Consider the following 144,179-nt stretch of genomic DNA (forward strand, 5'->3'; position numbering starts at 1 on the left):
TTCCCGAAACCATAGTTCCAACAAACATTTGCAAACAGCTTTGCAAAGTTTTGTGGGACAGATCTCGACCTGTGGTGAGAAGAAGAGTTTCTTGTTTGCATAACATGTGGACTGAATAAATCCCTATCTTGAGCAAAATCAAAGCAAGCTGCCATTCAGTACAATCTGTATGTTTTATTCCTAATATGTAATATACGTCTTTTGGTTTGTCAATACAATGACTAATTTGAAGAGTGCACATGTGCATACGTGCTCTAGTATGTAAGGAGATTGAGTCTGGAAATAAAACAAAATATCTGAGGGGAAAAAAGAGAGAATTAGTCCTCAGATGCCATGTCCGTAATTTATAGAAAGAAAAACCGGGAATTAATTCGATCTAAAAAGTTTTTACTCCACCACCATTTTTTTTTTCTTCAACCATTTGAATCACTTAAAGCATAAATATTCCATGTAATCGTTCGATTTATATTAGATAATTAAAGCTTCATTTATAGTCATCATCAATTATCAAAGTGCTGTTTAAAATAGTTTTAGATGGAGTACAGCATGTCACATACAGGACTTCCCAAAAGTACTTAATGTCAGCTGCTCTTTTATTCTTCCGATGCATAATGGCAACATGGAGACCAAAGCTCCTCAGAAGACCTTAACAGTACATCAGAAAATCTTGTTGTCTTAAACACGATTAGGACACTTTCCCTAGTTTCTTACCTAGACGGCTCATAAAAGAATTGGTGTGTAACTTTGCTCATGTTGACAAAGCTTTTTTTGCAATACAATCCTCTATCCCCTTGCATTTCAATTTCAAGGCTTCCCTTTTATATCAAAAGCTCTGCCGGTCTGTTGGGGTTTGGAGACTTTTCTGTGCCTTTAAACTCTAAAGCGGGTGTTGGTGAGCAGTAATGCGGTATAGTCACTGAGCTTTAGCTCGCGTGTGGTGGGTGTATTATTGAGGGCAGATGGCTTAAACCCACGAGTGTCTGTTGAGATATCACGGTGCTGAAGGGCTATGCCACCAAACCCATTTTGATTAGACTGAGTCTCTGGAGCCAGAACTGCACTGGCAGACTCCGCTTTGCCTCTAGATCATAAAACCCTCAATCACAAACCGAAAGTGCATTCAATTAGTTCGCCAAACCCACATAAATGCACTAGCGTAAGCCTGAGTTTATTTTCCTATTTTCAGTCCTCTTTGCCTCTATCCTCCCACCTTTGAGTCCTCAAACTCCCTTTCTGCAAAGAGAAAAATAGCATTTCCTCATCAAAGTGTTCAATAAAACCCCCACCCTCCTGCAAAAAAAAAGGGCACGAAACACAATTACGCAATGCGCCGCAAATGAGCTATGGCCACGTCGACAGAAAACGGCTAATAGTTCATTTCAGTCACTGTCTGCGTGTGAGCGCGTCAAGCTTTTTGCTCCATTACCTCCAAAACAGTATGTAAATTTGCTTTTTTGGAGACAAAATATTTAGCTGTGTTTTGCTCAGAGGAAATGAGTGCTGCGGCTGATGGGAAGAGAGAGAGAAACAGTCGAGATGTTTGTTTGAAGTTTCCTCTGCAATTGGAGGGAAAAACCCCACTGCTAGCATAGCCCGAGTCACGCTTAAAATATAAGCTTTAAAGACATGTAGGTCACAAGAAGATATTTACATAACAAACCGTCTGACATGTGATAAAGCAACTCTCATTATTCTGACTGGTTTCTGTACTTTTCTAGTGGCTTGATGCCACTTTTGAAGAACGGTACTAGGTTAACACAACGTATTTTCCATAAACAATGCTAATAATTATCCTTATATAGTTCATCTTTATCACATATATAACATGCAGATTTATGCGAGTTGAGAAAAAATCTTCGTTAAACGGTTGTTTTGAAAACACTGAGAATAATGAGTACAGAAAGCAGCAGAAGTTCACAGAAACAGGACAATTTATGGAATGCATGATAGATCACCTTGGAAACCACCCGCAGAGGTGAATAAGTGTACATTGTAGCATAACAAAAGCAGCAATAATTTGACAGAATGAAGATGGAAGACGTTATCTTGCATGTTTGCTGATATCTGCTTCTGTGACTTACAAAAAAAAAAAAGCATTTTGGTTGCAGTATGATACAGTAATGCTGGCACAGGGAACTTTGATATGATTATCACGATTTACCATTATAAATACTATAATATACACTTCAAAAATTCCAAAGTTTGGGGTAAAATACAGTAAAAACAGTAATATTATGAAATATTATGATTTAAAATAGCTGTTTTCTATTTTAATATAATTTAGAATTCAATTTACTCTTGTGGTGCAAAGCTGATTTTTCAGCATCATTACTCCAGTCTGTCATATGATCCTTCAGAAAACATTTTAATATGCTGATTTGTTGCTCAAGCAGTATTTCTTATTATTTAAATATTAAAAACAGTTGTGCTGCTTAATATTTTTGTGGAAATAATGTTTTTTTTTTTTTTTTTTGTCAGGATTCTTTGATGAATAAAAGTTCAAAAGAACAGCATTTATGTATTTGAAATAGAAACCTTTTGTAACATTATAAATGTTGTACTGTCATTTACTTAATGCATCCTTGCTGAATAAAAGTATCAATTTTGAACACTAGTGTATGAATATGGTAATCATATTACCATGAATATGATTACCATTTTACCACCAAACAAGGGTAAACCTAGCCTGACTACGTCAGACTTCGTACTTTCGCTCAATTTCATTTCGCTTCTGTACTCAGTCTGAGACCGCGTCATAGCTTTCCGTTTTCCTCCGGCCTGAAAACAGCCGGCCAATCAACGAACAGAGGGCGGGCTGAGAGCCGTGACGTAGACGCTGATTGTACTATGGATGCGTAGATTTACTTCACATAATCTGCAAAAGTCGTTCACAGCCATGTTCACTCCGGTATTTCGTTCGATGGTTTTGTTTTCGCATCATACATGTGTTTACAGTGGAAGTTAGATGCGGCTGAGCATGCGCATAACACACGCCATAACCAGACGTTATGTGATTGGCTTACGGGTAACCAATGATTTTAAGCTTCAAACTAGCGCCCCCAGGCGGTAAAGAAAACGTTTTTCTATTACGGAACTCCAGACTCTCTCTACGAAGCAAAGCGAAGTAGCAGAGTCTGGTATTACCAGGCTAGGGTAAACCTGGGTAAGTGTATACAATGGTATTTATGGAATTGACTATTAATTGGTAAAACCTTTGACACATACACTGCAATGTATTCTGTTTCCATCAGATGGTACCAGGGTACTTTTATATATACTGTGTACTGAACAATCATATTCATACATGTACATTTGAATAGACACTGACACACAGTGTCAATGAAAATGCAATAAAATGTAGGCTACATATTTTTACCTAAATAGACATATTGTAAAGTTTTGTACATTATGCTAGATGTTATGTTACAGCCCAAGTCTTAACATGAACTTTGTTGCTCACCAGCCACTGTGGCTAGTGGTTTTCCAAAGTTATTAGCCACTCAACATTTTCACTGGCCACAATTTTGACTTTGAGACCATGTTTGAATATTATATCATAATTTGGCAGCAGGTAGCCTATATTAGGCTGCTGTCACTTTAAGACCTGACTCGTGGATCCATTATACTGTTACATATGCGTTTTCTTTCTCAACTGTTTAAGTTCACATAAAACATAACTGACTGTGTTTATGTGAAAACTCGCCAAGACCGGGATTTTGACAGTAGCTTTTTAATTGTGTGTATTTGATCAATTAAGCGCAATAAGCAGCGAAAAAAAACTTAATATAGTAATGAGAGGGGGCTTTATGTGCACTCACTTAGGGTGTAAAATTATGCACAATACCTGCAATCCCACTAACAACAACAATATTCATCCGGAACAAATAAAATGAGTGAGTGAGGGGTGGCGAGTTTGTGTTTCAACTCATTGTCGGAGAGACGAGAGAGCGAGAAAGCACAGCTGGTATCATGTCTATTATGCTGAAAATGAGTATTGAAAGCATTTCAGATATTTCAGTAGGCCTATCGATATGTACTGAAAAATCAATATTTTGGATAACACTACACTGAATTATTTCAGATGCCTTTTTAAAAGACCAATTGAAAAATGTACATTTTATATATAAAATTCAACCCTCCAAAGTGACTTGTTGGAGTTACACGCCACTGCTGAAATCCACCCGCTTTGCGAGTTGGCAGGTGTTACTGTCAAGCCCTGCACAACTATTGATTATAAATACTAATGAGATCATGTCTGACATGTATGTGCTTTCTTAAAGTCTTATGATAGAGAAAGCAAGGCTCGATAGCTTCAGAAGGCCTCTAAAAAATTGACTGACGCACACCGGCACTCTATCTGGAAAACAGTGTCTTTCAGTTTCAGTAAGTGAACAAATCCCCAGGGCAAATCTAAACACTAGTTCACAAATAATGAGACCTGCCTTACAGACAGAGTTTTCTGTGCTCAAGCACTCCCAGACATTTCGGATTTGAGACTGAGCTCTTCACGACATCTTTCCTAAAAGCCGCCTAGTCATGGTGGCCGAGAGCTCTGGCAGGAGATCAATGCGAAACTCTGCACCCCTTTCACAGACTTTTGCGGCCATGTTGACAGAATGAAATGAAAGCGTGGAAGCATTTCAGCACAACTGATTTATTACTTTATGACAAAGGACTGGTCTGAGAGCTGTGGTCACCGGCTCTGATCTGACTGTGTGCTGACCTTATAACAGAGATCACAGTGACCCCGAGACATTACTGAAACTGTATGCTGGAGCTAGATTGTTAGGAGAGTGTTTTTTTTAAACTCACAAATGTATCTGCTACAAATTAAAGTTGTTTAGAAATGTAGTTCATCCATAAAAGGTGGAAATAAGTTTAGAATACAATAAGTTTACTAAATGGGCTGTAAGAGACAGAAGTTTTATGCTTTATTTAAACACCGTTGAGCCAAATCCTTATGACCACCTGCCTAATATGGTGTTGGTCCTCCACATGCTGCCAAAATATGGACTCAACAAGACCCCTGAAGCAGTGACGTGTGCCATTCTGAAATGAGAGGGCAAAGTCCTCAAAGGTGGGGGTGGAATCCAAGTTTGCCCAAATTTGAGAATCCCTGGTTGGAAATAATCTACCCTGACCTCAGTATGTGCAAGGGTAAAACGCACATCAACCGATCACGCCACCGGCCTTGCGTCGTTCTCCCGCGGCCCTAGCCTCGTCCTGCTCGCCACAGTAAACGTGATGAATGCCGACTGTAGAACGCAAAAGCCGGTGGCGTGATTACTGATGAGCGCCTGTGAGATGCACATGCACCGGTCTCGTGGGCTATCTCTCACGGAGGAGCGGGTATTTTCTTAGCAAGGGTAAAACACACATCAACCGATCACTTGTTTAGCGTTCATGTAAACAGTTAGAGTTCAGTTAGATTGAAACAAAAGGTGTGCATGTAAACAATGAATGGTGAAATCAAACGCACTGGCACTGATCTGTGATAGGTCTGTTAGCGCATTAGGTCCAACCCCCTATGGGCGGGTTTGAAAGGGTGGGAACTATGTCTTGTAGTCTTAACAGAAATCCCCCCTCTTACACTTCCTCCTACAATGACGCAAAATGACGATTTTTGCGTCATTGTAGGAGGAAGTGTAAAGAGGTAAATACAGATTTCTCTCGTCTCAGGGGAATATGAGAAAATGTTGCACGACCATTCAATAGTATGACTGGGTTTCTAACATTGCAAAGCTTAATGCAAATGGGTGGAGTGTTCCTTTAAGTGCAGTTCATTATTAGTTCATGCTAACTAATGGAGTTAACCAAAGTTAACTAATGAACCTAATTGTAAAGTGTTACCTTGATTATTAATAAAATGGTATACATGTTAAATTATACTTTTGATCCAGTAAATTTGATTTACACAATAAATGTGCACGGATGAGGCAAAACATTATGACCAGTCACAGGTAAAGCGAATATAGTTAATCATCTCCTAACAAGGCCTCATATTTGTCACAAACTTGCTGTGGAAGAAAGACGAAAGATGCAGGATCCAAATAACATTAAAATTTACTGGTGAGTACCACATGCAGTGTGACAACATTCAATAACTGACAAAGGATGAACAGAACAGGGAGTATAAATGCATGGAGTGAGGAGGGAGCTAAACAGGCACAAGTGGAGGATGGTAAACTAATCAGGGTGACATGGTGACATTACGCCCCCTCGGGTAGGCGCGTCCTTGCGCCATGATGACGACAGATAAGAGGGTGTGGAGATGAGGCGGAGGCTTAGGTGGAGGGCGTGGAGCTGGTGATGGATGGTGATGACATTGAGGAGTCGGTGGAACACTGTAAAAAATTTCTAACCCTCCCAAATCAAAAATTTCAAGTGACCGATAACATCTACATTTTTCAAATGGCCCAAGTGAAATTCTGTAAATTTCAATTGGCCCACGTGAAAATCTGTAAATTTAATTTTATAATTTACAGAATTTCACTTGGGCCAATTGAAAAATTTAGATGTTATCGGTCACTTGAAACTTTTGATTTGGGAGGGTTAGAATTTTTTTACAGTGAATGGTGGACCATGGTGGAGCTGAAGGTGGGAGGAGCCAGGGTGGATGCCTGCATGACGGGTTAGGCAGAATCCAGGGTCCAGACAATGGAGGCGGAACCGTGGTGAAGGTAGGAACCGGCGTAGTAGAGAGGCTGATGGACCAGGGTGACTCTGAAATGCTGGAAGCCTGGAGCCCAGCCGCTGACTCACGGGACTGAGGCATTGATGGGGATCCGGCTGACCGGGGCGACTATGCGGTGAGAGAGGGCAACGGGTAAGCCAGAGGAAGGGAGAAGTCGATGATGACGTAGGGGTGCAGGGTGTAGGCCTCCCCCGAAACCCCGGAAGTCCGTGTCAGCAGCTGGGCGTCGACCGCTGAAGGCCAACCTGGAGTCCTGATGGAACCCAGCGGAGTCTCCGGGATGCCAGTCCACGCCGGTGGCGAGGGAGTGATGCAGGTGATAGGTTGATGGGCTGAGGTGGAGTTGTGGGCCCAGAGACCCGATGCGTAGCCGGGGACTCTCCTTTACGCCGCACTGGTGTTTGAGAGGCCCGAGACAAGGCAAGTGAGCAGCACGGAGCTAGCGGCGGTGGCAGAGCCGAGGAGCTTGACACTAGTGGTGCTGACGGACCCAAGGGACTGGCTGAAACCAGCGATGGAGATGGGCTCAGGGTGTTGGAGTAGGATGAGGACAGAAGAAGGTCTCCAGACGGAACTGGTGAAGAGACTAATGATACGAGGGTGGGGACTTGGGTGGGAATAGGATCCGCAGACCACAGGTCTATTAGGTCTATGTCCACTCCTGGCTCTGCAATGTACTGATCCGCCTGCCCAAGTTTCGGCACTTCGATTTTCTCCATGGATGCCTCGGGCTCTCGAGTGGTGAGAGAGAGTTCACCATTCTGGAGCATCATGGTTAGATACCCCAGCCACTGTCGGTTCTCCGGGCGAAGAAGGAGGTGCAGTGCAGGTGAGTCCATCTTCTTGTAATTAAATACTCATTTAGGGGGTCAGTAATTCTGTCACAAACTTGCCTTGGAAGGAAGATGCAGGATCCAAATAACATCAACGTTTACTGGTGAGTAACACATACAGCATGACCACATTCAATAACTGACAAAGGATGAACAGAACGGGGAGTATAAATACACAGAGTGAGGAGGGAGCTAAACAGGCACAAGTGGAGGAAGATAAACTAATCAGGGACTAACGAGAACAGGTGCAGACAATACATGACATCATAGTGACAATAATGAGGTCTGGGTAGATTATTAAAATCAAACTATAAAACAGACATACATTTGATCTTTTATACCTCAAAATTAGTTTTGTCCTGTAAATCTTTTATATTTAATATTTTCCCTTTACTGTCACCTCTTTCTGATGGTGTTACAACACTCCCTGGTCTCTCCAATTCACTAAGATGCGAAAATATTGCTAGTTTAGATATTGATATTTTGTGTAAAATCACCTTTCAAAGTACTTTTCTATGTGACAATGCAATTATATCAGTGTATAATGCTATATTTTTGTGCTATGATGATATATTTATGTGGTATAATGATTCAGTGCCTCTGTGCATTATGGAAAATATGCTAAAACACATCTTATACATAAGAGAGAGAGTCCAGCTAGGCATCATGAAACAGAACAGTGACTGGTCTGTTGAGACTTAATTGGCAGGGAGCCGTTTATAGTGAATCCATCTCATGCAGCACGGCCATAATGAATGTCCACTAAAGAAACGCATGTCCTCTTCTGAATTAGCTGTCTCACACACATCTTTTTATTGAAAGCATGAAGACAACCCAAGAACAAATGGCACTTATTCCTAAAGCTAATACACATATCGACGGCGTAAAAACACACTGGATGTCGATCACATGGCGTCGTGATAAACGATTCTCTTTCCGTTTAGAAGACTGAGCTGATTGCCTTGTTTTCAAGTGCCCTCGATAACATAATTCAAAATTACTGAAAACAAACACGCTCACACAAACTCCTACACAAGCGCACAGACATGTCTTAACACTGTCCCCATTTCAGCAAGTCATGCAATTAAATGCATTGAATGAATGAATGAATGGATGAAGCATTTATATAGCGCTTTACTATACTGTACCCCCAAAGAGCATTAAAATCATATCAGTGGGTTTCTCCTTAACCACCACCAGTGTGCAGCATCCACCTGGATGATGTGACCGCAGCCACAGTACAACGGTGCCAGTGCGCTCACCACACACTGGCTATAGGTGAAGAGGAGACAGAGTGATAGAGCCAATTCAGTGGATGGGAATTATTAGGAGGCCATGATTGATAGGGGCCAATGGAGGGAATTTCGCCAGGACACTGGGGTTACACCCCTACTCTTTACGAGAAGTGCCATGGGATTTTTAATGACCACAGAGAGTCAGGACCTCAGTTTAACATCTCATCCGAAGGACGATGCTTTTACAGTATAGTGTTCCCATCACTATACTGGAGCGTTAGGACCCGCACATGTATTCATGGAGTACCCGGATGACGACTATTTTTATTTACAAGATGATAGCTGAACAACTTGCAATAGCATTTCCTCCCTTTTTTCCCATATGTCATTTAATCTCATATACTGTATAATCATAGGAACAATTTGCATGTAGAGTTTAGTATGAGCCGTGTGCTTATGATAAGCTCTATGGAGACTTCTCATAACAAGAGAGAGCTAATTATGAGAAGATGAGCAGTTAACCCATGCTGTCGGGGCCCATGCGAAGATGCTAATTGATGCTAAATGTATGCAACCTTATTGTACAGGATCACTGAAGCGCTAATCAAATACTGATCTACGAGGGCAATATGTAAAATACGGACAATTAATCCTCATTCACGTGGCGTTTCACATTTTACATTACACATTATAGAATCACAGCAAGAAGAATAAGGTTTATGTAATGTTCATTAAGTAGCCTGATAGTAGCTTAAAGGAGAACTCCGGTCAATTTTAACATTGAGCTCATTTTTTTGTACATTTGGAGTGCTGTCAATACAGAGAACAACGACAAAAATCAGGGTTGCCTACACCGAGTTATTCTATTTTTAAAATTTGCACCCTGTTGACTTCAATAGGGCAAGTAGTAAGCCTGCTTTTTAGTCTCTTAACATCCTTTAAGTGTCATTACAAGTGCACAGAAAATGTGAGTGATTCCTTCCGAGTGAACACGGGTGGATCTGACTGCAGTAGATGTTAGAGATATTAATAAAAACGAAGTTAATTCAGCCAGCGCTCATACCTTTGTTTACATCCTGTTTTCGGTGGAAGGCCATAGTAATCGATTGTCGAGTTCACGCGCATAGGTTTAGTTACCAATGATCACGCGCGTGAACTCGACAATCGATTACTATGGCGTTCCACCGAAAACAGGATGTAAACAAAGGTATGAGCGCTGGCTGAATTAACTTCGTTTTTATTAATATCTCTAACATCTACTGCAGTCAGATCCACCCGTGTTCACTCGGAAGGAATCACTCACATTTTCTGTGCACTTGTAATGACACTTAAAGGATGTTAAGAGGCTAAAAAGCAGGCTTACTACTTGCCCTATTGAAGTCAACAGGGTGCAAATTTTAAAAATAGAATAACTCGGTGTAGGCAACACCGTTTTTTGTCGTTGTTCTCTGTATTGACAGCACTCCAAATGTACAATAAAATGAGCTCAATGTTAAAATTGACCGGAGTTCTCCTTTAATTTCTAATTTAGCAACTAATTGTTCTAAAGCAACAAAACTATATATATATATATATATATATATATATATATATATATATATATATATCACATGGATGAATGAGCTGATGCACTGATTGTCTCTCCCATATGTCTTATGGATGTGGAACGACACGAGGGTGAATAATTAATGACAGAATTTAAATTTTTGGGTGAACTATCCCTTTAAATAATGTCATAGTACATTCCTTAAAAAAAAAAAACATGGTATTACCTTGGTACCATGTCAAAAAAAAAAAAAAAACATGGTAATGTCATTGTAAGTGTGTTTGTTGTTTATGCTTGTTTTTCTTATTGAAGTAAAAATGTATTTATATTGTATTGATGTAGCATGGCACAACATTTATAACATCCAGCACTTAAACGGTTTCATAGTAGAATATGAAATGAGAAAAAAAAAACAGAAAGCTTATAAAACTTGTGTATTCATCAGTATGAATAAGCAAGGATGGGAGTTACAGGTTAATAAAAAGCAGCATGTAAGAAGTTTCTACTCATGGCCGCTATTAGATATGCAGCACCAATCTCACCAGGAGGAGGAGTGGGTGGAGGAGAGAGATAGAGAGAGAGAGAGACAAACAGTGGTCTCCTCCTTTGCCATTTTATAGTCCCTGATGACATTGAACGTTCCTACTTTACGACATCACCTGGAGAATTAGTAAACATAAACGGCGGACCTGCTCCGCTCATTGACTGAGCCCTGATTTATGGCGCAACCTGCTGCCTTTTTCTATAATCGTCCATCAAAATGGGAAAGATATAAAATCCCAACAACCTGAGAAAAACTTTCTCACTCCGCCAACAATATATCTCACTGACATTACACACTCAACACTTATGAGGAAGAGCTCTGCTATAAATCACAAAGTACAGAATCATAAAAAACGGGCTCAAATAGCATCACTTTTACACCGCCTGCTCTGATCCCGGCTGTCTCTTAGCTTTATATGCAAGCTTCGTTGCTGAAAGCCATGTTTCGTGGCTTCTTGCCTTCAAAAACTTGACGTATATTAAAGTTTAGCTGATCATTTTTTTAAGAACCTCCAAACTTTAAGAGGAGCTATGTTAACTGTTGTAAAACTTGCTTTTATTGGAGGCATTTGTCTTGAGTATATTTAGACAGGCGAGAGGTGGCATGAAGTCTTCCAGAGGGAGGCAGAGAATATTAAGGCACATATTTGAGGTGTTTGTCATTGTGAATTTAAAGTGTCACTGTGAGAGAGTAAAACCACTGGAGCTGATTTACAGTCATGCTTTGCCCAGATATACACACAATGCTGTTAGCGTAATAAACTCTTCATCTCTTTGTTCACTTGGCTATTAGATATGGCCCATTAGATTCACCTGAGAAGTCTCACTGTCAAACTATAACACAACGACACAGATGCCTTTTCTATAAGTCTAGTCAGGTGTGTCACTGCCGATCGACTCTCGGTTCTCTGGAACTGGCTGAGATGAAAAGAGAAAACATTAGAAACAGGCGACCATGGAATCTGTTATAATGTCTGAAAAAAGTGCACACAAATGTAATGATAAATACAAAACCTGCAATAATTAAAGGGTTAGTTCACCCAAAAATTTAAATTCTGTCAGTAATTACTCCAGTGGCTCAATCTTAAGTTTATAAAGCGACGAGAATACTTTTTGTGCGCAAAAACAAACAAAAATAACGACTTTATTCCACTTTTCATTTCCTTCTCTCTGGGCCTCGAGTCTTTTCACGTAGTGTTTAAGCGTAGCGCGTCTGTGTTGCACCACGTAGGCTCACTATTGGGTGACGCTGATCATGTGTGTGATACATGGTTACGTGCACAGACGCGCTACGCTATTACACTACGTGAAAAGACTCGAGACCCAGAGAGAAGGAAATGAAAAGTGGAATAAAGTCGTTATTTTTGTTTGTATTTGCGCACAAAAACTATTCTCGTCGCTTTATAAACTTAAGATTGAGCCACTGGAGTCACTTGGACTATATTAACAATGTCTTTAATACATTTTCTGGGCCAGCAAGTTATAGTGTCCATAAGTCTGTGGAGGAGTGATCCAGCACTCAGATTTAATCAAAATGATCTTAATTTGTGTTCCGAAGATGAACGAAGGTCTTACGGGGTTGGAACAACATGAGGGTGAGTAATTTTCAGAATTTTGTGACAGGGTGACAGAATTTTCATTTTTGCGTGAACTAACCCTTTAAATGTTAAAAAACACAAATATACTTTGTGTATTTAATATCACTTTATTAACCAATTTTTTTGCTACTGACCTTCAATGATCCAATTCAACCAAATGACTTTAGTTAAATATCACATTTGCGTTTCATGTTTTTGTTCTTATTCTTATTGCTGAAGTAAGAACTTCTCCTGCATCCTATTCTTCTGCAATCCAGAATGGCCCTCTAGTCTACAGGCATGAATTTGCATTTCCTTCAGTCAGAGGCTTATTCATTTCACTTTTTGATGTGAAAGGGTCTTTACATTTTCCAAAAATAGAACTTTTTGTTATTAAAAAACAAGCCCGGCCCAAGTGAGATAAAGTAAAGCAAATGTAATGTAACCAACCCAATCTCACGGCAATTCGTACGTATTTTACGTGGTGGCTAATTCATACGAATTCATACGACCTCACTCGTACGTTTTTTTGCTAAATTGTGCATATTAAACGAGTTTCCCAATTCGTATGAATTCGTACAAATGACCTACCCCTGACCCCGCGCCTTAAACCATCACTCGGGTTTAGACAAATCGTACAAATTCATAAAGTAAGGTCGTAAGAATTCATATGAATTAGCCACCTTGGATTCACTCGTACGAATTGGTCGTGAGATAGTGCTGAATGTAACACATTACTTTCCAAAAAAGTAACTATGCGATTAGTTACCTTTTCAGGGAGTAATGCAATATTGAATAGCTTTGCTTTTAAAAGTAACATTCCACTACACTGATCGTGACTGTGTGCATTTTTGTATATGTACACGTGTTGTACAAAACAATGCCCCATTTACCCTGTACCAAGGTGTCTCTAGCTGTGAGTGTATCCGTATAAGGGATTGGGCGGCTGCTTGGGTTAATGCATTACAGCTGAACTTATACACATGTAACGACCAGCTGCTACCGTCAGATCCCCACAGCCCGTTCGTCCTGACGCCCTGCACCTTCAGCCCCCACCCGGCCTCCACTCATCCCTTTCAGTCTCTCCCCCAATCCCTTCATCGTGTCACATCTGGACAGGAGCCACTGCCACTCCCTGGTCACACACAGATGGCTCAGAGATTGCGCCAGCCGGTGCATTGTGGGTAATCACTTTGACCAGGCTAGAGGGCACTCACAGAGGGTCAGTATATTTCCTCTTCCTGCATCAGGTCTTATCAAGGGCATTACAGGAATTAACCCCAAAAGAGTAAAGGGTAATTACAGTGTGCAGACCTATACTGTAATTACCATTATTGACTTTTCGTCAGTTGCAGTTTAATCACACATATTCAGATGAAACATTAAACTGACTGTTTTTTTTTTTTGTTTTTTTTACTCTTCTTTAAAAATCTTTGCATTAGCACGTTGAGTCATAAGGATGATATTAGAGCAAACAACTTTTGAGCTGAGCAGTTTAATTCACTAGAAATAGATCTTACACAGCCGTCTGCTAGTGTGATGTGTTTTAATGAATTGATATTTAGAAGCGGCCTCCGTCGACTTTGTGAACCGCGTGTCGAGGACTGGTGGCAGATGCCTGCTGAAGTAGGCGAGATAGCACAGACGCCCGGAATCATTAGAGACGCAGAACTTATACATCATTCCAGAAAGCAAAGAGAGCCAAGTCTTTATTGTTTACGTTTTTAGTGTGTAAGAAAAGAGAAAAAAAGCTAAATAAGAATGTTTCATATTTGTTGTGCCATTACAAGAAGACAAACCAGCTTTGACATGGTTCAGAGACACTTGCGAACTTCACAGCACAGCTTTGCTTTTGTGAAACTCGCTAATATGGCATTGGGGTCATATGGGGCATGCTGGCTGGCGCAAACACAACAAGAATTGAAACAAATAGAATGTTACACATTGATGAAAGAACGCTTGCCAAAACACAAAACACATATCTTCATACATTGTATCAAACCTACGCTTGCCCTTTTTCTATCCGGCTAGTGTGATTTTTGGTGACCTGAGCACAACTTTGAAGACTACTGGACTTTAATGTAATGTCTTTGCCTTTCTTTTTTTAAATATATATATATATTTTTATCCACTATGAGTCATAATTATTTGTGCATTAATTTGCCACTGAAACTAAATTTAGTCCATTTTATACACACAAACAATATTTAAGCCTAAATTTCTGATTTATGTATTTGAATTGTATAAAAAAATTCTGATTTTAACATAAACAAACCCAGTCATATTTTTTTATTTAAACAACCATATTTTCAAAATGATTTTATTCAAATTGCTTAGAATCATTATAAACCTATTAATAGTGAAAACAATTACATTTTATAAAAAAAAATAAAATAAATAAAAATCAGTTTATAAGTATATTACAGAAATCTTACTTGTTTCTTCTCAGTTTCATTTATGTAAGACTGGCAAATATGGCTCACAGTTTATTAGTTTATGTAACCAAAAATATGAGAAATTTATATGCAATTCAAATGCGTAAATCTTAAATTTAGGCTAAATCTGATAAATGGATTCAAATCCTGTTCCTGAACAGAAAACACTGTGGAACATCCCAACATATCAGCTTAAAATATGACTTTAAGAAGTATTAAAGAGAGTTTTACAGACACAAATTAATCTCAGTGCATCTGATTTCCCTCTAGAATTCATAATGCCCCTCTTTTCAAAATTTTCTAATTATTTTACATGTGCTATGAATGCATAAACTGCTCAATAAATACATTTGTGGAAATTTATATGAGTTTAATATTTTTTATTTAATTATATTATCATAGAGCTTCCACTAAGAAAAAAAAAAGTCTCTTAGCCTACGTCATACAAAACAACCTTATAAGACGAACACTGCAACAATATTACAGTAATAATAAAACTAAAGCCCTTGGCTGCAATCAGAATCAAGTAGGCTATCCCAGAGAGTATATGGCAGCAATGGGCCGGTCTCCTTTCGCTCAAGGTCACAATGGTGTAAGGGTAACCCAGCATTTGTCCAGATCTTGGATCACTTCTTCTGTGGTTTGAACTCTAAAGCCTCTTGGTTTCCAGCCTGGAATCCACAGTGCTCTAATGTGCTATATTTCGTGGTAAGTGTTTGTCCACCGGGTCTGAATGCGGAGGTCAAGGCTTACAGGTGCGGGCCAGCTGCCATATGCTGCTCAACCAAGGACGAGCCAAAACGCTTCTCTCTCAAACACCTCCAGCTGTTCCAGATAACACTGCTGGCACACGCGCAAAAGCCGTTCTCTCCCGCACAGTTCCGCCACACGCAGAGACGCCCTTGGACAGGAAGATGACACACGGGGTCAAAAAGGTGTCAAGAAATTGGTCTGTCATTAACCACAGCCAAACAGAAAGTAATAAAAAATATGCAGTGTGAGATGATGTTGATTAGTATTATAATTATAATTTTTTTTTTTTTTAGGGATAGGTGGATCAGTGCAATCTTGGCACACACTGAAAACGCGTTTTCAGCATTGTGGACATTAAAACAGGTGAGACAATCCCATTATTTCACTGTCATACATCAGAATGGAGAAACCCCAGCAATTCACACAATTACAAATGCAAAATTCTAGTGTTAATGTACTGTAAAATTAGTTACCCGTGTGTCAGGTCTCAAATATGTACTTGCTTGCTTCTAATGTACACAAATGTACAGTATACTCAACTATCTATATCAGGGAACATTCTCAAAATGGCCAATGTTCTCTCAAAGTTATGAACAAACATTCTTTCAGTAACATTATTAGAATATTCATTCAAAGTTGTAAGGTGTAACTCAAAATATTAGCACAAACGTCATTTATACACTGTTAATAGAAAAAACATTTCTGAAATGTTTTAGTTGGATGTCCGTGTAACGGATTTTAAATGCAAGTACTTGTTTCAGAACGCTGAGAACATTAAAAAAGTAACATTGCCATAAAAAAATGGAATATTCCCTTAACATTTGTATAACCAAGAAAAAAACGTTTTTAAAACATTAAGGAACATTCGGAAATAACATTTTCATAACTTAATGGGAACATTAACAAAACGCTGTTAGAATATATTTTTGTTAGCTATGTATAACTATCACAACATTTTCATTTTATTTTATTATTTCATTTTATCTAGCATTATGGAAAAACATCATGACATTCGAAGCATCATGCAGCACATGCAGACATCCAAAGATAACCAAGGAGGTCCTTCAAAATGAGTTTTAATGGAGAGCAGAAACATGTATCTGTGTGTGTTTGCTTAGCAGGAGGCCACAACTTGCTTGAGTGACCATCTGATACAGTGCTGTGGATTTCAGGCCTATAAATCAAGCAATTGCTTGTTAAAGTGTGGGTCATTCTGCCCACAGAATCACAAAGGTCCTGCTCCTGTCATGAGCTGTCCCTCCCCTGTGTTTAGCGCGAGAGTTCCAGAAATAAAGTGACAAAGGCCTTATCCAACAAGTCCGGCTGAAATGAAGTACACTCCTCCAAGCCATGTCAAGCTACCCCTGCACAGCGGTCATATTCATTTGACCTTCATCCATGCTGGAGAAAAGAGGGAAAATGCCAATCAGGTGCAAAAAAACCTTCTTTTTTCCACCCACTATGGGGCAGAGAGCTAAAGAGGGAGGTGATTTTACTATCTGGTGCAAAGCTTTTTTATTTTTGTACAACACAAAGGACTAAAAGGAGGATTTCTGTATCCATTTGTGCTTTCTATTCAATAAACAGCCTGCTGCAAAAGACAAGCGCTGTCTTTGGAGTCTGTAATAAGGGCATTCTAGATTTGTCTGAACCTGGAACATTAAACACGTTTGTCTTACATCCGTCAATGTCAGAGCAATCATCTGTTCAAACGTCTGCCGTTCTGCAGGACGCCAGTGTTGTGTGTTTGTTCATTAATCATTTTAATCAGAACACACACACACACAGACCAGGCAGCAGACAGAAAAAATATTTAGGGTTTTTGGTTAAAGTTGTATTGCATTTATTAGGAGGATTAGTAAAGTAGTGTGTGTATATACAGTACACGTGTGTTTACTGTTATATACCGAGTTACTGTATATATATATATATATATATATATATACACGTGTGTTTACTGAGTTAAAGACATAAATTCATACATGTGTTTCAATCACATTTTGAAGGACCACCTTGGTTATCTTTGGATGACTGCATGTGCTTAAATGATGTTTCGAATGTCATAATGTTTTAATGTAAAATAGTCCAGGCCTGGTCCTCTCTCGTCCTTCAATGTCATCGCTCCTCCTTTCATGCGTCCGAATCATCCTCTGTGAGAGTTACGAGACCGGCCCCAAGCCGTTCTCTCACGGCTCTCGTGTTTTGTTAAAAAACATTTTATCCAACCCTATCAGACCACAAAACAGTGAATGCGGTCAGTGTTTTAGATTTTTTAATTTACTCTTTCCCTCCACATAAGTCAAGCTCCATTTAGATTTGTTTTTCTCTTTAGCCACCATTAAGCACCCTCATTTATTAGTTCCTGAAATCCCTCCTAATACTGTTACTCTCGTCATTTAGTTGTTGCGGGCTCAAATGTATTTATTTGTTTGTTTTCGGTTTGTTCATTTATTCTTTTATTTGTTTGCCCGTGCAAACGCCGTTTGTTCTCTGTCGTTTCTTTCCTTCACACTAAACTCTCTCTTTCCTTCTGCTCAGTGACACAAACACACGTAATTCTTCTTAATGTGACAAATTAACTGCTCTAATCTCCAGCAAGCTCTGCGCTCGCCTCCCGTGTTCATCTGTGCTAAATGAAAGCTTTTATGCAAATGGTATATTTTAGGGGGGCACGAGTTATTTTTCATTCAAATCAGCATGGTGGCTCTTCGTAAGGCGGATTTTTAACTTGTCACGTAAACAAGTGTCATCGAACGCTGAGTCCTGGCACCCGTATCATCGCTTCGAAACTCTCTTAGAGGAGTTATTCAGATTCACGCTTTGTGACACGTCGCGGTAAGCTTGTTAGCTTTAGCCCAGGTTCTTTAACTGTGACTCACCTGTTTGTACAGTAAACAGGCGACTTCAAACGGCCACGGAAACTTGGCGCCCAGATAACGTCCATCTCCTGTGAGACGAGCTCGGTTGAAAGCTTACTCTATCAACAGAGCAAAAGGCTAAATTATGCACGGTAATACACAGGGCCCCGCTCACGCACATCAATCACTTGTAAGCGGAATACAATCGATCACATTCACGAAAACGTCACCGCACGCTCACACCAGAACTATTTCCTCCCCATAGCTTGTAAGGAATTACATTACAGCGCAATTCTGCCAGCTTAGACGCGAATGCATTTAAACATTTACAACAATACATCACAATATATGGCGCTGTCACCGCAGAGCCAAGAGGCATATTGCCAAGTCTCAGGCAATGTGACTCCGGCACTCCGGAGTGACAAACCCTCTGTCTGCAGTATTTACAACGGCGCAGTGTTTTGGAGCTCACAGCAGAGTGCTCTTCTTTATACTTGCAAAGGAATAACCAGCCTTACATATGACAAACACCCTTCTCTTCTCTTCTGTCAGATCTGCGGTGTTCATAATGCATTGGCCGTCCCGGAGCAGAAAGCAGACAGGCTTTCTAATCTAACACGGCGTGCTGCAGACGGACAGAGAGAGAGAGAAAGAGAGAGAGAGAGAGAGAGAGAGCTGTCACTGAGACATGCAGCCTCACAGCCGTGGACACATCCATAATGTGGAGCTCAGTGGGCCAAGCACATCCCAGCCTTCCCCTCTTCATCACAAATTCCAACACAAGCCCTTCTGCCACCAGCACACAGAGAGCACCGAGTTCTGTCGAGATCCTGAATTCAATATCAAAACCAGGGTGCAGAAAGGGTCTGGTGCACCTCCTTGCAAGCAAGTTTATATGTATTGAAAAAATTGCATTATTTCTTTTTTTAAACAAAGTGAGAGGTTTGCATGGCAGGTATATATTACTAGCTGAACATCAACTTGTTAAGTGTGCAAATCCAAGCACATCTAACAACATTTTTGAAAAAAAAAAAAAATCTGTTATTCAGGCATGGGCCTACTTTATTAAATATGTATGTGCAAGAGACCATGGACACATCTCAACCTGAATGAAAGAATGAATAAATAAATAGGCAATTTGACATTATTGACTGTAATTGTGACTTTATCACAATTGCAACTTCAGATATCACAATATGGCATGTAATCTTGCAATTGTGACAATTTTTAAACTTTTTATTTTAAGCTTTATCTCACATTTACATTTTTTTTTTTTTTTTTTTTTACTCTGGCTTCCATAGAGACAGGACATCAGCTGAATGAATGAATAGGTAATTGATTATTGCTTGTAATTGTGCCTTTATCACTATTACGACTTTATATCTCACAGTTCCGACTTCTTATTTTAAAATGTAGTGTACAGTTACGCTTTATTTTTTACTCTAAGGGTGAGACAGGCTTCTATATACAGTAGACAGGAAGTCTATTTGAATGAATGAAAAAGGTAATTTGACATATTTCTAGTAATTATGATTTTATCTCAATTGCAACTGTATATCTCACAATATGACCTTAAATCTAACAATTCTGACTTATTTTAAAATTTATCTCACAATTATAATACATTTTTTTACTCTGAGGGAAAAATATGACCTTTTCATGCAGAAAGGACGTTAGCTGAAATGTATATTTTTTCTGATTGATTGTAAATAATAATTGTTCAAAATACAGAGAATATGTTTTAAAACTGGACAGTTTTTTCCATTGTGTTTTTTGTTTCATTGCAAGATCTTTGTGAAGCTGTTTTAAATAATGAAATCAAGATGGACAGATGGAGTCTTTTATCATCAAATGTAATTTTTTTTTGTAATTTTTTTTCTTTGCCGCTGTTGTTTTTCTTTGAGGAACAGAACAAACCTCCATGGTAGCGATGCGGCCTATGAGATAATTTTCTGCTCCAGTATCTCTGCATAGGGCCATCAGGCTCTGACGTGGTCTAGAAATTACACACACACATCGGCATTCCATCTCTTCCCTTTTGACACTCGCTTTGTCTGTTACACATACGCACTTCCTCTCTTCCTCTCTCTTCCTCGCTCCACACCAGCTGCAGCCCTCCTACCCATGGCACGACAAAAACCCAGCAAATTGAACGGTTCAAAAGCAGAATGGTCTACCATCTGGGTTGGGAGGTGTTTATATGTTTCGACTCTGAATTAACGACACCCCGGGACTCCAAAATGGATGAAATCATTATCAAAAAATCTGATCTTGAAGATCAGACATGGGCCTGCCTCCCACACACCAGGGGAGGGCGTTTGATAACCACATGGATGGTAATGAAGAAGAGAGCTCTTTTATGCTATGAGGGTCGAAGTTCTGGAACTAATGAGGGAGTTGCAGATCATACAATCGAAGATCCTCGAAGATCACTCAAGTTAATTTGCTCCCATGAACGTCATTCTTTCGACAAGATGCATTATACATTTCTCGGTGATGAATGAAAGAGCACTAAAATCGTTCCAGCAGCATGGAGGTGATCGCATGACCGCCGCTCCGAGTTATCAGATGCCTGATGATTGAGTTTCATATCAGATTTATTCGCCAAACAACGGAGCTGTCTGTCTGAGGCGATAGAGCTTGTGGATTAAATGGCCCGAGTTTTTCCAGAGCATCAACAGGAGAGGGGGGAGGGAGGAAGAGAGAAAGATGTACCATGTGTAACCCGATCAGCACTAGCCTCAGAGACACATTGTGTTTTGCTGGCGATCATCGAAGTTCTTCTGTTCAGCTGTCAGTCAAATCCTAAGCAGTGTTGACCACAAAACATAGCTTAACACCAACAGGAACATGATCTAGGTTCTCAAACTTCAAAGCCCTTTTTATCTTCTTATAAACTGTCGGAACTTGTCTGTTAGCACCAACCCTGGCTCAGTGGATAAACGTGCCCCTACCTAAATTTTTTGCAAAACTCTGGAAACGTTTCATATACAAACAAGCCATTGTCAAATCATATGTCTTCTCCGACATATTATGATTACAACCCTATCTCACGGCAATTTGTAGCCTACGTATTTTACGAGGTAGCTATTTCGTACGAATTCGTACGAAATAGCCACCTCGTAAAATACGTATTTTTTGCTCAATCGTACGTATTTTATGAGTATGAATTCATACGAATGACCTACCCCTGACCCCACCCCTAAACCTACCCGTCACTGAGGTTTAGACAAATCATACAAATTCGTATGAGTGAGGTCGTACGAATTCGTACAAAATAGCCACCTCGTAAAATTACGTATGAATTGGTTGTGAGATAGCGTTGTATGATTACAGGAACAGATTATCGTTTAATAAAACCTTATTTTTGCGTGGTTCCTTGCAGCCTCAAAATGTCATGTCATGACCTCAAAATATTTTTAGTACATTTATTGTAAATTAATACATTTTTACACTTGCATTACATAACTATCTCCATATGTACAACTTTTCTGTACAGTAAACTTGTTCAGTAGTAAACTTGTTCGGTACAGTAGCTCACCTGGTACAGCATTGCATTTGCAATGTGAAGCTATTGCTTGGCTTCAGAAGACTTGGAATATAGTGCATGGATTTCTTCAATAGTAATTTTGTTGTGCATTTTTGGTGCTCGACAGCCTGTGGTACAGCTATATGGGTTTGGGATGTTATGGGTAAGTAAATAAAAGTATGTCATTATTTAAGGGTGAACTGTTCCTTTAATATTTTGGTGTTGGAATGCAAGTAGCTTTCCAGGGCCAATTAGCGTCCTGTTTTTACTCCTGTATTGACTGGAGAGGAAAAATCAACCATGGAGGGATATTAGGAGCTAATGGTTACACTGGCTTACCATGTATTCATTTACACCAAAAACATCCGCTCCAAACTGCTGTTTTCACTGGTAGGTCTGCCTGCGTTCCTGGACCATTAGCTTAGCATCACTTTGTCTCTGTGTTTGTCTCCTGCTGATTTGCTTTGATAGTGGGTCCACTGGGGCTCAGGCTGGCCTGTCTCATCAATTCGTTTTGCTTTTCATTGTCATCGCGGGAGCTTTCAAAGAGAGGCGGCCGACCAATCAGACCAGAGACATTGTGCCGAGCTTAATCAGCTTTGTTAGCATTTCTGTGTTTTCACAGGTCACAGGCCTCAGATAGGCAGAAAGTTTATTAGTAATATGTTATGAGGAGAGAGGGAAAATCACAAATACTGTAAATCCCATATGCCAGGATGGTGACTCAGACACTTTAATACCACTATGAGTGTTGATTAGTTTTCCATTGCAAGAGTAGCTCTAAAGAATTGTCAAACTAATAATTTGCACTTTAGCCAATGCATTAATCTTACAAGGCCAATTAACTGTGCAATTTTCACTTTACCTTTGTTTTATACTTCCGCTGAAAGAGGTACATTTCATAACATCTTGAGCCAAATACTAGGAATGTGCTGGTGCGGTGGTGTTTTAAAATCAAAAATTTTTTATAGGCCTTATATCAAATGTAAATTTATTAGGGGTGTAACAATATATCATGTCACAATACATCGCAATACAAAATTGCAACATCATGTATCATGGATAGTGACAGTATATATTGTGTATAGTTCACCCAAAATAAAAATTACTGTGTGAGAAAAGAATTCTCAAAAGTTTTAGTGTCAGTACTCCAATAAACTACTATATGTTGAGTATAAAGTATAATAATGCAATGGGGGAATATTTGTGGGTCCTGATAATGCCAAATGTCTTGTTACCAGTAAAAAGTGGCCTACATTATTTTAAATATATCTAGTCAGTGAGTTCAAGCATATTAGTATAAAATAATTCTGTATTTTCAGCTTCAGAATCATGAATATTTTACTGGTGACACCATTGTCCTGTGCATTGGGTTATCAACACCAAGACAAAGCCTAATCATTTACACCCACAATGTAATATCAAATTGAGCATTTTAAATCAACAGTACATTTTTCATATTTCAACCTTTTATCATATGGCTTAAAATATTGCAATAATATTGTATATAATAATATTGAGTTCAGTATCGTGATATGTATCGAATTGTGACATGAGGGTATCGTTACACTCCTAAAAATTTGTTAAAGTTTTCTGGTTAAAAAAACATTACATAAAAGAGAGAGCAAATACAATTCTATTTGTATTTTTACACTAACAATGTAATGTTGTATTTATTAAAACCAAGCATAAATTTAATTAATTAATTCTTTTGTTTTAGCTTTTTTACATTCCAAAATAATAAGGCAATTACAATTTAAACTATATATATTATTTGTGAACTAATGTTCAGCTTTTCTTTTTAATAGTCATCAAGCTTGTACAGACTGGTCACAGACACAGACACAATATGTACCTTTAAAGGGATGGTTCACCCAAAAATGAAAATTCGGTCATCATTTACTCTCCCTCAAGTTGTTCCAAACCTGTATGATTTCCTTTCTTCTGCTAAACACAAAATAACATATTTTAAAGAAGGTTGGTAATTAAACATTTGCTGGTCCCCATTGACAACAATAGTATTTTTTTTCCTACTATGGAAGTCAATAGGGTCCATCAGTCATTTGGTTACCGACTTTCTTCAAAATATCTTCTTTTGTGTTCAGCAGAAGAAAGAAAGTCATACAGGTTTGGAACAACTTGAGGAGAGTAAATGATGACAGAATTTTCATTTTTGGGTGAACTATCCCTTTAATTTACCCAAGCTGATTGCTCACTAAAAAAACTCCACAGTTATCATGTTTTCTATTTCAAGTTTGATTTTGATGTGACATAAAGCGGTGATATCTAGGAGGCTGAGTTGTTTACTTACTTTTTAATTAGTCTTCCCATTAAGCGGCATCATCTTCATTCAGTCCGAAGGGTTAGGGTTAGGGTGGGTTAGGGTTAGGGCATAATGTCCATTTAGAGAGTGCACACGAAAACAAGAGGTGCAATATATTGTATAAACCAATGATAACCGATCATATCCAATCATTGTGCGATGGAGGCATTGCCTCCTATCACATGACTTTCCCCCACCAATCCCACTGCACGCATTAGATATCAATGGGCTCAGAGAAGGCAAGCCTCCTGCTGTAACCTGAGAGACGTTTACACTTTTTAATGTCTCAATGTGTAATATTTGCGTTGTTTTATTTTTGCAATATATATATTTTTTTCTCATACAGTTTTTTTTTGAGTAGATACTACCTCCCTTGCCTCCTCGGAGTAAAACGTTTTTAACATAACAATAGCATATTATATAAAGCATATAGATTGCCCCCATTTTTCATGAGCTGAACTCTGTCTATGTACACAAAAGGCCTATTTCTCTCAAATATTGTTCACAAATCTGTCTAAATCTGTGTTAGTGAGCACTTCTCCTTTGCCGAGATAATCCATCCACCTCCCACGTCTGGCATATCAAGATGGTGATTAGACAGCATGATTTTTGCACAGGTGTGCCTTAGGCTGGCCACAATAAAATGCCACTCTAAAATGTGCAGTTTTATCACACAACACAATGCCACAGATGTCGCAAGTTTTGAGGGAGCGTACAATTGGCATGCTGACTGCAGGAATGTCCACCAGAGCTGTTGCCAGTGAATTGAATTTCTCTACCATAAGCCATCTCCAAAGGCGTTTCAGAGAATTTGGCAGTACATCCAATCGGCCTCACAACCACAGACCATGTGTAACCACACCAGCCCAGGACCTCCACATCCAGCATCTTCACCTCCAAGATCGTCTGAGACCAGCCACCCGGACAGCTGCTGCAACAATCGGTTTGCATAACCAAAGAATTTCTGCACAAACTGTCAGAAACCGTCTCAGGGAAGCTAATCTGCATGCTCGTCATCCTCATCGGGATCTCGACCTGACTGCAGTTCGTCGTCGTAACCGACTTGAGTGGGCAAATGCTAACATTCGATGGCGTCTGGCACTTTGGAGAGGTGTTCTCTTCACGGATGAATCCCGGTTTTCACTGTACAGGGCAGATGGCAGACAGCGTGTATGGCGCTGTGTGGGTGAGCGGTTTGCTGATGTCAACGTTGTGGAGTGGCATGGTATGGGCAGGCGTATGTTATGTACAACGAACACAGGTGCATTCTATTATTGGCATTTTGAATACACAGAAATACCGTGACGAGATCCTGAGGCCCATTGTTGTCCCATTCATCCACGACCATCACCTCATGTTGCAGCATGATAATGCATGGCCCCATGTTGCAAGGATCTGTACACAATTCCTGGAAGCTGAAAACATCCCAGTTCTTGCATGGCCAGCATACTCACCAGACATGTCACCCACTGAACATGTTTGGGATGCTCTGGATTGGCGTATATGACAACGTGTTCCAGATCCTGCCAATATCCAGCAACTTCGCACTGCCATTGAAGAGGAGTGGACCAACATTCCACAGGCCACAATCAACAACCTGATCAACTCTATGCGAAGGAGATGTGTTGCACTGCGTGAGGCAAATGGTGGTCACCCCAGATACTGACTGGTTATTGATAGATAGATAGATAGATAGGAGATAGATAGATAGATAGATAGATAGATAGATAGATAGATAGATAGATAGATAGATAGATAGATAGATAGATAGATAGATAGATAGATAGATAGATAGATAGATAGATAGATAGATAGATAGATAGATAGATAGATAGATAGATAGATAGATAGATAGATTTCAGGCCACACTATTGTCAAACTCATGCTGACACTTGGGAATCTGTTTTCCTCATTTGTGTAATTAGGGACCGATCTCAGAGTTAAAAGTGTCAAAGAAAGTCCTGGCAGAACATACACTGTCTCTGTCAAGTACTTTATCATGAGTGGATCATTTTGGGCATTGTTCATCCCGTGCGTCTGACATGTACTGGGTGCTGCATGCTGATGTGCCCTATCTTCCTAATTACCAGAGACATCCCGCTGTCAGCAGTGTCGTGCCAGGCTAGAATCTCCTCCGAGGTGTGACAGCTACCATGTCAGCCCGTTTGCCGAGACGCGAACGCCGGCGTCCTGAGATAAAGAGAATTAAAATCCCGTCAAGGCCTCATAGCAGGTCACTTGGGCCAAAACAAAAGACTGGTGATGGCGGGCTTTAATTACCTTGTGTTGTTGTTTGCCTTAGCGTTCCATAACAAAGCAAACTTAATTAGATGTCTCAGGATGTGGTCTCCGGGAGAGCAACACAAGTGTCAACACAAAGTTTAAATGGGAAAAAAGGGGGGCAGAATGCAGTAAGTATTAATTTAAATGTGATTATGTGTCTTCAATTTGCATTCCAGATATTGGTGCCTGAAGGGAAATTAGAAAGAGTGTGTATGACTGTTTAAGGTGTGTGAATTACTGCCAGGTTACCCTACTTGTATCACTGATGGAAAACGACTGTGCTATTGGACCATGTTTTGCCAATGACAGCTACAGTAGATTTATAGATTCAACAGTGTCAGGGCCCAGACAGCAACATAGTGTCGGCCCAGATCTGGCCCACATCTTGTACATGTGGATTCCACACGGCCCAGATGTAGGCCGGATCTGGGCCGACACTATGTTGCTTTCTGGGGGGCCACTTACGAAAAAAAGCAAAAAAAAAAAAAAAAAAACCTTTTACCCTGATAGCTCCGTTTTTAGAATGCCTTGTCATGCAGGAGACACTTCAAAACATGACCGCAATGGTCAAACATGTCCGTCTATCATGTGTTTACATAGAAAAACAATGGAAAAGTAACGCAGTGGAATGGAAAAACTCACTCTGTGTGAACTCACTGTTTATATCCAACAAATCTCTCAAATCTCATTCTCAGGTCTGGTTTGTTTAATATGTTTAATATCGATATTTAAGAACCAATAGCATTTAGCATGCAGTGATATCAAAGCTGACGGAGAATTTTTGAAATATGAACATGGACATAATATATGATCACTAAATAACTTGCATTTTGGTTTTGTCAGAAGACTTCTATGAGGCTTTTATGGTGTTTTTGGGTGAACTCTTCTTTCAAGGTTGTTATCCTCGTTTATCTCAGCACCTTTTTCTTTTTCTTTCATTTTTCCATTCAGTCTATAGGATCAGTCTATTAATTCCAGTGAGGAATGTCCTCATATTGGCTGGTGCTCTGAACAAAGCTCTACGACGCAGCATGAAAAATGACACCTCCACCTTTTTTACCTCCACATTCACAACTGTGAATAATGGGTAAGTTTCTGTGCCAATGCATGAGAGTAACATCACCAAAAAACAATGTGTAGTTTTTAATGATTTAAGTGTTCCTTACATGACCACAGTTCATCAACCTAGTGTTTTTAAAAATCCATCCTTAGCTGATCTTATGAGTTGCCATTTGATGAGCATATGTTTGCAGATTTTGCCTGGCAACTCATTGCTTGTTATAGTGGCACTCCATGTAAGTATGTAGGGCAAGGTGTAGCTTCCCCTGAGACTTAATAGAGTCCTCATTTATGCTTTATTTCCAACTTTATCTTGGGTGTCTTGGATTTAGAAGAAATAACAATTGTAATAGTATAAAGCTAAACAATGAAAGGAATGTTCAAAATGGTTAAAGCACTTGTATTAACGCTTCTGTGCATTTGTTATTTGAGGAGAACATTTTCTAAATTTTGGGGTTTGTAATTTTTGTGTGTGAAAGAAATTAAACCTTTTCTTCAGTATGTATACATTAAATTGATCAAAACATGGACAAGTCCCCGTGAACCGGAAGTTGCAAACAACTTTTCTCCAGTGTTGTGACGTATTTCCAAGTGAAACGGAATATTGAACAGAGGGCAGGGTTTTACTCTAGCGCTCCTCCTCTCCATCTCTGCTCATAGCAGACTAACAGTTTGAGGGGAGTGGTTAAGCATTTTCAACCCAAGCCGTCAAACCTACGTCATCAGAAAAGGAACGCCATTCCAGACCGGAAGTAACTTTTCAGATTTTGAGTTAAAGATTACCACGGCAAACAATTTTTTCCTGTGTATTAACTTGCACGGATTAATTGTTCACCGCAAGACTAGTAATATGCACTAACAAAGTAAATCGGGTCAGTTTTGATTTAATGTCGACTTTAAATGGTTAGTTCAGGGCCGGCGATTGCTATAGGCGAACTAGGCGGTTGCCTAGGGCGACAAATGTGTTGGGGGGCGCGGACGCACTCTAGTGTCGCCCTATCTACTTCCCATATTAATCATAAAATTATAACGAAACGCGAAATGTTTATTAAACATGATCAAAGGGCGCCCCCTCAACCACACGTTTAATTACTTGTCAACCTGATTATTAGATTGAATTTATGATTTTTGTCGACCATTTCTGGATTGGCGGGGGGTGGGAGCGTTGCGTTACGTTACGTTAGGGACTGTTCGTTATTTATTTAAGGGGCCACCGGAGGAGTTTTGAGATCTGTTGTCAAAAAAGACATGACCCTCCCTTCGCCAGCAATAATTTTTTCTATGACCCTCCAAAATGATTGTGAAAAAAGGCATGACCCTCCCCGATAATTTATCGATTAGCCTACTTCTGCAAAGATGTTCAGATAGCCATTGTTTTTTTTTGTTTTTTTACACCATAAACTCTTGCTTTCTCATCTTACTAGGGCTGTAACGATAGACCAAACCCACGATTCGGTTCGTATCAAGATTTTTGATTTTAGATTTGAAAAAAATCATGTTTTCGGTGCTGATGCGGTGTGACTCGTTCACCATGTGGGTGGCGCTGCGAATAAAGCATCTAAAAGCTGTCACAAAATAACCGGCAAAAGTAATGATTATTAGCCTAATATGTCAGATATAGCAAATATAGCAAGGAGACATTTTAATTGTTTATTAATAAACAAGTGTTTTCTGTGTCGACTGCAAAGATGAAGTTGACAATGAAGTTGACAATGCGTCGCGATCTTCTCAGAACGCGCCAGAGAGAAATGCATATTTCAAAAGCAGAAAGCAGTCTGTTTTCCTTCGTTTTGAATTGTTCTGTTTAAAAGTAGACATTTCAAGTTTTCTATATATTTCTCAGGCCTGTGAGGCAAGTAGCATAGCCTACCTTACGCTGAGTTTCGGTTCATTTATGAGACAAGAGTCCAGTTCACTCGCCCGCGCCTCCGTGTCATGATCACCTGGACAGTTCTACTATATTTACTTCTTAGGCTATTTATTAAATACAGATGAAACATTGATTAAAATTAAGATACAATTAATAAAGAATCGAAATTCACTTTAAAGAAAGGCTTTGTGCTTTCTGTTTGAGGTCTCTGGGATATTTTTAAAGTCGCTTTCAGACGCAGAGCAGTCATGTCTGCAATAGAGAACTGTCACGCCCGTAACATTGTTTTTATTTTATTTTTTCACATAAATGCGAACACAAAAAATAAAATAAAAATAGCCTAATATTTGATGTTCTGTGGAGGCCGATCTTTATTCATCCGGTGGGTATATATCTTTTGGTTTGCACAGTGTAATTTATAGAATTACTAACAAATATTTTGCCACCTAAAAGTTAAAGATTTTTTTTGTCACGTCACATGTGTATTTCCCTCATATTAAATATAAAACGCATTTGTAGACTGATATTTTTCTAATGTCTCGACTCCTTTCAGACGTTTCAACATATTGGTATTAAATGCATTTTCTGAGAATTTATATTTCAAGTTTTGACTGCAAATGTCACGTCCATAACACTGGAATCGCCCAATTTTAACGAATTTATCCTCAACTAGTTTTTGTGGTGTAGGTCTATGTATTTAATGTTAACTTAAATAATACTAATAGTAATTTAAAGATGTGGTAGCCCTACATCTTACACATCGTGGAAACAAAATAAGAATAGAAACTAAAATACGGTAGTAGCGCGCTAGCGCACATTCAATCAACTGCAGTTCTGGTGCCTCAGTCAATACTGTCTAACTCGACGTACGTTCACATCACATGTTAATGCAGTGGTAGAGGTACACTCACAGGACACTGTGCACTTATTCGCATTCACAAAAGTTCATTATTAGCTCGTGCTTTAAAGCTTTGCCGGGAAAACATTTCTTTGGCATTCTGTTCTGACATGATGCACTTTTTCTAAGCACGAACTGAAGTGCGCGAACAGCGGCAAACGTGATTTTTGTTGGGTCAGACCCATCTGATATCGAAGGGGGGCTGATAACGCGAGATCAACATGCCATGGAGCTAAATGGAACAAAATATCACCAAACAAGCCACTTTGAAATGTTGCTATTTTCATGAATATAAAAGTTGGGTGACCCTCCCCTTAGACTTAAAAAAAGTTGGATGACCCTCCCCTCAACAAAGAATAAAAAGACATGACCCTCCCCTATTTTCCTCCGGTGGCCCCTTCCATAAATACCGAACGGTCCCTTAGAGAAGTGCTCAGCTGCTGGCGCATTTGTTTGAAAATGAAGCGGTCTAAACCTCTGGTGCACAGGGACGAAAACGGAGAAAGGAAGAAGATAAAAAATAAAGCTCAGTATAGAGTAAGTCTTCTCATCTTAGCTATTAAGGTTACCAATGAAATAAATTTAGTCTACTTATTGTAGCCTACATCACCTAATATTGGACGTTTCATTGCTGTCACTAAGCTATAGTTTGCTAGCTATAGTTACTTTGAAGGTGAATAGGAATGGCAGAAACAACTATTAATATTTTATTATTTGAGATAGAACTAAAAGAACTTAATATTTTAATTTTGTAGTGGTACATACATTATCCATAATAGCACATTTGTTTGTAGAAGGTATAGTTAAACCAGTAATTGCAATCATAATTTGCTTAAATTAATCCAATTTGGTAAATATCCTTGAACATTCTTTGTAGAATTTGTGTGTAAACAATTTACAGTTGATTCTTCAAGTCATAATTTGCTTGTTGAAGTGTTGGAGTGACTATTAGAGCATTTTTGTTTGTTCATCAATGAACATTCTTTGTAGCATTTTTGTAAGTGCAATTTATTAGAGTGTATCATTTAAGTAATATTTTGCTTGTTGAAGTGTTGGAGTGACTACAGGTGAAACTCGAAAAATTAGAATATCGTGCAAAAGTTCATTTATTTCAATTATTCAACTTATAAGGTGAAACTAATATATTATATAGACTCATTACATGCAAAGTGAGATATTTCAAGACTTTGTTATGGCTTACAGCTTATGGCAAATCAATTCATATCAATTCTAATTTTCTGTGATTTTGAATTTGGGGTTTTCATAAGCTGTAAGCCATAATCATCTAAATTATAACAAATAAAGGCTTGACACTTATCAATTTTCTTATTTTCTTATAAAGAGCGTGTGGGGGGGGGGGGGATGGGGGGGTGAGTGGGGCGCAAAAACTCAATCTTGCCTAGGGCAACCAAAGGGCTAGAGCCGGCCCTGGGTTAGTTCACCCATAAAAAAAAAAATTCTGGCATCATTTACTCACCCTCATATTGTTCCAAACCGGTAAGACTATTGTTCATCTTCGGAACAAAAACGAAGATATTTTTAATAAAATCTGATCGATTTCTGTTGACAGCTACTTAACTACCAATTTGGTGCTTCAAAAAATTAATAAAGTGAAATTAAAGCTAATCCATATGAATCGAGCGGTTTAGTCCAAATTTCACAGACACGATCGCTTTATATGATGAACAGATTGAATTTAGGCTAAACCGCTCAATTCATATGGATTAGTTTTACGATCTCTTTATGAACTTTTGAAGCATCTAAGTGTCAGTTGCGTAGCTGTCTACGGAGGTACAGAAATCCCTCAGATTTTATTACAAATATCTTCATTTGTGTTCCAAAGATGAACGAAAGTCTTATGGGATTGAAACGACATGAGGGTGAGTAAATGATGACAGAATTTTAATTTTTCGGTAAATTTACCCTTTAATACAGCACTCAAGGCTGCAATAAACTGCCCTTCTGATTCCTAGAATCTCACAGGCTCTCATTTGCTGCCCCAAAAACAATTTTATCAGCGTTCTGTGTTCTAAAAGAGCGGCACTCGAAGGTACAGGTCACATGAAGCAAATCCCTTCTAGCTGAATTAAGGAGAGCGTAATCTCTGCATATATCTATGAATTGATTTGGCGCTGTCGGGCGTTGCTGGTCTTTGCTAATGGCAATAATTCTTTGGATAGGATTCATATGTCTACTTCATATTAAGTTTCCTCACTGCTTACTGACCTTTTCATTTTCTCTGGCATACGCGATCCTTCACATCTATGGACTTGTCAGGACTCATTATGTCCTGACTGCTGCTTTGTTACGAGAGAGAGCATCTTTTACCGAGCAGTTGTGTGTGTGTGTGTGTGTGTGTGTGTGTGCTGGCTGTCGTTTATAGTCTGTAAAACAAAGGCATACAAAATAGAAGCCTGGGGTGGCACGGGAGCACACCCTGTTTGTCACGGATCGCTGCTGTGTGTGTTGAGCGACTGGGTGGAGACGGCAGTCATAATAGCCCACAGGTTCAGCGGTTTTGCCTTCCCATCAAAGCAAGCGTAGATCATTTAGTTGATAAATAGATTCATATATGGATGGAAAGATGTCTAAAAGCAACGTTGTGTCCAAATGCACATGATAAACCATCCTAAACCATCCTAAATTGTATGTATAACTACAGAATTAGAAGCACAAATCATATAGCAAATCGTTTTTTGGAAACAGTAATATATATATATATATATATATATATATATATATATATATATATATATATATATATATATATATATATATATATATATATAGCCTCTGCCTTTTTTTATGTCTGGTTTTCAAACACTTGTGACGGTAAAAAGTGCTAGTCTAATAATTGAGACCCATAAAAAAATAAAAAAACAAAACAAAAAAAAAACCACTTGCTACCAAAAACATCCTTTGACAGATTTATTTACTTTGAAACTCTGAACAATGAAACTGTGAATTTTCTTTGGATTCAAGCGTTCAATTTCAATTAAACTTACTTGTCTTAAACAGACAAGTTTGCATGTATTTTATATTTTAGTGTTTGACAAGCTACAATAAAGGTAGACTCATGTTTTTCGGGGGTTTAAACTCTAAAGTGTTGATTTTTGGCAGATTGCATGGAAACCATAATTTCATCTTTTCATCTGGTTGAATCGTTCACAGTGAGATTGACATACATTTAGAAAACAGATTTCATGCTGACTTTGAGGTCATTCAGCTACTTACTAATTCTAATATGAATGTATGTACTGTACTGATGTACTGATGTACACTTTTGCTTTCTATAATTGCCAAGTAGAAAGTATATACCTTCCCATTTACTAGCACATGCTTTTGTTGCACAGCAGAATGAGAGCTCAGAGACATCAGGTATGTTTTTAATGGAAGACATTTTCTAAATAAAGCACAAAGGGAGACAGGCAGACAGACAAATAATGCACTTTACACTCAGGCTACAATACTTTGGAAGGGTTTGGAGATTAACCTTTTGAATGTAATGTTGGGAATATGACGCCCCTCCTCTACACGGGCAGAGCGCGTTCGACTTCTCTAATTAGCTGCCTGACATTTCACTTAATCCAATAAAAACAACATGGTCGCTGTGCAATGATCTGATATTGGTAATTGGAACTTTTTTTTTGCTGCTGTTGTCCATATCTGTTCTGCTGCTGCTTAATTTTGATGCCTGTAGAGATATCATTAATTTTTTTTATTGCAAAACAAGGCAAGGCTCTTCTCAAAGGACGCATAGGCGAATTTTCCTCATTTGGTTTAATCAAGGTCTCACCCGATCATGCACAAACAGGCCATGAATGCAGATTCTCATTCTCTCACACTGAGGCGTATCGGTTTTCCGCTGCTTCTGTTACGGCTGTTTGATGACATGGTAGTTTCAGCACTCAAGCAAGCAAGTGGCTACGATTTCTTTGTGGTGTGGTTTGTCACCTTGGTGTGCAAAACAAGGTCATTTATAGTTGCCCTTTATGAAGCTGATGACATCATTTCCTGTTAGTGGTCGCTTCGTGATGGCATTTTTGACTGAAATCCTTTTAAACATTGCACATTAATGTTTAATGCTCAAACTGATCATAATATTTCTGTCCCAAATGGTGCACTTTCGTGCAAGTCTATGTAGTCCATGAGACAATTTCGCCTCTTTTATATGCCCTATATGCCAAGCCTGCACTGGTGCACACAGTGGATTACTAATAAGACTTTATCGTATTCAAATAAATTCCCCAAATCTGCTAGGTTGTTAATGACTTGTAAAGTTAAGCAGTTCTTGCACAGTTCAGATAGTGATGCTTGTTAGTTGCCCCAGTGTTTAAGCCTTAGCTGGAGGTGTGTCTAGCTTACGGCGGACAGGCACCCAGAGAAAAAGCTCTGAGCTAAATGAGCTTTGCACGGGAAAGCACTGTGCAAAAGACCATATTTTATTTCTCCCAGAATCCTCCCTCTCATTAATTAATACCTGCCCCCAAGCTACTGATATATACAAACAAGAAGGAATGCACATGAAATGCGCCAGCAAATTGAAGCAAATACAAGATAAGAGATGGAAATGAATTTTTATCCAACATTATTTTGAAAAATAAATATTGTACCACGCATTATGCATTTTCGTGAAATTCTTAATTGGCTTAGAAGTGGGAAAGTGAGTTACTTTTCTGTTTAATTTCTTAGGGCTAACGATATCAGTGTCCAACTGAATTTATTCCACTGCAAATCTTTTTACCCACGGAAAATATTCCCAATGTGATTATTTATTATATATATATATATATATATATATATATATATATATATATATATATATATATATATATATATATATATATATATATATATATATATATATATATATATATATATTATAAAAAAGCATTATATATATATATATATATATATATATATATATATAATGTTTTTTTAAATGAATATAAGTGTTAATTGAACATCAGTGTTATATTACTATTTTCTAAAGCAATAGGCTATCAAGAGGTTTTTTTTTAAACCTTCTGAAAAAAAAATTCAAAACAACAATCAAAAACTACTATCTTTAATGGTCAAAAAAAAAAAAAGGACCCCGCATTATGCAAAGAAAGATGATGTTTACGTTATAAGCCTTGTCTGTCATTTTAGTAAAGCTGCTCTAGTGTATAAACCTGCCTGTAGGTTCCTCTGGCCGGGCGCCTGAAGCATCCGAACTGTGCAGAAGTGCCATCGCTGTGATTCAGAGCATCCTCACGCTCGACTTAAACCACTGCTTGACTCATGCCTGTCGGCTACCTTCGCGCTTTAATCTCTCTGAGTGGTGGGAATGTGAACTAATGAGATAAATTAAGAATCATTAGCCTGGAGCTAAACTTTAAAGATATCATCCATGTTCTGCAAAAAAAAACAGATTCCTTCAACCCAAAGCAATGGAGTACAAGAGGCGGGTGGGAATGACATGCGATAACCAATACTATGGAAATTCACTGCAGATTTGCGATACGTTATATAAATATATTCCCCTCGCCTCAATGTTTGATGATTGTAATAAAAATGGCATCTTCGACAACGCAAAACCTTAACTGTTTTTTAATCTTTTAATGTGTACCATGGCAAAGCGATGACAAGAAGCATGGAGATGCATCTATTAATAAGATTTTTTTTTTTTTATGTTATAGATCTCATAGAATACAGCCGTAGACAATAGCTCTCATCCATATGCTTTGTTGTTTTGTGTGCGTGTTGCGACTGAGGGGGTATGTATAAAGTCTTATTCAATTATGGATTTACATCTTAGACTTTGATGGCCAAAAATACCCCTGTTCACTAATACTGCAATCAATCTCTCTCCATGCCTACTGAGTATAATTAGACAATAATGAGGAAACTGCTTTATGCTGGATCTCAAACTATGTGTTGACCTCAGCAACTTATAGTCCATTAGACAGCAAATAGCTCACAAGGCTAGCATAATAAACCATGCCTTCCACTTCAGCTGAGGACTGAAGCATTACACGTACAGGCAGTGCCTAGAGACTATATGCTGCATTGGAGACCTCATGGAAAATCCTTGGAGGCCCCAGGAAATAAACCAATATGACTGTTAAGAAAAGAACACTAGCTTACTAATTAACAAATATTGCACAGTTTGTACTTCATACTGTCTGATATTCAAAACAAGTAGTGAAATGTTAATTTAAAATAATTTAACTTTAAATGTTTCATCATGACGCATATGGCATGTTTAATTCAGTGAGTGACATCCAATTATATTGAAAATAAAATGTTTTTTTTTTTTTACAAATTAAAATCATTTTGTATTTTAATCCAATTTTGTGTAAACCTGTCATAACATTTGGCAGTCCAATTAAACAATGCAAGTCTATCTCAGTTGCTTCTGGTTCGTTCCTCATATGGAAATCAACTAACGTGCATTGCATTGTGGGAAACAGTAAAGTGTGCTCTGTTGTATTCAGCTTTTATGTTTAGCATGAGCTGTGTATTTGTGTATATATTTTTTTTCCAAATAGCAGAAAAAGAGGGGCCGTTTATATGACACCATTTTCAAATAAAAACTTTTTTCAGCGTTTTGGCTGTTAATTTCCACTACAGCGTTTTGGGGGCATGACAAATTTTGAAAACGACTTTTTAAATGCAAGTTTTTGAAAGCGATACCGTTATTGTCTCCGTGTAAACTACAAAAACATGAATTTGTGTTTTAAATCGTCTTCGCGGATCCGTGTGAACGGGGATCGGTATAACAAAGTTGTCGTCTGTAAGCGAAAAACGCAAAGGAACCCCCCCCCCCCTTTATTATATCGTTGTCGTGTAAACGTACCCATAATCACAGATATTTGATCATATTCATTATAGAAAATATTTTTATTGGGATTTTATGAACTGGGCATATTTTCCCTCTCTGCAGCCTTTGATGTAACATCTGCTAGTGAAGGTTTGTCTTGACTTTCACGACATTTGCAGTTCAAGTGATTGGCTCACCACAACCTGGCATAATTTAAATGTTCCTACATGGGTATACTTACTACTTTTCTGAATCTTGGAATCTCAGGCTCAAACCTGAGGAAGGCTCTAAAAGACCTGGCAGAGGAGGCAGAACAAGGGAGCTTTTGGCTTTTTAAGAGCTGTGGTGCCCGGGGAGTGATTGGGGGTTAGGTGCCATCGGGGATCAAGGGCACCTCAGTCTTTGCTGGTATTGAGAATCAAACCCGCAGCCTTCAGGTTACCAGTCTGACTCTCTAACCAATAGGCCACGACATCCCCCACTATTGCAAACATAACCCGTGTTAACAGGCAGTCATAGTAGAGAGACTGAATTTTGGGTAATTAGAAGATTTAGACTTGACTTGACTTGACTTGACTTGATTTAACACACAAACTAACTCTCTCATACACACATATAGACATGGAGGCATCCGCCGGCGCTCGACTCGCACATTCAAGAGCAATAAAAAATGAACTTTAACTAAAGATATAAAAAGGAAACAAACTGAGCTGAGCGACAAGCAGGGAAGTTATTTCTATCTGTGTGGCTTCAGGTTAAAGCGTTCTTAAGAACCTTGATGTCTTTTGAAGACGTTGTTTGTGTAAATGAAACAGACTGAAGCATGGCAGTGCGCTGATCACGGAGAATCGGCTCAGTCGAAAATAAAAAGTGATTGTGTCACACACCACAGCGAGATCTGAGACGCAACCGCCGTGCTGTGTATTGTTATTTGTTGCGGTTGTGTCAAGTGTGTCGGCATGTCAGACTCATCACTGTGTTGAAAAAAAAAAAAAAACTCATTTAGATATGCTTCTCTTTCACTTTCTCGCAACAAACTGCTTTTTTTGCTCTCTTTTTCCCAGGTACTGATAAACCCACTGTGTGGAAAATAAAGAATGAAACGAGAAAAAAACAACAACAACAAAAAAAAGGAGAAAGTCTAGAAGAGCCTCCTTTGAAGCAGGAATACATGCACGGATAGAACAATGAATAAATAAATAAAACAAGAAATATATAAATAAATAATGGAACAGACACGATTGCGTCTTTATGGAAGATGAGAGAAGTTTTTTCCCCTTCCCTGTGGCAGCTGTGCAGGGCGACCTGTGTTTAACGCACACCGCGGGCAACGCTTTCTGATGACATAAATAGCCGATCATGAAAATGGTTTTCTTCCCCTTGAGTTTTTTTTTCTGCTTCTTTTGTGATTGTGGCAGCTCATTTTAGTCACAATGCGGCAAAACGTTGAAAACATAACATAACTGCAGTTCGTTTAAAAGGAGTGTTTTTTGTTTTTTTTTTCATTTAATTGCTGTGCCTGGGAATAGTTCAAATCCCAAAGTACACTGTGTGGGCAGGGCACCGTTCTTATAACATATAGACATATATGTATATATTCATATATTCATTGTTTATATTCTCATATTCTATGATATGAGGAGTGCACAAGGTCATTATGAGCATTATAAGCTAAATTGGAATGATAGCTTGCCAATACTGCTACAACTGAGATCCATTTTATGCGGGAAAGATGAAAATGACAGTTCTGTTCCCAAGAACCTAGTGAGCAATGGTTGTTTCAAAAGTTAGGTTTATTTATGCTGTCTTTTAAGTTCCCTTCGCTGCCATATTCAAAGGCAGCAAATAAGAAAACTTTGCGGGATACATTGCAAAAAGCTCAGTGGATAACCAAGATGGTGGATGATATGATTTAAATGTTGATTCTAACTAAACTGATTCAATATTAAAATGTATGGACGTATATGCTTTCAAAATATCATGTTGTTTGTCTGCGTGAAACGGAAGTTGCCAGTCTTTTCTTCCCTATTGTGAGGTATATCCGAGAGAAACGGATTCTCAAACAAGAAAAAATACGTTGGGTTGTACTTGATTTTGGCAGGTATTGGTTGGATGGTTGGATCATTGTGGTTTGCTATTGGTTGATCTTATGTGAGTGACAGGTTGTCCCGCCCTCAAGCCAAAAAAAGTCATTGCAAGAGGAAGGGAAAGTTATTTTGGTTAAAGATTATGAGGGCACATGATGTGCATGGATAAATCATTTATAATAAATACTTTAATAAGAATGGTCAATTTTCATTTCATGGTGACTTTAAAATCAACATAGAATTGAGGCAGTACGCAAAAAAGGCAGCTTATTGGGTTGTGGAACAGCACAAAAGTCACAACAAATGTATTTTTTTTTTCCAAAAGTGGCAGGCTTTATGCGTTGAGAGAAAGATAGACTAATGAATTCTGATTTGTTTCACTAGTTCCTCAGAGGGAACCACTTTTTGGTCCTTATTATTAAACGAACAGCATGTTCTTCTGAATCCTTCCAAACCTCTGCAGTACAAATGACCTTAAAAAGACTAGACAGCATCACTAAACATTCACCAAGGACTTGCTTCTGCTCATCAAATCAAAATAGAGCAAGAAGCTAAACAACACTTGCAAAGAACTTCTGACAATGGACATTTTTGTCAAATTAGCTGCCCATAAAACAGTGCTGGTATTGTAAAAAAAACTAGGCAAACTGTAGTTGTGTGTGGCTGTTTTTTAGTTTTGTTTTTTGTAGACAAAAACAAGTTACTCAGCAAGTAGTGAACATGTCATTTAAGCAGTCTTTTCCAACACGTGTTTAAAACAACATAACCTGTCCAAACGCACAGCAGCGAGGCGAAGCAGAAAGCGAGAGCGAAAGAGTGAACCAAGAATGAAACCGAATGGAAATTAAACTCATAGAGTTTGACGACTACTAAGGCATCAGTTGCCAAGTACAATATAAGCCCATGTATATTACAACACAACCATATATTAATTTAATAAAATACACAATATAGCTCTTGTACACGTAACAATTTGGCTCAAATGCACAGAAACTGCAGAAAAATCAATAAAAATATGTCGTTTTGATGTAAACACATTAAATTGGATACATTTTACACATTAAAATGATATTGTGTATAAGTGACAATGTGAAGGGACATTTCCTTTTTTTAAATATTTTTTGTTGTTGTTGTTAATGTAGTTTTTCTGGAATCGAAAACAGTGTCCTTTGCAGTTTAATAAATATCTTCAACCGCATTTTCTTCCTGTGCGCACCCTCATTTTTTTTTTTTTGAGATTAATGGTTTTTCCATCTTTTTTTTTTACAAAATGTATAAATATTTTCAGTGTTATCTGGACACTATACATAAGTTCATATATTTATATATATATTTATCTATATGCATATATAGATATATCTTTTCACAGTTGAGGAAAAATGTCCCTAATATACAAGAGAGTGACTGTTATAACTTAACACCGGACACGTGGAGAGTCACTTTAAAAGTAGTGAAAAGCTGAAGACAGATGATCACAGAGGACCAATAAAGTGAGAGTAACAGGTTCACCGTTCTGGAATGTTCCATATGTACGTATACATGGGAGGAGGACACAGTTTACACGTGACTAGAAATGACAGGTGAAGAATGGTTACATTTCATAATCAACCCCCACCCCCCACCCCCTTAAAGATTTGAGGCCCCACACACAGAGTTTGCTGATATCATTTGCACTTCTTATGCTGATATTACAAAGCCAATAAAAGTTAAAGAGAGTGTCTCTGTCTTGGTGTGGTCCATCTGTTCTGGGGCATCCGATGCACCCCGAACCCTTTTGATTTGCGATTGTCATAACAAACCACATTCGTCCACCCGCTTCCCCTCCAAAAGTCCCTGGAGGAGAAGGGTGGGACGCTCCATCTTGCGGGTAAGTGACAGAAAGACGTCACTGTAAGAAAGAGTTTGAAGCTGGTGGGCACTTGAAGAAGAAGAAAAAGCTCACAAGAAGCCAGAAGCAGCAACTTCTGCAACTCCAAAGGAATTCCCTTGCCCCCCAAAACACAACACGGCGTCCAGACGAACAAAAGCGAACAGTTTTTTTGCTCCTTATGTTTTTTTTTTGTCGTTTTTTTTTCAAGATCTTCAAGTACGCATATTTTTTGTTCTCAAAAAGCATCCCCATCTGCGCCGCACTCTCTCGGAGAGTGTCTCGACTTATGTAGTCTCCGATGTAGTTTCTTATGCTCGCTCAAAGTCCATTTTTACTTTCTGATTGGGGTCTTTTCGTTTCCCCGACAATCCTGCAGGAGTTTGTCGATGTCTCTGACCACCTGGTCTGCGTCCATGGTGCCACGGCCCATCTCTCCTCCGCCCTGCTCCAAGACGCAGTCCATTTCCACTGCCGTCTCCTGGCTGATCCGCGAACGCGCTTCAGCCAGGACTTTGGCCACGGGGTCAGAGGGAGGCAGCGTGGAGTAGCCCTGCTCTTTGTTCTGCTTGTTCGGGGAGATATACTGTCCGTCTGGGGGTCCGTAGTGGCTGGTGCTGGGCTTGGCCTCTGCTCCGTCACCCATGCCTTTGGCCGAAGAGCACGGGGAACCTGTACTACAGCCTTTGGTGGGACTACATGAAGCAGATGGGACTTCCTGCAAGAGAGGGCTGAGGGCACGTTTGGTCTTTAGGTAGGGTTTAACATTCGCCACCAGGATGGTGTGGTCCCGACGCTCCTTTCCAAATGTGCAGAACGTTTTTTTGCCATTGGGGTTGCAAACTGTCTCGTAAGTCTCGGTCTCCACTGTGACCGCTTCCATTCCGGCAGGGACGAAGAGATTGGTGCGGTAGTCAGAGCCCTCTGCTTGGGGAGTTCCAGCTCCTCCGGCTCCGACGGGAAACTGGGGCATCCAACAACGGTCAGAGTGACCCAGCACTCGACACTCCTCTGTGCAGTTCACACAATCCTCCTCTAAAAAAAAAGAGAGAGAGAAAAAGATTGATTTTTCTGGAAAATCAACAACACGTTAAATAGCCATGCGGAAATTCCAACCCGATCTCACGGCAATTCGTACAAATTTGGTGGCTAATTCATACGAATTCATACGACCTCACTCATACAAATTCGTACGATTTTTGCTAAATCGTACATATTTTACGAGTTGCCCATTTCGTGTGAATTCGTACTAATTACCTAACTCTGACCCCGCCCATAAACCTACCAATCACTGGGGTTTAGACAAATCGTACGAATTTGTATGAATTAGTCACCTTTTACTCACTCGTATGAATTGGTCGTGAGATAGCATTGGAAATTTGGACTAATTTTGGATAATTAAGTGAAGTAAAAACATCACAAATGAAAGGAATTTCAAGTGAGAGATTATTTGTCACAAATTAACAAATCTGTCATCAGTGCAAAAACATCTCGAGATAACGTAACACTTGAGTCAATGTTTCCTGCACCATGTTTCAGCAGTGCTAAATCATCAGAGCCATGTCAAAAGGAATCACATTTTACCTGAGTTGTGAATCTGAGTTTGCAGTCTAAATTTAATTTGGTGAGATAAAAAGACTCTGTACCAGCACAATCAACATTCATACAGAAAGCTAGTTTAATCTGATTCATGAATAAAACGTTTCTTATGAGCTGGTGCTTTTATTGAATCATTCTAAAAGCCCTTTCTCCTGAATTATTATTAGTAATAATAATAATTATTATTAATATATATGCCATGTATACACTACATTGGGGTCAGTATAAGTAATTAGTACTTTTATCCAGCAAGCCAAGGATGCATCAAATTGATCAAAAGTGATGGTAAAGACTTGTATTCATCAAATAATCCTGAAATAAAACGGAATTCCATGGAAGCACCAAATCAGCATATTAGAATGATTTCTGAAGGATCATGTGACACTGAAGACTGAAGTAATGATGCTGAAAATTCAGCTTTTCTATCATAGGAATAAATTGCATTTTAACCTATTCAAAAATAGAAGATAGTTATTTAAATTGCAATAATATTTCACAATATTTTTTTACAGTTTTTCTTTTTTAAATGCAGCCTCGGTGAGCATGAGAGTCTTCTATCAAAAATATATTTAAAAAAAAATCTGCAATTTCAACAAACTTCTGCATAGCAGAAACAAGCGAAAAAAAGTCATGAATTATATAAAAGAAGGTATTCAGAGGAAGAATGGGAACTATCTGGCTAAATAAGTGAATTTTCCATAACCGTGATCAAAAAGATGGCAAAGAATCTGCACGTTCCTCACCATCATGCTCATACAGTACACCCTCCCTCTCTCCGCAACCCTCCACTCAGTAGAACAACAACAGCTCAGTTTTGGCAAAAAGTGTGGTGCTGCTATCATAAATTTATGTCACTGGGCTTTGAAGCTATCCCAAGGCAGCCCTGCCATATCACAGAGCCAAGTGTCTAGTGCAGTACTCCGTGTGTATGTGTGTGTGTGTGTGTCTGCGCGTCTTCCCCCCTTTCATCTCAGCTCAGAAGAAACCACATTTTGGATTATTGTGGGCTGTTCTGATGGTGTGTCAAATGGGTCCAGGACTGTGAAGAGGATTAAAAAATAATGTATTTTAAAATGGGAAATGAAAGAAAGGGGGAAAAAATAAGGGAACAAAAGGGAAAACATGAAAGTTAAAAAAAAGCGAAAAGGAAAGCACAGCTGTTGCCCTGTGAATATAAATGCTCAAAGAGCTCAGGTAAAGCTGAGACCCGGGTCGTGAACACACGCAGACCTCACAGTTAGGGACCCGTGCCATCGGTTCTATGTGAGTTTGACAAGTCAAGTGCAGTGATTTGAGCAGAACAAACAAAAGTATTCCATTCATATTTAATAGTTTGATGATGTCTGTCTTTTGGGAGACAAAAACATGGAAACACAAATAACCTCATGAATTTATGAGAAGAAATGTTTTCAATAATCTAGCAGTCATCACTCACCCATTTAAGTGTCTTGGAATAACAGATGAGATCGGAAAATGCCTAGTGCAAATGCTGGAGTAATCTTCATTCGTGTTATTGATTTCCCCAAAATATTAATCTCTTCTTCACCTCAAACGGTGCATGATCAGATTAGAAACTTTTTTCTTATGGAAATGCCACATTCATCTCACTTTACGCCTTTGTTTCTTGCTCTATTTCACGTCGCTTCTGTTTTCTTTTTCATGAAATGAATAATGGGACACAGGAATTCATAAAGCCAGTTAAAGTTTGGAAGCAGTACGATTTGGAAACGGAGCCAGCTAGATTTACTCATTCTCTGTGAAAAGAAATCACTGTCTCTTCACCTCATTCAGTGAAAGTGCACCAATTGTCACCGCTAAAGTGTTCATAGTTGAAATGATATCTGTGTTTACTTTCACAGAAGTGTAGTCAATTGGTTTTCTTTCTTCAAATGATGAGCAAGGCGTGTATAAATGATGACCACTTGACCTTATTATCATCATTAATCATATTTTAAATTGCTCTTTCAGATGTTTCTCTGCTAAAGGCCAAGCCATGTCATGAAAAATGATCCTCTGCAACTCGGCTCCTGAGTCGCTATTGTTCCTGATTTCACTGTGCGTGTGTCTGGCCAACAAAAGCCCATCCCTGGGGTTCCGTTCAGTTTGTTTCTGGTCTGTGGGGTTTCTGCTAACCTTGAAAAAGTTTTCAAACTCCCCAACCCATTCTCAATGGTAACGGTACACTGCACCTGCCTCTCCTGAGGTCAAAATATGTCTTTCCAACACACACACAAACGGACATCTGCGGTGCATCTGTGGACCGAGCAGAGAGAAAACCACCCGAGAAAGTTGAGTTCTGTAGCGGGTCAAAGACCAATACAAGGGGGAAACCTAGGGTTTTGTGCCATGTATAAAATTTGTTTGTGCATTTGGAGGGTCAGCAGGCTGGTACGTCCTCAGGGACGCTTTCTGCAAGAGTGTGTGAGGACGGGGTGAGTACCACATAAGAGGGGAGAAAGAGCTTGACATTTAGAATGTGGTGCTCTTGTGTTGTGCAAGAGGAAGACAAGGGCTAGTCCTGAGTGGCACAAACTAGCATGCATGACAAGGTGAGGAAGAACATGCTGTCCACTTTAAATAATGAGATCTCCCACGCACACGCACACACACAGAGAGAGAGACTTCAGATAGGCTTTGAATCTGAGCTGTTTTGCTAGATTTTGCAGCTATTTATCTTCCCTAAACATAAATGAACGTGGGTATGCATGCTAAACAGTGTATGTGCGTGTGCGTATCTTTCTGCCTCACACTTTCATAGTACCTTTAGACGCAAGACTACCAAAACAAACATTTACAGTCAGTTTGTTTTTCTTTTATTCAGCTATGATGCGTTAAATTGATCAGATTTAGATTTATTTATAATGTTACAAAAGATTATTTCAAATAAATCCTGTTCTTTTAAAAGTTTTATTCATCAGGTAATCCAAATATTAAACAAAAATATCGATGATTTCTGAAGGATCATGTGACACTAAAGACCGGAGTAGTGGCTGCTGAAAATTCAGCTTTGTTATCACAGGAATATGTAACATTTTAAATTAAATATTGAAATAAACTGTTTTTATAGTGCAATAACATTTCACAATATTACTCTTTTTACTGATTTTTTCCCCCAATTAAATAGTCTTTGTGAGCAGAAGAGACTATCAAAAAATATTGGTATTTCCAGCGGAAAAGATAACAACGAAAATACGTTGCTAGTAACCAGCTACGCTAAGAAAGCAAATCAGACTTGCTTTTTCCAGGACCGACTGCTCGTTCAATGAGTGGAGGCACAATAAAGCATAAATAATCCATGCTGACACATCTCCATGCAGCCAGTCAGGAGGAACCAATCCTTCAATAGATTATTCATGCCTGGGCGGAACAAGTGACCTTGAGTCTTGGCAGGGTCGCCATGACTAACAATAAGACATGTGACACCGGCTGAGGCCACTAATTCGTCGCCAGATATACAGAGCAGGAGGCATGGTGTGAATTATTGCCACCTCCAATCCCCATCACGTACAGTCAGCACACAAGGTTACAAGCTGTTTTGGGGACACTTCATTATAACTGTATTGTGTGACATGCCTGTGTTTTCTTGACAGTTCACACTCAGATCTATATATTGAATGGTTCTTCGTGAGCTATGGGCTGCTCATCGGCCACTCTGCAGGAATGTCACATCAACCGCCCAATTATTATCACAAGCACCATTTACAGCGAATCACAGACTTCAGTTGCAGAGCACGAGACTTCTGCAAGCACAGCGCTTGTCCCACTCATCAAGCTAATGATGTGTGTATGACAAATCTCATTTTACTTTGCACACAAAGTCCCAAAGGCAAAGCAGCAACTCAAGACAACGGCATATTTATATGACACTCCTAACAGAAGGTCACATCATAACACATTCACTACTTTCTGGTTTGTTCCCAGCTGCATCTGAGTTGAGTTGTCTCATATTATGAACATAGTCAAGTCTGAAAGGGTTGTAGGTAGTGCATGGCTTGCTTAACAATGGCCTTAAGGTCTGACTGTATTCACAATATTAGCACAACCTCTCACATCTTAATTATGTTTTAATTATAATCATAAAAAAATGAATTGTCTGAAATGAATGTTATGCTATTAGCAACAGTGATTAGATGTGACTTTGTAAAATAAAATAATATATATATCGAATATAAGTTTTAAAGTATATGTATGGCAATCATAAATCAGTTTGTAATATTTTCTCTAATAAAAAAAAACATTAACATTTAAATGACAAGTTACACATATGTATGACATCATTTCATTTATTACAAACTGAATTATGATGGCATACAATTATTAAAAAATATATAATTATTTCTATTTTTGACATATTTTTACATTTTTGTGATGTCATAAGAATTTGCCAGAGGTAGACCTTCCCTCTGAGCCTGGTGGGTGAAAGAAAGAGTAAAAATCTGGGCCACTTAAGAGTTTGAAGCCATTCAACAAACACCTTGCACTCTCAGTGAAGGAGGAAGCTTTCAAATGCCAGCGTTTCTCAGAAGAATTTGGGTGACTAGGTGCTTTATTTTATTCTCCAGCTGGGAAACAGAATGAAGGAGACTAACTCAGTGCATTAAGGCCTCCTGCCAAATCTTTTATTAGCAATTCGTTTTTCAGTCCCGTCGTTCCGTTTCTCTGTGCTCGTTCGCCAGTGACCCCTCCCGATCTCAGCACCGCACTACCAGCTTCCTGCTTTCCTTGGTCCACAGTGTGTCTCGCAGCCAACATCAATTTCAACTTCTCCCTCTATCTCTCTCTCTCTCTCTCTCTCTCAATCTGCTGTATGCCACCAGTGGGCACAAACAGAGGTTGATAGTCTCAGACAACAGTTATAAATCTGCTCTGATGTCATTATAAGAACTATCATTAGGCCGTGAGGTAAAAGGAAACAATCAATTAAAATCATAGAAAATAAAAATACTAATAAATAAGAAGTACTAACTGCAGGCCGAGCTGTTTATGATATTTAATTGGTGATAAAAAGGCGATATTCTGTTGAATGTTACATCAAATATTAAATATGATGTTAGCAGCTAGTTCTGCATGTTAGCATTCACGTGGACCGCCTTACATCTGAAAAGGTGTTACATTGGGAATGAAGTCGAGTGAGGGTGCATGAGAGGGCACAGTCGCAGTGGGGTAGGGATCGTGAACACAGGCTTTGTGTAGAAAGTGTGATACGCCCGCTCAGCGTGAGCAGGGTAGCATCAGAGCGCTCGCACCTGTGCCCTGGCAGACTGGGGCGCAGTTGGTAGGGGGATGTATGTATGTGTGTGTGTGTGTGTGTGTGTAGTCGGCCTTGTACCTTAAAGGCTCAGCGGACATCTGGAACAGGCCTTAAGGCCTTCATGAGAGGCTGGCGCTGCACCTGTGTGCATGTTTGTGTGTTTGAACATTTCACCGCAGATCTCTCACTTCCTCTCGGGTCTAAATCGCAGCTAAATATGTAAATATACAGTTAAAAATAAAGGTTATTTACAGGCATCTATGCCATGTCTATGAAGCCATGGAGCCTTTCAATTCCCCCCAAAAACGTCTTTATTGAGAAAAAAAGTTCTTTAGGTATTTTAAAATGTTCTTCACACTAAAGGTGTGTTCATACTGGGCAGGTTTGGTTTGATTAAAACGAACGCTAGTGGTGTGGTTCATTTGAATAACTAAACAATTGGACTGCTTCTGCTTTAAACTCTGGTGATTTGAACACAACACATACCAAATAATTCTAAATGAACCAAAAAACAGGATGTGGTGTCACAATATGTGACCCTAAAAAGGACAGAATGTTCAAAGATACCTGAAAATTTTCATCATAGGAGCTGTGTTGCCCATTACAGCTCGGTGGTCACAACATCCCTGTCCAAAAATGTAGTCCTAACTCTATCCCTTCCCCAAAACCTAACCCTACCCATAACTTGTCCCTAAAATCAGAGGGAAATAGTAGGTAAATAACACCAATGTACAAGCACCTAACCCTGGTTTTTAGCCTAAACTTGACATACACTCTAAACTTGTCCCTCAAATCTGATTGTTTGAATGGAATGTTGTTCCAGGATCAACAAAGATGTTGATCCAGGATCATGTTGTACTTGGTGAAATCACATTCAACACAGTTCGGTACAGGCGTTGAAACCGCCATTCTTTGTTTGTGTGCGCAACAGAAGAATTCCTAGTGCTGTTTTGACTCACACATTTTATAAGCTCTTTGTGAGTTCTCAACTGGTAAAAATACAACCATACACTGTCAGAATTATCCATAATGTGGATTTTAATACCTTAGAGTAGTAATATGCACACTTAAGGTCCTACAATGTACTTTTATGAGTAAATAAGGCACAAAAAGGTCCCTTTAAAAAAATATACCTCCTATAAAAATATACCTCCTATAAAATTTGTACAATCAGGTTGAGACCTTATCCTTATGCCTTTTGGTTTGGTGTTAAAAATGACAGAGTGAACTCTATAAGCCAGGGTTAAATATATAATTTTCTTTTTAGGTCCAGACCAAAAGAACCAAGAGAAGTGTGAACATACCCAAAAAAAAAAAAAAAAAAAAAAAAGGTTCACTGTTCATTCATCCATGAAAGGATTTTGGGGAACCAACAAAAGTGGTTCTTCTAGGGAACCTTTTTTTTTTTTAAATGTGTACCTATACTGTTTTACCAAAGTCCTTTGTAGAGACCACCTTGATCCAGGATAATTTGACAGGGGTGATAAGGAGGCAAATACCAATGGACTCTTGGGAGGCTCATTGACAAGCCACCCGAAAACAGCAAGGGAACGCAGAGATGCTTCAACTAAGCCAAGGACAAATGTCTTTCGATCAAACGCTCCTTTTCATTATGCATTCTCAGCCGAGCAGCAGGCAGCTAATGCCTGGTTAAGTTGCTCTAAGCCGAGGCCTCAGGGTAGCCCGCCTCCGGAGTAGACAGCGAAGGAGAGGACTCCAAACAAACACAGAAAGACGAAATCAATGGCCATTCACACGCAGGACCTCCTTGAAGACGGAAGTTGGTGGAACGAGACACTAGTGGAAGGGAGAGAATGGGTGCGGTGTGGAGGAGAGAGGTTAGCGAGAGATGTTTTTCTCTTGGCGCAGCAGGGGCTCAAAGCGGGGTTTACGGTCCTTAGCGCTCACCTGCGGGGAAGAGATCTGTTGGCCTTTCAAAGAGAATGTGCTAACCTTCACAACACACACATGAAAGGTACTATGGGGGTGGAGGGCCAGGGCTACTTTTATGGATCACTGGATGTCGCATTTCAACTAAGCATTCTTGTTTGTGCGAGTGTTCCTGTGTGGATTCGAATAGGGCGAAATTAGCTCATTCTGTGCTGTATAGGTTTGTGTGGTTTTGTGCCTCCCCTTGAGTGTGTTTACATGTTTGTCTGGCCAGCGACTAGTTTCTGAAAGCATCATTGGGCACTTCAGCAGTGAAAGAGGACTTAGAATCTCAGCATCTTTGATCTCAGTGATCACACTGACACTCAGATCTGTCCTCTACCCTCTGGATGTGTTTATTCAAAGATTGAACTCACATTACAAATTACAAACCACTACAGGGCTTGACATTAACTTTTTTGCTCAACAGCCACTGTGGCTAGAAGCCACTCAGCATTTTCACTGGCCACAATTTTGACATTGATACCATGGGGAAAAACTCCCATATAGATTTTTTTTATATAATGTCCTAATTTGGCAGCAGGTGTATTAGGCTGCTGTCACTTTAAGACCTCACTCACGGATCCATTATACTGTTACACATGCGTTTTCTTTCTCAACTGTTTACGTTCACTTAAACCATTAGACTTTATTTTGTGTGCATTTCACTGTTTAAGAGCTTTAAGAAGCAAAAAATAACTAAATTTAGTACTGAGAGGTAGGATTATGTTTCATATTTCAGAATTTTTTTAAAAGACTGCAATTGTAAAAACGTATATTATATATAAATTTCAACACACCAAAGTGGCTTGTAGGACGCCACTGCTTAAATCCACCCGCATTTGGTGGGTTGGTGGATATTAATGTCAAGTACCGTATATACAAATTTTACAATCCACAAAAAACAACAAAACTTTATCAGTAATGCAACAAAAATCTGTCTTTCAAAATTATACATTGCACACCTTTAATTTTGTACTACTGCACAAAGATGCTCAACCATCAAAAAGTACACTGTTCAATGTGCCGTCTTTCTCATTACAGTGCTTAAGCTACTCATTAATTGATCACATCATCTCTCTCTTTGTTATCTGATAGAAAGAAAACACATCCTGTCCTTTTAGCTATTTATCTGTATTGACATCCCATATACACCAGCTCATCAGGTGAAGCCTGTGCCTAATATGGCGAGTTCATAAAAATAATGCCTGCCTTTTAAAAATGCTTTAAAAGTTTTAAAGAGACCTTGTTTATTCAATATGTGTGTATAGGACTGAGGTTCAATGGCTGAAAGGAAACTAGAGAGGAAGAACACAAAAGAACCATTGCACCACAGAGGTGATACAAGGGCAGAACATGATTTCTAATGATGTGTACCTAAAAAGAATTAAAAAAAGGGAAGCAGGGAGAACAGGATGAGATTTCTATTCATTCACTCACACTCTGTTGTATGCCTTTTATGTGTGCTGTAAATATGCAAGAGCTGCTGTGACTGGCGGGACAAACAGGTGCAGATCTTCAACTGTGTGTGCATTCAGAAAAATTCAGCCCATTTCGAGGCCAAGGGAAAGATGAGAAAAAGGTGGAAAAGTCAAAATAAAGTCCTCTGTGTCGTTTACGCCTTTGTAATTAGGAAAAGAGGAAGTCGCGTTCATGCTGGGTGAAGTTTTTGTAATATCCTTCTAGTGAGTGTGCCAGTTCAAATTCAAGCTATCCTTTAGTCTTTGTGCTGTGATCGCCTGCCGCGTCAGCCAAAGTTCATTCTTGGAAAAGCTTGAAAAACCACTGCGGGATTCCACAGGTGGGAAAGAAATGGATAGCAGGTGCACACACACACACACACACACACACACATACACCTACTGTGACTCAAGTCCCACTTGCTTCTATAATAACTACGACTAATTACGCCAACAAACACACAAAACGCCTTTTTCATTAATTGTATTAATCTGTTTTAATTTCCCCACATGGCATTTGTACAGTTTTGTTTTGTTTTTCTCTCCCATTCTCTTTTTTTACCTTTGCATTCTATTTTCTACAATAATAAACTGTTAATGTTAAGCCCGGAAAGCAATGACTCATCTAGTATTACAAAAGCAACCCACCAGTTTTTCAGTGACAAAAAAAACCCAGCGGGTGGTAAAAGAGGACTGTTCCTCACTTGACAATAACTAACTCATCTGGAAACATCATATTAGTGTTGACGAAGGATGTCTATAATACCTGAATTTATAATATAAAGGTACCCATTAGCATAACATAGCTAACCGGGTAATGCTAACCAGGCAAAACAACCTGGAAACAAGTATTTACATCTCTCAAAAACACCAAAACGTTGCCCTACATGACTCTAAATAAAGGTGATTCGAATGGAATGGTGACTGGCATTAAGCAACTCTCTTTCTAAATCACTTCATGTAATGTAAATGTCACTCTCAGTCTGCGCTCCTTCCTTCTCCTGCTGTTTTCCCACAATTGAATTTAATACTTTTTCTACGTGTCATCACTTTGTCACTGCGACGGTTCCTCGGAGCCCCATGCGGAGGAAGAGGATCATACGTCTGTCAATTATCTCCTTTTCTCCGAGACGCAGGCGGATCGCGAGCTAACTAAACAGGCACACTCGACGATGTCCAGTCACTCATTACTAGACACAGCGGGTGTTATCTGTACTCGTGTGTATACAACTTCACAGTAATGGAGATGGCTTTCACCCCATTAAGTGGTGGAATTGAAGGGAAGGATGCAGGGAGGGGAAAAAAAGAATCAGAAATCAACTTGAAGAGATAAGGTGCGACCTTTTAATGAAGACGAGGGAACAATAGACAGGAAGATGGAGGGGGGAGATAGAGAAAGGGAATAAGTGAAAAGACGAAATACAGACAAAAGGACCAATGGATTGACAGACCGAAAGCATCTTTAATCCATCTCTCTTATCTGAAAGAGAGAAACATTTCATTCTGTGAGGGGATTTGAGTTTCAATCAAGTATTTGATGAACGTAATCATTGGGGTAATTGATCCATTGAAGCCGGCCCTCTCAGTGTGAACATTGAGGGTCATGGGGAGAAAGCTGTTGAATCTCATGAGTGGCTTTCAGTGGGACAGGAAGAGAGCGCAGCCAGATCCCTCTCTATTCACACAGCTTGACACACAGCTGTTCCAGTCCTTTAATTTTGCGTTGGCTTCCTTGCATCTCTCCTAATCCCTCTCCATTGCACCGTCCACTCGTTCCGTCCTCATTCTAATTCACAAATTGCTGAGATGATGCATTTAAACTGCGCCTGTCAATTCAATTTAGTGTGATTAGTAAAAAAAAAAAATACAATAAACATGTTATGCTATTAATTATGCCTCCTGACCCTGTAAATGCTGTAATAAGGGATTTCCTACCATTTAAGCAATTTAAGCTTGAAGTGGCACTTCATGTTTTTGCCAGTCCACAGTAAGCGATGAGCTGAGTTGAATTACTTATGGCGTCTTAAAAAATGAAAGATTAATGAAATGAAGCACTGACTTCTAAAGCCACTATTTGTGATTTTGTGTGTTTTGTGTTTTTCTAATGCAATGTGGGCTTTTCCCAGGAAATATCAATATGTAAAACAAATTGCTGATGAATTACTGTTTGTCATATAATTTAATTTAGATAACAATTTATTTTGCAAATCCATTAACAGCCCTAATTTTCACATTACTGAAAAGAATAAATCAATACATTTCATTTTAGAAAGCAGATTTTGTCATAGTATTTGTGATCAAAGCAGTTTATGACAGTATTGCAATGCCAACCATCTCTTTAGCAACAGGGCGCCAAACATAAGCAAGCGTTCCATTGACGGAAGTGCCAATCTCTGCAGCTGACACCAGGGGTCCACACACACACACACGCACGCGGATACACACACACACACACACACACACACGAATATGTAGCTTACGGGGACTCTCCATAGGCGTAAAGAATAATAATAATAATAATATTTTTAGAATATTTTTAAGCCAACTGGTTTACGAGTACATACTGTAGGAAGTGTCCTCATAAACCATGTTCTCTTTACATTTTAATACCCATGTCATTATTCACATTTGTGTCCCCATAAATACAAGAACACACACATTTCTATTTATTGGGACAGTATATATATGTGTATATATATATATATATATATATATATATATACACAATTTTATTGTTTTTTTTAAAGTATTCTATGCTCACTGTTTATTTGATCAAAAATACAGTAATACTGTGAAATATTAGTACAACTTGATCTATTTTCATTTATATTACATGCAATTAAAATGTAATTTATTCCTGTGATGCAATGCTGAATTTTCAGCAGCCAGTACTTCAGTCTTTGCTTCAGAAATAATTCCAATTTGTTGATTTGGTGGAACATTTCTCATTATTATCAATGTTGAAATCATTGTGCAGCTTAATATATATTTCTTCTGGAAATGTGAAACTTTTTTCCAGGATTCTTTGATGAATAGAAAGTTCAAGAGAACAGCATTTATTTAAAATTGAAATCTTATGTAACATAATAAAAGTCCGTACAGTTGTTTTTGATAAATTCAATTTAATGTAGAACTTAGTGCAACAATTTATGCTAGAATGGTTTAAAGGGTTTACACACACACACACACACACACACACACACACACACACAGTGAATGACAACAACCATAAAATGGAACAAACAAGAAAAGCGTGACTAAAGTGAGAGTGTTCTCTCGGTTTAAAGTATCAAATGTCTGAATCCTGGTCCTAACTTGGTTAAAAAGCAAAGGAACACACTCCGACCACGCGTCTGTCCTGCTCTTATCCTGCTTCCATATCCTGCCGCGCTACCAGTCTTAGCATGCTAGCAGATTTCCGTTTCACTTTATTACATTAGCATTGACCTTTCCTTCTCTGACAGGCACAGCACTGCGCCGTCTAGAGCCCCAACGCTTCTGTAACTTTCGTATAAATACATATTTACTCTCTGCTTCATAAATTTGATCAAATTACAAAGAGATGCTTGACTGAAATGCAATAAGAGATGCTTAGCCTTTATGTTGTTAAGGGACACCCATTTGGAGGTCTCACTTCAATATCAGATTTCAGCTGTTTTTAGCTGCTAATTTATTTATTTTTCCACATTTGCAGGTTGGTAATTTATAATGCCGTTTATGAAGAATACAATTTTAAACATTATAAACTCAAATTACTTTTTATTGACTCCTCTCCATGAAAAAAAAAAAAGGATATCAACGGATGATTTTCCTTTTTCCTTTTCCTCAGTGTTAAAGAGAAAAAAATAAAATAAAATAAATCTGTGTCATTTTAAGATTAAGGTCAAAGATTAGCGGGTTCACACAGGATAAGAAAGGGATTATATATGCTCAACAATGTTAAAACACAGATCTGAGATTTGATCAAAACACCTGGCTTGTAAACAACCTCATAATACATGTACATCTAACACTGACAACCAAACAACACATTACTGGAGCCACTAATTAGTATCTAAAAACACAGTTGCTGTAGTAACAGGAGAGGAAGTGACATGCTCTCGAAAGCACGTTCACAGCTGATGACAGACTGTGGTCATAGTAAAACCAGTTCACTGGGATTAGTTATGCTCCACGGGCTTCTCTGTTCTGAATTACAGATTAGATTTATGAATGTCCTCATGTTTTCTCTGGAATCAGAGTATAGCAGAGCTGAGTTTCCTTGTAAAAAAAAAAAACAACTTAAAAAACACTTTTTTAGCCATAAAAATATCATGCATTCTCATCTGAAACTGAAAAAAAGAAGTAATTTCTACACTCAAAAAAATGATTTTAGCTCTTTGTTCAATTTCATTCATTAAAATGAGCATATACGACACAACCCTTCATAGAAATGATTCCAGCTTAATTTCATTAAATGTAATCAATGTAATTTTGAAAAAAATTGGTTTACCAATTTTTTTTTAATTGAATCAACGAATATTTTTCGTTCGTCTTAACCGGATGTCACTCAAAAAATGAATTTTGGCCTCTTGTTAAAATAATTAAGTAAAATAAGCAAAAGTAACACGATTGTTTAATATTGTCACAACTTAATTTAATTGTGTTCAATCAACCTAATTCATTTGTGTGGAAACTACATGAATCATTGTTGTTGACATCTAACTGGGCAGTGGATCTGTAGTTCCCAGCATGCTTTGCAAGGGACTGAATTAAGAGGGTCAATTTAGGGGAAAAGTGTTATTTTATGTGTTTTTCAGTAAATGGAAAAATGTTGTTAGTTAATGTTAGTGTTTAATGTTCAGTTATGTTAGAAACTTAGAGGACTTTCTGTAATGTTTTTGAATTTTGTGGTTACCATTATGCAGAAAAGTGGTGACTGTGTTTATTCTGTGGGCTCAGTAATGCACTATATGTGTATATTAAACTTTGTGTTCAGGTTGTGGGCACTCAGTATACACTATGTGTAAACCTCACTCGCAGTCTCGCAGACCTGCACAAGTAAAATTATTTTACTATGTAAAAAGTGGTTTTAATTCAATTGAACACTAGTAGTGTCTATCATTAGAAGTGACCGTAGAGTCAAATGAACTAAAATTATAATGTTGGTGATTTAAGGCAGGACAAAAACTAAATGTAGTCAACCTGACAAAACTTTATCTAGCAGGAATGACTAAATTAATTTAAATTCATACAACAAGATTACAACAAATTATTTCAAACTAATTTGATTTTGTTGGAAAAATGTAATTCAATTTCGTGGAAAACCTTTCCTTAATTTAATTAAGTTTGTTCGTTTTTGAGTGTATTTCTATGTAAAGTCACCTGTGGGTAGTTGTCAGGTGATTCATTTCAGGTCCATGTCCAGAAATGATAATGTTGAATAAATGCTATTAACTCTTTCAGTGCCATTGATGGCAATTTTTGTCATTTATGAGACGCCCGTCATTGATCGAAATTTCCGGCTTTCTGTGTTTTTACTGTTAGGGGAGCGCTATGACACATCTTCTGAAAGAGTACTGAATCTCCTGATCAAAACACATGCGAAGAAGAACCAGAAACAAGTGATAGCATATGTAAGCAGATGCATATGTAAAATAACGCGATCATCAACATTAAACAGCATTTAAATCAAAACTGCCTGTTACTGAATGCAATGTCGACCCAGGACGAGCTATAGAACTGTGAAGCTTCGGGGGTGTTGATGGACTCAATCTACTCCATCTATGATTTGATCATCGTTCTGAATCCGATCAGGATGTAGTCTTTGACACAAATGCGATTTTCTAAGCTTTTGCTCAAAATGTTGCTTTTTTAATGAAACTTACCTACATTCAAGTGTTGATAAACTGTTTTGCAGAGGCTCTGTTCTCTCTTTTGATATATTGCATATTCAGATATTTATACAACAAAATATTCTGGGGGCCATGAAACTTTTGTGAAAGTGATCAAAACTTTGATCAGCCGGTGGCTGGCAGCTATTTTCAAAAATGCTGGAGGGGAAAGAGTTAAAGAGATAGTTCACCCAAAAATGAAAATTCTGTTATCATTTACTCACCCTCATTTCGTTCCAAACCTAAACACGAAAGAAGACTTATTTTGAAGAAAGTTCAAATAGTTTTTGCCCATAAAATGAAAGTCAGTGGGGTCCAGAATAACACCAGAGCCCAATGACTTTCAGTGTATGGACAAAAAAACCATCAAAATATCTTTAATAAAATAAAATCAGTCCAGTTTGGAGCAACATGAAGGTGAGTAAAAAGATTTCAGGAATTAAGGAATACTGAGTGTTTTAAGACTGGGCTAGAATACAACCAAACAAAAAACAGTGAGTAATTGGTCTCACTTTCTCCTTTAAGCAATAAAACTCATCTTGGTCACAGTTTGAGAGAGGTCATAAATGTATTTGCACTTACTGAGCAGAAGCTAATTTAAAAGAATGTGTCCCTCTCCACCACTGGAGTGTGAGGTTTACAGTGAATTCAAATGAACGAGCAAAACGCAACTGATTTGAAGCTGGCCACAAGTTCTTTCAGAGTGACGAAGCCTGAAGTGAAATCACAATGAGGCGGTGTGTTTGAGCATGACTATCTCTCTTCTCTCAGTGCAGGCCCAGGTGCTCGCTCTTCAGAGCCCAACAGCAGAAAATATCCCCCGACGGCGGCCATTGCACTTCGATTACTGGTCAGTGAACAATGAAGAATGTTCTAGAAACACTTGTCATGTTGATGTAGCAGCTGCACGCAGACGTGCCTACGAGAGGCGATGGGGTGAGGCCATTGTGAACGGCTGGTGGGAAACCAAAGCTCGGAGGCAAATACTCAGATAGGCAGCTCACGATCTGTGCAAAAACGATTTTCCGAGACAGGGCCGTAATTGGCAGCGGTGATAACGAAGCATGAACTGAATGTTTGTTTCATTCTGATTTAACTGGTGGAAACCAGGTTACGGAACACGTGATTTCATAAACACAGTTGGTCAATAAAGCGGAACGCCACGAGTGGCCCGTGTTACTGGGATTTTACCACCTATTTGGTTACACTTGATTTTGTATTTACCCAAGAAGGTACTGGTAAAACACGGTAACTGGCATCAGCAATATGGTAATAGATGATCAATATATATATTATTTTTATATATATAAAACACAAATTTGAAGTAAACACATCTTATCTACAGTTGTTTATCTAATAATGTGTAAGATTTCCACCTTGATTAAGAAGTGTACATAAAAAAATGAGTAAGAAAATAATTTGGTAACACTTTACAATAAGTTTAATTAGTTCATTAACTAACATGAACTAACAATGAGCAATACATGTGTTACAGTAATCTTTGTTAAATGTTGAAATTAATATTCACTAACTGATATTAATAAATGCTGAAGAAGGATTGTTCATTCTTAATTTGTGTTAACTAATGAACCTTATTGTAAAGTGTTACCAATTATTTTTTGCACTGTTTGAAACAACAACAACAACAAAAAAACAACAAAAAACATATTGACTTTCAAATGTGGTTAATCCAATCAGAGTTTAAATTTGGAACTTTCCATTTTACAAGTCCAAATATAATATGTGTTGCCTAGCTACAACAGCAGTGTTTTCTCCGTGTCTCGTTCCCCCTCTTTAAAAACACCCTCATCTAAAGAAGCATCATCATAATCTCCAGATGAGATTATTGAAGGGGTCTTCTGTGGGATCGGAAAGGAGAAGATCAACGGGCCTGTGATCTCCAGATTTGCACTTTTTAATCAAGGCGGATTTTGAACACCTTCAGCCCAGATGGCCGGACAAATTTGTCACACTAGAGGAACAAGCCTTCATGTGACTGTGGATCTATAGCTCCAAAACAACCGCATTACAAAACACATTCATAAACACAACCCAATATAGCCACAAATATAATGAGCACCAGGGGATGTAAATTTCAGAGATAGAGAATCTCAATAATTGATCCTCCATGCAGGACTCTGATGCTAAATTGCTCTCTCTCTCTCTCTCTCTCTCTCTCTCTCTCTCTCTCTCTCTCTCTCTCTCTCTCTCTCTCTCTCTCTCTCTCTCTCTCTCTCTCTCTCTCTGTGTTAATTGCTGATGGTATTTACAGTTTAAGCCCTGGCCAAGGAAGTTCATCACCTAACAGCATTGATCCTCTGAGCACACTCCTCAGATGCAAATAAAAGAGAATAAAAAAGAAAAGCGAGAGGTACATTTTATGAAAAAATTAAAGGTGCTTATTGGTGCAAAATTCACTACCACATGAGCCCACCCCAACATCTATGTATAATCCCCCCCCCCCCCCCCAACATCCCCCAACATACTCTGGTACTGAAATATGATAACTAATGGCCTCTAGGACTCTACATGACTGGGGCGATTCACCATGTGGTTGCTAGGGTGTTCTCAGTGGTTGCTAGGGCTTCAGTGGATGCTTACTGCTGGAAGTGTACAAGAGTCTCTTTACTGAAATAAAATTGAAACTGGTACATGATACTAGAAACTGGTAGAAAATTTCAAATAATTACAAAGAAACGGCAAGTAACAATGTAATAAACACGATTTTAAAATAAAAAGAAAGTTCTTGTAAAACATACTCCATTTGCAACTTCTATATATATATAAATATATATTTACAGTGTATGATATGTCTCTAATTTGATACCTTTTTCTCCTCTCAAATGTAAGACTATGGGATTTTTTTTACAATCTTTTTGTTTATCCACTATAAAAAACAATTGCACAAATTAAGCTATCATTTTTATAAGTAAAAAAAAAAAAACACTTAAAAAAAATTGATGTAGGATTTACTTTGAAACTATTTTCACTCAGAAATTCACAAAATGAAGTTTTATGTAACAAAGTTCGGGAGGAGCACGTACTCACGTTCGGGAGAAAACACTGTAGCTAGGCAACACATATTATATTTGGACTTGTAAAACTTTCCAATTATCTTTGTTTTATTGACAAAAGTACACGACGGGTTTCGTTTAGGTATAAGCAATAGTAACAGGAACACTTCGTTTCTAAAAAAGAAGGAGAGAAAGATTGGTGAAAAAAAACAACCATGTTGACAAGGTAACAAACTGAACACAACATATATCAGGAACACATCCCTTCGCTCCTTGACTTCGTGTTGTATTATGTGATACTTCCCCCCTGTCCTCGGTTATGATAGTCACTGGATAAGATGAGTGTCTGTATTGAGACAATAGCTTCCCAATTAAAGCGGCTCTTTCACTGCGATTCCTCAAGGTGCTGCCATGTGACAGTTTAATTAACAAACCGCTCTTATCTTAATTCAGCAGGAGAAAAGAAAAAACCAACAGAAAAAATGCAACAAGCTGAGGTTATCGAGGGAAAACACTCCCAACATTCACACAAATGATCACACACAGATTCAAATACTAGACTCTATACATCTTGTATAATCAGAAAGACCTGTGCTGCAGCTTGCGTGTTTGAGTGACTGTCACTCTCTGCTAAAGACAAAAAATAATGAGAATAATGGAGAAATGTCAAAGAGTAATTATGATCATGGGTGAGAAAAGAAGTAATGCTTAATTAAAAGACTGGAAACCCATTTTAAGTCCGTAATGTGACATTTTCAAGTGAAACTGATATTCAGCGGCGAGTAAAATTATTATAGAAAAAATATTTCGAATGATTATACAGTATATTATTATATAAAATAAGCATATTTTTAAATGTATACATTCAATATACATTTTTGTATCAATATAAATTTCATAAAAAATATATTACAATATAAATATACAATTTTATAATAAATATATAATTAAATATAAACAGCAACTGTGTATAGAAAGTAAATGACCCCATGTTAATGTCATATGGAATTAGGCTGTTCACTGTGATTTTGCCATGTAAGACGCGTTCCTGTGTCAAGATATTATTCCTGTCCAAAAATGTAGTCCTATCCCTAAACCTAACCAATCCATAACTTTACTCTACAATCAGAGGGAATTGATAGGTGAATAACACTGATGTAGAAGCATCAAACCCTGCTTGTAAGCCAAATCTTCACATACGTAAACTGTAATAAACTGAAATGATCCATCGAATTACCATAAAGCACAGACTCAGTGACTCAACAGCTTGTCTTTTGATTATTATTTGAACTGTAGGTGGCTTATAGCCCTCAGGAAACAACAGAACTGTACTTAAGCTCACCTCCTGAGGGGAGACAGCACGACTCCCCTTCCTCGCTCAGCCCGTTCATCTCTGTCTATCCTCCAGGAAACAGGAAACGATACAGACGGACGAAGTGGGATGGGGATATGACCCTTAGTCAGTCTCGAACCCTGGTCGCCCACACATAAAAGTGCATCTATGCAATACACTAGAGCATGTGCACAATTTTTAGTATCATCTTTTTATGATTTTTATTTATATACAGTAGGAAATGATGGTGAGAAGTAGGGGAACTGGATCAAGCTGGATTCAAACTCACATCAGTGTTATTTTAGTATTGTAGTATTAGCTTCATTTGAATTTTAGTAATTTTGTTATGTGCTTTTGTCATTTTTTTATACTTCTATGTAGCTTTAAATTTCATATTTTTTCAGTTGAAGTAATTTGTGTACTTCAAAATATAAACGGACATAAAATAAGTTTTCACAGACAAGGCTTGAGCCTAATGCATGTTTGAGCTGTTTAAACTGACCCGTTCTCATACCCAAGGCGTCACTTTCAACCATGCTTCAATATCTGACGCTCAAAGCACCCTTTAGCGTCCATATGAGACGCATAACCCTACCACAGACCTAAACCTACCCAACCGAAGCGTCACATATTGACGCTAAAGGGTGCTTTGAGCGTCAGATATTGACGCTTCCGAAAGCGTCAGTTACATGACGCCTAAACCTACCCATAACCGAAGCGTCACATATGGACGCTAAAGGGTGCTTTGAGCGTCAGATATTGAAGCATGGTTGAAAGTGACAAAAAGTGACGCCTTAGGTATGAGAATGTGTTGCGACATACTGTATCTTAAAATTTGTCAGTGCTATTGTTTTGTCGCCCGTTTATTTAAGCTACATGTCTTAATTTAACAAAGACCTAGTCCTGGCTTAGCCTAAGCCCTGTCTGTGAAACCAGGCCTATACATATTTATATTGTATTTCAATTAACAGAATTATTTGTAATGGTCTTAGTTTTAGTTGACAATAAAAACAGTGACTCACATCACTGTGGAGCATTGTGACAAAATCCTAAGTGCCAGCCATGGCTCTGACCTGCTTTTTATTTTACGCTATTCTAGCTTTTTCCTTTTCTTATCTCAACAAACCCATGTTGTTTTTCTGAAAGCAGCCGGAGAGCCTCAATATGCACCATCAAAATAAAGTGCTACCAAAATAACAAAAAAATGAAAAAGAGCAGGTAAAGGCAGAAAAAAATATGGTTTTGAGCATTTTATACCCACTAAACTGAGACAAAATATTTCCCATTGGGGAAAAAAACCTATACATACAAGCGCACCGCGATAAGCCCAACAGTACAAACTGTTTTCATGTGCGTTTCTCTCAAATCCCTAGGCTCGCTTAAACACAGCTTGAAGATGAAGGATAAGAGATGTCACTTAAAGAGCAGAACCTCTAGAATCTTCCGAAGCTGTCAGAACAGGAAGTCATCATTTATAGAACAGAATAGGCAGACAAGAGCAAGAGTGTTGAGCACCGCACTTTATATAACAATAAATATGCAAGATGACTGTGTTTAATTATGCAGATCTACTTGTTTTTGGTCTAGTTCCTTGTAGAATAGTTCACCCAAAAATAAAAATTCTGTCAGCATTTACTCATCCTCATGTCGTTCCTGTTGTCTCTGAACTATTCCATTAATACTAATATGCTGACTAATAAAAGGATTTTTTTTTTTTCTGGAACACAACATTATGTTTTCTTTTGCACTTCCTTCTAAAAATGCCACTACTACACGAGCGCACCCGAAACGCTCGCTGAAGACAGAGCACAGATGGGAAGGAGAGGCAGAGAGCCAGAAAGTGCGGATGCATCATCATAATCTCCTCCTGGGGCATCATTGCTATCGCGATGCTGGACAACATGTTTCCCCCGCAGAGTTTGAGAGGCGGACACACGCAAGTTCAAACTAACGCAGAGGTGCAGATTCATTCAAGCATGTACACATAATATACATGCTAAAGTAGAGTAATGTGCCAAAGACGGGTCAGGAGGCCATCTGTAGGCCCGAAGGCTGCCTCGCTTCTCTGCCCTGGCCTGTCTTACCCACACAACACACTCCATCTCAGCACGATTCATCAAACTAATCGCTCACTACATATCACTACACATCGCCTCCTATAAGAGACCAGGGTCACTTTAAACTTCCAGTAATGGCAAAACAATGGCCAACAAAAAGCTTATTGGCAACAGTTTCCCCTTTAATTGGCAGAGAGCAGGAAATCTTAAAAGATTAGTTCACAAAAAAAAAAAGGTAAACTAATGATGTCGGACGATTTTGAAGTTGGAGGAGAAAACGAGATGGAGTTTTTCGCCCTACCCTACCTTTTTGAACCGGAACACGTGCAACCCTTCAACGTGATGCATGGCGCATCGCTGAGCTTGTGCAAGACGAGCATTTGTGGTTAAAAAGTATATATATTTGTATTTGTTTTAGAAAATGACAGATCGTTTCTCTAGATAAGACCATTATTCCTCGGTTGGCATTTACTCATTTACATTTATTTAGCATTTACTCATCCTCATGTCGTTCCTGTCGTTCATTAAAGGAGAACTCCGGTCAATTAACATTGAGCTCATTTTTTTGTAAATTTGGAGTGCTGTCAGTACAGAGAACAACGACACAAATCGGTGTTGCCTACTACACCGTGTTATCCTCTTTTTAAAATTTGCACCCTGTTGACTTCAATGGGGCAAGTTTTAAACCTGCTTTTAGCCTCTTAACATCCTTGATGTGTCATTACAAGTGCACAGAAAATGTGAGTGATTCCTTCTGAGTGAACACGGGTGAATCTGACTGCAGTAGATGTGAAAGATATTAATAAAAGTGATGTTAATTCAGCCAGCGCACATACCTGTATTTTCTTCCTGTTTTCGGTCGAAGTCCATAGTAATCGATTGTCGAGTTCACACGCATAGGTTTAGTTACCTATGATCACGCGTGTGAACTCGACAATTGATTACTATGGACTTCGACCGAAAACAGGAAGAAAATACAGGTATGAGCGCTGGCTGAATAAACATCATTTTTATTCATATCTTTCACATCTACTGCAGTCAGATTCACTTGTGTTCACTCTGAAGGAATCACTCACATTAGCTGTGCACTTGTAATGACACATCAAGGATGTTAAGAGGCTAAAAGCAGGTTTAAAACTTGCCCCATTGAAGTCAACAGGGTGCAAATTTTAAAAAGAGGATAACACGGTGTAGGCAACACCGATTTTTGTCGTTGTTCTCTGTATTGACAGCACTCCAAATGTACAAAAAAATGAGCTCAATGTTAAAATTGACCGGAGTTCTCCTTTAATACTAATATGTTGACTAATAAAAGGATTTGTTTTTTTGTTTTTTTTTGGAACACAACGCATTATGTTTTCTTGTGCTTGTGCAAGACGAGCATTTGTGGTTAAAAAGTATATTGTATTTGTTGTAGAAAATGACCGATCGTTTCTATAGATAAGACCATTATTCCTCAGTTGGGATTGTGTAGAGCCCTTTGAAGCTGCATTGAAACTGCAGTATGGACCTTCAAATCGTTGTATCTCATTGAAGTCTGGAGAAAAATCCTGGAATATTTTCCTCAAAAACCTTCTTTTTTTTTTTCGACTGAAGAAAGAAAGAAATGATCTTGGATGCGTGGGGGTGAGTGAATTATCAGGGAAATTAATTCTGAAGTGAACTAATCCTGTCAGATTTTTACGCACAAACAGTATGTGTAACTAAGCTGTTTTGGGACTCTACTTTGGGAGCCTCATAGTTGAGCCAAACATGAACATTCTGTCACCATTCTGTCATCACTCACCTATACTGTATGTGGATCCAAGCCACTATGCATTTCTTTAACACAATATAATATCATAGTCAATGTGATTCCAAGTCATTATTCACTAAAAACCTTGATATGCACCTCTCTCCTAGCGTGTTCATGAGAGTTGCCTGCTTCATGAACAACTTATTCAGTGAATCAGTTTCCAATGAATCAGTTGATCAGATTCAAAAAACCTGTCTGTATTATTTGTTCATGAACCAGTGCTCGAGTTCATGAGTAAATCAGTAAATCTTTCCTCACACAAAACTATTGAGACTTTAATAATACTTTTAAGGTATTCATTTTCTTTAGCTTAAAATCTTCAATTCATTAAAACCGCATGGAAAAAAGTGGCCAGAAATGTTTCCTCCTATGTTCATAGGAATAACGACAGTCATTCAGGTCATGAGAGTGAGTAAATGATATCATTTTCTTTTACAGTTGAACTATTACTAAATATCTGATGTTCAGCTTTACTCCTAACAGACCTTAAAGTGGTGAAGATTGCCTTGAGGAAATAGTTAAAATTAGTTCAAAGTCATTAGCATAAATGTTCTACAGTTCTTAATGATTCATAAAACATTCCCTGGTTCGCCGGTAAGACATTGCAATCTGAAATGGAGCCGTGCCTGAGGAAAGTGGACATGACCATGAATTATTTCTAACCTGCTCCCAATCTGACAAAGACATGGAACGGATTATATATATATATGGGTAAGACTGGTTCCAGATGGAGGATGTCGCAGAGAACAAGGTTCTTGCGAATCACTGCGAGCATGCGGTCACATTTGGCACAAGCTGTTTATCGCAGAAGAAGCCAGCGTGGATAAAAGGGAAATAATGGATAATTCATTACAGCAGAGAGACGGATGGAGAGAGAGAGAGAAAGGACAGAAAAATTGAGATTGTGATTTTGATAGACTTGATGAGGAAGGGTGGCTGTATAGATGATTGGACACTTGAACCAAGGTCTCCAATTTGTGTCTTTGCAAAAGCCCATAAAAACCTCAGGAAACAAACAATAAGGCCGGATTATTTTTTGATAGGTCCAATCAATTTCTCCTCCTCAAATGGGGAGTTTTCCCAGGCGTTGAGAGTACGCTTAAGCTCTGTCTGTGAAAACAGATGGCACAGTCCAAGCTACTAGCTAGTTGCCATTTAATACCATTTAAGAGGCAATTTCAACTTAATCAAGTTGTTTGTACGAACTGCACTGCAGTTCAATAAGTTTCAACACAACCTTTATAATCTTCCTTTCAGACAGTTTTTTTTCTTAAGCCCATTAGATCCTGTCATATCTCATCACAGGTCTTAATAACTGACTAATTAAGCCAAGCGTAATTATACACCCAACAATGCCTTAAAGTAAAAGGTTAGAACTAAAACGTGAGCCGAATCGCCCAGGGACTAGACTCATTAATTAATCCAACATATGTGTGCTTATCAAAGTTAATAATCAGTTTAAGAAACATTAATAGAAGAGGGATGGAGAAAATGTGAAGAAAATGATCTACAGCTACTCTGAATCCCAAAAATAGATCAGGCTAATAGGCTAAACTGCTTATATATAACATTTACTTCCCTAAAGTGACATTCTTCAGACTGAAATGGATGTTGCACGTTGAGATTTTTTGATTGGATTGTGAACAGGAATAATGTGCACTGATAAATTGTGCACTATAACACCACTGAATGTGCATTAAAGAGATCATCCTATAACATATTATTTTTAGGTGACGTAGTTACACGTTAATACATAATAACAGTAAATGATGCATAATTACAAGTAATTAACCCTAAACCAAACCCTAACCCTAACTGTAACTCTATAATAAGTACATGTAGTTATTTAATATTACTCAGTACCTCTTTGAGTAATTACAATGTAATTACGTCACTTTAAAATAAAGTGTAACGGATCATTCATTTGGAAATTACAAAGAGGTAATTTACTCACCCTCATGTTGTTCCAAACCTGTATGACACACAAGGAGATATTCTAAAAGTCATCGGGGCTCGAACAACATTCATTGTGTGACATTTTATAACACATTATTTTGTGTTTCAAAGAAGAAATAATGTCAAATGACATAATGGGGAACAAATGACAACAGAATCTTTTAAATGTGAACTATCCCTTTAAGAAAGTAAATGGGGAAAATTGAAATTGAAAGTGATGTACTTGACACTTGGCTGGTGACACCATTATAAATCTCACCTATTATGTCTAATCTTTCTCTTAATTCTGTTTGCAACAGGAAATAACATTTGTTTTTGACCTACACACACAAAAGGCCACATGAAAATGCAATAACCAGTCAGTGACCCTGAGCAAATGTTTGTCAGAAATTGCAGTGACATAAACAGAAAACGCCAGACACTACATAATGTACAACCTGACTGTTTAGTGAGAAAGACCACCAAAAAAACAAAAAAACAATGGGGCTTATAACATACATCATCAGACACGGTTTGGGCATTTCCATCTGTCCGTAACTGTGTAAACTACAACAAAATTACCACGGGTCACGTATGACAGAAAACAAAGAGGCTGATGTTTGCATTAATACTGCAGCCTACATCTGGAGCTGTCAGGCTTGTTTTATGAACTCATATGTGAAGATCTCTCAAGCACTGTTAAAGTATATTAATCTACTGCTGATTCTTGGGATATTGGATGTAATGGTTTACAGCCATTGAGCCCAGTTTAAATGCTGTCTGTACTCAAATTTGATTGCTTTCATAAAGCATTTTTCCATAGACAGTAATTTTGTGGTCTAAGAAAATGAAAGAAACAGCATTGTTGCCCGGGCTTATACCTTTTATCAATTTTCTAAAGCCTGCCTATTTTTGCCGAAAAACATTTTTTCCAACCTTTATGTCAAAGCGTTTGAACAAATGATAAGGTCAGATGCAAAAGATCATAAAGGACAAGCGTGCGAGTCGCACTGCGACTAGCCTCCAATTACCACCACTAAAGTTCCTCTTTGAAACGAGTCCTTGTCCACTTCGCTTGTGAGGTATAAATTAGCCTTTTATGGATTAATATCTCCTAATTTCTTCATTGCAGTATGGGCTAGTGGGAGAAACACTCCGTATAGCATTTAGCACACGTCAAATAATGAGCTTTCATTTAAGGAGAGAGGGAGATGATGAGCGAGCGGCCAATGAGAGCAAAGGAAAATGAGTCTACGGCTCCGGCGGGTCCCTTCTTAATCATGATCACCCTGTACCGTGAAGAATAAGCCATTACTTATACAAACAGAGCATAATTAGTCACCACGGCGACAGGGGCGGCGGGCTAATGTCACAGATTTATGGTTTGCTCCCTTAGAAGGCAGAGGACACAGTGTCGTTATGACTCTCAAATATCATAACCGCGATACCCGGGGCTAATGAGGTTCCAGCTTAATTACATGAAACAGAGGTATGTGGGTATATGCACACACAGACACAAGGGCTGGGCATAGAAATAAAAAAAATAATAATTTAAGAACTATATCTAGTAATCAATGTTTTCTACCAATCAGTTTTTTTTTTTACTAAATGAACAAGGCAATGTATTAATAGCAATTATTAATAGATTTTTCCCTTTTTTGCATAATGCATAAATAAAGGGTTATTGTTTATCTCTATATATATTTACTAAAACTTTCTACAAAAAAAAAAAAAAATATATATATATATAATATATATATAGAAATATAGAAATATATATATATATATATATATATATATATATATATATATATATATATATAAATATATATATATATATATATATATATTAGAAATAGAACCGTTCATTGATCCTTTGTACAAAACTTAAATCAATAAGTAAAAATCTCGAAAAAAAAAGTTTGCCTGTATTTTTTGTTATTATTTTTTTTAGATTTTTTTTAGATTTTACCGCTCATATGATGAGAATAAGGAACTCAGGAGGGAAAAAAAAGTTTTATTCAGAAGCCCAAACTGAGCAAAAAATATGCATTATTTTCCAATTCAGCGCAGTTGCTAATATTTATATGGCCAAAAAGCAAGATGAAATTCTGATTGCTTGTAATGTAAATCAATGAAATATTGTTATAACATACATATGAGTATCTGAATGTAGACAGAAGACATGTAGTAGACATGTCAGGTTTTTCAGCAAAGTTTTGTTCATGTTAATAATTTGCTTTACAAATTTGCAAATATAATATTAAATATCGTCGCTGTCAGGCGGAAACCTCGTATGTCCAAAACCACTACTTTTCAAAAAAAACCAAAAAAAAAAAACCTGTGTTTCTTTAAAATAATTAAACACTGAACTTCGGACATCCGTGTTTTGTCTGTCATTAGAATGACAGCATCTGAGGCAGCAACGCATTACGTTTTCATCAACTAACAGATTATAAAGTTCCTTGGAGCTATGTGAGCGCTCAGTTTTTTCTGTCATTTGGCTGCAAAATCTAAAAGATGAACTGTGCTATTAAAGACAGTTTGAATACAACTCAACGACAAATGCTAGACTGAGACACTCTTCTCCGCTCCTCAAATGCATAAAACCTTAATATATATAGCCTTAATAGAGAGTTTCTTGAGTAATAAAAACACTGTACTGATTCGAAGACCGGTTCTTTATTCACCCTTGCATTGCAAACAAGCAGAGACGGCCCAAACTGCATGCGGCTTTATGAGGTTTTGTTGGGTTAAAGGATCTTGACGCTCTCATACTCATGAGTCATGAGACAAAAATAGTCATCAGTCAACATAGAATGGTGGACACAAGACATATTTTCTTAACCTCATGTCTGCAATGCTTCTGTTGCCACACAAATACACTCACAATGGAACAAAATGAAACTTTGTGTATTAAGAGTAAAAGCTAATCCCTTAAATCTCCTATAATAAAGGAAACAAAATCCTAAGCTCCTGATATTGCCCTTAAAAAAGATTTGCAGCCTTTCCGTAGGATTGCGCTAGCTTAGTGGACTAAATTGCTTTAAGTGTGTGCGTTTGAGCCTGAGGAGTGTGAACGAGTGAGGTGAGGACACAAAACAACAACAGCAAGAGTGATACATGAATGATAAGACTCACGCTACTCCAGATTGCTCAGGCTTCTAATTTCCCTCTCCAAATGTTTCTTCTGACATGCACATGCATCAATTGGGTCGTGCTTATTCAGTTAGAGAACAAAGGCTGTTGCAGGAGAGGGACTATTAATGAGGACGAAAAAAAAACACATCGATTTCGGGGTGATGAAATAATTATCTGAAACATCAACAAAAAGGCTGCCATCTGACACAAGAGTTTTACACTTCCAGTGCAAAAGAGCAGAGTTTTCACTTTCACTTCCTCACTCGATTCTATTGACACCACTGAATTGAAACATTCCTGAGACATCATTTTTGATCAATAGAATTGAGATGCAAGCCATTAAACATCAATTAATCACATTTACCAGACAGATGTGATATAGAAATATGAACCAACAATCTCCCATATGGTACCTGTTTAGATCCTATGCGTACAAACACGTTAATTAGAGTTCTCCGCCGAGGCTAGCCGTACCAGCTGTTGTTCTTAACGACAATACAACGTTAATGTGAGTATTTCAAACAAACGAGGACGTCACTTAAGCGCAGGACATTTTGTAATGCAATATAAGAAAAGTCTTTAAAAATAAGGCCTAAAATATTCAAAAAAAAAATAAAAAACTTAATATTTGTCACGTTTAAAGTCCAAAGATGATGAAGATGAAGGCAGGTTAAGAGCTTCAAAAAATTAACAAGGTTTATTAACAAAAAGCAAACAACTCAAGTGCATAGCAAATACCTAACAAAACTTAAATACTCAATGATCATGAACTCAATAATGATCAGCTGTGGTAATTGAATATCCAAGGCAACAGATGATTGACAGGAAAACTAGAACATAGGAAACAGGAAACAGGTGATAAACAAAATAAAAGTCCATGAAAGTGAAATATATTCAGTAATATTATCGATTTTACTACTAACACTATCATATGACAACACAACGTGAACATAACTGAGCTGGATGATACCACTATTGTCTTCTGTAGAGCTGCTTTCTAGCTTAATCAAATTTGCTTTATAACAGACAAATTTTGCAGAACTGAACTTTGAATAGACTTGAGCTGAATAATGTCACCATTGTCTTGTTAGAGCTTAAGTTAGAGTATTGTGTTTTTCTTATATTTGATGAAGTTTGCATCATTGATTCTGTTCATTTTCTGTGTATGAAGCTGCTTTGAAACAATCTGTATTGTATAAACTGCTATACAAATAAAGGTTACCCACAATGTATTTTCAATTACGCATTGCATTGTTTTGTGTTTTAGAGTTAAGGGAAAATTATTCGTAAACAGAACGAAGAACGTCCGAGCATAAAATGACCAATTACCAGATTTTTTTTTTATTATTTTTTTTCTTACAGACATATATCTCCATTGGAAAGCATAGCATCCAGTATGCTAAATGTTTGGATAAGTCTCTTAATAGCATGAATATTACTTTGATGGCCCCAGAAGCTCTGTAGAAGTGAATGAATATGGTGTCTTATTGCGTTTGAGAGAGCAGCAAATCTCCAGCTTTATCCTGCCATTGAACAATGCTGTCCGAGACCTGCTACCATTGTTTAAGTCGCCAGAGTCATTGCTTAGCCCCTGGTAATTGCATTGCTGCCGATTTGTAATCGTTATGAGGGAAAAGCCGTTGTTCCCCACGGGACCCGGCAGGTCAGCTGCTTTCATGCTCACGCAGTCACAGGCCATATATCTGCTATACGGCCGATCCGGTGCTCGCATGCCTGTGAGACGTTTTTTTTAACCCATATCTCTCGCCCACACGTTTCTGGAAACATGACTCATGAAAACAGATGATCTGTTTTGATGCATGTTCTGATCAAAATCTCATTTGCACAAAGTTCATTTACAAGTTTTAAAAAATACAGCATAGAAAGTGATTAACTATTCAGCGATTTTGACTGATGAATCACCGCACCACTGCTGAGAGGTATCAAAAAATGACCAAAATAAATCAGAAGAGATTTGCTGACCCTTTAATTTGTCTACGTTTTTCTCTCGACTACAAATCAATTACATTATTGCGACACGTCTGTTGTTGTCGGAATTGATAGAGGACAAATTCGAGAGCTTATATGGCTAAATCAGATGTGTTGTGACAGCTCTACCTCAAAAAAAAAAAAAAGAAAAGATACGAAACTTGTCAAACATGAAAAATAAACTGACGTCTTAAACTGTGAGATTTATGTGATATTAAGGCATATTTGAGTCCCTTTAAAGCGAGACAATGACAGTGATTACTCTTACTGACAGTCGACTCACGAAAGCATTGATGACAGAGCTGAGTCTATTCCTGTGAAACTCAAATATAGCCCTGCTTCCAGAGTTTCTGCAATATAAACTTCAGTGAGATAAATTTTGGAGATTATGGAGTTGTGCAAGAGTGAAATTCACACAGAACTGCTTTACAGAAAGGAAAGGATCCATGAACATTTACAGTGATTTCACAGAGTAGAATGTGGATCAATTTTAAGGTTAGGGTTGAAGCTTGAGCAACATTATCAACCAAAATATTATCTGATATCAATAGTGATTTTAAGGGCACTTATGGTCAATGTTGTTTTTGCTAACTGAAACTAAAAGTGTTGAAAAACTGTTTTGGCTAATTGAAATAAATCTAATATACAGTAGTGGACAAAAATAATGTTTTTTAATGACCCTACAAGATCGATTGAACCATCAAAATATGAGGAAAATATGTTTTATTTTTAACTCTTTCCATGATCATGAATGATCGTGTTATTTTACATGATTACACATAAGATCGCTTGTTTCTGCTTCTTCTTCGCATGTGTTTTGATCAGTAGATTCAGTACTCTTTCAGAAGATGTGTCATAGCGCCCCCTACCATATAACAGTGAAAACACGGAATGCCGAAACTATCATCAATGGCGTGGAAGCGTTTTCTCACAAATGAAACAAAACATTAAATTTAGTTATGGTATTTTTCTGACAAAATTATTTGACAAAAAAAAAGGCAAACTACAGGTTTTATTTTACAATGTAAAAAAAATACATTGAACATTGACTAAAACATTATCAGTTATTAATATTTTTTTTTGTATGACAGCCTTTTTCAATCTGTTTTCTTAATTTATTTTAGAATTAAAACTAGTGAGTGCAGGTTAGCAACTGTAGTATTAATGCAACCTTTAAAAGTTGCACATTTTCTCCACAAGCCAATGCTTTCGTGAGTAGACATATGAATCACCACAAACAGTGTGTGTGTGTGTGTGTGTGTGTGTGTGTGTGCGTGTGTGTACTGCAGCTCTACCGTCTTAAAAAACAGGCTGATGTCTTGTGGCAGTCATTTACACACACCATTCTTTATCTGTATTACACAGACCCGCTTTTCTTGGCAGAAAAGAAAGAATAAAACAGATGTGGAACTTAAGGAAAAGAGGTGAATGAAGAGTCCTGAAAAGAATTGACAAGAAGAAAGCCAAGAGTACTTATGTATTCCATTGAGAGTGTGTATGAATAGCCCTGGAGAAGTGTGGAGCCATTTCAAACACGGCATCATCGTCTCAAAACATCTACATTATATGGGCATAAAAAAATGAATGACAGGAAATGACCTTTTTTGGTGGAAAAAGGAGCAAAAAAACATTCAAATCTGTCAATATGGATTCAAATAATGCCTGAGTGCCAGGATGAGGAGGTTACCTAGGCAACAAGTGGGAAAAGGGCATCTGTTAGAATGTCATTAATTAACTGATTTTGCTCTTTTGAAGTGGATGTGTTTAAGGATCACAAAGAGGGATATGCACACAAAAAATGTATCAATCCCTTTAGATAGGTTTTCAGAGTGCTACTCGTTTCTTGATTTATTTCCTAACTGAAGAAAATATCATCTCAGCCCCTTTATGGCACACCACACGAACTTGGCTACCCGTTTTTCTGTGCTTTCCGTTGAAGCGTTTGATGCCACGTACAAAACAAGTGCGAGAAACTAATGCACTGGTCTTAAAGACAACGTGACATTATATTCGAAATAAACGTCCTTGATCTTAATGTGCACGAATCATCAGTGCATATTCTGGAGGAAAATGTAATAACCTTCTCTGCTTTTGAAAAACTCTTTTCTGCTAATGCATACACAACCTGCGTAGGCAGGGAAAAATAATGTAAATTAATAATATCATAGCTTAATGAATCTGATTCAACCAGATCCCAATGGATAACATTATGTCCACTGAATTTTTTCACTCATATTAAAACATTAGGCACACCAGGTTTGATGTCAATGAAATTTTCAGTTATTTTACAATGATTTGATATTTGAGTGAACTATTCCAAGTAACATGCTTTATGAATGCCGATTGACGTTGTCTTTAAACACATGCGTTTTCGAGCACCTGTTTCATTAACGAAGGCCCTGCTGAATGAATCATGTATTGATGAATGAATCTTGTTTCTGGCAGGGAAGTTAAACAAGGCTTGTACTGTAGAATCAGGATCTCAATCAATATGTCTGATCAGACCTTTCGCCTGTGTGGTTTTCTGACGCATTTTGGATTCTTGTTGGAGCGTCTGTTGTTTCCCAGAGCTCTGCCTCCACCTGACTATTCAATTCAAAGCGCTGCGGTGGCCACAGAGAATCAATCAGCCGTCATTCTCAGGTAGTCTCAAAACTATAATGTGTGTGTGACCAAGCATCACAGCGCTTTGTTCCAATAGATAAAGTGGGTAAAAGAGATCTTGATTACAACGGCAAAAAATAAAAAAATAAAAAAAGAAGGAAATGGGTGACTGGGTTTGTGTCTGGAGAAATCTATCCGTTAGCATTCTCATTCATCTTAATGGCAGGTGCTTGGCTTGCTAACGTTTTTATTTTGAACCAATGCCATATGACTAATCACTCTGAAGCCTTACAAAAATAGATGTGTTTGACTTGAAGCGCCGCTGCGCAGATCGATCGGTGTATGACATCAAAGTATCACGAGAGCGATTAAAAAGCCGCCTATTCTCTAATCGCTCTCTCGGGACTTTGATGTTATACACCGATCAATCTGCGCCGCACCGCTTCAACTTGAACACAACTAGTGATATCACGAAGATGCTGATTGGCTAAAAGAAAACACTTCTAATCCTTCGTCATTGATTATTCTGTGCTGTGACGTCAAATGTAGAAGAAAAGGGAAAATAGAAACCCATTTCACGCTTTTAAGAGTACGCTCAAATCGATTAATCGTGATTTATCACATCTGACATGAAAGTTTGTGTTTATATAATATATGCGTGTATGAATGAAATACTAGCAGTATGTTCCTTTTGCCACCATAATGGTGTAGTTATAGCTGGGGTTAAAGGATTAAAGTAGTGCTGGGAAAAAATTAATCGCGATTAATCGCATCCAAAATAAAAGTTTGTGTTTGCATAATATATGTGTGTGTACTGTGTATAATTATTTTGTATATATAAATACACACATATGCATGTATTTATTTAAGAAATATTTGCATGTATATACTGTATATACATTTATACATAATTTATATTATATATAGATATAAATAATTTATATATAAATAAATACAAATCTTAAATATATACATGCATATGTGTGTATTTATATATACAAAATAATTATACACAGTACACACACATATATTATGCAAACACAAACTTTTATTTTGGATTCGATTAATCGCGATTAATTTTTTCCCAGCACTAGATTAAAGGATTCACTTTCAAAATTTTTGCTGATATTTTACTCACCCCGATGTCGATGTGCAGTTATAACCACAATCTACAAGTCTTTTTCATCACTTTCTCGTTAAACCTTTAGTTTAAATTCCTCCTTTTATATGGTTACCTCATTTCCTTTTTCCCCATTTGGCAGCGGAAATAGGTGGAGATGACATTGATTTAATTTGTTCTTTGTCATTTCAGCTCCGCCACAATATATAAACTAATTTAAAATATTTCTAGAAACTAATACTATGCTAAAATAACCCTAACCCAAGCCAACCAGCTAGCATACTGGAAGACACGGGTTCAATTATTTAAATAATTTCTTTTTCTGTTTCAGTTTCTCCATCCTTCTCTCCCGTTTTGCTCCTTCAGACGAATAATCTGAAGCATTACAGTGGAAAAGAGGTGGGACAATTTGATTATCGCGCTCCAATCAAACACAATTAAGAGAGGTCATCTAGAACACTTACACAGCAATCTAATGGGACCTTTTCACACACGCACACATTATCGCAAGGTACACATCTCGGCACTTGCGTATAATGGTCCGGTGTGCGTTACTCGTATACGTGCGTATCGGACCGTGTTATGGCCACTGATGAACACATTCCAGGATTAGCCCATGCTGCAGGCAAAACTTTACATCAATTAATCACCAATTAATACGAAAAATACTTTTCTGCTAAATTAATACACAGCTCCCAATTTAGAGAGCCTAATTAATCAATTTCACGACACATGCCGGGCGACGTAATGGAGGAAGGGAAAGAGGGGAGTGAAAGAAAACATGCAGAAACAGAAAGAAAAATAGAGTGCGTATTAAATAAAAAAAATTAATAAAATTGAGCACATCACACCAATATTGAGTAAAAGAGTTTATAAATCACATAAAAAAATTAATTATCATCATGCATTCTGGGATTGCCTTATCTGCAAAGGATACTTACATTTGGGCCAAAACAACATCTCAAATTGCAACCCATGTTTTTAGAACAGCATTCCCATTGGGAAAATGATGCCTTAAAACACTGTCTATGTATAGGCAAGCTCACTAGGTTTTGGAACAGAGCTTGTGTTTGTTCTAAGAACAACTTGGTTCTGATCCAATTAAGAGCAGAGAGAACGAGAGAGCGAGAGGAACATGGCAGATAAAACTAACTCTTCTCTACAGGGATCAAAACATGACACCAGATCCATGCGGGACTGCAGTTCTATTCACAATGCGTATGTCTTCCCTGTTATGATTTCTATGAATGTGTTTGCGCTAGAGGGTGAACATAATTAGAGTAGATGGCGAAAGAGAGGGAGAGAGAGAGAAAGGGAGAGAGGAAAATGAGTATTGTCTTCTACTACCCTCTGTTGTTTGTGTCTGTGTGAACAGACTGGGTCTCTCTCTGCTCGACTGAAATATCACCTATGAAAAATCGCAAACACACACACTCACACACACACACACACACTTATACGGGCATCACATTCTCACAACCCTGAAAAGTAGCTAGGGTGCATGTCTGAAAGGAAGTGAAAACACGCATGTGTATGCATGCAATAATAAGAAAGACTCCGTCCAGCGATTAAGATCTTGTTCTGTTTCTTTTTTCATTCGCATTTATATTTAATTTTGCCCTTATGAATGCACAATTTGCCATCAGCAATAACAGTTGTTGGTACAGCAGCTAGTTAATATTCCAAGCATGTATGCTTATCTAGAAACGCATCTAGAAATGGAATTCACAACATACCCCAGGGGGTACTTAAAGTCAACATCAAATAGCATTTTACTTCTGTAATGTGACGTATTTCACATTTAATGAGAAAACAAAACATGCAGGATGGGACTTTTTTTAATCCGGAATTGACTGAAAGGTGGGCGTTCAATACTAGAATCGCACAGAACAAAAAAGTTATATGTAACTTATTATTAAAAGTAATAATGATTTTGATTAAAGACTATATAAAGCCAAATAATGGATGGATGGATCCTTTTAAAGAAATATCCATTAGCTCTTAAAGGGATAGTTCACCCAAAATTTGTACTCACCCTCAAGTTGTTCCAAACCTGTATACATTTCTTTGTTCTGCTGAACACAAAGGAAGATATTTTGAAGAATGTTTGCAACCAAAAAGTTGTGGGGCACCGCTGACTTCCATAGTATTATTATTATTATTATTTTTACATACTATGGAAGTCAATGGTTTGGCTATTTAATGGTTTGTAAAACAAACAGTTAAACTATATGGTTAAAAAAAATCTTCAAAATATATATCCTTTGTGTTCAGCAGAACAAAGAAATTTGTACAGGTTTGGAACAACTTGAGGGTGAGTAAATGAAAACAAAAAGGCATTGCACAGAGGTTGATTTGTGCAGAAGACAGTTTGCTACTCGTCTCACCCATACTTCTATCTATTCTTCACAACGTCAATTAGAATTGCACTATGAACTGTCAAAACCTGTGAAAGACAAACAAGCTCAAGTGTCTCATTAAAGGAATAGTAAGCTATACTTGGTAAGTCTTTTTCACCCACAGTATTGATTGTTTTTAAGTTTTAAAACAAAGAATTGTAATAATGGACACTTTAATAATTGAATGATAATTATAAATATTATATACAGTGTAATATGAGTCAATACCAATGAATGAGAGATTAGAGAGGGTGATAAAGTAGGGGAAAGCAGGCAGAAAAAGAGAAGTTCCCATTTCCTAAATAATGCATCAAACCCAAGCGGCTCCTCGTGTGCGCACACACATATTGATATCCACTGACCATAACCTGCTGCCATAAACACTTATAATACTCCACTGTTAAAGACACCACTATAATACGCTGCATATGTAGTGAGACATAACGTTTACTACACAGCAATGTTGTTATAGCATACAGCAACTGTAAAATATCCATTTCAGAGGCTTTTAACACAGATTTAGAAGCTGGTGGTAGTGGAGACGGTCTAATGTTGGATGTGATAATGCTTACAAGAGGACACAGGGGATCTCTAGGCTAGCCTGGGCTTTTTCTAGACTGTCATGTGTCATTTCTGTGAGAGAGAGAGTTTAAAGTGTGCCTGTCTGAGAGAAGATACACCCAGCCCTCTGGACATATCTGGAGATATATTGATAAAACAGACAGCCGTTCCCAATTAACTGTCTTGTAGCTTAATTATTGATTTCAATCCTCAATAAAACAGAACAGAGAGAGGAAAGGAAGTAAAGTGAGTTTGGTCATCAAAAGTGACCTGTTTGAGAGGATAACCTTACAAACCTAATCCGAGTAGACAACATATTTAACTGAACGCAAACACGAAGCAGTGAGTTACAGTCTGATTGCGATTTCGTACTAACGCTGCTCAGTGTCTATGTTTCATTGACTACAGCCTACTGTACATCTTTCCACGCAGAAAAATACCACTTTTATATAAGAGTTCAATAAACACAACGAAAATATTGAGGAACATGTTTTTCTTTCCAGGTTTTTCTCTGTCAATGGAAATAATCCTAATCAGTCAAAACGGAACGGGTTGGCGTCTCTGATCAAAGCTCTAGTGTTTTGTTCCTGAATGAATCATCATTTTTTAATGAATCGATTTGGTTTGAGAAAATGATTCACTAGAAAGTCAGCCGCTTCGTTCCTGAATGAATCAGTGTTTGTGATCGAAATGATTCGGTTTGAGTAAATGATTCACTAGACAGTCAGTCGTTTAATTCCGGAATGAATCATAGTTTTTAAGCAGATTGTTTTTAGTTGAGTAAATAATTCAACGATTTACTTACAGAAGATAGTCAGTTGTCTTGTGTATGAATAAACCAATGTTTTTTAACAAATTGGTTAAGTGAATGATTGACACTTGTCATCAGTTATTGCCGTAACATTGTAAAATGCAGAAAGAGTCGACAACAACTACAAATAAGGATAAAACACATGCAGACTGTCACTTTTGACTGTCAGGTTTTCATTGTTCTTGGCTTAGGTAACTATAAAGCTGGTTGGACATGTGACAGTTGTGGCTGCGGCTTTTGTCTTTTTGTATGTGTAAGTGAGTCACACTGTTAAACTAGCTAATTTCAGCCATGCTCCAACCCTTTCCCATGCACCATTAAATAACAACATTCTCAAAATATGAAACATATGGGCCCCTTTAATTGGCCAATTTCTCTTGCCAGTGCATTCAGTCTATTCCTGAATCCAAATGAAAACACACATACACACACAAGCCAAATCAAGGCAGACAGGCTTGGCGTACTCGTCCGCTGCCTCGGCTCAGATAGCGGCAGATTCCCCTCTGTTCTATTGATTAATTGTGCCATTATATTTGATGTATTGCTTTCTGTGGCCCATTTATTCTCTTTCTTTCTCTCATGTTTTTTTTTTTTTAGATTGTCTTTTGTGGAATACGGCCCCAGTGTAATAGTCTTCAACATGGCCCAACAGACCTGGGTATAGATGAATAAAACCATCTTTACATGCTTCTTTCGCAAACGAGTGCAATGGAAAGGGAGTATGGGACTGCTTTCTTATCTGAAGTTATTGTTCTAACATGTCACGAGTAATTTGTCCTACCAAGAGAGAGCCGGAATAATTATTCATATTTAATCAGGTTGAGAATGTGACATGGCCTGCTGGATGATAAGTCATTTTCCATGTTCCATTATCAAAATTTTAAGGAAGCGCCTACCAGCGCCTAACCAGCACTCACTAAATGGAACAGCTAGAGTGGTTTGGCTTATAAAATCATAATGGGCCTGCCTGCTTTGATAAACTGAGAACGTGGCTGGAATACAAGAGAGGGAGCGAGAAAGAGAGACAGAGAGAGGGGGTTGAAAGATGGAGGAAAGAGGACAAGGAAAATAGGGAGTCTAAAGGATGGAAGATAGTTTGAAAAGCAAAAGAGTGGGAGCGAGAGATGAGCTGTTACGAAAATGAGAGCGAGACAGCATGAAGATTCAACTGCGGTGAGGTCAGGAAACGAATAACCGTTTGAGACCTCTGACTGAAAGCTTTCATTTCGATTGAGAAAGGGACATGCAGAGGAAAACAGCAAAGAGAAAGACTTTCCACAAATAAGAATAATGAATGAATGAATGAATGAATGAATGAATTAAAGAATAAATTAATCGTTATGGCTAATATCAATTCAACAGATTGTTAAAATTATGATTTACTGTATATGTCATATGATATTAATTGTTAGAAACAATCAAGAAGGCCTCCAAGGTGGAACGTTCACCATTGTATCTAAAATCTAATAGTTCCTATAAAACCATGGGACAAAAGTGTAAGCATTTGTGGAACGTGCCAGGTGAAGACAACAAACACACAAGGAATACAGGGAACGTCCTTATATATAAGGAATTTGAGCGAATTTCAAAAAGAAACACTATAAGAATGAGCACAGGAAGAGAGACGGACTCTAAACAACTCAGTTTTTGGTTCTAAATTAAGTTCCTGATGTTGAAGGACTCACCCTGCTCAAGTGGTTGAGGCTTGAGGCCAGTGGCCTTCATCTTGAGCGCTTCCTTAGCGGACATGTCACAGCAGGAGCCTTTATTAGTGTCCTGATCGCTGTCCGCTTGGTCGCTGTCCCCATGCCCGCTGTCTCTGAGACTGGCTCGCTCTGGATCTTTGAACGTGGAGCTGCTACAAGTCGAAAAAACAAGACGGGAATGAGCAAACGGGCATGGGTTTTTAGTTCTAAACTAAAGAACATTCATGTGCAGAGGAGTTCAAGACAAATAAAGCTGAGAAAACGGTTAAATAGGCCTTACCTTTGAACAAACTGCTGCCTGTTACCCATATAATTGGGCTCTGCAGGAAAATTGTCTGTCTGTGAAGGAAAAAGGAAAAGAGTTTACATCTTGCACGACACTGAAATGTGTCCTGGTGTGCAACTGAATCTCCTGGTGAAAGAGATTGATTAATTATTCATAAAATGGGGTGGGAGAGAAGCAGAAAAAGAGGGGGGCTTTAATCCTTAGATTTGTGCATTTTAATTAGTCAAGGAAACATGCTAATTAAACATCCAAAACACTCAATTGCACATTTGTGAACTTAATGACCTGTTAGATACAAATAAGAGTGGAGGAGCAAGGCAGAAAATGGAATGAAGAGGAGGGAGTTTGTTGGGATGAGAAAATGAGAGGATGGGTTGTTAAAGGCTCTGCGCACTCACCCACACATGCAAAACCTTCTTTATTCATCTGAGAACTTCCATTCACAACTACTGTTCTTAATAGTATTTACTTTATAGAGTGACTAAGTATAAAATAAAGAAGTGAACAGGATTGCAGTGATGTGATTTGATCTGCCAGCATCTTAATGCTAATTAATGTCTTGCTGAGAGTTGATTTTATTGCATCATGTTTTATTTTTGATCTTCTGTGTGTATTAATGCTTTGCTAATACTTCATGGAAAACAATCATGTATTTATTTATTTTTTTTCTTTATGTGTGAATGTCAATAAACATGTGTGGGTCATATTTAATCCAAATATCCAAATCCAAAAAATATAATATATATAATTTATTTTACATTTTTGTGTACAGCTTTCTGGAGATTCATGCTTACTCGTGCTTACTCTTACTTCAGCTGAGAAGATTTTGCATATCTATCATCATTATGTGAAAAAGGAGAACGTCTCAAAGTCTACCAATCAGTTCTGCCACACAAAGACAAAGCTGAGTAATAATAAGAAGCGCTTTATTGAGTAAACTTCACCAGTTTGTCATTCTTTACAGAGTTATATAAAAAAACAATCCCTCTCTGATCTCTCTTCTATAGGTTTCAATTACTCAACTCAATGTTACATCAATGTTGCGTGTTTGAGCAGTAACTCAGTCAATACGGAGTGGAACGGAAGAGAATCTGGACTCAGCTGTGGTCCAGACAATACTGACACGGCTAAACACGAGACTGAGAGAGACTAATGCACTGCCTTATTTCTCCTCTCCCTCCCGTACACCCCCCCCCTCTCTCTCTTCACCATCATAAAATAAAACCTCTCAGACATCTTGATGGTACAGTAATGGAGTGCTGGAACATTCTTTATTACTAATATATGCTTTTATGCCTGACATTACCACATGTACTTGGTGTATAAAACTGTAATTGCACCTGTTGATTTCAAAGACATTTGAAAGATGCGACCAGGAAAAGATCTAAGCAAACAGATCTTAGACTTTTACATAAAAAAGAACTGCTATATAATCAAAGTGCGATAGCAATGTTTATCTTTTCAATTTTCTTTTTTCGCTTCTGAAACCTTACGCCATAATACAATTTCTATTTGATGGAGAGAGATATAATATTTTTCTTCAACGCACTGTTGGACTTCAAAAGGAGATATTTGAATGGTACGCGATGTCACCGACGGCTGAAACGATGAAACGAGACGGTAAAGCCACAGCAGGAGGGGATTATGGGATTGTGTGAAAGGTCACGTAGGCCTCTCTGTACCCTCGTGACCTTTATGGAGCTTTGTTGAGACTCTCTATCGCAGAACGGAGCGCGTCTTTCAACTCCAGCCATAGATAAAAAGCGCAGATGCACAAGCCGAACCAAAGGCTAAATCAGCGATTGGAATGCTTTACAGCTAAAGTTGTAATTGCCTTTTGAAAATTCAAAGCGAACTTTGGTTCATTTCGATTTTTTTAACTTTATTTCCCGAGGAAAAAAAGCACCTTTTCAGAGGTCAGGGGACAAACCAACCTTTTGCACAGCGTTGATGCATTGCTGTGCTATTTCAAGGTAAAAGAAGAGTGAATTCAGTGCATTCAAATAGCTCTACAGCCATTTTCCCAGAATGCAAAAACCAGCAATTACAAAAGATAAGTTAAAAAGGCACTATCTATTAATTAAATATTCGCAGGGGTGCCAGAACGGAGGATGATGGCTCATTTTGATAGCAGCGCCAGTGTGCCCTTGGCAGCGACAGGAATCACAGCAATACGACCTACACACGTCTGCGTTTTAAAAGGTTGATAAGAGCACTTTCAGAGGAAGTGTTTTACAACATCCTGCCTGTGTGCAAACTGCCCCTGGAGAAAATCTCTGAGCGAGAGAACGAAGAGGATAGTGCCGGTCTCAGTCGAGATTCATGAGGCTTTTCCTGAGATTGCGCACGCTGTGTCCGTTAGCCATGGCAGCTCTGGGTCATGCACGGCTCCATGCAGCCTGCTTATTTAAATGTTCTTCCATTACCATGTGTCTTTCGCAAAAACTTCATCAGAAAATATACACAATCATGAAAAAAACTAAACACGATCTTGCAGGCTGGCAGCCAACGTCGCCTGTTCATTCCAACAGTGTTGCTGTGAGCCGCTATAAATAAACGCTTTGTATCAACAACTAAAAGCTAATATAAAGTACATTACAGTAGTACAGATCACACATTCTCCTGCCAATTAGCACATACTGATTTTTACAACTCCAGGTCCTGGCTTTAATGAGACACGGAGGTGTATGGCATCAGGTAACTGCGTTTCTGCTATTTTCATATCCAGTCCAGCTGTTCCATGCAACAGGCTAGCAGACAGCTAATGACTAACACTATTTATCACTGTTACTAAACTTACGCTTGTTTTAATTGAGTGTTTAACTCCCAAATGAGGGCACTGGACCATCATTTGCAGTAATGCAGCAAACAAGTATTAACAACAGGATTAGCTTCCATCTGCATGTTTTCGACTGGAGCCATTAGCAAAATACTCTAGACTTTCCATGACTGATTTCTAGATTTTTCTTTGTTTTGTAAGTGATTCAGCAGTTTTCTAACTATTTTTATCAGACTTTTCAAAGTTGCCAGATGCTTCTTTATTAAAAGAGACAAACGCTAATGGCTAACTCCTAACTTCAAAATACATTTTTCAAAGAAAACATCACTGCTTGTACATTAACTGAATATTTCTACAAACTATCACCAATATTTGCACATTGGTGCTTGTGTACAGGAAAACCTAATACCTTAGTTATTTAATAAAACAATGATGTTAACACACACACACACACACACCTGATCGCTGATCATTCATGGCCTATAGAGGGCACAACAGGATAAGAAATCTTTGAAGTCCATTTTTACGCTCCGTTTCAGTTAAAATGACAAATAAATGCACACTCAGAGAGCGCTCCACAATCTATCTGGCTGCTCAAAATTGATCGAGTGAACGCACATTTTACACAGCTTATTGTACAGATAAGTTAATCGTTGTTCTAAACTGCTGCTGCATACGCACACATACACACACACATACTCAGACAGCAGCGCGCATTTCACGTGAAGATCGCACGCACACAGAATCATTCCTTTAGCACAGAAAAGTATTGTAAACTCTGCTCTTTGACTTATCAATAAAATAGCTTAGAAACTGAAAAGTTCTAGCATATATTTCTTAGGAACTAAAACCCACAGCTTCACTATTACTAGAGAGACGCTGCCACGTGCACTTCACACGCAATCGCTCTCTCACGCATTCATATATATGTAATCTTTACTGTGCTACTTTATCTCTATCTGATTTAGAATGAGCAGAAATCTGTGAGAAATATAACTACCCAAAGAAAAAAACTGTTATGTAGGAGCGCTGTCATATGCCATAGCTGTGCACAAGGCAACTCGCGTTCGAGTCTCTGCTCAAAGTTCAGGCTTATTTGTTCATCGATGACGCCATCAGCGACTGGTCGACATCGACTTTCATCACATAAATGTCGACTTTAAAAACGTTGCTCAACCCCTAGTGTGTATATATATTAAATAATAATTTATAAATACTAATAAAAATGTATATGATTTGAATTGTGTGATCCCCAAAACTCTCCAAAGGAGGTTTTGTAGGACTTTTAAACATAAACTCCCCAAACAACAGGTAAGCAAACTCGTGCGAAGCAACAAAACGGGAGGAACTTTGTCTAAGGGAGTGTGTGGGAGAAAAACAGACTCTCTCAAGAGAGAAGCAGAAAATGGCTCATCTATTTCAAGGAATCCTCACTACACTCTCTTGAGTGTTTTCACAGTGACCAGCCAGATGCCTCCTTTCAATAGAGACAAATGAACAAAAGACAGGCAAATCTCTCTCTCTGTGTGTGTGTGTGTGTGTGTGTGTGTGTGTGTCTGTGTGTGTGTGCATAAGCGTGTTTACAAGACAAACAGAGAATGAAATATAGAGGCATTGTAACCGATAGGTATGGAGGTGGGGGGGAAGGTGTCATGAGGGAAAGGAAGGGATGCTTATGCAGCATATATGCCCATCTGCCTTTCGAACGTCATTGGAGCTCTCTGGCTTGTGAAATGCATCTGGGTATTTCGCCGTGCCAGATATGTGCCCTCTGCTGTCTGACAATACAAACACAACTCGGAGAAGAGCATGTGTGCATTACGTTCAATTCAACCTTGTAAGTCTGCCAAGTGGACAGATATATATATATATAGTTTACTGACAAACTATAAAGGCTATATTTAGCATACAGACAAACATTCAGTAGTGTACAATTACAATTTAATGTAGCCTATATGTAAAAGTTTACACTGGACCATAGCAAAGTAAAATTAAGGCTGTTTGCACTTTGTTTAAAACAGACTTTTTAGTTGTTTCTGTTTTTTCATCATCAATGTCACTGCCACAATAAGGATTAGTGACCACCATTTACTAGTGTATTTTTTGTGCATTGTCGAAATAATTCATATATAAAATATTTAAATACAATAAAATGAAATAAAAAAGCTTAATTCTCTCATTATTTTAACTTTATTCTAAAAATAGCATTACTTTTATTTTGTGATGTTATGACTATTCTTATGAGATTATCTTCTAAATATTATGACTTTATTATCAAAATATTAAATGTTTTATTTTAATTTTGCACTAAAATGCTCTCATAGCTTACCACTATTGACACCATAGGTGTCAGCTTCACTGATTTATTCATATTTTGTTGCATTACCACCAAAACTTTGTGACAAGCAACTATGTGAAATGCATTATACTATAGGAAATGTGACCAAAAATGAACGTCAAATATATGTAGCTCACGTCCATAATTTAGATTTATTTATATCTCCACATTAACCGTACCCCAGAAGAAAACTTTCACAGCAACTAAACAAACCAAACTCTGACTGCAAACAGACTGGGGTCCAATAGCTCTCTAATTGAGTGTAAAACAACCATCTGACATGACGGGCTATCGAGAATCAAAGGTTTCAAGGGCAAACAAGCCGTTTTTTGCGTCTGTTTGTTTGGCTGTTTGAACACCGAGCCCCTGGGTGGAATCGCATTTGCGAAATGTACACAATAAAGCTTCATAAACAAAGAGCGATCGATGTTTACAACTACATAACAAACAAGAGCAGGACAAGTTACCCCAGTGCGTGCCGAGCCGACTCAAATGAATAACAGAATAATCGGACTCTCAAGCGATGCATTCATTATAGGGGCAGAGACAAAGAATGGCCTACTCAATGGCACGGGCATTGATTAGGTCATTTCTCTGGTGCATTACCAAGTGATCAAATTCAATTAGCCGGTCATGTTTTCCTGTGGTTACTGGGCCTATCTATCGTCTAGCCTTAACGAACCAAATGCCATTTCCTGCTTCTGGTCTCCCCAGTTAAAAGTTTTGAAAAATTAATTGCTTCCTTTGAAATTAACGCCACATGACTCTAGACGTTTGTGGTCAGAGTTATATTCATCGAGATTAATAACGGGGAGCTCAACAGACACCGCAGGTCATCCGTTTTTATCTAAGCTTGGATTTGACAGGAACCTTTTAAATATAATAGCCACGACACTCCGCTTTCTGTTGTTTAAGGGTTTAAATCGCCATTAATGCTGTCTAATCTGTGTCCCAAATGTCCACTTATGAGTGGATATCATTGTCCTAAAACGGTCCCAGACAGGTGCATAACAACCATTGTGACTATCCACTTTACTTCTCTAAAAAAATCTCTAAACTTTTTTTTCCTCATGATTTCCTCATGATCTTCAAAAAATGTTTTTTATTCGAAAACAACGAATAACATGGGGTCGAAAACAACACTGGCGTCCACAATAAACGACCCTACTACATATTCCACAAAAGAAAGTAAGTTGCACAGGTTTGAAACAACATAAGGGTGGGTTGTCTTGGTCAATTGTCATGTGACTTACTTAATATTCATAAGAAAAGCTAATAATTATTATATTATGTCTCCCCTCACACGATTTTCTGATCAAGCAGCCTTTTGGAATAAAACCTTTTTTAATGCATGAACAAGAACACTGGGCAAATTAGGCTAAAATCTGCATTACATTTTTACATGTCTGTTCTTTTGTGTTTTTAATACATGAAATCCTTTCTGAGAGCAATTACAGCGATTTTCAGTTTCAGCGCTCGTCATAACTACAGAACAAGCGATCTGAGCCACAAAAGAAGCCCTTATACATATGTGAGCCAGACAGTGTATCTCAGTGGCAATAACCACATCTAGTCACCATTTCTTTTCACAAATCCCGATTTGAAAAATGAAGAGAGGGAGATTACAGTAATCCCGGGTGGGATTATAAATGCTTCAGGGCAGACCTGCTTCTATCTCCCAACCGCCTGTGTCCGGCTGACATGGATGCAGTCAGTGGCAACTGTCATACAGACTAGATAAGACCCAATTTTCTCTCGGGAAATGCAGAACATAATCCCATAACTATGTTAACAGAAAAGATGGCAGCTGTCCTTTTCTAGTACGAGTATGAGTACACTGACAAAAAAAAAAAAAATCATTCACATTTCAAAACTTTCATTTGCTTTATTGAAGCCTCTCAGGTTTGTTGAGTGAGAAACAAAAGCTTTTCTGACATTCAACTCGTCCTTACAGCTCTGGTCGTTGTTCTTAAAAACAAGCGAAGTGGAAAATACATTTCTTAAGCTCATTATGAGATATAAAAAGGCTCTTGCCAGTGTCATTTTTCATGCTCAGACTCTCTAGGAAATATAGGATACAACGGTGAGACCTGAGGCAGACGTCAAGGATAGAGGGACAGAGTGAGAACGAGAGCTTGAGATAGAGAGAGAGAGGTGGCTTGGCTTTCCAGTTAAGCACATTAGAGGTGTGATACAAGGGATAACCTCTCGAAACATGGTGGATGGTTTAACGATTCTTAGGCTTTAGGGAGCAAGAGTGTTGGGGGTTATTGTAGGAAACAGGTGGCTTTTCCAATTAATAAAAATATCTATACAGTATGAAATATAACATTCCAATATATAAAGAGTTTATACACGGTTTTGTGCCATCCCATTCTAAACAATATGAAAAAATAATATACAACACACATTTTAAAATAATAAAGAATGTAAACATTTTTCATATTTATATTTGTCCCATAAAATGTGTGTATATATAATATATATAATCCTGCTCAAAACAAATTTTTTACATTTTCTTCTAGTTCATATTCATATTTTTATAATAATAATGTGCATATATATTGGAGGATTAAAGGAAACTGAGGGAAAGAAGGCAATAGATGGAGAATCTAAATCTGATTCATTCTTTTCAAAGATATGAAATTGGGTGGGGGGTGGGGGGGGGGAATCCAAAACGAATTTGTTCAAAGATGTGCACCTCGTTCCTGTATTATTCCCTTTCAAGTAGCGAGCCCTGCGGTTCGGCCGAAATGTGCCCAGCTTAACAACCTCACTTCCCACGTTGCACTGCATGTATTACTTGTGCAGAAATCTCCCACATAATTTTATTTCATTTGGATGAAGTGTGTGGGACTAATTAGAATTTCAAAAAGGTGTTACAGAAGAGAACCCAGGATGAGACGGTTAACATCAAACAGCGTGACAGTTAATCCTTATTTGAACCCTGTAGTTCAGAAGAAAAGCTGGTTTCTACAAACGCAAACATGATACTTGAGATAATGTAGGTTTATTCGAAATAGAGGTGTCCACAAATGGACCGTGCACTAATTAAGAGTGGTTATGGGTTTATGACACCATTTCTTGAACGTGTTTCTTAAGCGGAAGGGTGTTAAAAGTTTCCGCTGGGGGCTTTGAGAGTCGAGGTACTGCTTTGGAAATGTCAAGCACACTTCTGCTTCAGTGAATGTGAAGACAAACAAACATGTGCAATCTACTCTCTCTATTATTGGATAAGGTCACCCGTTGGGTTCACGGCTGGAGCAGTGCCGTCAGGGGTTGGTCAGAGTGCAGGGTGTCTCGAATCGGCACGGCTTCATGCTGAGGTTACAGAGCTATGGCACATGTTCCTCTGTAACGAAATGCAGCGGCGTGTAATTGATTTGTTAATCGTCCGAGGTCGCTCCTGAAAGCTCAGAGCCTCACACAGCAGATTGTGGATTCCTCCTGATTCTCCACCACTGGTGGTCCAGACCTCCCCAAGGACACCTCGCAGAAGAGCAAAAAGCTTTTAGAGCACTTCAAAAACAAACATTCTCAGACACACGCTAAAGATCTGGTCCACTGCGGCCTCTCACATTCATAAACATAAACACTTCATCGCACAGCCTGTTTTTTTATGAGCTGTATGTGAAGACAAACGATCCAACTGAACCTCACAGCTTTTTGTTGCTTTTTGCTATCAGAATAACATTTTGAATAAATGAGGAGAAGTTACTGCAAGCAATATTTTAAAATGAGGATCTCTGCAGAATCAGAAGACATCTTGGGGCATGCATCTTAAAATGAATCAAGATAGCGGTCCTTAACATTTCACACACAAAACCCAAAGATAATCATTAACATTACAAAACAATCATAACAAAACAAGTTTTACATTCATGCGCTCAAATTCAAATCATCCTTAAATGAATGCCCTGAATGCAATGTATCACTTCATGCATTTCCAGGGAATCAAACTCATGACTTTGCTAGCACCATGCTCTACTGTTTGAACAACTAGCTTGCTGAGGGAAGAGATGGCCTCCATATGACATTTAACTGAAAGGGAACAAAAAAATATAATGCATACAGAGAAGGCACAACATATTAGTGTAGAAGAATTCAAACGATAAAGGTGCAGTAAGCGATATTTTGAAAAAAGTTGTTGAAAAGTGGATGGGACCGAGCACCAAAACACACCTGTAGCCAATCAGCAGTAAGGGGCGTGTCCACTCATGATGGCGGAGGAGAGAGAGCTCGGTGCACAAGATGGACATTAGCAGAACGACTATAGAAAGAGGGAGATGGCAGAGAAAATACAAAAGAGGAAAATGTCAGGGGGATATAACTTTAAAAAGAACGGTTAAAATCAGGCAGGAGGTCCCGCCTTAATATCGGAATGAATTAGACATTCAACCTAAATTATCCAACCCGATGTCACTGCAATTCGTACGTATTTCCAGAGGTGGCTAATTCGTACAAAGTCCTACGACCTCACTCGTACGAATTCGTACGATTTTTCAGAAAGTGGCATCAACACTAACCCCTCCCCTAAATCTACCCATCACTTGGGTCAAGACAAATGCTATGAAAACATACAAGTGAGGTCGCCACCTCGTAAAATACAAACGGATTACTGAGAGATTGCGTTGGAATTATCATAGCTTTCACTTATTGATGACATCAAACAGTCGTTGCCTGTGTTACATAGCATGTACTGTACGTGAATGTGGGGGCAGAGGCATCAAGATATGGGTGTGATGCTTTTGGGTATAGGCGTGTTTGTTTTGGTGATTTCAAATATCAACAACGTTTACCAGAAATCTCTTACTGCACCTTTAAGGAGCGTAAGATGGAGACAACAGATTTAGAACAGGGAAAATCAATACACTCAAATCTGCCCAAGCTTCTTAGCAGCTAGCTATATCAACCTGCTTCTTCCCAAATATATCTCCTCATTAAAGACAATGAGGCATGACACGAAAGCGAGATTGAGAGACAAACTGTAATCTAAGCCCTATAAATGCTCAACTTGTGCATCAAACTTTTACAGCCCATGTTGGTGAGAAGTGCACGAAGCAATTCTCTGTGTTGCTGGAGCCTCCATTATTAGTTTTTCCATTTTACGTAACGGAGGCCTTTTGAAAACTTCAAGCCAAACCACAAAACACATCCAACTAGACGTCGGCCCTCGATGTCGGCCCTATCTGCTCGCTGTTAAAAGGCTGGAGCTGGGAACGTAAATGGAGCTGTGGTCGGGATTCTCCGGCCTCGACGCAGAAGATCAAATTATCGCTGGATAAGTATCTGAGAGGTTGAATGTGGGAGCGTGTTGGAAGTTGGATCCGGAGTTGAACTGAGGTAACAACACTTGGTCGTCTTTCAAACGCAAAACAGATAACGGGCAAGCCAAGCTAAACCTATTTAAGCACGATAACCCCTCTGCCAATAGCCGTACAGCTCTCACCAATGGGGTTAACTCTGCTAAAGAAGGTGTTAAAACTAGTGTGCACCAGGTCAAAGACCTCTTAATCTTTCCTTAGAAAAGACATCCACTGAAAAACACCCCATGCAGTTTGCAGACGGTGAGCACAGCCCAGTCTTTGACCACCTGTTAGTGATTTGGGAGATGAGGCTATCAACAGCTTTGCCTAAGCCACCCCCTGGTGTCATGCTGCATTTGGCCTTTGCAACGTGGGTGTGTGTGCGTATGGAAGAAACTAGCTAAATTAGCAGTTCTCATCACACATGCAATCTTATTTCTGAAAAACAACGATTCGCCTGTGTCGATTAATCCTTTGACAAAATCACACTGGAACATTTAGATCCGCAACACTGAGCCAGAGAGAGCCTTTGCAATGCATAGGAATGAAACAACTTTACAAACAGGCTTTTCAACCACACAGTATCATTATTTCTGTCTTAAAATAATTTCAGAGTTCAGATATAAACACTGATGTCTACGGTAGCGATAAAAATAGAGCAAATACCCTTTTGAAAGAAACATGGCCCTTCAAATAAGATTATGTTGTTAAAAGTGACTGCCATTAAACCATTCATTCAAGAGATTCATTCAGTAATAAAACAAGTGAAGTATTTATCAGTGAGTCATTGAATCGTTCACTCAAGAGATTCGTTCATAAACGCTGATTCATCCAGAAAAGAAACAACTGATGAGTGAGTCATTGAATCATTCATTCAAATCTTTTTTTTAATTTTATATTCATCCTAATTATTATTTTGTACAATTAATATTTTGTCAGAACCTCTTTAAATGTTATTTTATTTAGTTGTCTGTTCAGAACTGTGGAAGAAACGTGATCTCTATTTGAAACAAAAAAATTGTGATTCTCACTTTTCCTCTTACTATCCAGAATCGGGCACCTCTAATATATATATATATATATATATATATATATATATATATATATATATATATATATATATATATATATATATATATATATATATATATAAACTATAAGAAGTGTGTTAAGCATATTTATCTTGCCATCCTAGTAAATATGCATGATTATCTGAACATATCAGAATGTGAAGGACCTGTTTAGAACCACTGACCTTAAAATAAATAAATAAATATTAAGAAACCCTATGCACGTATCGGGAAGTCTTATGCGAATGAATGAACGAACCTGATCTCTGCAGGAGAAATGATGGATTATTTATGTGCAACCCTCTCAGAGGTCCGAATGCTGAAAATACTAATGCATCAACGCGCAGTGATGACTATATGAGCTGGCCTCTCATCTCTCATATAAGCATGCTTTTATGAGCACAGCTATTGTTAATGGAAGCTATTTTTTTTTTCTTCTTCAAAGAAGAGGAGAAGTATAAAATGGGATGCTGGCTATGTCACTGGACCATTTGTGTTGGTATCACCAAACCTCATCAGTGACATGTTCAGCCTCTGGGAATGAAATATCGTTTTTCTTCTCCTCTTCTCCCTGAAATGCCTAACACAGCAGTTCACACGCTCTCTCAAAATAGAGGCTGTTTCACGCCAAACCGCTTCCCGCCGTCACGCAGGAACTATCTCCACAGACCCGTCAGGCCACTGTGTGAAATCAGTTAAAAAAATTATTAAATAACTAGGTGGCTTGAAAACAAAGTAATGGAGGAGAAAACTAATTTCAGAGTATGTTATGTCCAACACAATTAATCTCTGATTGGCTCTTAAAGGCTCCAGACCTCAACCCTGTAATCCAAGTCCCAGCAAAAGATTAATTAGTAGCAGTTTAGGAGATAGGAAAGAGAGACTGTGTGTAGTTGTTGCCCTTGAAAACATTCATGTTCCCACTTTTTTTTTTTACTTACGCTTTGTGATACGCTTACGCTTACGTTCTGCCACAAAGACTATATAGAACCAGATTTTTACTTTGTTTTTCTTTTTCTCACAAATATGAGTGTTGCTTACTCGTGCAAAAGCTGCTGTTTCTAGTTGGTTGCTTGTGTGCTTTTTGGTGGTTGATAGGGCATTCTGTGTGATTGCTAGGAGATTTTGAGGGGGTTGCTAGGGGTTGTAGTGTTTTAGTTGGCTGCTAAGGTGTTCTAGCTATTGTGTTTTGGGGGGTTGATTGATAGTAGAGCTGCACGATTTTGGATAAATTGAGAATCATATTTTATTAGTTTCAAATAGAGATCACGATTCTCCCACGATTCTCAACAGACAACTAAACAAAACAACATGTAATTTACTAGAGGTTCTGACAAAATGTTAATTGCTGCAGTCTATTTAAAATGTTTAATTAATTTGAATGAATTATTAAAAAAATATATTTGAGTTTGAGTTTGAATGGATGATTCAATGACTCATAAAAATTTACTCGCTTCATTACTGGATGAATCAGCATTTTTGAACGAATCTCTTGAATGAATGATTCAATGACAAATAAATGTTTTAAGTCACTTGTTGCCACCTAGTGGTGTAACAATGTAATCAATACCATCATTGTTTAAAGGTGGTATCAGTGATTTCAGGCCCAAAAATATTTTTATCACATTCATCTAATCTTTCCTAACGATCCGCTAGCTGCCCGCCCCATAAGCATGCCGTCAAAAAAACGCGTCTCTGTAGGCAGCCTAGGCTCTGAGATCTGCACACAAAAACAAATGGTTTAGCCAAACACTCAAAACCAAAACAAATAGTGTTCCAACCAATCACCGACAGGGGGAGGGTGTTGTGAGGTTTTGAGCCAGCTTTTTCTTCAGCTCTGACTTTGCATGCAGCCGTGCACGAGCACAAAACCTCACAACACCCTCCCCCTGTCGGTGATTAATCCATAATTTTCCCCTGTAATCATAGTTGTGTGTGAAAACAATTAAAAGTGCTTGCTGTTTTGCTGCCTCTAGTGTTCATTTCTTTTAAAAACTGCAGTGATATTGGTACGTATTGTGTGTTTTCCAATTTTTTTTCCACAGGAACGTTTTTCCAAAGAGCCTGTGACACAGGCGAATCGTTGTCATTTAGGAATGAGATCGTGTAGGTGTTTGAATCGAGATCACGATTTTTTAATGTGCAGCTCTAGTTGATAGGGTGTTCTAGGTGGCTGCTAAGCTGTTTTAGGGGGTCATGTCTATGCTGAGATGTAGTTCTCATGGTCTGTTCACATCCCTAAGCATGAATGATAGCATGAACCTTAGAGCAAGCACCACTAATTACAAAACAACAAACTAGCTACAGCTTTTTGCGATGCATAATGAAAGGAGGGTGGTTAAACATCTCCACTCTCTGAGCTTTCTGGAAGACGAGCTGAGCAAATGAGTTTCAGAACTCTTCCCAAATTCATTTACAGCATACCACTTTTTTTTTTTTTTTTACATGATATAGGCTAATCTATAGCAGACCACATAAAGTGGTTCCCATGAGCCAGGCAGAGAATACAGAAACTGTGGGACCAGACTCCATTAGACTCCATTCATTAGTGCAGCAGCCTTCCTCTGCAATCCAACATGCTTTGATAAAGATTAAAATGTTGCCAAATGACTCAACAGAGCAACAGAGCCTCCAATTTAGGTCATGGGGAGATGATAAACAATTCATAAGCAAAGAAGAAAATTAAATATATAATATGGTTCAATATAGTAATGAAAGAAAGCATTGTTAAGCCGCTAGACTGCTCTCCAAACAACTCCAGAAAGAGATGCCTCACACAAAAACGCACACGTTCGCACATAAAAGCCTGCACGCACTACTGTTGTGGCAGCGCTCAGAACAATTGTCTTTCACTCCAAGGTGACTCTCTCTCTTTCCATTTCCATTTCTCTCAGGGTCAGCTACGTGCATCTCTCTTTATGTGTGTGTATAAATTGAGAAAAGCATGGTTTGCTTAATGCAATGCTGTCAGAACGTCCCGATGCAGCCCTGTCTGCTGAGCATTAAGAACCTGTCAGCCAGAGTATGGAATTAATCAGCAAACCCCTGAAGAAACAATTGCATAATCTAAAGCTATAAACTCGGCCGACCTTGCCTTCAAACGCGCTTAAATTTCCACCTTCAAACGGGAGATTGAGAGAGCTAAAGGAACTGAGTCAATAGATTTCTCTCTCCTTTCTGCCCTCCAATCTTTTCTTCCTATAAAGAGGAATGATTGACTTCTCCACTCGCCTTCCCAATAGTTCTGAATACAATTCCATATGAGTTTTTTTCTTTTTCTTTTTGAATGTGACCTCCACTTTTGGCTTTGCTATACCTTTTGTTTGTTGTGAAAACACTGACTCCTTTGTCTAGACTCATCATCATGGTGGTTTCTCATCAGGATTCCGGCCTGAACAAATCTTTTTTTCTTCTTCTCAACTTGTCTTTACTGGTTTTCATGTCTGATCATTTTTGTCACTATTAAATCCGTTTAGGGCTGTAATTACTGTATGTTCTATAAGATAGACTTTTGACTATCGGCATAAATTACAATATCATTATTGAAGCTTGTATAAATTATCGTTTAGCGTTACGTTCTACAGTCAACACCAGAGATATTAAACCTGTTCGCATTTTTACGGTCTAATTTTCTGTCTATCCAGACATACAAATATATAGATGTGCTTGAGGATTTTGATGGCAAACTTTAAGACAAGCCAGGACATTTGCAGTACTTGCAAACCGCTTTTATTGAGATATGAACTTTACAAACTTAAAATCCAATAATTATAGTTTACCCTTCCAAATTTACTCTTATCCTTTTATCTTTAAATTATCTCATATACTCGCCCTTGTGTTGTTCCAAAAGAAGATATTTTCATGAATGTATCAACAGTACCAATACAATGAAAATCAAAGGGGTTGACTTTTATTGTATTGACAAAAACACACAAAGTAAAAAGAAATGTGTACAGGCTTTGACTGATATGAGTAAATGACAGAATTGTCATTTTTGGGTGAGCTATCCCTTTAAAAACAACCCGTCAGAAAGGCAGCTCTGAGCCCTGAATATTCACTGACCTTAGATCCGGCTCAGAATGGAGGCAACAGATTTTGAGAGCACCACTTCATTTATTAACAAAATCAATTGATGAAAAGGTGTGAAGTTTGCTATGGTGACAAGATAATCTAATTGTCCGAAATTTGGATTTAGTTGTCAGCGACATGAGCCATTGCACTTCTGATGTGAAATGACAAAAGCATAGAGAGAGCATGTAAGAGAAAGCGAGGCTGTAATTATCAGCTCCGAGTGTGTTAGTGGTCTCTTAGAAAACAACTCTCCGACTAGATCGGCACTTTATGAACCTCTCACTCTTTGGATCAATCAATCGTGCAGAGACTGTGGATTGATCTAACTTTAAAAGGGCGCCAATGATGACTGTCTTAAAGACGGAAGATGGGGCGGCCTTCAAGACATTAATTTCGATATTTGCTTGTAACTTGAGCATGTTTTGATATACTGTTTTTGTAAATATAAGTGGATGGCTATACGGTAATCTTTGGTCTGGTGTTTAAGTGCTGTGATACAATACAGATACTTGAGTGCGGCATTGATTTACAATCAACTTTCAGAAACTTTGCATTAGTCTACTATACTAAACTGATGAACAGTCATTCAAAGTTCAACATTATCTGCCTGAGTTCTATGTAAAAGTAAATATTTCATAATATGCCAGCATCTTGTACACTGATTCAATTAAAAGATGAATGCAATAATCTACTGTTAAAAGGATTTTGGTATGAATACAGTTGGGCGTATTCATATTTTTGAAAAAGCAAGCAAAAAGAAATGAAGCAAAGAATATGCAAGAGAGTAGAACTGCTTTGCCCAAATAGTGCACATTAGTACCGTAAAGGTACATATTGGTACCTAAATGGCACATTGGAACCTTTTTTAAAAAAAGGGTACCGTCCCAGTGACAGCTTTTGTACCATTTTTTTCTGAGAGTGTACTTGAATGAGGAAAGACTAGAATCTCCAAAACTGTTTTTCTATTATGTTATATTTTCAATAACATATTTCGAATTAGCAAATCAAATCTGACTAATCACACTCTGGCTTAAGTAAACTGGTGTTCTACAGCAAATAAAATAAAATAAAATAATGAAAAGGCAGAACTTCCATTCCTACAGCCTCCAGCGTTGATATCTCTCCCATTCATTTTCCTATTAGAATTCTGTCACCTGTCAACTTATAAATATTTCTTACTGTATGTCTCTGCTTGAAGGCTGCATTACTGAACCCAAGCATACAGGTAAGGACATCACCCTCAAAGACAGAGAAATAGAGAGAGAAAAAAACAGACCATAAACAAATAGAAGGTTTTTGTCAGTCAAGCATTTTCACATTGTATTTACTAGGATTAAGAAAAACAAACAGAAATAAGAGCCCCATATAAACCGCCAGCCATTTTCTTTAGATGCTGACAGCCTTCAGCCCATCAGTGCAGAGCTGCAGGTGAAAAGATGTAACTCTAGACAGATAAGACTGTGTACAAAACATGAGTGCTGACAAGCTCACTCATTAAACTTGACCGGGCCACAGATGCAGGGTTTATGTTACCAGCCGGTCCTGTCACATGGCAATCCGATATCTCAAAAGAGAGCCATCATCTCTGTGCCCAACACCTCACTGGAAAGACAGGCCTAGAGCCAGGAGCTATCTTTAGGTATTTCACTAAAGCTAGTGGATAGCATGAGGAATAAGATTTGAGAGGAGAACGAAGAACTTGTTCGAACAACACCCTGAGGCGGACGAGAGCTGCGCCAAATTATTGTTTATGCTACAACCGGGAATTCTTTAATTACCTATTTTCTCTGACAACATTTAAGACATCAGGACAAGTGCGTTGGCAACCTGCAAGATGTCCGTTGGAAATTTGCAAAGAGTTCCTCAAACTGTAAAACGACATGATGTGAGAAAAAGAAGAAGGATAGGAGTTGGAAAATGGATCTCTCTTTATTTCCCAGAAAAAAAGGCCACAATTCCCACTGTGATAATGTACCTGAGAAAACATCTGTTGAAAGAAAAAAAGATCTGTTGATTGGACAACTGCCAACACTTAATAAAACATGTTCCCCATCGTTTGACTTTGAAACAGGATGCCGTTTTTATCGTTACCTTCTACAGCATCTACATGTAAATTCCCAGATGTGTGCTCTGTGAAATATAATGCTAATGCAGGAACTTTGTCTTTTGATAAATAAACCAGGGGAAAAGAAGAAAACGAAAGAAGTAAATAAAAGAGAAGCAAACAAACATCCTTAAGTGGATACTGCCATTTAAACAGTTTAGCAGAAGTAGCCCCGTGGGAAGTATTCCAAGAACCCTTCGGGGTCTAGAGTGGCCCTGCAGGGGAACTGACGCAATCTGCACATAATAAAAGGAGAGATGGTGCTTGAAAGCACAGCTTGTGATTGAACAATGCTCCATGATTTCTGACACACAGAGAAAGGACGCAGCAGAGAGCTGTGAGGACTCGCTTCCCTGTGGCCAAACGCGCTGCAACAGACAGCTGTGTGTGTTTTTGCCGTGGATACGAAGAGAAAACGATCTGTTTGCATTGATTGAGAGTAGAATTTAGAAGCAAGTTGCTGCTGTTTTCTTTGGCTACAAAGTCTGGATTTGACAACCACATTTACTAACAGGTGTGACTCGCGGCTTCCCTGTTTATTCAATTATCTTGCAGTAGTGGTTCGAATATTGGGTCTCAATCACTTTCGTGATTCTTTTCAAATAAAGGAACAACTGAACTGAAACCAAATGGACGCAATAATCGCATGTCTTTAGAGAGTGTCATATGTTTGCTGAGAGTGAAGAAACTCTAAAAGATTTTATATGGGAATGGTTTGGATGTGATTTATGTAAATTACTAACCTTACATAGTTGCTCATTTAGAATACTCTACATTCATTAACACCAGAACTTAGGGAATTTAGGGAGACAATCATGTGTGTACGCATGTGTTGTGAATTAGGAGGAAATTTGGGAGCACTTTATTTTACAGTCCTTTCCCGCATGTACATACTTATTATAGCAATAACTGGCTTATAGTTAGCCTAACCATGAACCTACCCCTAAACCTTAACTTAACCTATGTTACATATAGTATATGTAACATATATATATATATATATATATATATATACACATTTATATAGTTACATTATATTACCAGTACATTCTTGGGGAAGTACACTGTAAGTAAACTAAATACGGTAAAATAGTGTAACCAGAATTTTTTCTCAAATGGTGCTGTGCATATAGATACGAATAATCCATGCAAGTATTAGTGAATGAGACCCATTTTCTGTCCATATGTGAACACCTGTAACCACAGCAATTGAAGTAAATATCAAATATGGCAATGTTTAATAATAATAATAATAATATAATAATAAACTTTATTTTATATAGCGCCTTTAAAAGTTGCATCTCAATGTGCTTTACAAAGACATACAGAAAAGATACATCGAGATAAAAAATAAATAAATAAATGGAACCAGACAATCAAAATCATTTTAAAAGACATTGAAAAAAAAATGTAACACCTGAATGTCTTTTCACAATTAACCCCAATTATTATTTTTTTTTTAAGTTAAATCATCTCTCTACTGCATGTTCATGTAGAAAAAGAAAAAGAGCACAACTCAAAGCAAAAGCACTTAAACAGATCTAATCTATTCTGTTACAATTTGAATGTAGTCTTTCACTATCCACTCGTGTGTAGGATTTCATTTAATTCATTACATCCAGCACAAACTTAGGCCATGTGTTCAATTATTTGTCCCCTGTCAGTGTTGGATTCTTTTATTAAGGACTTGTAATTTGATTTGACTTTGTGTTTAGCCGCCACATTGTTGCATCAACTATTTACAAGTTGCTCCAGCATTCAGAGTGAAGGAACAATGGCAAAGGTCAGCCATTTGACACATGTAACCTAGCAGACTGCTAGCTTAGCATCCGCATCATTTAAACATGCAGATGATGTTTTCGTTTCTAATTAAAGAGCACTTGTCTGATTGAGTGTCTCATCTCAAAATCTAAGCGCCACATGGCTAAAAAGGCTAGCTGGAAAATGGTGCCAGAAAAAGAGGAGAGAGAGAGAGAGAGAGAGAGAGAGAGAGAGAGAGAGAGAGAGAGAGAGAGAGAGAGAGAGAGAGAGAGAGAGAGAGAGAGAGAGAGAGAGAGAGAGAGAGAGAGAGAGAGAGAGAGAGAGAGAGAGAGAGAGAGAGAGAGAGAGAGAGAGAGAGAGAGAGAGAGAGAGAGAGAGAGAGAGAGAGAGAGAGTACACACAACCATAAGCCATCTGAAATGTGGGCGTCACTCTGCCCGACATCACTGACACAGTCTAAACCATGTACATCAGGGTTAGATTATCCAACCATCCAAAACAAACAAGCACATAAGCAACCAAACCTTTGACAGCAACTCCAACGCCAATGCCTTGAAGCGTTAGCAAGGCTAGCTTTAGCCATTACTGCTACAAATATTGACAGTGAGTAACTAGGACTTGTTTCCCAAACACCCCATCGTGCAACATCCTTGTGGGCAAGGAAAGAGGAACATGGTGTTTACTGTGAAATCAATAGAAAAGAGAAAGAACATTTTAATGCAGGTATAGTTCAAACAAACTCCAAACTCTTTAAAAACTTGAACATAAAACAGTTTAGGATGTTCCACACCAATACAGTATGTCCTTCAATGAGTTCCTTTCCATTGACCAAGCAAATTAGTTTAAGTGCCTCAATGTTTTCTGCCTCAAGGGTCAAATCTTGTGTTCTTATAACATTTGCTGGATTATTTATCTTTTTCACATTTAACACTTTAGGTTTTGGTGCTTGCTTAAGTAATTAAATAACCTCTGCACTATGGGAGCATTACTTGCAACCCTTTGCAAAAATGACAAAACTAACGTCTCAAACTACACTACTCTCCTAGATCAACACAGCTCTTGTCCCAGACTCAGACTTTCAATCTTAAAATATGAAAATCCATCATTAAAATTAATTATTAAAAGCATAAAATGATCTAAACAAAGTCTGAAATAATCATAAACCACTTCAATATTTATGAGAAAATTATTTATAAATGTTTCAAAAACTGCCTCACACTTGTGGCATCGTTTTCACACCAACAAATAAATCCTAACAAACGTTCTCAAAAGAAAATGTACTTGTTTAGGAGACAAAAGTCTCCTAAACAAGTTCAATCAAGCTTCTTTATTTATTTATTTTTCAAATTATGCAAAAAAGTTTGATAACAATTTCATTTTATGTAGGATATATACAATTCTAGCTTTTAAGCATCCTAAAAATAAAGTGTTTAAAGATTTATTTGAGTTATACGATATTTAAGATTCTTTTCTGAATGTTCACAGGGCCTACAGAGTTTGACAAAATATGAAATATCAGCACACTTGGAACACTGTAAACTATTGCAGTGTCTCTGGCTCCAAATTCACTTAGATAAGATGTATTTGGTCACGAAAAAGAATAGGAAGAAATCCGACAACCTCTCATATCCGTTCATTTCTCAAAACCATATGTATCATTCATTCATTCGTCTGTGCATTTGAAGCCACGTCGTCAATCTAGCCCAACGACTCCGGCACAATGACTTTCTTGTGATTAATTCCATCGTTCAAGCGGAACTGTACAAAGGCGGGGTGAAATTACGAATGCGTTTATGAGTTATTAATGGCCTCGGCCCGCTGGTTCCCAAACGGGTCTGGGATTCCAAATCCACGTAGGGTGGATGGAGCTGGGTTATTAAGTATACAACTCAATAAATAATTCAACGGCATTACTTGGATTTCCAGAATTGCCATACATTATATATGCAGTTCAACAAATGTCTCTGCTATTATACACATATCTATACACTTCAGCTTTGCAGTAATTAATCACATAAATGAGTGCCAAAAAACTACAGAGATCTTTTCACCCTCCCTGCTACATTTTTCATGCCGAGGTTTTGACACACTCCAGCGCACCCAAAGAAACTCAGCGACCACGTGAAGGAGGAAGGGAGGGGAGGACAGACGGATGGATTTTTTTGTTGTTTCTGGCTTTGCAGGATTGATTTTCATCTCCCGAAGAACTGGGCTAATCTCAATCCTTCTTCTAATCTGTATCTAAACCACTTGAAACCCAAGGCTTCTTCACAGATGAATACAAAAAAACTTGTCAAATATGGTGTCTACTTGTGCAACATAGATGGTCGTGCGTCAATCTATTTCAGAAGAAGGCATTCTTATGAACAACATTTATCCAAAATATGAACACATTCTCTGAAATATGATTTTAAAAAGTGAGGTTTTGTGGCGACGCTCTCTGCTGTTAACATGAAGTAGTGAGAGAAATTTCAGACGTTTATCGTGGCATTCTGGTCTTGTCTTGTTCTGTTAAATCTGATTATTTATTAATGAGCCGGTAAATATAGCAGAGGATCGGATGAGTGCGTAATACACACGCGCGCAATAAACAGCCACACAAATCACGAGGTAAAGAAATAAAACCCCTGCAACTCTAGAAGGACTAAAGCTGGAGAAATCAAACAAACAAAGGCAGGATTTACTGTATAGGGTCTCATGTGCACCGTTTAAGCCTAGCAGACAAGTACTGTTTAGATTTCCCTCATACACTGCAGAACACATCGATCACGCGCGTATATCAAAACCGGCTATCAATAATTCAGCGCAAATACGGCATCTGAAAATATGAACAAGACACCAAGGGCAGAAGAAAGAACAAATTTAATACGCAAGAGCTAAAGAAGGACAAGCTGGGGCAGAAAAAAAAACACCTCTTAAAACTGTCATGATTATCTTTCCTCTCTCTCCCTCTCCCTCTCTCTCTTTCTCTCTCTCTCTCTCAGTCTTTTGTCTTTAACTCAGAACCATAAACAAATGCTCTATTTCTCAGGCTTAAAGGGGAGAAAATGCATCTTTACAATTACTTTTTTTCTATAGACTCGTTCCACTGAAGTATAGCAGAAATTGCAATTTGATGTTGTCAGATGAAAATCTACAAGCCTCAGTCCAAACTACAAGTGAGAAGAGAAGAGAAGAGAAGAGAAGAGAAGAGAAGAGAAGAGAAGAGAAGAGAAGAGAAGAGAAGAGAAGAGAAGAGAAGAGAAGAGAAGAGAAGAGAAGAGAAGAGAAGAGAAGAGAAGAGAAGAGAAGAGAAGAGAAGAGAAGAGAAGAGAAGAGAAGAGAAGAGAAGAGAAGAGAAGAGAAGAGAAGAGAAGAGAAGAGAAGAGAAGAGAAGAGAAGAGAAGAGAAGAGAAGAGAAGAGAAGAGAACTTGAAGGACAAACAATGGGCTGTTACACTCATCAAGGGGAATTGTTATGACTCAATTTGCCAGCACACATACACACACACACACACTAATCCCCCCTCCCACACTGCACACACACACAATGTATCGTATAATGCAGCATGGAAGGACAGAACCATTAGCATGCATGACTGTGCTCACACTCCTGCTGTCCCACTGCAAAACACACACACAGTGAGAGAGAGAGAGAGAGAGAGAGAGAGAGAGAGAGAGAGGGCACTAAACAGATTGTCAGACATTGACTCTCAGTCTCATGCCTTGCCATTTGACAGTATTTCGCTTCAGTTCCCAAAGCAATACATTTAGAGCTCGTGCAGCAATCTGATTACCTGACAGCTGCTTTTATCGCACAATTTTGCAAAAACAAGTTGACAGAAACCCAATCTCCATGAAACACTGCGACTTCACTGCACGACACAACAACATTATGCCACAAGCACAACTACAGCCCTCATATCAAGGCAGTTACTCAACAGCGTGATCTGTTGTCATCTATTTTCCACTCCTCTCTTTCTGCATTAAGTGCATTTAATGGAAAGAAACAACTCAGACGGACAATCCCTGGAGAGGCATCACTATTGTCCAGTAGCAAACTCCCTCCAACCGCTGACCTTTACAACTGGAGTGTGTGCCCTCCCCCAGCGCTACATGAATTACTACTCCTGCCTTACCGGTTTGACCTTAAGCGACTCATTTGACCTCTCTATTTAGGATAAACAAACAGATGAAAGCATCAAAAGATTTTAAAATGCATGCAATTTTCACTTCATAAGCATCATTACATTGACACGCATAGAGAAAAAATACATACATTTGAAAGCGAACACTGCATGTGCATTCAAATCAAGCCTCATTCACTTTGCTATGTGCTCAGAGTACTCTGAACTGAAGGCAGACTGTCGCCACCTTGGGGACACTTTTATAGCCTGGATCACCAATGCTGATGCTCACAGCAGCCTCTGGCTCATTCTCACACACATTCTTCCACTCTCTCAAACTAAGGTAAGTAACAGTAAAAACATTATATTTACCTTAACAGCAAATTAAGCCCAAATAAAGCAAGGGAATTAATTTTCCTGAGTGTGTAAAAAAAAAAAAAAAGGATTTAACAAAAAGTATGAAAATAAATCTTAGCTTTTTTTTCTGGCCTTAGAGGTTAAGTATATTTAAAACATGAGGACGAATATTAAATGCTCTCTAGGTGAAAAAAAAAAAAGGAAAATCCCCTGATATCGACCACTGAAGATTTTCTTAAACCTCTCTTCGCCATTAAGTAATAGATTTGGATGCCTGTGGTGCAATTAAACGTTATTACATCCGTTTATCCAGGAAACTTTTCTCGGCCAATCGAATTATACCCCTCATTCTGTTGTGCTTTCTGAGGGCAGACAGCCCTGGCGCTGTAATTGACCCTAAACCTCTTTTCATTTCAGACGTATTACTTCAACGGCCAGCTGTTCGCAACCTCTGGATCAGTTATTATAAAACACCATTACGGAGCCCCGGGTCTTACCCTCTTGTTGTCGCCGGGACTGATGGAAAGCATTTACAATTCCCTTGTGCAGCTGTGTGGCAAGCAGTGGGGACTGTGTGAGCTTGTATTTATATATTTGTTTATATATCCATTTATTTTCACCTTTCAGGCTATCTCTAGCTCTGATGACAGATGCAAATGACAGCCCCCTGGACACATCGATCGACAGGGACTGGAAAGGGAAAGATTTCTAAAAAAAATTATAACCTCTCAACTGGGATTCACATTTCTATGGCTCTCTTTTAATCCCACTCTCTCTCTCTCTGTTCCAGGCCAGAGGAGAGGAGAGCCAGATTGTTTTACGGGCTCAGTAACAGGATAGCAGATCTGCCTCCTGCCACACTTCTGCTGTAAATAATGGAGAGTATATCCTGTACTGTATGGATCTGTGTAAACACAGCATGCACTCTATGTATGTGTTTTGGGACTTGTTTGTTTTCAGTGACAGAGTGATGGTAGTGAGAGAGAAGAGCATGTATCTATGCTGTAGTGCCTGAGTCTGTGATTTGATGAAGCCTCTGCAGTTATTCTGCTTATTAATAAAGGGCCCAGAATAATGGGCCTCACTCTGACCTCTGACCTGCAGCTGGGATGCAATGAATAGCAATGAATAGCAACACACTCACTCACACAATCATGAACAGACACATGCAGAAGCAAACACACAGATCTAGAGAATGTTAATCACACAAGATACCCATTCAAAACATGCACAAAATAATTCAAGATGCTCTGTTGAGAATAACATGCTCTTTACTATCAATACTTGCTCTAACAAATTCATGCTTATCCACAAAAACACAATGCTTCAGTTAGCCACAATGCTAATGTGCTCTGGGTGGTTGTTTACTTCATTTCTATAGCAACACTGTGGGATGAGTTTTGCGCCAAAGTTAAATACTTAATGTTGGAGGTTTGTTCAAATCACTAACCCTGAATATGAGCAAAAGCAATATGTGATAGTATACACATTCAGCCGAGAGTTAACTACAAAAGACAATCCTAAATAGAAATACTACAAAGAAATATGTATATAAAATAAAGCAAGAGAGAGAGAGCTAAATTAATTTTTTTCAGCTGTAATCTCAGATGCTGCACACACATGCACACCTGATGCACAGAGTTTAAAGAGGTGACTTTAGCCTCATCTGACACGACAGATTTCAAACTGGCTTTAAACTGGCTTAGCAGCACAGACACACATAAGTTGTCACTGGCTTAACCAAATCGCTCCACACAAAGACGCATTAGCAAGGAATGAGGAAAATCTGGGAAAGCTCTTTCTTTCTTGTGGTGAAATGCGGTCTGAACGTCTTTAATAGAGAGAGGATTGTCATAACGTTCTTGAGTATGAAGGTGACAAACTTGCTGAATAAGTAAAACGTTAAGGGTGTTAGGTTTAGACTGAAAATTGAAATGTTTGAGGTCAAGAAAAATTACATTACATTGTATGAAAACACATTTTCATGTATTGGAAAAAAAATGAAAACATCAATTCTGTCATTGTAAGAGGCAAAGTGTAGGAACCTTACATTCAAAGCGCCACAGGAAACTACATATTGATTGAAGCTCTATTCATTCGCAATATAGTAGCTGGAAAGATATTCTAGGCAAGAGCAGCAAATCATCACTGTATGGCCGTTATGAAATAACAAACCTTCAGGGCTGAACCTGTCAGTGCATCAAATCTCTCCACACCAGAGGTAACATCAAAACAATATCTCCAGAACAGAGTTATGTTCCATACTCAATTTCCTCTTAACGCATTACCTGAAACAATATGAGCAAAGCTAGATTTCAAAAAACGATAGCAAGGTGCTCTTCGGCATCTGGCGAGGAGTGGAGAGCGACTCGTGTTTCATATTATCACTGCTTGTGATCCCCTTCCTCCCCCCCCCCACATTATGATTCCCTCGCTGCTTTGTATGCACACACATCTACTCATCCATTCATGTATTGACCTAGTGAGACAGAGCAAGATGAGAGGGGGATGGAGGGTAATAAGGAAGAAGAATATAAGTTGTCCTTCCTACCTGTATTATTGACATCCTGTTCACTGGCGTCTCTGTGGTGTTCGTAACAGGTCCGGTGAAGCTGGTGTGACAGCCAACATGTCCTTGAGGAACGCTGAGGTTGTTGGCAGTGGGTTTGAGGTACATGACCTCTGACCTTGGAGAGCTGAGGGGCAGACGCGTTTGGTAGTCAAAGTACATGGGCGAGGTGGCCAGAGAGGGACTGCTGACAACGTTCATCACGTTCATGGTGTCCCGTTCCTCCACTTCGCTCTGCACCAGCATGATGTCATTCTTGTTGAGCTTCTTCTTCTTGCCTTTGCCGAGTTGTGGGTGAGTGTACTCAGCGATGCGACAGTTGTATGTGCGGATCTCCTTGTTCTCCCGTTTGCACTTGACTGCGATGGTGATCATAGCTGCAAGGAGCATGATCGAGATGATACTCAGGGTTACTATTAGCGGGAGCGACATGTCCCAGTTGTGGTGTTCCGCGTTGATGCGCGGTTCACCCTCCGGTAAGGGCCCTGAGTAGGCTTTGACGATAAGTTTGGCCATGGCGGAAAGTGACGGCTTGCCATGGTCAGTGACCTTAATGATGAGCTCCACAACTGGTGCCACCTCCTCCCAAAGTGGCTGGGCTGTCCGTACCTCGCCTGTCACTGAATCAATCTCGAACAGGTGTTCCTCATTCCCATCCGAGATCTCATAGGTGAGCCGACCGCTCTCGCCAAAGTCGTTGTCCACCGCTCTCACGGTGGTGATAATGTGTCCGACTCCCACATTCCGAGGTACATGGATCTCAGCAGTGTCATTCTGAAGTAATGGAAGGACAATTACAGGAATGTTATCATTAACATCCAGCACGCTCACACGGACAGTGGTGTTGCTTTCCAGGTGAGGGTTTCCAGAATCCTTCGCCTGGACTTTAAAGTCGAAATACTTGGTTTGTTCATAGTTAAAACTCCTCAGGGCATAAATTGCACCATCAGTCGGTTTGATGTTAACATATGTCGTGATAGATTCCTCGCTTACATTAGAGGGAAGGAGGGAATAGGACACAGTACCGTTTTGGCCTAAATCTGGGTCATGTGCCAGAACAGAACCCAGGTATTCCCCTGGGATGTTGTTTTCAGGCACCTGGAGAAGGTAGACCATTTTTGTGAAGCGGGGCGCATTGTCATTTTCATCTAAAATCTTAACAGTGAAAGACTTTGTTGAGTTCAGGGGAGGGTTGCCATTGTCTTTGGCCACAATAGAAATGTTATACTCATCTTTTACCTCCCGGTCCAGAGGTCTGTCAGTCACTACTGTGTAGAAGTTATCATAGTTCTCCTCCAGCTTGAAGGGAACGTTTCCCAAAATCCTACACTGGAGCTGCCCATTGCGGCCTGAGTCTTTGTCTGTGACTCTGACAAGCGCAATAACTGTCCCTGGAGTTGCAGCTTCACTAACCGCCCCCTGACGCACCGCAACGAAACCTATTGACGGCCAGTTGTCATTCCTGTCAAGCACTTTTACAGTGACTTTACAATGGCCAGGAATTGGGTTGGGGCCTTGATCCTTTGCCTGAACATCAATCTCTATAATTGGGTTCTCCTCAAAGTCGATTTTACCCTGAATCTTTATGACACCCGTTCGGGGGTCTATTGAGAACAACTCTTTGATCCTGTCTGGGACGTAACAGCTAAAAGAATAAGTAACCTGCCCATTAATGCCTTCGTCGGTATCTGTAGCATTTAAATCTATCAATACTGTGCCTAGGGGTGCATTCTCAGGGATCTCTACTACATATGAGGGCTGATCAAACACAGGGCTGTTGTCATTGGAATCAGTGACTTTAACATTGATTTGCATTGTGCCTGATTTGGGATATTCCCCTCCATCTGTGGCAGTTATAATTAAAGTGTGATGGCTACGTTCCTCTCGATCTAAGGACCTCTGAACGACCAATTCAGGGAACTTAGTTCCGTCCCCTCTGGATTTGACATCCAAAGAGAATATACTGTAATCATCCCGCGTGATCTGATATGTTTTCAGGCCATTTTCCCTAGTGTCAGCGTCGTAGGCAGCAGCCAAGGGGAAACGTGTGCCTGGGGCTGCATTCTCAGATATGTCAATATCGATCTGATCAGAAGGAAAGCTTGGTGCATTGTCATTTATGTCCTGTATCTCAACTTTAATCATGCAGATCTCCTTGTCATTGGCAAACACTTCCATAGAGAGCTGGCACTTGGAGTTTTGTCTGCACAGTGATTCCCTGTCGATCCGCTGTTTAGTGTATAATAGCCCACTTTCGGGATCCACATCAATAAGGTGTGGGGCGGAGTTCTCCAACACCCTGAAGTTGGATTTTTTCCCCTGCTCTCCCAGTTCCAGCTCCGCATCCTTGGCAATGTTTCCAATGACGCCCTGAATTTTCTCCTCAGGTATTGAGTAGTTCAAGTTTTTCAACGTCAGGGCTTGCGCCCATAAAAGTAGGAAAAGGAAAACAGAAAGATGCATCCCTTTCAGTGAGAGTGCCTTAGGTTTGTGATGCGTTTTACGCCTCCGACCTGTTGATCTTCCCAGAAATATCACAATTTATACTTTCAATTACTGAGCACACATGCTGCTGATTCATGATAAAAAATGTGTAAAGTCATTATGTGGGCTTTTTTTAAAGCTTAAATGCTCTTTTCTTTGCAGAGATCCCTTTATCCTGAGTTTTTACAACAAACGGTGAGGCTGTACAGCTAATTTATATTCTGCTGAACGCCCAGGCGCATTGGAGGCATAATCACAATCCAGTTTCCACAAAGAAATAGCCTTTCCCAGCCTCTTCGCCTGTAATGGAAAAAGAAAAGAAAAAAACATTTCTATTTCATAGTATTGCATGTAATATTACACTTAATCATGTAAATCCTGACATAATGATTTAAACATTCATTCCTCGTGTCTCAACATAAGCGCTTTTTTCCTCTGTACTGTGACCGCGTAATTCTAATGCGTAATTCCTCATTCCCTGGCGAACGACGTGGATGGCATGTCAATCTAACCTTGAGATGCGTCGAGCTCTTTAACCACTAAACACAGGTGGATGTTTGTGTTATTCTGCTCTCAACATGTAGGCTAAGCAATGCGTCGAGGATGCGCCATGTGGCACGAAGAGCGTTACGCGCATCAAACGCGCAATTATGGATAAAGGTGGTGAGCAAATAAGAACGGACAAATCTCTTTCAGTGTCCCTGCGTCCTGAAACAGCTGCTTAACTGATGCCATATCTATAGCCTACCTTGCTGTCTAAAGGCAATCCCTTGAATGCAAAAGCGTTGAAATAAGCCTCTTAACCGGCATAATCCTGCTGTTAAATACAATTCTTACATAGTCGCATAAAGCAGAGAAAATGAAACACAATCCTAGATGGTTATTTATACTGCGCGTATTGAATAAATACGAGTATAAGCTGTTGCATCCTCACTGACACCGTGCGCATCCAGCAGCTCAGGGAGCATGTATGACATGTCGTCTCATCTTTTCTTTCTTTTTTTTTCTTCCAGGATGACACTTTGAAACAGAATGATGATGAGAAACATCACACAGACTTACCTGTAGCCTGCTATCCAGTCTAAGCACAACCATCACCAAAGACGAGTTACATCCTTAATGCACCTTTCCGATGAGTGGGAAAAACTCCAACTAGACTGTATGGAAAAATAAAGTGCTCCCCAAAAGTGCGCTTGTAATGTCAATGAGGCTGATTAGGATGCAGTGACTCTCCTGCGCTCGTGGACTCAGGCTGTAGACGCTTCAGGACAGATATCTTGTCCCAGGCGTAAAATGTACATCCACAACCGTTGATATCACCAGCGCGAACAGCCTCTTATACTGCAATGATGCGGGGTGAGACATCCCCGTGATAAATGCGTCCTGGCCCCTCGGGAGGCTATCCGTCTAGTCCCCAGTAGAAAATAACCGAAAAGAGGAAACACAAGAGAGTCCAAAGTTTAAATGTAGAAATCAACCGAAAGTGTTCAGTCCAAACCGACTGTCACTAAAAACCAGCTGTCAATAACGGTACGGGAATAAATGCACTGTGGCGTGCCGGTGTCCCTTCAGCCTCCTCTGTGCGTTTCTCTCTCTGACTGTCTCACTCTGTCTCATAGTGCATTAAACATTGTTACTGATCCGCCGCCAACCAATGGATGAAGGAGGAGGAGGTAACGTATCCAATCGGATTCTAGGAATTCAAATTATAGGCGGGGCTTTCAAAGAGGTCCTTTATGTGAGTGATGTGGACGCGATTCTGAGCGCAGACGGGAGTTTATAAAAGACTCTTGTACTTTGAGAGCTACAAGCGGGGTTGGAAATGGTTACGTTAAAGAAACTGTGCGACTCTCATGGCAGAATAAGCTATGTTCGCAAATTGGTCAGTCTGTTTCCCACCCACAGCATGGGGTGGTTTTTATTTTGTTTTACTAGAATCATAGTGACTAATACTTCTAGTGACTGTTATTAATACTAACAATAGGCTATTCATATTAATTATTATTCATAACAATACTGAATGATATCTAGTATAATACAAGTTTAAAAAAAGCATATTTCTGCTTTGGAGTTGATGAAGAGGTACTCAAATTTTTCAAAAAGACACACGGCTAGATGAATGAACAAGCAGAAATGTTAAATTTATTTGCCTGTAGGCTACACAAGATCATAATTTGGTTTATTCACTGAGCTTTCTAGAACTAACTTGGCAGTTAATTGGTTGAAGTTGCATGCCTGTCTTGTTTCTCCTTTTTCTCAGAATGTTGGTGCTCTTTTGACTTTACATTTGACCTTCAGCTCTAAAGGAGAGAAAAACAACAGAAAGGGTATTTTTAGAACTGACAAAAAAAAAAAAAAAAAAAAAACAGGAGTTCTGAAGAGTCACTATTAAATGAGTTGTCCATTAGCTGAAGTAAATCTTAATATCTGTAATGACTGGATAGGAGAAAAAGTATGGCATGAGAGGTAGCATCTATGCGTTTCTATATGTTTATCAGTTATGTCCGGTAGAAACAGAGATTATAAAACAGTTTATAGAATGTCTCTTAAGACAGACAGCCACGTTTAAAATTATCTAGAATATTTTACATAGGATTGTATACTACAAAAACATGAACATATTTAAGGTTTTCAGACTAGCCTACACTCAGGAACACAAAATTTAGCTTTAAAATGCTATATAAATGCTTTATGAGTTGTGCCAAGCAGCTGAAGGATGAAAATGGAATAGAAAAACACAAGATGCTTCCATCAGCTCATTAGGCCCTCTAGTGGACATCTTTGAACCTTCAACTAGAGTTCCCCTTGTTTTTCACTGTTACGGCACATTACGTGCGGTGTGTGTGTGTGTGTGTGTGTGTACAAATTTATTGTACATAGCATACTTATAGTATATTTAAAGTTGTATTGTTATTATTGCGTATATACTGTATTATATATTGTATTTTTATTTTTATTGAATATTAAATATTTATTTGTGTACATATTTTATGAAATATCTTTATAAAATATTTATTTGTGTATTTCATATAGATGACTTTATCCATATAAAAAACAAATAAATAAATATTGAATATATATATATATATAGTATATTATATATACAGTTTGCATATATATATATATATATATATATATATATATATATATTAATAGCAAAATATTAATTATAACATTTTTTAATTTATATAATTATAGTTTAATAGTATTTAATAATAATTATATATTTAATACATTTATAATGTAGTGCAATTCTCTGAAACAAAAATAAAGACATCTAGGTAGCACTCACTTCTATCCACTGATCAAGCGTCAGTCATGTTCTGTAATCCTTTTTGATATGACACGTAACAAAAAACGGTTCTAGATCCGCTGCCTTTGTCTGACGCAAGTTTTCATTTGCTGATCGCATGGGCCTAGCTCATCATCAGCCGACATGGGGATTGGAGCCGCTGTCTGAATTCATTGTGAATACCAGCGCACGGCCCCCTTAATATTCTAGAGATGCTTCTCCATTGTCATATCATTACAGGGCTGCCTCTGTAATGCAGGCTGTTTGAAGCCTCTCTGTCTCTAATGCCCTTTGATTATGCGCTGATAGAGCAGCGTTTGATAGTGCTTCAGCTGTAAATCTTCCCGTTCAGGCTCAATGTGGGCTGCCGTATCCTTGACCTTGAGCGTGACCTTTTCTCTTGACTTCGATGATGAGGTTTTTCTGTTCTCTGGGAAGTGGCGCACATATGTCCTACTCATGAGGTGTTATAAGGATGGGGGTGTTTATCCATCTTTTTTGCATCTTCCCTCTGACATAGAAGATGCATATGGCGTTACTGGCAAGCTGAATCTCACATGTGAATTAATTCAGTGGATTTTGAGGGACTTTATGAGAGAAGCCATACGGCACATGTGTTTGCGTGTGTGCTGAGTCAAATCTCTTGTTGCTTGCAGAAGCCGAAAGCTCCCTTCTGGATTCCAACTGAATCTACTTCAAACTCTAGTGTGTCCTGAGGGTCCAGCCTTGATGGAAAACCACCAATGCCACACAATAGAAGCCCTGTTATTAACAGCTGTCTCTATTAGTCCAATTAAATTGCCTTAAGACACGCGAAAGAAGACACATTTGGACGGATGGAAGCAAATAGCTATATTAAAACACAATTTGGCAGATTAAATTTCAATTTAATGGCACAGTTTTTCTTCAGGTATTAAGACTGTGCTAGGGCCTGGTCTTTTTGGACTGGCTGCCTGAAAAGCGGAGTCTCTGTCTGCTTCTCTCTTCCTTCTATGGAGATGAGGCTTTTATGTGCTACAAAATGAAATTTTTTTTAATGTCTGCCGAGAACAATTCTCAGAGGAGGCGGTTTGTTCAGTGTAGCTGCCCTTTCCAGTAACATTTTCATCTGCGTTTGCTCTCTTCTCCTCTTGTTCTGTTTTGCAATGGTAAGGGAATGGAGGGGTGTGTTAGATCAGAGCTTTTCTGTCCCTGCACTCGCAAAATGACAGCAGAGAAAATTTCACACATCTATGGATGGATGGATGGATGGATGGATGGATGGATGGATGGACGGACGGACGGGCAGATAGATAGATAGATAGATAGATAGATAGATAGATAGATAGACAGACAGACACAGATAGATAGATAGATAGATAGATAGATAGATAGATAGATAGATAGACAGACAGACAGACAGACAGACAGACAGACAGACAGACAGACACAGATAGATAGATAGATAGATCTATCTATCTAATATTATATTAGACAGATAATTAGACAGATATCTATCTATCTATCTATCTATCTATCTATCTATCTATCTATCTATCTATCTATCTATCTATCTGTCTATCTGTCTGTCTATCTGTCTGTCTATCTGTCTGTCTATCTATCTATCTATCTATCTATCTATCTATCTATCTATCTATCTATCTATCTGTCTATCTGTCTATCTGTCTGTCTATCTGTCTATCTATCTATCTATCTATCTATCTATCTATCTATCTATCTATCTATCTATCTATCTATCTATCTATCTATCTATCTATCTATCATGACTTGTTTCACAGGCCACCCACACACCGAAAGGTCAGTAAACTAGTGATAGAAGTACACAGCTGGTCTCACCCACCCACCCCTACTGGGCATTCAGTGTTGAGAACAGTTAAGCAGGCTTTCAGATCGGACACCACAACACCTCAAGAAAAAAAGCTCCAGTGTGAGGCTCCATCTCACCGCGAGCCAAGCAATAAATGTCTGGGTCAGACCTGGAGCAGTTTGAGAGAAGAAGGTTTCCACTTTACCCTGCTAGCCACCCTCAATCCGCCTAACAGCAGGAGGGCCTTGGCTGAGCGGAGGAGTAGAGAGCGACAGGTCTGCTGGCTTCATTCGCTCTGTCTGTGTGGAGTCCCTGCCATGCTGCATTCAGAGGACTGGTAATGATGCTGAGGTGATGTCTGTCTGTGAGAACCTTGCCAAGCTGGATTCAGAGACATGACGCTGAGGTGTTTGTGTGCCATTCTGGATTCTAAGTAAAAGTGCAAGAAAGTGGATGTGTGTTGTTTTGTAGCAGACCATGAAACTTTGTTACCTGAGTTACCAGAGATCTCACAAATTTACACTGAACAGACAGAATGAACTGAAAACAGATTTGGTTGGACCTATCAGTCAGGCCAGGCATAATATTTGCATGAGTTATATGTTTGTATGTGCGCACTTGTGATGAGGACAGATGTGGGTTAGAGCTCAGAATTGGATATCACATGCCATTATCAACATCTTACGTCCTTATATATTCATGCTTATGGAACAAAATGGCTAGCATCCAATTAGACTTTAGAGTTAAGTTTACATTTATTAATTTAGCAGGTGATGTTATACTAAGACACATTATCTGTCTGGGCATTAGTGGTGGGGTTTCTTCAGAGACTCTTTGAGCTAGATGCTGACTCATTCACTCAACCGATTCGTTCAATACACTGATTCATTCATGTATGAAACAAGTGTCCTTATGAATCAGTCACTGAATCATTCACTTAACCCATTCATTTAAAACGGCTGATGTCTGTTTTATGAGTGTCACTCAAGCATTCAGTAAAAATATTGACTTAACAAAACTATCTATCTATCTATCTATCTATCTATCTATCTATCTATCTATCTATCTATCTATCTATCTATCTATCTATCTATCTATCTATCTATCTATCTATCTATCTATCTATCCATCCATCCATCCATCCATCCATCCATCCATCCATCCATCCATCCATCCATCCATCCATCCATCCATCCATCCATCCATCCATCCATCCATCCATCCATCCATCCATCCATCCATCCATGCTTGTAGAAGTAGTTAAGTTTAGGGTTGGGTTGAACGCACCTTTACATTCCACTGCTCTGCTTTTCGCTAGAGTAGACAGACGTGTTTGACTGATCTTAAAAACACAGCGCTCAGGTAAAAAGGAGTTCAATTTAAGCGCATCTATAAACCTTGCGATTTTTTTCATTTCACTGCTTTGCATCCCGCATTCGCTTTCTGCGTAAATGGCACCATATACTTGGTAAAATCAAAATCACAATTTACCTTTATTTCTGATTTTGCATGCATTGATTCAATCTTAGTTAAACTCGCCCTGCCATAGAAATTGGGAACACTTTGATGAACTTGAGGGTTCTCTCTCTTTACTCTTCTACCTGCTCCCAGTGGAGCCAAACTTCTCTTTCTTTTTCTCTCTTTCACTTCTGTCCTGCAGGTGTGAGATAAGCTGACAAAGGCGAAATTCTAATTAATGTTTCGTCAGTCTGAAACACCCTGAGAACGTGAGATCAGTGGATGACAGTGATTTAAACTGCATGCACATACAAATATACCACTTTAATTGATGTTAAGAAGATTCAATTCAGAAATAAACAGCTGAAAGTTTCTTGAGCTAATATTAAAAGCAGCCATTTTGGCCATATAAAAACACATTCAATTCCTCGCTTTCTTAAACAAATATAATTGAATCGTTTTTTTTTTTTTTGCTTGAATTCGTTCTACCTTATAGACATCACACAGACAAACCATTTAACTGTAATCACCACTGTGTTATGAGACTAACAACTCTCATAATGACAGGAAGTTACATATGACATCAATCATTAGTGAAATCATTCCGCTATAACCTTAAACCCAAGCTCAACAAATAATAAATACAGCTTGCACAACTTGTTATTTACAGTCAACTGCAAATGTCCACTATGCATCGTTTCTAATGAGTATGTATAAATTATACATTTATAGAAAATCTAAGATAAATAAATAAAAAAAGCACGGCATGCAACATTTGCATAAATCAAGCTTTGACAGTATGGTAGTATCCATCAAAGATCTACCCATAAACAAACCCAAATAAAATATTGATTACAGTTTTTCTCAGTCGCTTTGGTGCATTTCTCATAACACTATTTATATTTGGACAACAGTTAATGCAGTTCTCAAAACAATTAGTACAAACTGCAAAACCTAGTTGATAACCTGCAAAAGCTTGTCACTTGCTCAAAATGGATAGCCCATTCCTCAAAAGCAAGTATTTATGTCAATGAATGTGTCAGTGTCATCAAAATGAAAAGTCCTGACACCATCGTTTATGAACAAGATAGTCAAATGGCTTTGTCATGTTTTCATTATGACAGTTTACTCTGTAAATGTTTTCCAATGATAAAAGTCAGATCTTGGTGACACTACCTGAAAATGCTCAAGACAACACTACTATTTGCACAGCCATTTGAAAAATTCAGTAAAGTTACACATTACTGTATTTAGTGAGGCAACTGAGTACAAGACACTGAATATATGCATGTTTCACATTTTTACTGCATATGCTCTTTGCAGTTCTAAATTTGTTCACAGCATTGTGCAAAAGAAAAAAATCACATCTAAATTTTTACAGTAAATTGGCCCAAGTGCAATTCTTGTTGCAATAGTCTGTTACAGTAACATTGGCTCAATAAGAAATAATACATCAGACTAATTGAAAAATTTAGATGTTATCAGTCACTAGAAATTTTTGACTTGGGGATGTAATTTTTTTACAGTGTTGGGTAGAGCTGTGCACAACTGTAAACAATATTGCATTACATATTGGAACTGAACATACAACATACATAGTACTGTAATCATTCATGCACGTCCAGATGTTCCTCTCTGTCTGGCCAGTGGCCACATACAGTAATTTCATCTATATCACAGCGAATATCATCTCTTGCAATCAGAAAAAGAGAAAGGGTCTTGCTTTTTGCTAGATTTTGACAACTAGTTCAACATTTTTGTATGTAATGACTCAAGCAATGAAATGAGGACTATTAGTTTTATATGGAATGACTATTCATCATTCACAAGTATAGTTGATTTTGACTGAAATGACATAAGCAAATGATAATGTTATAAAACAGCAGAGAGTTGTATGAAAGCAATAGATGCATGTCCAAAAGCATTTGCAATTTGTTGGAAGGAATGAGAAACTGCTACTATGATGTGCACAAATGACTAAATGTTATGGAGGTTGAACTAACTGTTGTGCAAATGTAAATAGTGATGTGAGAAATGCACCAAAGCGACTGAGAAAAACTGTAATGGTATTAACTATCGACAGCATCTGTTGCAGTGATGCACTTAATCTCTTCTTGTATTTATTTTATAAAGCACCTTTAACACAACTCGAAGTGCTGTGCAATACACGTAAAGTCAGACAAAATAGGAATAAAATTCAAACAATACAGTAGATAAGTTATACCTGGTTAAAAGCTATTGAAAATAAATGTTTTTTAAGCAAGTTCTTAAAACTAGGTAGCCGCTCTAACATAAATTGGTAAGTTATTCCAGAGACTTACACTGGAAGTCTATGGGACAAGACATGTCAGGGAAAAAAAAAAAAGCTTGTGTTTTTTGTCAAAGTACTTACTACTTATTTGGTATACCTAATATGAATTATTTGGTACAAATGAATTATTTGGTGCTAGAAAATTGTCTAGTTCATCCCAAATCATGCTCTTAAAAGTGTGTTCAGGTGAAAAGCCTTGCCCCATACTGTAAACTTTTTATTTCAAGTTCATAACTGTACTTGATTTTTGCTTGATTTTATGAACTGAGACACAAGTTTTATGCCTCAATTACTGTATTTTACCAGGAACATTCCTTTAAAAGCTCTTTTCAGCCTAACTCAGATCAGTACAGACTGTACATCTACCCATCAGAATATTGTTTTTGCTTTTTTAAACTAAAACCCACTTGAACACAAACACCCACATTTTCCGCTCACTGTAATTGGTGTGTAATGCTGTTGTTCCGCATTCATCATATTGAGTTGCCCATTGTTTTAAGCCTCAACAGGGTTGGTGTATATATCTAAAGAGGACACAGACTTGGCAGGAGAAACTAATGCTCTACATGTGATTATTGATCAGCCCTGAAGCAAAGCCAACTTTGAAGTGTCAACACTGCAAGCAAGCCACAAGGAGAAACACTCCACTCCATACACGCTTCCTGGTTTTGTTGTGTCTTGCGCTCGAGGTGTTGACGAGCCGTTACGGTACGAACCCATTGAGTGTGTTCATTGTAGATGTGGGATAGTTAACCAGTCTCCACAGCCCAACATCTCAGCACTTTTACATCCGTTTTCACTGCCTTGCTCTCTGTGTTTCTCTCATTTTCCAGCCCTATGGGCATGATCATTGTCTATATGAAAACAGCGCACAATCACTACACTCAAATCTATTTCTGTCCTAGTGGGAATTGCAATAAATTGGTTTGTGTGAGACAATGCTCTTTATAGAAGGCGGGGATGGCCTCCGCGCTCTCATTTGTTCATCTCAGCCGTAAGGACGGAATAGAAACTTGCACTACTTCACACTAAAATGGGTCAGAGGGATTTTTTTTTCTTTGTTCTGGGGAGTTGGGTCAGCACATGATTTCAGGCGCGGCACATGAGCCCTAAATATGTAAAGAAATTGTTTTAAATCGTTAAAGTTTTTAATGAAGGCACCCTAATAGTTCACTGGGAAAAGTCTGAGATTGATAGATTTGCATGTAACAAAAAGCCACGATGCCGCCATCCTCGAAAACTATGAATGAAACTACACAAAGTAAAAGAAAATACATCGCAGACTGGAGTAAATATAGGTTAGCTTGCCAGGAGGTTAAACATGATTTGAGAATTTAATCTACTGAGAATATTCAACAAAATTTAAAAACCTCAAACTGTAAAGATAAAGTAAAACTAGTCAATTTACCTTTTTAGCTCATGCCACGTTAATATTTTTGCATACCGCAAAATACAACAGACCTATGCAATTCATGGTAATTATTCAATATATAATAACATTTAAATGTCTGATACCATATGTACTGTATACTGAGCAAGAAAGAGATATCACATCAGAGCTAATAGAAGAGGGAAAAATCAGGACGAAAAGACATTTACACCTATTTCACAAACGGGCTGTGTAAAATGGAGAGCTGATCACTCAAAACAGCTGGTGAAAAATACATGCGACCACATCACACGTGCAGTGTGAACTGTAATCTATCCTGATGCATCCCTATAGCAATGGACCACCTACTCACCTGTCAATCAAACAATGTGCTAAAACCAGAGCCTTAAATTGCAGGGTGGGACTTGATTTTGTCAATCAATTGGATTGTTGTGATGTCAAGTGGTCCTGAAACCGTGACAGTGAAAGAGATATTGCTGCAAGATGGAGGGAAAGTTATTTAAAGATTACAAGAGCGCATGAATAAAGGATAATAATAATGTGTACTCTTAAATCATTAATAAACAATATGTTAATACAACATACATATACATTCTATTTTTTCTTCTTTTTTTATGGGATGTGCATGTATATTTATATCATGGACAACAGCCACAAAATGTCAGGGTTCTGCCCTGTCAGCTTTGTCTGTGTTGTCTTTGTTTCATGTCTCTATGTTTGTGTTGTGCTTTAACACATGGCTGTGTCTTTGTTTGTGTTTGCCATGTGCTCCTCTGTCCCTTCCTCCTTGTTTCCCGTTACCACGCCCCCTTGTTTAGTTGAGTCCTTGTTTGAGTGTTAGCACCTGTCGTCTCGTTAAGTCCTTGTTTGTCTGAGTGTGCTCACCTGTTCCTCATGTTCTTAGCTCCCTTTATATGTTTGCTCTTTCCCTCTTGTATTTGCCAGTTCGTTAAATGTTGTACTTCAGAGTACTAATGTGTCTCAGTATCGTTCCTCTTAAGTCGTTAGTGTTTTGTTGTAGAAGTTTGTTAGTGCTCTGTTTACTGCCATTGGCTCTGTCTTGTTTCCCTGTTCCAGTCCTGGTCCAGTCCTGTCCAAGTCCTGTCCAGCAAGCAGCCCTGTTCTGAGCCTGAGATACCTGAGTGTCAAGCTGTAAGAAGTCAAGCTGTAAGAAGTTCCTGTCTGGCTTTAGCTGGTTACCTCTGGTCTCACTCTGATCTGCCATTTCTTCACTCCGGCCTACGGATACCTCATTACATCTGCTGCTCTGCTGTTGGCATTGTCTCATCTCTACCTATTGTTTGGATTGCTACCTTCTCCTACCTCGTCGTGTTATCTGTTTATCAATAAAGCTGTTAATTGTCATCCTGCATTTGAGTTCTCCTTCACAGATCCATAACAGAACGAACTGGCCCCTACAGGACTCAGCAGGATGAGCATCAAGGTCCTGCCACCCGCCAACATGCAAGAGAGATTGGCCCGTCATTGTAGTCTCACCGCTCTTCGCCAGGATGGCTTAGGAGTTGGGGGCTTTGCCCAGATGTTTTGGACCTGGTCTAGGGGGCTAGATTATAATGATGCAGCTCTCAAGGATATCTTTAACTCCTGCCTGGATGACCCCTTGCCTGCATGGGAGATGGATTCTCTCCGTGTTCTGGATTTCTGGGGTTTCGTTAGTTACCTTGGTAATCGCAGTAAGTGGGGAATGCCGCCAAGCCCACCTGCATCTGCCTTCAACTTTCCCCGCCTGTCTCGTCACATTTATGATCCTCCTTTGGCTTCTACGAGAAGACTGAGATCCAGACGGAATAGGGCAGTCCAGTTCACCACATCAACCTCAGAGCCAGTCAGACCAACCCTCACCACTTCTCAGAAATCCAGGTCAGTCCCTATCACTTCAAGATCTGACTCACTATCTGTTATTCAAGACACAGCTAAGTCAACTGCTGCCATCTCTCAGTCAACTATGCCAATCACTTCAAGATCTGAATTACTATCTGTTATTCAAGACACAGCTAAGTCAACTGCTGTCATCTCTCAGTCAACTATGCCAATCACTTCAAGATCTGAATTACTATCTGTTATTCAAGACACAGCTAAGTCAACTGCTGTCATCTCTCAGTCAACTATGCCAATTACTTCAAGATCTGACTCACTATTTGTTATTCAAGCTACAGCCAAATCAACTGCTGTCGTCTCTCAGACAGATATGCCAGTTCCAGTCATTTCAAGATTTGAGGTACCATCTGTTATTCAAGACACAGTCAAATCTACTGCTATCACCTCTCAGACAATAACGCCAGCCCCAGTCACTCCAAGATCGGAGTCACGGTCTGTTATTCAAGACACTGTCAGATCCACCGTAGTCATCTCTCAGAGAATTATGTCACTCCCGGTCACTTCAAGATCTGAGTCTCCATCTGTTCTTCATGACACAGCCAAGTCAACCGATGTCTTCCCTCAGTCAATTATGCCTGTTCCAGTCATCTCTGAGTCTGTCGACTTAACCTCTGTTTTCCCTGTTACTAACGAGAACTATCCTGTGTCTTCAGAGCCTGTTCAATCTGTTTCAGTCAGTGCTGATTCTACGAGGGTTACTGCTTCTCCGCCTGGGTTGGCCGAGTTGGCTACAGATACTACAGAAGGAGCCCAGCAAGCAGTATCAGCTCGTCGCAAGAGAAAGAGGAGAGGGGTACGTGCTGAACAGTCTACATTTCTCCATTCCCAAGCCCCAGATCCAATGGTTTCTGAGGTGTCAAGCCAAGTGAGTTCTATTCCCATGCCGTTGATAAGCGATGTCATTCCCACAGAGACAACCTCTACCAGTCCTGTTATGTTTACTGATCCCAGTCCCAAGATGCCTATTGTCATTGCTGCAGAGGCTTTATCTGAACTTCTAACTAGTCTTGTCAAGATCCTAGAGATGCCTGTTAATCCTGTCTTGTCCACTAGTTCCAAGCCTGCTATTGAGAGGGCGTTAACTGAGCCCACTGCTGTTAATGAGCGGGCGTTTCCCGAGCCCGCTGCTGCTACAGAGAGGGCGTTTCCCGAGCCCGCTGCCGCTACAGAGAGGGCGTTTCCCGAGCCCGCTGCTGCTACAGAGAGGGCGTTTCCCGAGAGGGCGTTTCCCGAGCCCGCTGCTGCTACAGAGAGGGCGTTTCCCGAGCCCGCTGCTGCTACAGAGAGGGCGTTTCCTGAGCCCCCTGCCGCTACAGAGAGGGCGTTTCCCGTGCCCGCTGCAGCTACAGAGAGGGCGTTTCCCGTGCCCGCTGCCGCTACAGAGAGGGCGTTTCCCGAGCCCGCTGCCGCTACAGAAAAGGCGTTTCCTGAGCCCTCTGCCGCTACAGAGAGGGCGTTTCCCGAGCCCGCTGCTGCTACAGAGAGGGCGTTTCCTGAGCCCGCTGATGCATCTGAAAGCGCTGTCCCAGAGCCCACAGATGCGACTGAAAGCGTTGTCCCAGAGTCCGCAGATGCTACTGAAAGCACTGTCCCAGAGTCCGCAGATGCTACTGAAAGCGCTTTCCCAGAGTCCGCTGACGCTACTGAAAGCGCTGTCCCAGAGTCCGCAGATGCGACTGAAAGCGCTGTCCCAGAGTCCGCTGATGCGACAGAAAGCGCTGTCCCAGCGCCCCCTGATGCGACTGAAAGCGCTGTCCCAGAGCCCGCTGATGCAACTGAAAGCGCTGTCCCAGAGTCCGCTGATGCTACTGAAAGTGCAGTCCCAGCGCCCGCTGATCCTACTGAAGATGCTGTCCCAGCGCCCGCTGATGCTACTGAAAGGGCTGTCCCAAAGCCCGCTGAAGCTACAGAAAGCACTGTTTTCAAGCCTTCTGCTCCAGTCTGCACAGCCCAGGAGGGTGTCCCCGTGCACGTCTGCACAGCCCAGGAGGGCGTCCCCGAGTCAGTCCCCGTGCATGTCTGCACAGCCCAGGAGGGTGTCCCCGTGCACGTCTGCACAGCCCAGGTGGGCGTCCCCGAGTCAGTCCCCGTGCACGTCTGCACAGCCCAGGAGGGTGTCCCCGTGCACGTCTGCACAGACCAGGAGGGCGTCCCCGAGTCAGTCCCCTTACCTGTTTCCAAGACTTTCCCCGATCCTACCAGCCCTGTCTTCGCCCCCAGACCTGTCAAGCCCCCTTGGAGGCCCAGACCAGCTAGGCCAGTTCCTGGTTCCCAGAGTGCCTCTAATCAAGTTCCCATTCCCCCCATCCCACCCTCTGTGTTTCCTGGTTATGGTTCCCCTAAGCTGGCACCTTTGTCAGCCTTGAACTTTTTTCCCGGTTCTGTTCCCAACCGCCCCGTCCCTCCCTCTGTGTTCCCTGGTCAGTTTGGGACTTCAATGTTTTCACCCCACCCACCTCCCCAGTTGTTGCCCCCGTGGACTTCTATGCCTGTTTTGGACGCCTGGAGGCGTCCATTAGAGAGGGGGTACTGTCAGGGTTCTGCCCTGTCAGCTTTGTCTGTGTTGTCTTTGTTTCATGTCTCTATGTTTGTGTTGTGCTTTAACACATGGCTGTGTCTTTGTTTGTGTTTGCCATGTGCTCCTCTGTCCCTTCCTCCTTGTTTCCCGTTACCACGCCCCCTTGTTTAGTTGAGTCCTTGTTTGAGTGTTAGCACCTGTCGTCTCGTTAAGTCCTTGTTTGTCTGAGTGTGCTCACCTGTTCCTCATGTTCTTAGCTCCCTTTATATGTTTGCTCTTTCCCTCTTGTATTTGCCAGTTCGTTAAATGTTGTACTTCAGAGTACTAATGTGTCTCAGTATCGTTCCTCTTAAGTCGTTAGTGTTTTGTTGTAGAAGTTTGTTAGTGCTCTGTTTACTGCCATTGGCTCTGTCTTGTTTCCCTGTTCCAGTCCTGGTCCAGTCCTGTCCAAGTCCTGTCCAGCAAGCAGCCCTGTTCTGAGCCTGAGATACCTGAGTGTCAAGCTGTAAGAAGTCAAGCTGTAAGAAGTTCCTGTCTGGCTTTAGCTGGTTACCTCTGGTCTCACTCTGATCTGCCATTTCTTCACTCCGGCCTACGGATACCTCATTACATCTGCTGCTCTGCTGTTGGCATTGTCTCATCTCTACCTATTGTTTGGATTGCTACCTTCTCCTACCTCGTCGTGTTATCTGTTTATCAATAAAGCTGTTAATTGTCATCCTGCATTTGAGTTCTCCTTCACAGATCCATAACACAAAATTGTAATACTGCCTTCATAATAAATTACTTGACTAAAATAACTAGCATTCAGCTGGACACACTGAGCAACAGTGGACACACTTTGTGTCTCATCAACATGCAGATAAATACTGACAGATTAAGTGATGAAAGCAATCATGAGCCATTAAATAAACAGAGGCTTTACCTGCACGTATAGATTTGATCAATTTGATCAATCAAACCTTAGTGTTGCTATTCTACCAGTTGAGCCACAAACAGAATGCCATGGAGAATGTTTAAAAAAGTCACTTTTATGCTCTTGGTTGCATATTTGTAGGTGAAGCATCCTATTCACAGTAAATAAATCCCCCGCTCTCACATCTACAGTACTGTATGACAAGTGTGTATGTGTGTCTGCTGAGAGCTCACAGAAGTGTTTTCACATGATTGACAGCCTGACTCATGAATTAATAATGTGAATCAACACGAAATCTTCAAAAATCCATAGTCACTTTAATCAGAAACAAAAAATCTCTCTCAATATCGCTCCCAGAGAACACCATGATTTATCAATGTAACGTTGCAATTATTGGTGTCAAAAATCGGATTGAATGAGGTTAAAATTATTCCGTTCCATATTCCGTCAGGTTACCCTAAAGAACCAAACATTCACTCCTTTCTTCATTCCAACCAACAAAGTAATTATAACAAGGTCAAAGACTCTATCAAGGATGAAATTCTTTTCTTAGCTCTTAATTTAGTTTGTCCTTGACTAATTCACACAAGCTAGTTCACTTTTTGTCCTCTCAATTACACTTTATTTGAGTTTTTTTGCTTGGAGTCTTTACAGTATATATATCAAATGAGAGAACCACTTAAGGGTGACAGAGTCATGCATTTACACAAATATAATGTAATAATGTACTAAACAATGAAAGGTATGTGTATACATGTTTTAGATGGATATTTGGAGACTCTGTCACAGAGCCAGGATGAGGCTGAATCGTGCCTGAGGAAGCTACTGTCAGGCGACTCTGTTCTCAAGCTGCAATTTAGCCTACAATTATTGTTATTATTCACCCGAAGAGAGAAACGAGGACAAGGGGTCATTTTGGAGGAAAGAGACCGAGCAGGAAGTGAAGAGGAGAACAATTCATTGGGTTTCTCCACTTATTTATCTTCGGTTACTTTGGAAGATTGGAAATCATATACAGTACATCATCTTTGTTTAAATTGTTTTTTTTTTGTTTTGTTTTTTTTATACTGTAATCCATTACAGACCTTTTTCATATAAAAGCTTTTAGGATCAATTTGGGACAAAAGTCACAGTTCATCCCAATATGTACAGATAAAAAAAAAAAAAAAAAAAAAAGATGTATTTTTTTAAGACATTTAAGCAAAATTTTGCCCAAAATTATAATTACTAGACATTTTTTTTTGTTTTATTCCAATTATTCTCAATGGTGACCTCATTAGGTTCTCATCATAATAATACTAATTTTGTTTACTATAGTACATGTTTTTCTTTTTTATTGAAATACCTTTTTATTTTAACACTACACTTATGTATACATATTTTACAAACAGTGTTGGGGGGTAATGCATTACAAGTAACGCGAGTAATCAGATTACTTTTTTCAAGTAACTAGTAAAGTACCTCATTACTTTTAATTTACAACAAAATAATACAGTTGCCTTTTCATATACTGTAAGTGACAAAATGTACTTTGTTTTCCCATTTATTGACTGACACCTCTCCTGTCCCAATGTTGAGAGAAATCGGGAGTAAATGCAGAGGCGTTGTGTGCGCTGTGTAAACATGATGATTATTGTAGTTCTACACTAAATGTGAGCATGCATTTATTCATCTCACTTGGACAAAAACAGATTCAGTATTCCTCAAAATGAATAAAAACAGAATATTACGCAAACCTACAGTAAAATAATTAACACTATTTAATATCACTTTATTAACTAATATCTTTGCTGCTGACCTTCGTTGATTTCCAATTCAACCATACCAATAAGCACATTTTTTTGTTTGTATTGCTGATGTACAGTAAGGGTGTTGATCTTTCTTCTTATTCTTCTGCAATCCAGAATGGCAGCACAGCTGAAAGGTTTGTTTGAGCTGTGCCCTCTACTGTACAGGCTTAAATTAGCATTTCCTTCAGTATGAGGCCTATACATTTCAATTCTGGTTTAAAAATACCTTTACATTTGCCAAAATGTGAACTTTTTTTGTTATTAAAAAACAAAAAAGCAAGCCCAGCCCTGCACCGGGTGAGAAAAAGCCACCGCCTTTCAGACGTTAAACCAAGGTCCCGACTCTCTGTGATCATTAAAAATATATAATTCCAAAAAATTGTATATAAATGTAATAAATTATTATAATATTATTAAAAAAGTAACAAAAAAGTAACAATGTATAACTTTCCATGAAAAGTAACTCAATTAGTTACTTTTTAGGGAGTAATGCAATATTGCAGTGCATTAATAAGAATTTGAAGAGAAACATAAAAAAAATACAGTAAATAAAATACAATGGAAAAATCAGTATTGTCCTAAAATAGGCTTAATTTCCTTTAAGAAAACTAAAATGTATTATTTACATATTTTGATTTTGGGAAAAAACGTGACCTTTCTGTCCCTTTTTTTTTTTTTTTTTTGAAAAACTTTACTTAAAGCCTTTATGTATAGTGCATTATAAAGGCATTCATTTGTTTTAATGCATTATATATATATATATTAACTGAAACCAAAGTTAAAATGCAGTATAATATTTGCAGATTCTGAAGTTGGTTGTTTGTAAGGTGTTTTAAAGCACTATACTTTCTAAAGGTGTAACAATGAATAGATAATATAATGTATTATAATGTATTCCAACTGTTATATTAATACATTAAAATATCATATCTATTATAACATACAATGAATTATAAGGTGCATTTCAAGGCATAATTAACATATTAAAATACTTTTATAATGCATTATATTTAAAGGCCTTAAGTAAGTGTTACCTTTTTTGGTGTGAATTTAGAAGAAAAAATGTTTTTTTGAAAAGCTTGGATTCATATTATGAAGGGACAAATTGAGCATCAGCAAATTGCACACTGCTTTTCTGACTGAAGTGGCAGAAACCCATGAAAACCAGGCCATAATTCCATTGAGGCACTGCTGGATCACGTTACAAACCTGTCCAAAATACTTCTGAGGAAAAAGGGAGCTCTGAGAATAAGACACTCAGTCACATCGAACTCGTCTTGACTCGTATTTTTGCCAGTGCGCTTCCGTTAAGAGCAGCCTCTTGTGATCTCACAATGCCTTCTCGCACACTTTGATGTGGAAATAAGGGTTGACTGTTAGTTAACAGGGTGGGGTTAACCACTCAGCCCAGCGCACTCCATGGCTTTCAACGGGAAGATACGTCAGGATTCCCTGCAGAAATTTGATAAATAAAACATTTTGCCATGCCTCATGTCATTCCAAACCTGTATGACTTTTTTTTTTGTGGAACATAATAGAAGATATTTTAAAGAGTCTCATTGTATTTTTGTCCATACAATGAAAGTCAATGGAGTCTAGTGTGGTTTCGACCCCATTGAGTTTCAATATGTATATCAGTGCTACCAACAGATTTTGGAACTGACAGAAGGAGGATCAAAATCAGTCAATCGCTAACTATAAACCAGATAATTCCGGTTCTAGATGCTGATTGGACAAAATAGCATACCGCACATGAAACATTTGGTTGAATCCAGCTGTTCGGAGGATTTCAAAGGCAAATTTGCCTGCGCCCAAACATATTGATCCATCTTTCTTGATGTATTTCCGCCCCCTAAAATAGCACCTATTTAAATAGCTGTCAGACGGATCTATGTCCCACTGATGCACCTGTGAAGAGACAATGATTAGAGATTGATGCTTCTCACCACTGAGATAAAACAAATCACTCTTACTTTCTCTGCCTCCTCCTTCCTCTCTCCTCTTCTCATCCTCTCCCTAAATAGCTGTTAAGTGTTTGTTCTTTCTCGCTCTCCTTCTGCCTCTCTCTCTCTCTCTCCCTCGTTCTACGCGCCGGCTTGTGTTTCCGCGGTGTATAAATGGAAGCGTGCTTGTGCAGGTATCGAACCAGCAATTCACAGCTGGTTCCTGCTATTATCTTCAGCTACAAAGCCAAGTCAGGCATGTAACCCATTTCAAGTGTCGTGTCCCCTCATGCATGAGCTGTGTTCACTCTTTCTGCCTGCTCACATGTGCTCTCACTCTCTCCCTATCGCTCTGCACTCTTTAATGCCAGGCGGAATCAAGGAGGAGTGAAATAAACAGTATTCCTTACTTTCTTCCTGGCACCCCATTCCTCCATACCCAATGTGCTGTCTATAAAGAGCAAAACACTAGCATCTCTATTATTTATAACTGTTGAGTGTCAGCTGTGTTATGTGGTTAAGGATGTTTAGCAGTGATTTTATTCTCTCGGGAAATACAGGGACGACCTAAATTTACCCATTACCTCACAGCAGAGTTTAGCTCATAGAACGGTTTTGCATGTTAAAATATTTTATGGTTTGATTTTTGAGTATGTGAGTTAATTTCTTTTATTCTTCCCTCTTCCCTCATCTCAGTGACATGGCGCTACAAACCTGTTGGTAGACAGTGGAAATATGCACTCATCCCCGATGATGTCCCACCGGCAGAATTCGTAACAATTTAACAAAGTGGCTAATTCGTACGAATTCATACGACCTCACTCGTATGAATTATTACGATTTTTGCTAAAGCGTACATATTTTACGAATTGCCGAATTCGTATGAATTCATACGAATGACCTCCCCCTGACCCCGCCCCTAAACGATTTTTAGACAAATCGTACAAATTCGTACGAGTGAGGTCGTACGAATTCATACGAATTAGCCAACTTTTTATCATTCGTACGAATTGTTATGAATTGGTCGTGAGATAGTGTTGGTGTCTCTATTGTGTGTGCAGCACCACCAGGATCTCCTGCTCAGCTCAATAAAAGTCTACAGAAAAATGCTTTCTTCCAATCTGTTTTATATACATACTGTTAATTTAAATTTTTATTTTGTATTTCTTATCTTAAACGTAACTTATCTTGTACAAGTTATAACTTGCATTACAAAAATAAACAATGCACAGAAATTATTTCTTGTTTAATTTACAAATTATAACTTACCAAAAAAAATATGTATAAGATTGTTTGATTTACAAATTTTAATTCACATAACCAAAAATGTAATTCTCTAACAATCTGTCAAGAAGAGAAAACAATCTGTCCATTCTCTCCCTGCTCTCTCTCTCTCTCTCTGAAACTTATGTCCTCCCTAAATATATCGATCAGCTCCTCCTCTCAGTCTCGTTTCACTTGGCTGGTGCTGGTTCCTCGTTCTATCCTTCGTGGCCCGAGGAAAAAAGAACGGTAGGGAGGTAAGAACGGAGGGTTGCCAGGTCTGTGCAACAAAAGTAGCCCAAAAAGCCCATCGGCTCTTCTCTATCGGGCGGCCGAATTCTCCACCGGATTGTACGTCTGAGGGATGCTCTGGGGGTGTTGGAGCGTTGAAATCGTGCTTACGGGGATGGAAATCAACCAGCGTAAAAGATGTTTACCCGCGGCAACAACTTAAAAGCAGCACAATTCCACGGGGAAAACCTCGGACTTGGCAACACTGATGGTAGGCCGCATTAGAAGGATCCTTCAACTTTGGATAGCCTTCGTCGCGCCGCTGTGACGCAATCGGCCTTCAAATGCGGTCTTCGGAGGATGCAGCCCCTGAACTGGGACACAGCTACAGTTATAGTGAGGGGCGTGGTATTTCTGAAGTACACTTGAAGCGGTTGACCAATCACAACACACTGGTCCAGCTGACCAATCAGAGCACATTGTGCTTTTCGGAAAGTGGGGCTTCATAGAGACAGGAACTAAACAGAGCGTTACTGACAGACTGGGAAGAGAGGTGCTGCAACAATATTTCATTTGTGAAAAAATACTTTTTTTTAACATTCAAGCATGAAAGCGTATTCTCTCTGTCTATATTACCATTTCAGTCGTATCCAACTCTTGGTCATTCTATGGCCATCTCTCGCCAAACGCAAGAGACTGTACACAAATTCTCTTGGCAATGGGTTTTCCAAAGTAGTTTGCCAGGGCTTTCCCCAACCCGAAAACGTATTCGAGTAGATCCCAAAAACAAAATCAAGACTTTGTAAAAGGACATAATAGGTCAAATGAAACCGGATACAGGGAAAGAATGGAAGGAGGGACCTGACTTGATCATAAAAAATCATATATATATACATAGCCAAACATTTACACTGATGCACTGATGAATCACAAACTAGGACTTTTCTTTTTCTTTTCTTTTTTTTTTTTTTATATGTTTAAAAAAATATTTTTAAAAACAATATTTTCTGTTGAATTTAAATGTCATACAGTACAAGCCCATTTTGCCTGGTTTCCATATACTGGACCCAATATTTGCACTGCATACAAATGAACAGACATCTGGGCAAGCTATTCTTTTGCCCTACATCCTATCCACATTTAGGCTTAATTATTTCTAGTATAGCTCATTTTAAAAATCAATTTCAATGCTAATAGTCCTGGGACAGTGCATTTAATGATTTATGTTCAACATGAATCACTTCTCATTGTGCTCTTTTACCCCACCTAGTGGTACCTCCAAAACTGCCTCAGCACAAATTGCACCTTATCTTAAGAGCTTCTGTATTTCAGGTAATCATATGTGTGAACTAATGAAATATTCAAAGCTTGTTCACTCATTTTAAGCAGTCTGAGAGATGGTGGAAAACAGATCAGTGTTTGAACAGAAGAGTTGTGGGGCAGCACACTTGTTTTGCATAATTGAACACTTCCATTATTCTGTTCTATCTGAATATCTTATTCACATATATGTTAATATTTTATTTTACCATGTGAGTACTGTTGTTGCTGTCTTTGCGTACTGGAAGTTTCTTCTGCCACCAAACCAAATTCCCTGTGTGCGCAAACATACTTGGCAATAAAGCTCTTTCTGATTCTGATTCATTTTAGATTGACTTTACTGTCTTTGTTTAGGGTCTCAGAGACTGAGATGATTCTGTGTAAAAATAAGTAATAACAATAATTTCAAAATCAACATATTATGTTTGCTTTAAAACTTTAACTCTCTGTAGTATCAAAAAGACTTGGCTGTTATCCAATATTGTAAGAAAAACACATTGTAGAAAAATAGAATAGAACAAATCTAGGGAGAAATGCAACAGTTCAATCAGCATGTAAAAAAAAACAAAAAAAACAAAACAGTGCTACCAGTGTTCATTACAAACCTTTATGACTTTTTTCTTTTGCGAAACACAAAATAAGTTATTTTGAATGTCAGTGGTGTCTAAACAACACTGGACCCCATATATTTTTGGGCTATATATATATTTTTGGGCTATATATATATATATATATACAGTATATGTATGTATATATATATATATATATATATATATATATATATGTATATATCTATCTATCTATCTATATATATATATATATATATATATATATATATATATATATATATATATATATATATATGGTTTTGAGAAACTATGTTTTTTTTTTTTTCTTTCTTCTTACTAAGGGACTAAGGACAAAGACCAGTACATTGTGAAAGTGTCTGTGCATGAAGGACAGATTAAATCTCATCAGTAAGCATTAGGCAAATGAAGCCTGTAACACAATATTGTTGTTTATGTAGCATTGCAATGACTTCCTCTTTCATCAGATAAACAAGCCAGGTAGAAATTTAAAACGAGATTTTGGCTATGCTGGTGCTTGAGAGCTGTCCTCAAATGACAAGGCCTTCATTTTATTTACCTTCAATGAATGATGATTTATAACCTTTTGTCATTCACTGTCATTTATTTATTTTGCCTTCAACCATGACACTGTCTTCTGTGCTTTCATATTCTTTTTATTTATAACTTTTAACCCGTGGCCCTGCTGGTCCCCAACTTTCTGCTTTTTCATACGCACATACAAACACAAACAGAGTGTGTGTGTGTGTGTGTGTGTGTGTGTGTGACCCATAAGGAGCAGGTATTAAACACAGTTATTTTGCGTGAATATGGTTATCGTAATTGCTGTTATTTGCATTGGCCTCCTGTGGAACGAGGTGTGAATTCATGTGTGAAAAAACAAGCAAAAAAAAAAAAAAAAAAAAACCACAGGAATTACATAACTTGATTTGTATTCTAAATGTTCATGTAGGCCTACATTATGAACGTGGACAATGGTACCAAGAAATGATTATAACTCTCATACCGGTGGCATGAAAAATTGATAATAATAATAATAATAAAGTAAACAAAAGGTTCATAGAAGTATGCTAATCACATCTCTAGGGATGTACTGTATACATGGCTGCTCAACTCACCCCTAACAAAATTCTTCTGGCATCCCTCCACCACGCCTTCTCCATAATTACATCCATAGAGCTCACTGGCCTCAATCCCTTACATTGCATATAGTTAGTCGAATCTGTTTACCGTACATGTATTTCTGTCGCTCTCAAAGACCATATAAGCATCCTAACCAGGTGTGATTCTATAGGTTTCCAGCAACGTCGTTTGTCTGTGACACCATGCAAAACCATGCAATCACAGCCAATGTGGACATATTTTATGTTTTAAAGCTACACTGTGTAATTTTTTAAGTTGATTCTTAGCAAAAAAACACTTTGTTCTTTCAAAATTATATGTGCTCATTAATGTATAATTACTTCTACCAACTAAACAAGTATTCTCGTAAGCGTAGAATCTGCCATTTATAATACATACGAGCGAGTCGCTTGAATGGCGGAAGCCTTGTTGCGCCTCCATCTTGAAAATACATTAGCCAAAGAGGGACATACCTGGAAATTCAAGCTTCGCCTTTCACGTTTTTACACTCAGTGGCACCGTGACGAATGTGAGGGGGAGATTACTCACGACTGCCGGCAGATTTGAATTAATACGGCCAATGTAGGAGTTAAAACGGCCTCGGAATGGGAGGGGCTAGAAAGTAATATTCAGTTGGTAGTCATATACAATTTCACCGCTAGATGGGAGTAAATCCTACACAGTGTAGCTTTAAAGGGATAGTACACCAAAAAATTAAAACTCTGTCATCATTTACTCACCCAGGGGCGATTCTAGGATTTCAATATGGGGGGCTCAGCCCCCATGATAAAAAAATAAAAAATAATTTAATATATTGTGTGCATCCTAGGGTAAGCATCAGGCCCGGCACCACAAGGAGGCAAAAGGGGATACTGCCCCCTCAGATCTTTTTTTTGCCCCCTCAGTTTAAATTTGTCCCTTCCACCCCTGAAACACGATTTTAACCGATTTTAAAACTCTGGGAGACCACGGTACAGTTTAAACCGATTTTTAGCATTATAATCCTCCGAATGCACACACTAGAAAATTCGTCCGGACCACGAGACCAAACATCTGTCGACTGTAACATTTTCACAGTGCTGAGATCTCATAGAGACTCACAAGATCGAACATGACTTGAGAAGAAAAACATGTTTGATATTTACGATTTGGGATTGTGCGTACAGCGACGCGATTGGGAGCAGTAAAATAATCATAATGACACCACACAACTGAGGATCGTTTGGACAAAAAGTTGCTTGCGAGAAGCCTCGAATCGACACACGTTGCGTTCTAAAATAACACTCACCTTAAACTCATTATGGGGACTCAAGTGGCTAATGGGACTACAAAGGTTTGTGGGGACATTAATCATCAACATGGCAAACCGGTAGACTTTTCAACTTGTAGATTCCAACAAAATTTAGATTGCGTTCATATGTGAACAAAACGTGCACGGATCATAAACTTTGTTTGGACACAGCTTATTTTCTGCAATATTCTAAAAGCCAATGGAAAAATCCTGTTGGCTTTTTGTCAATGGAATCAGGGTGATGCTAACTGCTTGGATGGCCTGCAAAAATACATCAGGCATGCACTCTCTAGAAACCAAGAAAAAGACTAAATGTCCTGTCGTATCTGGTTAGGGGGAAAAATTTCAGATTTACATGGACTTTATAGCTTTAAACGCTTCTTGCTTATCAGATTAGACTGATTTAGTTCCATTTAAAGCAAGTCAGTTCACTTGGTGGCCATCTTGGTCCCTGGCGGCTATTTCTGTGTTCGATTTTTGAAAAGCACGCAGTCTCTCCTATCTACTTATGGACTGAGATCTCCAGAACTGGTGGCTGAGCTTATGCTCCAATGACATTTCTCAAATCACCAATAACATCTGGGACAAATGTCATCATAATTGTGACTTTAACTAAAACCAATCTAAATGAAAAATTTTATTTTTCAGGTTGGCCCTGCTAATCTACCAATAACTCTTTTAACTGAAAGATGGGACTTTCTTTCCTTATCTTCTAGCATCAAGTCCTCCTCATACTTTCTCCGTTTATGACTTTTATTCACTTTAAAACACGTGCTTCAGTGCGCCACACAGGCGAATACTAAAGCTTGCAGAGGTAGAGACGAGAGGTTAACGGTAAAGTTCACACCGATACAGATGTGAGGTTAACAGCGGTGTGCTAAGGCAGAGATGGGAGGTTAACCATAAAGTTTGATGAGGTAAAGCGGCCCAGCTACAGTCTAACCTCTTAAAGAGAGGTCTTGGACCCGATGCGTGTGTTCTGATTGGAGGTTATCTCTCTTTTCAGGAGATGAAAATAAGGAGAGAAAGTGGTTTCATGTTCCTGTTTCCACACCATCACTTTGACACACACCAGAAAGTACAATCTGAGCTCGACCAAGCAGTTCCTTAGCAACCAAACACACTCATCTCTCTGTTTCCCTCTCGCTCCCTCTCATCTCCTTTGCTCTCTCTCTGTTGTATCTTGGTATTTCCCCAGGTTGAAATTGATAGAATTATCAGTCCTCTTTGATGTGAGGTTGTAACAGAGAGTAACAAATTGAAAGAGAGAGAGAAAGGAAGGGAGGGAGAGAGGAGGGAAAACAGCACATTCCTGTCACCTTTGACCCCCAGTCCATCAGCTAGGCCTGTGGAAGCACTTCATCATCTTTAGGCGTCTCACGGTCTCTCCCTCTCTTTTTGCAGCTAAGGGTCATTTTAGAGGACCTGCGATACGGTGTGATCATGACACTGCTGTTTGGTGGCTGAATGATACCATCCGTCTGCTGAAAGGACAGTCAGAGCGACAGTGCTTAAAGATGTAGACCCGAATTTCTGCAGCAACAAACAGTATAACAAAATAATGATAGTTTCATCAGATTTTCACCCCTAAACACTTACAATTTCTTTCAGACTATTCCAGAAATCAACTTTGCACTGTCTCTGCACTTTAAAGACAACTTAAAATGGCTTTTAGTCCTGCCTGCAACGGCAAAGTTGTGCTCGTATAATTTATGCTGTTCCACACTAAAAACTATTTCACTCAGAAATTGCTAGTAAATGTCAAAAATAATTACAAAGAAAGACCAAGTAACACACTGAACTAAACATGATATTTTGAAGTAGTAAGAACTGTTTAAACTGCATATCTATGTTCGGAATGGAAGAGTTTTTATAAACAGTATTTGACACAGCAGGGGTTATTCCAAGATAAATTCTTCGAAGAGTAGTATGCTGCATCGTTGTCGCTTTAAGTGTTTAAGCTTGTGAATGGCTTCTGGGAAATAAAAGCAGAGATATTAACAGAGAGACAGAGTTAAACATACATGTAGCGGCTGTAATTAAAGGGGTGGTTGAGTGTGATTTCACTTTTCTAACTTTAGTTAGTGTGTAATGTTGCTGTTTGATCATAAACAACATCTGCAAAAGTTACAACTCTCAAAGTTCAAAGCAAAGGAAGATATTTGCTTTTAAAGAAAAGGACTACAACAAACGGCTGGTTGGGACTACACGACATTCCTCTCGGGTTAGTGACATCACTAACCCTAGAATTTACACAAACCCCGCCCCCGGGAACACGCAGTCCATGTTGAGAAGAGGAAAAGTTGTTGTATAAGAGTACATTTGTGAGTCAGCTCAAACTTTAGCATCCATCTTTTCACATGCAATAGAAAGTCACTCTGTGTGCATCTCTCTGTGTGAGCAATTTATAGATTTATTTATCATGACAGAATATCCTAATTGAAGATAGTTAACTCCACATCAGCAACATAAATTCAACTAACCATTCAGAGACGTCCTGTTGCATTCTACATGTTGTCACTTCTTCTTGAGTCTCTCCATCCTTATCTGACTCCGTTTAACATTAAAGGCAGAACAGTTTCTGTCATTTTAGTGTGTCTGCGTGAGGTAATAGCAGCTGCTAACAGACACGGGCTCTTGAAACCCCGCCCTCTGCAGCAGCTCATTTGCATTTAAAGGGCCAGGCACAAAACGGTGCGTTTTTGCAAACCCTCAAAAAGTGACAACTTTAACTTGCTATATAAAAATATCTGTGGGGTATTTTGCGCTAAAACTTCACACACACACTCTGGGGACATCATAGATATATTTTACATCTTGTGAAAAGGGCATTATACCACCCCTTTAAGTCAGATTCATTCATCACACTGGAAATGGAAGGTCAATGTACACTAACCTACTACTAGATATACTATACATAGTTACATAGTAAGAATATTTTGTCAGAATTTCAATTCCAAAATACAGCTATTGGTTGTGGAGGAGGACTGTTGAAGGTTACTTTAGTGTGTGTGTGTGTGTGTGCGTGAGAGAGACAGAGAGAATGTGTGTTGTGTCCTCACCTTCAGAAGAAAAATGACAGAATCCCAACAGAATAAGTGACATTTATAGAAAAAGAGAGCATGGAAACAGTGAGAGAAGGAAGAAAGTTCACCCTGTTGATCTTCTTTTGTGATAATGGCTTCTAAAAGACCATAAATTGCACTCTATTTGTTTTTCATTTTCTGATCCAGACAGACCCATTCATCCACAAATTTAGGCAGATCGCCAGGACTGAACTGGAAATCGGGAGCACAGGGAAAAATCTCAATGGCCTAGCGATTTGCCCCTTAGCCTATATATATAATTACGTTACTTTTTGGAAAGTATTATGTTATGTTACTTTTTAATAACAAAAAAAGTTATACTTTTTGCCACTGAAAAGGCCCTTTCACGTCAAAAGTGAATAAGCCTCTGGCTGAAGGAAGTGCAAATTCACACCTGTACAGTAGAGGGCGCAGCTCAAACAAGCCTTTCATCTGTGCAGCCATTCTGGATTGCAGAAGAATAGGGCAGGAGAAGAAAGTTCTCTTTATTCAACAGTAAAAAAAAAATAAAAAAATAATCATTTTTTAAAATAAAGTCATTTTTTTGCTTATTCCTATGGTTGAACTGGATAATCAAAGATCAGCAGTAAAGACATTGGTTAATAAAGTGAGATTAAATGCATAAAGTATATTTGTGTTGTTTAACATATTTAATTATTGCAGGTTTGCATAATATTGTGAGTTTGCATTTCAGTGTTTTTATTTATTTTGAGGAAAACTGAGTCTGTTTTTGTGCAAGTGAGATGAGTAAATACATGCTCACATTTAACTACAGTAACCATCATGTTTACACAGCGCACATAACGCCTCTGCATTTATTCTCGATTTCTCTCAACATGGGGACAGGAGAGGTGTCAATGAACAAAACAACTTGTGGTACTTATTTGAAAAAGTCACTCAGATATTTTGTTGTAAATTTAAAGGTAATGCACTACTTTACTAGTTACTTGAAAAAGTAATCTGATTACATAAGTTGCATTACTTGTAATGTGTTACCCCCAAACGCTGTCCGTAAGTGACCACTAAAGACGGCGCTGATTTGTGAACATCTACAATTTGCACTCTTCTCTTCTCCTGCCTTCCCTCAGTTGCAGTCCTTCTAACTTTATCTCTGACTGAGACTCATTTTAACCCCTGTGTCAATCAAGAAGGCAGAGGGCAGCGCAGTTTGCAGAGAAACTCTACACTGGATTACATTCCAGGCCATAATTAAACTGAGACGAGACACCTCAATCTCACACAAACTCCCCCACAATCTCTCTCCCGTCACACCGCAGAGCCAAAGCTTTTAGCACTGGCTTCTGTCTGGGGCTACAACTCGCAAACAGGTCAGTGAGCACCAGCCAAGATGTGATGTGTGGGTTTCACATGATTTCAGCAAAGCGGGCAACAAACCAAGCAGAGTATTTTCTGCAGTTCCTAGTTTAGAACAGAGGTGAGACATGAGGCTTATTAGCATTAGCTGAGACAAATAAGAGCAGAGAATGTTGTGACAAGCAGAAGTGTTTGGAAAGGCTGTGCTTGGTTTGCTAGTCGCACTGATGCTGTATAAGATGTAAACACTTGGCACACTCGGCACACACCCATGGCTCTTCCCAATTTACAGCATTGTTGAAATACATGAATTAACCATTGCAATTTCACCAGGTTTGTCAATTCATTTCAAACAAAACATTTTTGTTTTGTCACACATCAGAGCTGAATGTTATAAAGTTAAAGTGTTGCAAAGGTAGTACAAAAATGTCTGACTAGCAAATAACCACACATTACAAACACATTATTCACATATTATTATTATTATTATTATTTTGTCATTTGTGCCCCCCCAATTTTTTACTTTTTTTTTCTGTAAAAGTTTATCAAGAAGTTTATTATTTAACATAATAATTTATTTTGTGCATTTATTAATAAAATAGGGCTAAATAGAAATATAAAAAGCAACGAATGAAAAAGACAGACACACATAGCAAAATTAGTAAAACTTAAATTAAAATGAAAACTGAAAATCTAAAAATAAAAGCTAATTCAAAATATAAATAAATAATATAATGGTAAATAAATCACACTAAAAAACACTGAATGCATGAAAAAATCTGCATAGACCACAAGGATGCTATTTTAATGTAAGCTGTACATTATTATTTATGTATATGATATTCTATATAACAAATGCAATGGTGATAAACGGGGACATATATTTAGCAAATATAGATAAAAAAAAACATTTAAACAGATTTTTTTTTCTTTATTTTACATGTACATGTACTTATTATAGTAATTACAATAACTAGGTACTAACCCTGAACCTACCCCTAAACCTAACCTATACCTTATATTAACCAGTACTCTCTTAGTAGTACACATAAGTGCAAGTACTGTAAAATAAAGTGCAACTGTTATGGTTATATTTTTATGCATTCTTTTGCAACACATGCTAAACAGTTGACTAAGTTCAGTAACTGTTATTTTATTGATAATTGTATTAGTAAGTCATTTGCACACAAATAAGTCAGAATTTGCTAAAAATTAGTACACTATAGAAGTTTTGATTGGTTTCTGCATTCAGAAAGGCTAGTGTTTCTCACAGCCTTCCTGTCTCTCCTTCTTGAGTGACTGATGCCACTCGCTAGAGACTGACTCAAGCCATTTCACACACTCTTATTTTCTCCCTTGTTCCTTCTCTTCTTCATTTTCCTGTTATCGTCATTGAGAAGACCAGCCTATCCTCCCCTCTGAAAACTACACTAAGGAGCTGAACTAAGGAAACACTGCTGAATGAAAAGAGAGAGAGAGAGAGAGAGAGAGAGAGAGAGAGAGAGAGAGAGAGAGAGAGAGAGAGAGAGAGAGAGAGAGAGAGAGAGAGAGAGAGAGAGAGAGAGAGAGATGGAATCCCTCTGCAAATGGGCTTTCCTGAATGAAATTAAATATCCAGATCAATGGACTGAGCCCTTGACCTGAAAGGAATTTCAGTCTGAACAGAGATGCACACACATAATATACACACATACACGCAAATGTTGATGGAATAAAAGAAATGACTGACTGAAATTTCAGCCTTCATTGCTGACAATACCAATAAACAAACAAAGCTCTGAAAACAAAAGACAAAGTGCACATTAGTCTTTGACTATCTTTTGTGACTGCCTCTCATAACTACACAATTTAGTCTGGTAGAGCCAGACTTTGGACTATTAGCTTATTCCAGCCAAGAACTGACAACTGATTGAATGACATTTAAAGCAGAAAATGGCATTTTGTTTAGTTTTAAAGGTCCCATATTGTCAAAACTTGAAATTTCCTGGCTTTTTTTAATGATAACAGAGGTCTAGGGGCTATGAACCTACCATATAAGTTTAAAACAGTCAACCACAGAAAAATGCACGAGCCGTTGTGACTTCCGTATAAATGTGACGTCAGAACAGTCCCCACCCCGAGCACTGCCCACCATCAGGAAACTACATCATTACACAGGCTTCCGAACAACATTAATATAAGAGAACAGTGGCTAGTGTTTATTTATTCAGAAACGCCACAGCAATTTAGTTCGACCAAAGATGCTGCAGTCCCTACAGTTCATAGTTTTACAAGTTTACCTTGGGCGTCAATTGCAGCATGTTCTCGCGTTCTGTGGGCATCTTTGCACATTTACCACAAGTACACCTTTTACAGAAAAAAGTAACATTGTAAAAGAAATTGTAGCACATCAACTTACTGTATCAGTATGAAAGCAATAGTTACACTGCATTCGGTGTCTGCGTGCAGCTTTGATGTAACAGCCTGATCTCACACACGAAACGTACATATTTAGACGTAAATAAAAACGATCCAATTCGTATATATATTTACGTATTATAGTGACTTTTACGTATCATATGGACGTTATTTCAGGTTCGATACGTATCTATATGTACGTATTACAACTTAAAATACGTATAGATTCAACGTATTTCCATAAATGCATGACAGCCTTGGTCTCATTGTTAATACGTAATTTTCAAAGATAGAAAACGTACATTTTATAGATAAATGGAAGATCCCTTAACCCCACTCTCAAACCTAAACATAACGTTACCCATTTTATACAGAATATAAAAAGGACAAAACGTACAGAGATGTGTGGGACATGGCAATTTTATTAACAATATAGCATTAAAAGATTTTTTAGCAGCTAATCCTACTCCTACCCCTAAACCTACCCATAACAATTTCTTAAAAACTACATAGGCTACAATTATGAAGAAAAAGTACGTGTAATCACAATAATTTATTTATTGCGAACATGTCAAAACAGGTACCAAAAGTCGTTCACATGACGATGAAGTCGTTCACATGACGATGTGTTGCAGTCACAGTCCTCTCTTTCAGTATAATAGTTTTGAATGAGGTACAGAGCAGAATTTAAATTATTAATCCAAGAAAATGTTAATCCGGCTTTGCTCTGTGTGAAGGCGCGCGCTTCTCCATTTCAAATGTAGTTTACCGACTGAAATACGGCATGTCGCAATCTGTGGCGAGAGCCAATGAGCGTTTGATATCACTGCCGTAAAACATGTCGTAACGCTTCTTGAGGGCGCAATTTTTGAATTTGAATTCATCACGAACGCGGAATTTGACGGTTACGGACTGCGCTGCTGATAGCCTGTCAAATGGAGATGAAGATCGCTCACTGGATAAAGGGCTGAATTTGGATCTCTTTCTTGCAAACGTATGAATTCTAAAGATTTGGATTATCAAGATAATAAAATTGATGTCTTTTGTGAATTTATGTTGGGTTTTGGTGTATTATTGTTCTATTGGAGAAAAGGCATTTTGTGTCTCAATGTAAATAAACTAAATATTACAAAATGGTTAAACGATTAAATAAGGTATTTTTAAGGTTTTAAAGTGTATTCTTGTGTAACTGCATGTAGGCTAATCCTCCGAAACGAGTTTGCAGCAGAAGGCACGAACAG

General features: G+C 38.6%; 1 protein-coding gene across 1 annotated transcript; it reads right to left on the minus strand.

Annotated features, from left to right (window-relative positions):
- Positions 1-41,402: 41,402 nt before the first annotated feature.
- Positions 41,403-112,599, minus strand: pcdh17 (protocadherin 17). Its single transcript, XM_081358270.1, has 5 exons — positions 112,066-112,599; positions 108,502-111,303; positions 82,053-82,111; positions 81,752-81,924; positions 41,403-42,230 (listed from the first exon to the last, which is right to left on the minus strand). Exons 2-5 carry the CDS (start codon positions 110,980-110,982, stop codon positions 41,530-41,532), a joined length of 3,414 nt encoding a protein of 1,137 aa, XP_081214396.1. The 5' UTR covers positions 110,983-111,303; positions 112,066-112,599; the 3' UTR covers positions 41,403-41,529.
- Between the last annotated feature and the right edge of the window lie 31,580 nt (positions 112,600-144,179).

The sequence above is a fragment of the Scardinius erythrophthalmus genome (assembly GCF_964197995.2).
Source record: "Scardinius erythrophthalmus genome assembly, chromosome: 25".
Taxonomy (NCBI): domain Eukaryota; kingdom Metazoa; phylum Chordata; class Actinopteri; order Cypriniformes; family Leuciscidae; genus Scardinius; species Scardinius erythrophthalmus.

What these genes read in the sequence shown, in the direction of transcription:
- pcdh17 (XM_081358270.1), bottom strand. Translation starts at nt 110,982, where the DNA reads ATGCATCTTTCTGTTTTCCTTTTCCTACTTTTATGGGCGCAAGCCCTG. An exon ending in ACAGGATGTCAATAATACAG is followed by an intron (nt 82,112 to 108,501) that starts GTAGGAAGGACA and finishes TTTCCTTCACAG; the next exon opens with ACAGACAATTTTCCTGCAGA. An exon ending in AGGCAGCAGTTTGTTCAAAG is followed by an intron (nt 81,925 to 82,052) that starts GTAAGGCCTATT and finishes TTCGACTTGTAG; the next exon opens with CAGCTCCACGTTCAAAGATC.